Source organism: Aquila chrysaetos, chromosome 11 (genome assembly GCF_900496995.4).
Source record: "Aquila chrysaetos chrysaetos chromosome 11, bAquChr1.4, whole genome shotgun sequence".
In the NCBI taxonomy this organism is placed as follows: domain Eukaryota; kingdom Metazoa; phylum Chordata; class Aves; order Accipitriformes; family Accipitridae; genus Aquila; species Aquila chrysaetos.
Window position 1 is genome coordinate 19,489,088 of NC_044014.1, and position 134,186 is coordinate 19,623,273.

Consider the following 134,186-nt stretch of genomic DNA (forward strand, 5'->3'; position numbering starts at 1 on the left):
CTCCCCCTCCTTCTTCACTGACCTTGGTGTCTGCAGGGTTGTTTCTCTCACATGTTCTCACTCCTCTCTCTGGCTGCCGTTACTGTCTGTCCCAGCAACTTTTTTTCCTTCTTAAATCTGTTATCCCAGAGGTGCTACCACTATCGCTGATGGGCTCGGCCTTGGCCAGTGGCGGGTCCGTCTTAGAGGCAGCTGGCATTGGCTCTGTAGGACATAGGAGAAGCTTCCAGCAGCTTCTCACAGAAGCCACCCCTGTAACCCCCCCCCCCCAAAACCTTGCCACACAAAGCCAATACAGAGGAACTTAAAAAAATTTAGCTTCTCTTCAGCTTCTTTAAGCAGTGATTATTGTAGTTTCCCCACGTTGGGAAATGAGCCTATATTAAGGCTCATAGTCATAAAGCATTTTACTCCGTGTTTCCTGATGAAAGAATTTTTTTGCTCCTGAGAATTTGCTTGCCATAGAATAGGTCTTGGCCAGGAGCTGCAGGCAGAAAAAAGAGTGTTTCGAGGCTGAATGGAGGTAGCAAGCAGCTCACCATCTGCAGTCACTGAAAGGGTTTTTCTGGGGAGTTTTCTCCAAAGTCAGGGGACAGACCTGAATAGATTTAGGTGTGAATTCTGATTTCACATTACTGTTACGTTGAAAATTTCTCTTGCAGTTGCAGCTGAATTACTTTCTTGTGCTAAGTTGCTCTATTCTACTTTCACCTATGGCCACGTTGCCATGGCAAAGTCACTCCTGCATGTGTATGTTTTAAATACATAACCTACAAAGCACTTGGGATTCCTTTGACATGGTAGGCATCTATTTTCCAGGTGATTTTCTTGTTTTAGATAAAATCAGTAAAACAAATGGAGAACATGCTACCAGTAGGCCAATTCATATTTCCACAACAGCATCACTAAAAGCCTATGTACACATGTTGCAAGTTACACATGAGTACTCTTTAAGCACATGTCTTTTTATAGGATCAAGCATCTACACAACATGTCTTTGGTTTCATGCTGTTACCACGCTGCAGCATAATTCCTTGTGGTTTTCACAGCAAGTATAGAAAATTAAATTATAGCAGCCTTTGGTTGAAAACAAGAACAGTGCAGATTTTATCCTTCACAGTATAACTTGTCTAAGTAAGCTATAGCATTATTTATTTATTTATTCTTGTATTAACACAAATTTCCACTAGCCTGTCACAATGACCAAACATTTTTGATTTTATATGTCTGTGCATAAATAAAAAAAAGTCAAATTAGATGGGTAATGCTCTGAACATGCACGTTCATCCTCTCAAAGTATTAGCCAGAGAGCTCTTCAAAATAGCAATTATTCAAAAATTGAAAAACAATTTACATATTGCTTACCTCAAGCAGATTAGCAATGTTCTTTCATTTATTTATAAGGTACTCTGGAAGCACCTTTTCACTCTAAGAAGAAAGATTCTGGCAATCAGCAGAACATGAAAAGAGGGGTAGGTTGACTGCTGCAAGTTACAGAACTATTTACCAGTACAGATCCATGCCTTTTTTTCCCTCTTGTTCCAGGGATTTTCGTTACCAGAGAACAACAATCTGAGCTAAACATTTGCAGAAAGAGAAAGGGTCTAGAAGAAGTCCGTGAAATTGCTGCTTAACATTATAATGCAATCAACACTGGAGATGAAGAAAGAATACATCTTGAAGTGCAGGTGCTATTCTAGATGCTGTTTGCTTCCAAGGGGTACCCATTGGGAGTACATCCCTTTTCCTTTCCTTTTTAATGGATTCAAATGCATTCCAGAACTTAGAGAAAATGAAAAAATGAATGCTGTCCAGATAGCCAATTCTGGATGCTGTACCATAGAAAATCTATGGAACTATTTAATATATACACTATAAAATCTAAGACGTAGTCTATACACAGTGCTATATAGTAGGTTTTATGATAAATAGTAGGAAATCCATTATTTTCAGCTGCACTAGCACTTCTTAGACGTACACTAGAATAAGTGCCATTTTTTGCAATGGTAAAATTCTTTTACGTCAAGGCTCATGACGGTCAAATTGTTCACACGAACCAGATTCAAGTTACTGTGATGCATTTTGTGACTCCTGTGGAATTAGGCAAGTACCCCCTTTATATCACAAGTAAATAATTTATTTCTTAACATGAGTCACGCATTATCTGTCTCAGAAGAGACCATTAGATCTGCTGTTCAAAGCCATTTTTCTGCTGGGAGTTCTTAATGAGTAATAAGGTGGTTTACAAATTCAACATCATAAACCAGCAAAGCACAGGAGCAGCAGCGAACTTCCTGAGCCCACTTTTTAAGGTCTTCAGAAATCTTGATGTTGGGTGCAGCCCAAGGACAAGATGAGCGTAGAGAGTAGTCTCTTTACGTCTGCATCACTTTTAGTAGTTTATAGGGAGGAGCAGGGGAATAAAACACCTTTTAGAAAGTAGCCAAGATAAAATCATACTGCTTTGAGAAAGACATGGACAGGAAAATTGCAGAAAGAATACTGGCTAGTAACAAGCTCTGCCAGTTCCACAGATGTACTAGGACATTAAAATCTGTAGAGGCTACTGGCAGCAGGACTGGAAGTCTGCAGGGGCACTGACACATACATGTTGTGCATCTGCAATCACCAAAGGAAGACATTAAATCCAAGGAATTTAAAGTGTCTCCGAAACCGGTATTAAGCATAGCTTTTCTTAAGAGTAGGTTCATTATTGTAATTATTTTCCATATCTATAAATGCACTTACTGTAGTTATTTGTGTACTGCAGGAAAGGACAGAACTTCACCTATAAATAGTTTAGAAAAGATGGACAGAGTGTTTCTGAATATAAGAATGTTTTCTCTTCTGTGTTAGTTTAATGGGATAGATGCCAATGCTTTTATGAATTATGAATGCAGCAGCCTTCTTTCCAAATGAAGATGTTGGAAGTCTGCCACTGGAACGAGGTGCTCACATTACATACTGCCAGCAAATTTCTGTTTCTTTAATGAAAACTAGATTACTAAATCACTTTTCTTTTGAAAAACATTTCTCTTGCCTATAATGATGTTGCATAGCATATTCTCCTCTAGAATAAAAGAGAAAAAAATAATCAGGATAGAAAGCAATTTGATTCACAGTTCTAAAAGGAAAATTCGTATGCTGTGCCCCTGATGTAAATAGCTGTTTATATACCACCTACCTTCCTCCTTCAATAAAACATAATCTGGGTTTATGACTGATCAGGCATTTATTACTAGTCCTATGCGTGGTTTTTCCCCACAATGATTCTCTTTTTAGCTACCTGAAACAAAGTAATTCTTTAAATTATTTTAATCACCAATATTTTTAATGGCAATCTTCCTTGAGGAAACACTGCTCCCTACTTACGAGCAGAATTTTGCAATCACATACGATTCAATTTCTGCTTCATAAAGGATGTAGTAGCATTGTGTAGAAGCATTATGTAAAGTTTGGGGTTTTTTTTCCACTGAGTGATCCTAAATCTCAAGAACACTTTTAGAAGAAGGGAAAATGTTAGTCTATGACCTTTGACAAATCTGGAGGTCAAATACTCAACATGAAAAAGGTTCAAAGAAAGCCAGTGAGGCTGCACTGCTTCTGCTGCACAGGTTACACAGCAACCAACGGTGCGACAACCGCTCTTTGCCTGTGTGTCAGCAAACTGCAACGTTACTAACAAATCCCATGGAAAATGTGTTTCATTTAATCATGTGTACGTATGGCAATATGCTATATATACCTTCACATTTTGTGTTCACAAGCAACTATTATCTTCTTCTGCTAACATCTAGAAGGATTTTACAAAAGGATGCAAAATGCTATTTGTCTCACATCATTTTAGTTTAATCAGCAATCCTTTCTATCATTTCCAGATCCAAGCCACATCTCAGAACTCATGTGGTGGTGCAGGTTTCACAGTAGCATCTCAGATAAAAGGTGTGAGTTTTCTTGAGTAACAGCTCTCCCTTCATTGTTTTTCTTTGCAGTAACTCAGTATATAGTATGAAGACTGTTAGTTCACACCAAGGGCTCATTTATAAGGATATCCTCTAGCTTCCAATTTGCATGCACGTTTATTTTATGTTACCTTAGAGTTAAAAAACCCTAACAACATAATAAAGGGTAATTAGAAGGTAAGTGCACAGACAAATAAATACTACTGAAACCATATTAACTCAGGAAAACATAAAAAAGGAAGAGAATAAAAAGGAAAAATTAAATCTGATATGATAAAAAGCAATGAAACTAGGTTTAAAAAAACCTGTGGCAGAAGCTCTATGGGACTGTTAAGCAGTGAAATGTACTTTTTAAAAAAAGCCTCAGACACACCGTCACACTGTGTAACCCACCTGGTTGTATTTTACAAATGGTGTGCCAAATCCAGTCAACTTTAGTGTTAGGCAGGCTGTGCACCCATAAAATTAATGGTAGCACTCGCTATGACATTAATGAGAACAGAATTAGGCCACATAAATAGCTTCCGATTTTTCTGTAAGGCAAAATATTACTGCATTCCATTTTCTACTCTGCATTTCTGTGGGTTGATAGCACGCTTGCATGATTAAGATATAGAGCTAGTAAATGTTTTAATTCAAATATTATTACAAACTAGAGAGAAGTCAGATAAAACCAGAGATTTTTTTATTGCACAAAATAAATTATATAGAAACAATGCAACAAAACAACTCGTATTGTAGGCTGCACAACAGATGTTACAACATGAATATATTTATTGCTTTGAGAAAGGAGCAATTCAGTGCTAGTAAGCAGATTAGTTATACTTCTTGCTCATCTAGATTTTTCATAAAATTAATCCAACTGGGCTAGAGGCATCTTGCAGCATACAGGTCAGACCAAATTGTCATTTGTTATCAGCCGTTATAAAGGTGCTGTGAACATTGTTGACATTAGCATGAAGCACTCAATTTACCATCACCAGTACTGAGCCATACAGGTAGTTACATAATTAGAAATATCATTACATATCAGATATATTTATACACAAGATTCTAAAAGGTCCATTTACAGGGTTTGCATGAGCTGTTGTTCTAAAATAAATCTTGCTTACACATGTAGATGCAGCTTTGAACGCGCATGCTTCACTCTACACACCAAGAGGCAGGACCATGGGGTTTTGCCAACCCCCCTCTAGTACCAACACTTCCCTTACCTAATTACTCACTAGTGCTAACTCAGTTAGAGGTGTCTCATTTTCTTCCAGGGCCACACTCAGCTTCTAAGGATTTTAGCACAGATTAAAAAAAAAATCATTCCTTTGGTAGAACTGGGTGAAATTTACAGTGCTTTTTAAAATACTTTGCAATACAACATATTTGGTTCTTCAAAAGCTACAAGACTGCAATATATTGCACTCATAGCTTAAATGGATTTAAGCTTTTAAAAAGCTACTTTGTGGACCCTGAGATGTTAACCCCCAATTAATTCATACTGAAATTAGTTCTTAACAAAAATTAAACCAAACAATATTCAAATAATAAACCACATCAAAACCCAATCACTTGCAGATCTTTGTGAAGCATGCGTGTTAACGAGACAGTGCCATTACAAGTGTTCATAGTCTGAGTGAAATTTTCCCCCACTTTGACAATTATGCAAGTATTTACTCAGCTGAGTTTAGATCACTGAACTCTACTGCTAGCGTACACACTCTGTGTTGCAAAACTTACTTACTTATGGGAAGGTTAATACAATAAGATTAAATTTAAACTTTAGTAGCCCACCCATGAAAGGAAATTCAGTGCGGGAGTGGGAACTCTGGGTCATTTCAAGTTGTAGCTACAAGGATAATTAAAGAAAGTAGCTCTACTGAAGTCAAGCTGAAGAGCTTAACTCAGCATCAGGCCCACAGAGTATACCCCTGTAGAATCCCACTGAAATAAGTAAATAGATTTTACAAATAAATGTGGTTGCCACTCTTTGTTGTACTTCAATAAAATTCTTTGCTTTACTGTTTGTCTTTTTTCCTGAAACTGTGTTAATCCACTATGTTGAATCAAAATACAGTTAAGACTGAGGTTTCAAATAGCCACAAAATATTACAAGAAATGAGTTATTCTGAATTTAAAAAATACTACTTGTACAAATGCTCAGAAACTTTAGTGATATAATCATGTTCTACGCATGTACCCAGCAGTACTTTCCTTTGGAGGAAAGTAAGTATTAAACTTGACTAATCTGGCATACTTTTTCATCTGGGAAAATGTTTTTTAAATACTGCACGTAAACCTTTGTCAGCATTTTGTAAAAATGTTTATAGGTATAAACATTTATAGGTATAAACACGTATAAACATATAAATGTTTATAGGTATAAACAATAGGTATAACATACAACTGAATAACTAAACATACCCTAAAACATCTGTTAAACATCCATTAAAACACAAACATCACAAAAAAAATTATTAGTATTTTTTGGAATTATTATGAAGTAGAAATGTTATAAGGCAGGACGAAGCTAATATCAAAGATGAAAAACAGCACCACCAGTCTATGTTTTGCAATCAGATTTCTGATCAGACAGAAAATGTATTATCATAGTCAGATACAATTGATTAAGGTAAGAAATGCATTTAGCCCAGCTGTACTAACTATACAGCTTCACACAGAATAAACATTCCATAAATCAACAGAAAATACATTTGAGCAAAAAGAATAAAAATATGTAAGTGATCCTCTAAGCAGCATTTTGTTTTCTTTTTTTTCCAAAACATTAACATAGATAGATATTGGACTGATTAAATATCTACAAGTGCTTTTCCTTTACAAAAATACATATATTCTTAATAGTAGGATAGACTGTCATTAACAATGACCTGTGTTTTTTTCACTTCAATTTGAATGATTTATAAGCTAAATTTTACAACCACAAAAAGGTTTATTTGTAATATGATGTTATCACTTTTGACAAAAAGCTTAAAACATTTTATATTTTAAAACAAATTAGCAACATAATGTCACAATATGTTCTATGAGCTCCTAAGTACTGTGAGGGCTGTTATATTAAAAACTGGTAACTACGGATCAAATGCAAGGAAGCATTAGAACATTATTACTGCTCACCATAGGCTCCTTTCTTATCATAACTTGGATCACAGCTTATATAAGGACACTTAGGCCCCCATCCCAAAAAAAATCCATTGAGAGTAACTCTATATCATCTATGCGGTAGCCTGGAACATCCGACAATTCAGGCTTTGCATTAATTTTAAAAAACGCAAAATATCTTCTTTTCGATAGTTAAGTCTGCAATAAGGGAAAAAATGATGCATTGCTTCATGTTTATTCTAAGAAGCTTGTATTTGAGAAAAAAAAATAGGATCAGTAAGTTTTTAGAATGAAATATTTCAGTCAGCTAAATAATTAAATTGTCTTAGTACTTTCCAGTTTAGTTAATCACTATCCTGGAAAAGGAAATCAAGATATTTGGATTTCTTTGTTCTTTCTGTTTTATACTGCACAAGTAAAATAATCGACTTCTTGCTAATCAATGGTCTCATGTCAAGGATAGCACTGCCTTTTGCTAAAAAAATATCTATAAAAATCTGTAAAACATACCTAATATCTTCTCATTATCCTCCAAGTCTGTCCTTTCCACCCTCCAAAATATCACTGAACTACAACTAGAAAACCCCAAAGTAGCTTGGTGAATATTTTGTGCTTTGGAAGGTTTACAGGATTGACAGCACGCTGAAGTTTTTTATTAGTTCACAGGCCAGGTATAGCAGACACATCAGTAATGCAAGCCTTTGTGCTTTTCATTGGGAACATGAGCTATGACTCAAAGAGCTACTCTAGGTCTGTTAACTCAACCTTTATGCTACTCCTGTTGTTCTTTTCTTTTTCTATTTTGTTTTGGAAACTACTGGGTGTGCCTAACCCTTTAGCTTGGTGACACAGACAGCTACCAACAGTTAAGTTCTGCTTGACTGATTCCAGGTGTAACTCTTGACCACTGCACTCCAGAAAAGTGTCAATGCCTTATTCCGAGGCAGTTTCTGGGTGGCTTTACCTTTGGTATTAAATAGGTCCCTTAAAACTATTAGGCAATCAGATTATCCATAAAAATAGTTTATTTTAAAAAACTTTTTTTATGAACAAACTAAATATCTGACAACAAAGAGTAATTTTAAATCAATTAGTATATGGTATTTTTCAGTAAAAAGGGAGCATCTTTCATTTTACCGCATCAAAATTCATGAGAAAACAGCAACAATGTCTACTTACTCAATATAATACAAAACAGAATTTTAGGAGTAGAATAGCATCATAAAATATGTGCCTTGCACTTTGATAATAAACATCTTTATTACAACTTCATTTGTAATACAAACCTCAGTATGTTAACTAGCAGCACAAACGTTTCACTGTTGCAGTAATTTTGTATATTGTATAGCAACCTACTCTCAACTCATACTTTGCTTTCCACTCACTATCATAAGGAAAAAGGAAAATGCACAGTAACTACTTCTGTTCACCTCGTCCTGCCAACTGTCACATTATTAACCTTGTCAGAAGCATTTGCTAAAAATACACATAAAAGTTACTTCAAAGAAAAGTGCGCCTAATGGTTCAGATAAACATGCAAAGTCAAACTAATGCCTCTCTTTGGTTAAAATTAATGTAAGGACAAAAACTTCCACTTGTAGACACCTTTCATTCCAGAATGTCTCCTCCATCCCGAGACTACAGAACTGGGTCTCTTTCTGCAAGTACAAAAGGCAGCCTGGACATTTCCACTTGTCTGTAGAGCTCCTCTGTCTCGCTGCCACACTCCAGAACTGTATGGATCTAAATTGCTTACTAGAGAATGAAACGATGTCCTTACTCAACTGTAGTAGCAAGCTGCCTGAATTCAGAAGAAGAATTATGGCACACACCTTGGATGAAAGAATCTGTCAGGAATTCATTAATTAATCAATCTCCTGTTCTGAAATCTGATGTTTTAATCTGATCTACAGACAGTGTAGATAGTAGTTTAAAAAAAAATTCAACAGGTAGATCTGCTTGTGAAGAAAAATAGATTACCATTATAAATCATCTTTTGGAGGACATTCCTACAGAAGGATGTTTCAGCCAAGGTCTGAAGGCCAGACCACCCATATGTGATAAAACTAGTGGTAAATGAGCAGTTGGAAGCTTTTCACATTTCATTTAGGGCGAATCAACCTCCTTGTGTCTCAGAATTCATCCTGGAACACACTCCAGTAGACTGCAATCCTTCCTCAAACAAGTGTCTTTAGCTGAACACCTTGTGGAAGCATTACCTTGTTCAAACTGGCTATAAAGGATTCAAAATTCATAACTGTGAAAACTTTGCTGAAATCCATGAAAGCTGCCTGACAAATGAAACCTATGAGCAGATTCCTCATGTGCCATAACTCCTCAATGTTTCTACTTGTTGGGCACAAAATGGGGTGGGGTATGGGAATGGGCAAAAGATGTGTAAGAACCTAGAATTAATTACAGGACAGAGGGTGCCTGAATAGACATTTTAACTGAGATAAATAATAAAATAATATAGCATGAAGCAAAATGAGATGGAAATATCCTGCATGCTATATGCATTTTTGATGGAAGCAAACAGATGCCTTCAACCTGTCTAGGTTAAGTGAAAAAACTGGACCAAGCCCTTGATTAAAGCATCTCTGTTGACATATTTGCTGTGGATAGGCATATAAGTCTTAACTGCCTTTGGTCTTCTCCAGGATAAAAATGAGTTTGATCAGTCCATGTAATTGACCAGTATTTTATGTAGCCCCTCTATAAACAGGGCTCAATCTGTTTATTTTGAGACTTAAGACTGGCTTTGAGCAACTGTCTGTTCTCTAGTATTTCTACCAGACATAGTATCTGGCTGAGCTGGATGTTATTCCTTTTGTTGCAAGTCCTCCCAAGAATATTTTTCCTGGGGAGTGAATGCCTCTTGGTGTCTTCAGTGATATGAAAATGTAAAAAAACCACAAATGGAACAATACAACTCAGTGATTGGTTCAATTCAAGGACTAAACCCTGGCCTATTGTGTTATTTTAGAAAACAGCAGAGAAGGAAAAATTGTTTACTTCTCTCACAAAGTCATGTGTAACAATTACACATGGGAGAGATGAGATGGAACTCTGGACCATTACTTTGTCTGCAGCAGAGAACAAGAGCCCAGCTTATATTTAAGGGGAATGTGATCAATCTCTTTTCTCCTGTAGATATACTGGAACTGGTTTTGATAACTGCAGAAGAGAAAAGTCAAGTCAAATTGTTGGAACCTACGGAGGAAAAAAGACCAAGATCCAGAATTCAAGGGTTCCTCATGCAGAAAATGAAATAATTTCAATATAAAAGCAATTCTTTTCATATAGTTTCTGAGATAGATAATTTAAAATTGAAAAAAACCTAACAGAACACATTTCTTTTTCTGTTTGCTTCCCATGAAAGAAATTTTCTCAATACAGCATGTTTATGAAATATTCTTGCTGAAAATATTAAGACCATAGATAAAATACAGAAGCAAATACTACCCTGCCAAATGCAAATAATGGGCTTAAAAGATATTCTGTATTAATAATCAGGCACTTTGCTTTATGTAACATTTTCAGTCAAAATAATACTTTTTATAAATTTGTTTTGCATAATAACTGCAAGCTAGCTGAGTATGCACAATATACTTAAAGCATTGCATACTCCTAGGACCCAAATCCCAGAAGCTTTCATGTGAACAGTACCTACTATAGTGATGAGTCACTTAATTACTGTAGCAATCTTATTTGGTATTTCACCCCAATAAAAATATGTTTATAGGACTAGGCCCTTAGCTGTGAGCAGTGTAGTAATGCATAATGGAAGATACATTTCTTCATTAATCATCCAATTCCATATTGTTTGAGATATTACAGGATCTTGTTTGTAAATTCCAGCTATACAGTTTGTTACTATAGGGATGCAGCATACAGCTATGCTCAGCAAAAAGTTGCTTGTGACTCTCATTAATGAGTTACCCCAGAGTTAAAAGCAGATAGAAGTTTTTCACTTTTAGAGGAAAAAAAGCCCCCACCAAATGTGCTAAATAAGAGACAGGAAGGTTAGGTAGTAGTATGGAATTTTTTAGGTCTTATTCCTGCACAGCTAGGTACTGCTGATACAGGGAAGCCATAGAAACACAGTGGCAGCAACATTCATTTTATATTCCTTTTCTTTACAAACATGCATTGGTGACACTTTGTCATGGAAATGCTCAGAAAGTGTGACTGTATACAGTCATCTGCTCTAGGATGGCATATGGTGCAGTTTTAATGGAATGCTTAAGTACTCATTTCACTTTACCCTATCTTTGGCACACAGGAATCTGTACACGCATTCTCATATTCTTATGCTGTTCAGATATTCTTAATTGGCACAAATGAATTAAATATGTATATCTGTAGACACACGGCACATACTTACTATACAGGAGAGATATTTCCTGTAAAGAAGGCAATGCCTGTGTTATACAAGCTGCCCAGTTAAGATATGTACTTCACTGGCACTTCACTGCTACAAAAACTATTAAACTACAACAGCACTCAGGCACCGTGCCATCGAATCAGAAATGCATAAAGAGTAGGTAGATCATATGCATTTAATGCCATGATTCTCAGCTGGGAACATTAAATCATATCTGTCAGTATTTTCCATGCTTAAAATGAAGATTTGCCTTCTGTAATCTAGCTTTAAGTTGCATCAAGAAAATACCATGAATTAAACCAATGTCCAATTCTGAACAAGAGGATTCATGGTTCTCTGAAGTGTGAATACAGAAAGTCATTAAACAGTGTGCTGGGTTTGGCTGGGGTAGAGTTAATTTTCCTCATAGTAGCTAGCACAGGGCTATGTCTTGGATTTGTGCTGACAACAGTGTTGGAGATTCAGGGATGTTTTCGTTACTGCTGAGCAGTGCTTACACAGAACCAAGGCCTTTTCTGCTTCTCACCCCACCCCACCAGCGAGGAGGCTGGGGGGGGGCACAAGGACACAGCCGGGACAGCTGACCCCAACTGACCAGAGGGATATCCCAGACCATATCACATCATGCTCAGCATATAAAGCTGGGGGAAGAAGGAATGGGGGATGTTGGGAGTGATGGCATTTGTCTTCCCAAGTAACTGTTACGCATGGTGGAGCCCTGCCTTCCTGGAGATGGCTGAACACCTGCCTGCCCGTGGGAAACAGTGAATGTGTTCCTTGTTTTGCTTTGCTTGCGTGCGTGGCTTTTGCTTTACTTACTAAACTGTCTTTACCTCAACCCACAAGTTTTCTCACTTTTACCCTTCTGATTCTCTCCCCCATCCCACCAGGGGGGAGTGAGCGAGCAGCTGTGTGGGGCTGAGCTGCCGGCTGGGGTTAAACCACAACAAACAGTCACATCTTCTATTAGTTGCCATTCAGAAGCCAATACAAAGTAGTCCTGTTTCAGCGTTCCTGTTACGTGGATGCAAACTTCTGTGTAAGATAACTTTAAATGGATTTAAAATAATGTGCTCTTTTCCTTTCAAAAGAAATCTGTTCAAATTTGTCAAAACAGCAAGCACAATTGTTGAGAAAAAAATTGTCCCCTGAACCAAGCAGAAATTATGCTTAAGTGTACTACCATCAGTTTTGTGATAAACTGAAACAGGTGTTTTATGTCAAGTTAATCTACAGTGAAAATTCTGGTATAAAAACACGTGAAATATATAAAAACTGTAAGGTGTCATTTGTATGTGCATGTAAATATTTACAAATAATACCTTATTCCTACTGTACAAAATGACTGTATATACTAAAGAGAAGAATGATTTGCAATTAGAACGCATGCTGTGCTCTTTCAAGCTGCTCCATGAGGAGGACCTTTATATACACAAAGAATCTATCTTTCCCTAGAGACTCTGCAGAGGAGAAGGGCCCTCCCTACATGGAGTATCTTCTTGTTTCTGTCAAGTAGCACATCATAGACTGGGTGGGCAAAAAGACGACCGCTTCCTGCAGCCAGCACGTGCACCCCTTCCCATCTACAGTGTGGGCAAACCAGCGCCTAGATCAGTCAGCACACTATGCCTGCAGACAGGAGCAGCAGCTTCCTAAACGTTTTGCTTCCCCAGGTTCACTGGCATCTGCACAATATGTGCAACCTGGACCTGCAATGGCAGGTTTCCTAAACAGACTGCTACTGACAGCATCTTTATTTCTGCATGTCATATGGGCTTTGGAGTGCAATGGCAGAATTCAACCCAACTATATATGGATTCCTCAAGTCATCAGTGTTAGAACTCCTACTAACATTAAAGGGGCCAGATTTAATCCACAACATGCTTATTTCTCCTACAGAAACACACTAATGTACATGAACATAAATTTACAAAGGAATTACAGCCTTGCATCTATCTTTTATACTTGATCCCAAGATAGAATTTTCACTTTGTCTTATCTGACTAGTTCACTCTATAGTAGCTTCTGAAGAATTGATTTGGTTCCTTTTTGCTGTATGCAAAAAGCATAAGAAAGTTATCTACAATACTAGCAGGCATGTATTAAGTAGAAATTACATAAAGGTACTGAACTGTAAGTATCTCTACAGAATTTGAAGTGAAAAACTCAGCTGACTTTTAAGCAGAACAAAGACAACGGAAGACTACAGAAAACATATGCATTACTATGCTCCCTGCAACATTACCAGAAACCCTAATAAACATTCTATACTAGAACCATTATGCTTGCAATACCTAAGGCAACAATCACTTTTTATCCAGCACTACCAGGCCTTAGGAAAAAAAAAAGACCTGAACAATTATTTTGGTCAGACTGCTTATCTTCAGTATTGCATTACCTCTAATTTTATGGAAATAGTTTTATGATGTGACTTTAACTAATGAAAATTTCTGTAATGAATTCTAAACTCCAGATAGTCACAAGAGATATATAATGTAATTAAAGCTACATATTACTTTTTTCTTAGCATATTATATACCTCCAACCAATCTTAAAAGGAAATGCTTACTATGAAAGGCAGTAATTATGTAGAATTTTGCCTTGGTTGTAATCTTATAGCGAAATTTATTTGTTCCATAGACATTTACATTATTTTTAACTTCATTTTTATGGAAGCTTTATTAGAAGAAATGTAATCTGACCAGAAGCCGTTTTCCAAAAATAGCTAGTATCCCAAATTCCAATCTTCAGGGAAACCATAGAAAAGTGCAATCACAAAGGCTGCGATGCTTTTAAGCAATATTAGCAGAATCTATTTAGAAGATTTAAAATTACTGTTTTGAATTACCATGTTCTACATCTCTTGTTAAGGGTAATTAATCTTCATTCACTGCAAAAGGACTGTTGCACACTCATGAGTGAGCTATACCTGGACCCATGAGAAGCTTATCAAGAAAAAGGTAGTGGCCCTATCACCACTTTTCTAAATATATTTTCTATACAAAATATTTTCAAGGTATAATCCTTAGTTATTTGTACAGTACTCTATGATTTAAACAACAATATTCAGTAAAATAGTAAGTGTGTGAAACTGCAACACCACATGGAATGAGCACTCTGCCATTTTGCTAGTGTAATCAATATTGGGACCAGAAAAATTTTCTAACACGCAAGCAAAATTATCCCATAGTTTTTGAATCTTGACTGTACACTTCATGATTTTGGCTATGATTTGCAGCACACTCGTAAGATACACGAATATCTTATGCACATTTCAGTAGCAGAATGGCACTTGGCTTGCTCTAATTGAAACAACAGAGATGCAACTGACAATTTTAAGAAAGACAATGTCCTTATTTGCATGCTGAAAATCTGGTTGTGTCCCCCTAATCCAGGCACATCCATTCATTGTGCAATCTGTCGATGGGTAAACAAATAGTGCAGGATTCATCTCAGTGGGATCTGGCCCTTTGGTCTAACCGAAGTCAATTCTAGGTCGATACTGAAGTACCATAGGGTAAGACTAAAAACAAAAGCAAGAGAAAAACAACAACAAAAACAGACAAGAAAACATGAAGACATAATTCATAAAAAATACAAAGAAAATGCAATTAAAGATTGCCTTAAGAATAGCCAGAACTTATCCCTAAGACACGTATATGACAATCAGTTTTATTTATGTGAAATAACTTTATACATTTCAACAGTTAAATCCATACCTGTACTTCAAATCTATATTTAATCTCTAAGTCAGTTAGTTGTAGTTATTTGTCATTAATATAAAATTCCTGTATCTGCTTTTATATATTTCATGATTTATGTTTTACGACACAGATACTTGGAGTGCTCAAACAATTCCTCTTATTTCTCTGTTGCTGTGTTTTAGAAAAAGCACTCTTGAAATTTTATACTTTCTAAACCAAAGTCTATTTACAGTTGATGTACTTTGGTTTTTATATATACAGAGGTTCCATAGCTATACTAGTAGTCAGCACTAGTTAATGGGAGCCAGGCTACTCTGGTATTAAAATAAAAAAAAAAAAAAAAAAAAAAATCACATCAAATTGCTGTCAGCTGATTTTCTGAGAGATTAGGGCTAACTTCTCCCCCAAATCCAAACGCCTCAACTTCAGATCTAGTGATACATTTTTATTAGTTTCTTATTAGTTTATTCAGCAACTCAACTGCTTGGATCCCTGAATTGGACATCCCTGGATGTTCATTGCTGGAAGAGCTGTTTTACTAAATGTCTTATTTTTTCAGTCTGTCACCATTTCATTTAAGCCTAATGTTTTCCTCTTAACTTCATTAGGATACTGGACATTTTCTATAGCATAAAACCCAGGAAAATCTTATTGTCTCAGCAGCTGTATGGGCTTAACGACCTCTCTGCCACAGGGCAGAGGAACATAGCTAATTTAAGTTTTTTTATTGCAAATTTGGAAATAAAAAGAATTATTATATAAGCTATAATTAAAACCAGAAATATTTTACTGCATCCTTCAAATGCAATACAGATGAACTTCAGTGACCAAAAAAGAAACATATCACTGCAGAGACCTATGCAGGTTAATAAAATGATCACCAGAACTAAATGTGGTCATACTTGCTGGGGATTTACAAACTGGGGTGCAGAGAAATCACAACATAAACCCAGAGGTATTCCGCAGTAGCAGGAGCATTTAGGAGAGAAGACAGGGAGCACCATGTGTAGTCTGCATGTGCAATTAACAAACATATATTTGTAGTATCATAAATTACTTGGTCTCTGATTTTTTTTTGCATAGGATATGACTACCATATTAATTAAATGCTATTTCACATGTTTTTCACTTTGATTATACAAATTGTCTCTAAAGGTACTCAAGTCTAATTGGAAGTGCACGCAGGCAGACAGAGCAGTCACCTCACTGAAATTGCCATGTAAACCAGTGAGGCTCAGTGTTTTTGCAAACAAAATTACAGAGCAACTGTACAAATAAAATGCATTATGCTGGAACAATTCTAATTATTGAAGTAGGCATGACTGCAGTAGGTCACTCCCATCCATAGTGGGGAGTGACCCTCCCCACCCTCTATCATTAACTTTAATTTTTTGCTCAAGCAAAAATATTATTTCAAACTTCCAAAGTAACTTTTAGATCTTAGTTCAAATGAAAATTCTCAATGAGGAAACTGAAATATTGTTTCATATAGGTATGAACTAGATTGATCGATGAAATTTAGAAATCAAATTCATTTTGCAGATTCTGGAGGTTTTGATTTGTTCTATTCTAGAGATAGGGCGTTGCTCCATTTCTAATTTTAAAAGATATGAAAGGAATACAGTATTAGAAAAACCTAACATTTCTTTACTCCATTAAAAAGAACACATGAATTGCCATAAGGAATTGAAACCAACGCACTCTCTCGATTCACACTCTTCAGTTTTGATCCCTTGTCAGTGACTGCCCAATGCTACTAATTAGAAGGATGAGATAGGAAGAGGTAGATAATCCTTCCAGACTGATGCGGCTATCAGCCTACAGAATGGTATCTCTCTAACAAAAAGATAAATGGCCTAATGTAAAGTAAAAGAAACCCCTAAACTTTTTGAATGGATTCTATTTATTCATTCAATAAAGCTTTCTCTGAAGGAATGAAAATGCTCAGGCCTTGCTCATAGAGTTTTAGCACTTTGTAGTGAGGAATTATAAAAACTCCACAACTTGGATTACAATTGAAGTGCTGACAGGACCTTAATGACTGTCGTATGTACAGTTGTGAGTGCCTCTTACCTGATAAAAAGTGCCATCCTGTGAGCAGACTTGCGAAGATGAGCAGTTCTGACACCGAAACTGCGAAGGAGATGATTTTCTGATCAGATAAGAGGCATCCACAGCTGGACATATACATTTACCATTCAATGTTTTGTTTTTTTTAATTTTCAAATGTAAAGCTTAAAATGAATTTACTTATTTAAAACAGGCAAGACTTCTCCAACGAATTAATGACTATTTTCCCTTTACTACTCTACCTCTTGTAAGGTCCACAGGTGTGCCAGTAAAAGCTCATGGTGAATAGTACCAAAGACGGAGGTAATAGATTTACTTGATCTTCATCCAAAAGAAGAGGTTGTTAATTAATTACCATCACAACTTATAACAAGACCCAACACAGTTAGGAAAACAAAATCATAGAAGCCCAGATGTTACTGGATTTATTACCAACAGAGTGTAATTTTTACAGGTTTTAATTTGTCATCTCTGACTTCAGGGGAGTGATTTAGAACTACACAAAGGAAAAGTTGAACACATACCTGACTATATTATGTGTATGTAAACACAACTTACAAATTTAATCAAGAGTTGTCAGCTCCTATATTCACTTAATGTTAAAACCTATAGTTCTGAGATTTTTGAAAAATTTTAACAAGTACAAATAATGTCTTTTTTGTCAAGATGATAGTTACTGTTGTTTCCAAACCAATGCAAGTGCCAAAAGTCCGTTTGTGGGCAGGGGCTGCAGGATTAAATGTCATGAAAGAATTCCATTATCACTAAAGTTGTTGCCTCAACACTTCCTAATAGTACAACCAATGCTAACAAAAATATAAGATGGCAAGCCAAACAAACACCCACCGGTTTCAAGGCAGTATTGGAAAAAATACTACTTAAAGCTCCCTTATTGGTGCAATATTGGGGTTTCAGCAATCACCAAATTTCAGTGCAGTATTACTTTCAAATTTAATGAAAACTTGCCTATATACATTAACCCCCCTAATTCCTATCAAACTCTATCCTTCCCCCTTCCCCTTCAGATTAAGGTAAAACTTTAAGAGACTTGTGAATTGTTAACTCCACAGTGTGCTTAATCCTCTGTCTTCTCTATGCCCCAGTGCTTTTTATTCTGAGTACTAGGAAGCTTAAAAAAAAAAAAAAAAAAAAAAGAGTACAGAAAGTTTGGAATTTTCTACAGATCAGTACATTAACATATGTTAAGTGCTTAACCTTAGCTGCATTCCAATATAGCCTCCGCTGGTAGTGATAGACAACAATTCTGCACATACTACAAAGCAATAGAGAGTGAAGGACAATCAACAGCTACACACGAACGAATGTACAAAATAAAGAGAAGAAATGGGGATATGATTTCTAACAAAAAAAAATTAAATATACAAGGCAATATAATAGCTACTAAATCAAACTGAATATCAGACCTGAAAAAAATGTCTTTTAATATGTTAAATATTGCAATTCTAAATTATACACATGCAGCAAGGAACACCCATTTAGCTGTGTTATCTGGATGTTAGTGTTATACAGCATATCTAAAAAAAATGGGTGTAGTATTAACAGAAACAGTAATAAAACAATTAGATTTCACCAATAATTTTTCAGTATCACTTTCAGTTGACTGACTGAATAAAACAGATTCTTAATAAAGAACCACTGGATGCAGATTCCCAGCTACTGCAACTCAAAAGGTCACTAAAAGCAAATTTGCAGAAAAAGAACAAGTGTTTGGGTTTTCAGATACTTAACTTAAAACTCAGAGCAGAACTTGCATGTAAACTTTGTATACCTGCTATTTTTAAGTTTCAGAATCTACACAATATACGTGCTGCAGGGTTTCACTCATACGGTTTAACATAAGAAATCCAGAAAACATGTAAAATGCATTTTTAAATAAGGGTTTCTTGAAGGGCCACAGAATATATTTTGGACCAAGCTGTGAAAGCACGTATACTCTCTCTAATAAATATACCAAAACATCATTTATTAATAATATAACAGCATTTACGTTTTCGCCTCTTAGTCTCCATCTTGTCATATAGATGAATTCCATAGTATGATCCTTCCCCATGATTTCTCCATTGCATAGTACATCCAGCTTAAAATACAACAGAACAAGCAGTAAGACAAAGGGATGCAAAATTTTAATGTCTAAATGAACTCCTAAGTGAATCTCTGAGAGTTAATCCCTCAACCCCTATCATTATACAATAAATCCATCAGACATGTAAATCAAACCTGAATAAATACAACATGCTGACAATATGCTATTTTGTACACTAATATGCCACTTTATTTTTTCACTTTTGTGATTTCAATTAAGGTGTGGACAGAAAAAAGTCTGCTAAACTAGGTAGGAAATCACTAGTAGACAAACACTCCCTGTATTTATCAACACTACACAGTATTGTAGTATTGTACTACACAAGAGAAAGCCTCGTGCTGTATTTTGAAGGCCTTTCTTGCTATGTCAACGCTCTTTCAAACCCAAAGATACAAACCAGAAGTACTGTAATTCTAATTTTTTAAAAAATAAATGATAATTAAAAAAAATAGTTTAAAAGTAACCATAAATTACAAGGAAAATGCACTTCTGAGTATACAAACATGATTTTTCATTGACTGAAGGCAACGGAAAAAGAAAAGTAATGATCTTACTGTGAAAAATGACTGGTTTAAACTGTATTATAGCATCTTACTTCTACCCTCCACTGAAAATGTTTGACAATTCTTTCATTACTATAGTCATAATGGTTTTTAGAGGAAAAAATGTCAAAATTTTGAAGTAAGCAGATACTATGTAACACAAGCCATTAAGGTGCCTGAGACAGATTAAATTAACATAATTAACAAAACCAAATGACATCACAATGGCTGGTCAGCATGTCACGATGCTGAGACAAACTCCTGTGTATAGCTCTGCAATAACCTAACTCAGCCCTACGTCCAACCAAAGCTGGGATGCTGCCATTTGTGCTAGAGGCAGGCTGCAGTTCATGGAGTCATTGACTCCTGTAAGAGAACTGGCTGAAGCAATAGTCTGTGCTGAGGTCAAAATTCCTGTATCCCTGGGAAGAGGGGAAGCAGAGGCAGGAGTCTCACTTCCCAGCTCCACCCCACATCACAACTTCTACCATGTTAGCAAATCCCCCCAGGGAACAGTCTTGGCAAAGATCAGATCACTCATGCGGCAAAGACCCTCTCTCCATCAAATTCCACCTATTTACAGAGAAGGTGCAAAAAAAGTATATGCATTTTGAAAGATTCAAATGGTATTGCTCCTCATTTCTTCATAATTACTGGATAGTTTCTTACATCTAAAGAAAATGAAAATGCAGAGTAATTTGGTGTATGTCTAGTTGAGCTCTCCTTTTCCCCAGTAGCTACTAGCCCACAACTATATTAAGTGACTTTTTTATTAGCCACATGGAAAGTGAAAGCATTTGTTTTTTACATAAAAATACAAAAAACTAATGTATCTGTTCCTTCACAGGTAAGCAAGAAACTGAAGTTACTAGAATTGTATGAAGTCTTTGATTAGCGACTTTAGTCAATGTGATAAAATGATCACTTCTCATTTAAGGGCAGAAAATATAACTTGGAATATTGAACAGTACTTAGTGATTGGGCTAAAAAAATATTCCTCAAGTTCAAATGTGATTAAATTTCATAAAAACCTAACACTTTGCAGGGAAATAAAAACACAAGCATCATTCTTTCAAATGTACCTCATAAGAACTTGGAAGTTTTAATTTTAAGCTGAGAAACTTTTTGATAGTTCCCACAGTCACTCGAGTAGAACAGCGGATAAATTTCTTCATTAAACCCTAAAGCAACAGCAACAAAACAGAAAAAGCATGTTAGAAATTTTGGAGCATTTAAGCAACCTTTAGTGCAAGAACAGCTGTAATTGATATTTTTTTCAACCAGTAACCATTTTTACTGCACTCTCTTCTAATTCATAATGGCACCATAGGTTCATTTTTGTTCACTTTTTTTGCAAAATTTACAAGATGACAAACAAATTCATTTGACCCACCTCTGGTTCTAAAGAAATTTCCAAAAGATACAGAAGGGAGGAAAGAAGAAAACCAGCCAAACCAAACACCAAAACCACCAAAAGCCCCAGAAGAACTTAAATAATCTAAGTCTCTGCGTTAGTAACACTGGGGGTCAAACAGATGTTACATTTCTTAGAACTTCTTAGAATTTCTTCAGTCCTTGAGAGAAAAAGGAAGTAAAACCATCCTCAAATAATCTAGGGAAAATACAGGGAAGCTACAAACCTGAGATGTGATCTATTATCACAGATTCTGTGATCCAGAACCTAATAGTTTTGATTCAGCAGGAAAGCTGGAAACCTGGGACTCCTACATGGTGATGGAGATATAGATTTCTTACTGTATATAGCATAAACAGACAGTGATAACACATACAAACGTTTTCTTGCTGAATCAAAACCTTCTTACTGTGTAAGAACTTCCAAAATTACACACGTAACATAGCACACAGAAAATATTTAATATTTTTGAATTCTTGTCTTTGTAATTTAATAAAGCATTAAAATCCAAGTGGATTTCTAAACACTTTCTTCTAGACTCGATACCATTAGATAATCCTCCCTTCAGGAATAGAAACCAAATATTCCTAGTTCTTAAAACAGCAGTTAGCAGGTATTACTCTACACATTTTACAGATGGAAGTGACCTGCTGAAGGCCACAGACAACACATCAGTGTCAGAATCAGGTTTACAGCTCAGATGATCTGTATACCAGTCATTCAGTGCACAACATATCTGGAAAGCAGCTTCGTGCTGGCATGATAAGACAGCAATCCTGAAAGTGTGAGGCAGCTCATCTACAGCTAGCTTTTTAAGTACCTCTGTGGTGTGCTGTAAACTGTTGTGTAATGCAGTTATGTACCATCAAGGCTGTAGACTACAAAACTATAGTCCATAAAAAATAATTTAAAAATCCACTGTCATGAGTGGATTTCTGTATGGAATTGTATTTTCTACAAAATTCCAAGATGCATCGAAATGCCTCAAACAAAAGGACTAAATAGGCATGGAAGTGGAGACAGGTCACCACATTAAAGTTAATTGTTAATGGTTATAAAATTATTTGGTCCCTGTAAAATGCTGTTCTGCCAACAATAACAACAGCACAGACTATCTTTACTACTCACTTTGACTACATTATCTCCTGACTGCCCATTGTTGCGCAAACAGTCGAGGCAAATAGCAATCTGTGGGTCACTCCTGTGATAGTCTTTATCTTCTTCATTTTCATCACACTCCTCATCTACTTTGGGTTTATCAGCTTTTGGGCTTTCATCTGTAAAATATGAAGATCATATTATTTAAGTGTAAAATAATTAGAAGTCACAGTAGCAACAAACACATTTAAAGTAATACTTCATTTTCAAGAGCATAATTTTCTTCAAATTAACTTTATACAATTTTAACTCAGTGCATTCTTAAATTGATCAATTTACAAATCTCTGAAAACAAAGTTTTACTATTGAAATTATAATGTAATATGCAAACAACAGATTTATATGTGACAGAAAATAATTAGTCTGATGGACCAGTAATGGTTATGGCTGTCTACTTCTGTTTGTGTCCAGTGATTAAAACCCTGCAACTGCACATCCATCAAAATCACTCAACAACATAAACTGACATAAACTACTCTGTGGTGTGGCAGTTCACTGCCAAAAAATACTGCTTTTAAATAAACAGTTGAATAACTAATCCCAACACTTGTATATCAAAGTAACATAGGCAATCAATATTAACTGTCTGCCGCAATAACCCAGCAGAGGCAAGTTCCTGAAACATTATCATGAAGTAAACTAAGGGAAGATAAAACTTAAATTTCATCCACTTTTGACCTAGTCTAAGTAATGTCATTGTAAAAACTTCAGGTGTCTCTCTCCAGAAGGATTTTATAACTAAATAGCTATATAGTTACTTATTCACCTTTAAAAACAAAAAATATAAGAAAAGAGGAATGGTCCCCATATTCTTTGGCAGAGTGCAGATATTCTATATAATCACATGTACCATGTTATCTCTCTTCACTGATGCTGTTACATGTTCTATTGATTCCTGGTTTAAAAATTTAACTGTTTGGAAAACGTACCACCTCCTCCAGTTTTCAAAGGTTTAGCATAGTTGAGCACTGGAATGCTAAGACTAGCAAGTACATCTTGATAAGGCCACAATGTATGTAAATAATAACCATACAACGAACCATAAAATGGAGTAATTTTTACAGATTTGGAATACAGTAAAAAATAACTTTATTATATACATTTGGGTTTTTTTCTGTATCCCCAGATACAGGCTGCTCTCTGTTGGAATAAAACATTATCACAAGGAAATTGAATAAGCTACATTCGCATTTTCTGAAAAACTTTCAGATCACATTTTGCTGTTTTCCTACACTTACCACAAACTTTCAAAATCATTTAGAAGAGTTAAGATAGGAAGATAGAATGAAAACTTTAAGAAATATCAAGCTATGCCTAAGTTTCTAGACACAATAATTAGTTCATTTTGTTCAGTTTACATATTCAAGATGAGTTTTAAGCTATACTCATTACTTTTCTTTCTTACAATTTTGAAGTATTTTATAATTATAAAAGATTTGTCCACAAGTCCCTACTAGCTGTTGACACATTTAGTTGAATGTCTATCATACATACATTTTGTTCCTATCATCAGAACAGAATTTCTATGTATACCTATGTATACCTATGTATACCTAATACCTATGAACAGAATTTACAGTATCAAACTACAGATTATTTTTTTTCTTTTTGTGAAAGTCCAGGAAGCAAACTCTTTTAATCAAGCAGGTGCAGTCTACCCGTCACAAGCATTTGTCTGAGGAGTCTGCCTACAATTCACAGATTCTTCGGCAATGCAAACACATCCACAACTTTCAACCATTATCACTGCTGAGTAATGAAGGGAGATTTAGTTATGCAGTTTGAAAAGTCTTGAAAGGCAAACGAACTACAGAAGTAGGGAAATTAGCAAATTTCCAATCATAAAATCATTCCAGAAACAGGTACACACACAAAAAAGGTCGCATCTTTCAAGGTGTTCTGACAGAAATTCAAATGTTCCTCCATGTAAACGGCACCAGATTGTTTACTAAAAAATCCTTGTAGATATTAGAATTAATGATGTTTGTACAGGCAGCCTCCGGAAATCAATGTGATGGTTCAATAGAGGCATGTTATTAAAGTTCAATATGATAGAATTTAAAAAAGAAAAAAAAAGAAAAAGAAAAAAGAAATTTTAATCTCACCAAAATGGACACGGTGTTCTCCAAGTCAAAAGCACCAAGCCAAGAACAGAAGACAGGAAAACCAAACCAACACCCCACCCACCTCCACACCTCTTTCCTTAACATGTAAATTCCTGTCTTTTTTTTTTAATCATCTTTCTTGCAAACCTTGGAAATTGTCTACTTCCTGTGCTTTTCTCATATTCAACGTAAACCTGATTGCCAGGGAGTGAGTCAATGTAAAGCTCTTTGCCCTCTTCCTTTTCCAGTTCAGACTGGAGAGGATCAATAATGATTTTTTTCTCTGTACCACAGCATGTTTCCTATCATCATCCACCAATTCTCTCTAGTAACCACTCTCCTAGAGGAGTCACCCATGCCTGAGATATGCTTCGTTGTTTGGTTTTTTTTTTTCTTTTTTTCCTTCTGCTGTGTGAAAATTTTAAGTCCTGGGATTTTTTTACAGATCTTAGATGCTACGGTTGGGAACTGCGTTGTGACCTGTGGTACAGGACATAAAACTGAAGGACTCTCTTAAACTAGATGGACTATGTGATGGCAGGGCACGGTATTAACAACTGAAACAGTCCCTTTTACTGAAATAATTCTCACCAAATAATTTATTCTCAGGCAAGATTCTAAATGCTTGTTTATGGCAGAAAATAGTTTAAATGCTCATAATTTGTCTCAATGAGTTGCCACAACTTTCAAATCGTTTGTAGAGCCAAATTTCCATAGCCCAAGGATACAGTCACCAACAGAGCTGGATACATCTGTAGCTACTTAAAAGTATATTTTGAGAGTTAGAGCATTCCTCCAATTCACAAAACAATCCAATCACTCATTACACTTAGTAACTGATCTCCATTAGGTTTACCCTTAAATTAGGGGAGGAAGGTAAGAACCAGAAGAATAAATTGGTTAAAAGTAAGTCACATTCGACAAATTTGCAAATTATATGTAATTTTTTTCTATCTATGTATATAGCAGAGAACAATTTTCTAAACAGTCAGCAAATGTCTATATTTCATAAAAATATTTTCTAAGTATTTTTAAAACTGAATAGGTATACAGTACACAGTATGTTGTAGTAAACTAATATAATTTCATCTAAACTGTCCTGCAGTTCTTCATTTAATTATCTAATAGAGAAAAGACCCTTGTCCCTTATAATTGATGCCAAATGCAAATCAACAAAACTAGTGAGAAAGGAAATGAAATGTTATGAAGTTGAAAAGAAGATATTATGAACAATTGAGTGCAGAAGAGTATTGCAAGACATTTACTTGACAGTGATCCTTTACTAAAAATAGCTATTTCTTTAGCCTAGCAGAGATTTCAAACAATTCTTAAAAATGCCCAAATCAAATAGGCTATGGTATCAAAACCTTGATGTCAAATTAAAAGGGCATAAAAACAGTTGGATGTAGTCCTCACTTAGCACCTAATACTGAGCTCTCAAAGTTCATGGGTCAACTACAAAAGAAAAAAAAGAAAGAAAAAAAGAAAAAGCATTTTGGAATCTATATAAAACAATTGTTTAGCATGTGTAGAAAACTGTTTTACTACTTGTCATAACTAATTCTTGACAACCTCCTACTTAACAGCTGGTCAAATTCAGTAACAGAAAATAATCTGCAAAAAACTCAAGTAGTTCTGCATCTTGCTGTATTAAGAAAATTAAGAATTCAAGTGGAAAATCGCATGAGTGTTGAAAGTGAGAGCTTAGGGAAATGCAAATAAAAATAATTGTAAAACAGTTAGTGTTTGTAAAACAACTGGTTAATAGATAAGCAGCAGTACATGAAGGCCCAGACTACATTTACATAGATTTGTTATGAGTTTCTGTAGTATCTTTGAATTCAGTAAGAACAACGTACATGCATAAGTGTTTGAAGAAACAGGGCTTAATGAGCAATGTTACTTAACATATAGGTGAGAAGAAAAAAAATCATCACCTTGTCCATTTTCTTGAGGTTTGTTTTTCTTCCAAAATTCGATCTCTCGCTGCAGTTCCTCTAGTTAACATCAAAGAACAGTAACGTGAATTTTTAAATCAATACTACAGGTATATCATTAGAAACAGCCATATTCCCTCCATCAGCCCAAACAGGTACCCAAAACCAAATGAGAAACTTACGTTCTCGAAGTCCAGGCACCAGCTTAAATATAATTTCCTCTAAGGTGTTGTCCAGCCTTTCAAAGGGAAAAAATACATTTCAGATTAAGTAGAAACTAGCATTTTAAATATTTTTAGCCTTTAAATAACAAAAACTTTTGAATAATAAAATTAATTGAATACTTCTGGCAAATAATACATCCTGCAATAACCAGTTAATTTTAGCTTGAGAGACAACATGCATTAAAGCTTATCTCAACCACCTCTTGAATGGATTTCCTTTTAAAATAACCAAGGAATTTATTTTTTAATGTATAAAGACAAAAATGAAGCAAAAGAGAAAAACCATTATACTCTCAAATTTTCATTGTTTTAATTTGTGTTACATGCAAATAATTGTATGACTAAAAGGAACAAACTGGAAAAGCAGTATCCAATTTTAAGGTCCAGATCATGAGTAGTAAGCACGAAAATTATAAACTCCATTATCATATTAAGTGTTCAAGTGCTTTGTTAATAAGACTGTTACGAAAAACTGAACAGACTATTCCGTACTCATTACAACACAGACAAACCAGTCTTTGCAGGATAAAGAAGACCACAGAGCACCCATGCTGCTCTGGCTAGACAGTTCTCGGTACCCAACATAATTCATTTAAACTATTTAAATCTGCCTTGAGTTTGTCTACCAGACGACAGTATGCAGCACAGGCATGTCCTCTGATATCCTGATATTCATGCCAGAAATAGTTATTACAGTCCCTTCCAGAGGACACAGTGCATTTACCTTTGTTGCTGAAGCTAAAATGTTTTTCTTCCCTTTTCTCTGAATTTTACCTACTCTCCTATCCATTTAATTTATCATCCACTTTCTAGTTCCACTTCCTCTCTCCCTGTCTCACTTATCCTTCGTTTTTCTGTCTCATTCTGTTTCCTTTCCCTTTCTCTCCTCTGCCCTCGACAGCTGCTCTTGTGAACAGTAACTCCCACTGTCCACAGCCTAAACAAAAACCCATGGCAAAACAAAGTACTAAGTAATACGGCCAGAGAAATTAAGTACCTTGACATTCAGTCAGAAGCTACAATACAATAATTGCCTTTGGCATATTTTTAATTGCCTTAATTCTTCATCTCAGTAATGATATATATCTCTCTTTATACATATATATTTACAAATATACATACATGTATGTGTACATGTTATTAATAATAAGCTATAGGCCTGTTACAAAACATGACTGTTCTCTATCTTTTGTTCACTAGCAGCGGCAAAGTAGGAAGAAGATGGAACGATTTTATTTTTGAGAAATGCCTAAAAGCCATTTTAATAGATAACAATTATCTTCTTAAAATAAATATATGAGCATTCCAGGTTCTCTTCTTTACAGAATTTGTATTTGTAATGGAAAGTTTACAATTAGACCTATTACCTAATCATCTTGTTCTGAGACTAGTTCCCTGTGTTACCAGTCAGTTCATGGAGGCAGTCATACCATAAGAATATTCATGTTTAAGCTACAACCATGATCCATTTTTTAATTGCTTCTTCTTATAAGGACAAAAAAAAAAAAAAAAATCTCCAGCAAGTGAAACAGACCTCCCCTAAAACAAAGCAGCATAGAGAGTACTTTCTCACAAATAAGAAGGAAACCAAAATCATGGCATGTCTGAGCACTTAGCTTCTGATAGATGACAATACAGGTCTACCTTTCCAAATGGTATGTTATCTCTTCTAGCCTCTCCTATCAATATCTAATGCAACTAGATGGTACTGCTTTCTGCGAAGTTCCCACAGCAGAGCACCGGGAGCTTGGGAACCTGTCTTGGAAATGGAATCCGTTTCACACTGTAAGAAAGCTCCAATCTTCATAACATATTAAGAGAAAAGAAATAAGGACTTCAAAAGAGAACATCACTACCTTAATTCAAAATCCCACTAACCATTCCTCAGGATGGTATAATACATGCTGTTTTTTCTACATTTATTTTTGAAAATTCCCACTTAGCACTTTCTAATTTGTCTTCAATGGCCCAAAACAAATGTCACTGGTAATGCTAACATAGCAAGAAAACCAGCATACTTAGCAAATTTACGATGCTAGCAGCAAGAACTGGCTTCATACTCTAGTCAATTCCTTTATTTTCTTTCAGAAACTAAACAAAAAGAGCTATTTCATCCTTATGAAGCGTAAATACTAACCAATACTTTAAAAATGCAGAAAAAAATAACACTTATCTGATCTTTAAGTATAGGGAAACTAAACTTAAACTATAGGGGAAAAAACCAGGAAATTATAAAAAGATTCTCAATTTCAGATGCATCTTACAGTGTTCCTATTCTCCATGCCTATGAGCACTCTAACAAAGATTTGTATTTCTGTGACTTGCATCAAACCCATTCCAAAATGAAACTACTTGACATAAAGTTGGTCTCAGTCAATTAATATGATACTTCCTGTTAACGCTGAAACAAGAACATTAATATTTTAGACGCACCTCTTTCCACCCCCACATCTTCCAACCTCCAAACCAGAACGTATAGAAAGAAGAACCAAGCATTTATGTCAGCTTTGCATAGTTTCTTTTTTCACCTCTTCTATAATATTGAATGACTTATAAGATCAAAGCTACTCTCTGATAACTGCTAATTATCTGAAGTGAAGCAAACAAAGACTATCACTCAGGAAAACTTGCATCCAAAGCAGCATGCTACCAAGAAAAAAAGAAGCCTGCCTTCATGGTATAACCAATGCAGACCCTATTGAATAGTGATGATGCAGAATTCTGCTAGATCAGGAAAGGGAATTCTAGAATTTAACACTCTTCCTAGATTTTCATTTTAGAGCTCAGTGTTGAAGTTCAGACTTAGGCTTATAGTTTCAACAGACCCTAAGTGCTGCCAACTAAAAGATACATTTAAAAAACTCACATAGTTATGAAGGTATTCAGAATTCAGTTTATAAAGTAGTTTATAAGGTTTATCTGAAAGATCTCAGTTAAAAAATACTATCTAGAGCGTTCAACGCCATTTCTCAGAAAATGACTGCATTCTTGAGCAATGATGGGGCTGGTCTCTACAGTCAGAGTATAAAACATGTATTAAGTTATGCAGGAAACATCCCAAAAAGATAATTCCATTACACTGCTCGTGCTCTTCTGCTTATTAGTTTAACAAACGTTTAAAACTGTTTCATAAAATACAACCAGCAAACTGCTAGCTATATGCAGTTTGTTGCCAAATAAACCCAATGACTCTAAAAGGAGTTTCAGGAAATAATTGCAGAGAAAATAGCTCTTCCCACATTTTTGGCTTAGGGTCTCAACTTTTCTCACCCTTCTATCATTTCCTGCTTAAAGCAGAGTATTCATTTACTAAACATTTACTAGATGTTTCAGAAAATGCATTTTTCAGCTCCTATGAAATGGGCCTGTCAGAATAAAAGAAATATCTCTAAAATGCTTTTGTTTTCAGCTTATTAGTAGCCTTATGCACTCTGTATAGCATCTTCTCTTATGGCTGACAGCGCCTCAGACACTGACAGGAGATCAGAAAAATACTTATGGTAAATACCTACATAAACCCTTTTAGCCCTACACTTCCAAAAACCATTCAGATGATAAAGGCTTCAGCTAATAACACCCTTTAGAGTTGCTGAATTTAATCTCTCTCGCCTATCCTGAATTTAATCTCTCTCGCCTATCCTCTTGGTATATAATGGAAGCATGGGAATTACTATGCACACACATATCAGTCAAAAATCAAAGCAAAACATGACAAATTGTAGCAAACACAATGATATTAGGAAATAATACCATCCCTAGTAAATTCCAGAGGTAAATATTTATTTTAACATTGATGTAAGAGTATTTCTTCGTAAGTTCTCAACAGTATTACAAACTAGTAATATTGGGGGGTTGAGGGGTGAGGGAGTGTTGCGAGTGAGGGCAGGGAGTGGATTAATCATTTCAGGAAAACATGAAGTTCTTCCACTTATGATGACATTTCTTGATTTCTCTGTACTATACTTGTAGGATGGCTATCACCTTTGTTTCAACATAACGTCACTAAAAGAGAATCCAGAATTTCAAGAAAAATAATCATTTAAAAAAAGATGAGTTATTGTGATATAAAAAATGCAAACTCTCAAGAAAGGGTATTTTTAGTGTCAAAACTTTCTTTCGTGAGTGTCTTTTAATTAATCTGACAGCAGATTTCAATTCAGATTGGCAGATCTACGCCCTGGAAAACACTCAGTTATTTGCATGATTCATTTTCTACATTGCTCTAAGAAGAAAAGAAGTTGCATGCAGTTTGGAATACTCTAAATCATTTGAAAAAAGAAATTTTAGAATTTAATTTCATGTAAAGAATAAAAGGTATCTGGTTCATTTATTTAATACAGGAATTAAAATATTTATTTTAATTTGTACAATAAACGCAGTCTTTCTGTGTGTTTCCCTTATCTTTCCTCCTTTTATTATATCTGAAAAAACTCAATTTACAATTTACTGTGAGATTAGAAATTGACAGAATCTATGGCCAAGAACAGTTGATATATATGTATTATACAAATAAGCAAAACAATTAATTCCCTTTCAAGATAAAGATATTAAGATTTTTTAAATTTTTTGTTCTTCTATTTCAGCAAATGTTGTGCAAGGTCATCTTACCTTAACATTTCTAGTGGATTGGTCTCATGCACTTGGTTGCCACACCTGGGGCAGTCATTGCTGTCTTCAAAGTGTTGAACAATACAAGTCTTACAAACTGAGGGGAAAAAAAAAAAAAAGAAAAAAAGAAAAAAAACAACTTAGAGTAAGATCTAAATAATATTGCTTGAACATGACCTAATGATGCCAGCTAACTACTTCATGCATCAAAGAGAAAAGACTATTATTTTAAAGCAAATAATTACAATGTATCTTATCCACTTCTTGCTCCTCAAAGCCATAGCTAGTTCTGCTCTGCCAAGACACTGAGTTCAGCAGCACAGGTTAGACAAGCGCTGCTTTAAAGTATGGAATATTTTTACTACTTAGAATTCTCCCAGCATCATAAAATGCAAACCCCATACCACGTAGCACAAGTAAAGAGCAGGTTCTGAGAAAGCACATGCTGAGGAGCTCTAGCCCAGCAGAGACAATCATTGCTTCAGATGATTTGAAAATGACTTATGCACATTATTTTCTTTCTAGCAGTGTTGCTGGCAGCTGAAAATAGTGTTGTAAATACTTATTGTAAGAGAAAAGTTCACAGAAATTGTACACAGGTTCAAAGTGGCTATGCTTCCCTTTTGACACAGCACCTTGAAAAGCTATGACAGAACTTACAGTAAACATTTAATACTTGAATCTTATAATGAAAAATCAGGATCATGACCATGGCAAGTATAAACAAACCCAAAACAACAACATGAATTTAAAATCCAATAAACTGAAATTAAACTAAAGAAGGTGCTACGCTGCTGTTGCTTCCAAATGATTAATTGCAGACTGTAGATTTTACTGCCATTAATAAGAAAATGGAAGCCAAGCTGATGAGAACAAATATGCCTGCTATTATTACTGCATTACAACATTCCGGATGGAGATAAACTCTATCCTCTGTTTATTATCACTTCACCTAAACTGAAATGAGAACTGCAAATTCATCAGTAAATGGACTGAAAAAATAAATGGACTGCTGCAATTGCAATATGCTTTCTGCTGAAACACTGTAATTTCTTTCATCAATTACCTAAAGAACTAAGAGTACCTCTAAACAAGCTGGTAAATCCTAATTATATGACACTCTTTAAGGAATCTTGAAATTCCTTTAACAAATGTCACCTAACAAGCAAAGCCCGCATTTATCTTTGCCTTAGTATGCTCAGAAGACTTAACTACAAATCAGCTGAAGCTGACAGTGCACACACACGAAACCTCCATGTAGGTGTTTCTTCCGACTGCTTTAAAACACTAACTTACATTAACTTCGTAGCTTTGGTTGAAATTGCAATGAACTTTCCCCTTTAAGTCCGACGGACAGACTTCAGAGCGCTCTGGCTGGCTCTTGGCGCTCTCCCCAGGCTAAACGGCTCCGGCAGTGCTGGATGCAGGGCACATTTCCCGTGATCTGGTAACACAAGCTCAGGAAGCCCACGAGTCCTGCCAGACAAGCCCGGGAAGTGGGGCGCAGTGCTGTCCTCTGCACATTGGGACTCCAAAGCAGCCGGGAGCACTGATGCTATGAGAGCACCGTTCAGCCCTCAGGATACGAGTTAACTTTTGCTTAACCACAAGTTGTGAGGTATTTAGTGCTGGCATACAGATGCAAGAACTGGTAATCACAGAACTCTTCTTGTATCACAGATCTTTTATAATTTGTTAAAACTACTAGACTTAATTGATTTTTGCACATGCATTCCCTAAGACTTCCACAGGGTAAGAAGTCAAGTACAGAGCAGCAAATGTAATGTTCTCTACCTACAACCTTTCTTCACTTTTCTATGTACTTTTTGTAACTAAAACAACTCCTAAAACTAAACATTTTGCTACTACACTTACAGAATACAAAGAATTTCACCACCCAGAAAGAAGCCGTCATGCCAGCCCAACAGAGCATTTAAGAACACACTTAAATTAAAACACAACTCTGAATAACTGTTAAAATATATGTAGTTAAGATTTCTATAATCTCTCCTCAGTAGTATGATGGAGAATCTCCTCTAGGACTGAAAATAACAGAAGTTATCCTTGAAATTGAAAAGATATGAAGATTCTCGGCTCAAAGTTTTTCTTAAGATGTAGTGCCTGCGCATGTTCAGCTCAGGAGCAAACATCACAAGGTGGAATTCTTTAGCTGATCAGTAGCTTCTCAGCCATCCCAGCTTCCCTAACTATGTGAACTATCTTTCCTTCTGTCACCCACCTGAAATACAAAGATGCACAGGGAGCAACTGAAGGCATAGTTCAGTTCCTTTACTAATCAAAACCCAGCCACATACACACAATGATAGAATAGGGAAGAGGCAGAGACAGTAAAATATATACAAAAAACACCTCTCCAAGAATATCAGTCACCATTCTCTTTTCTTAAATTAATGCACTACCTGGATAAAGGTTGGAGCTTTCTGATTTCAACTAGCTATGCCAAGATTAAATAGATGTGGGATTTTTTTCATTTCTTTGCCTACATCTATTATATGCATTTTCAACCGTGTTGTTTGCTGTAGATATCACAGTTAATTTTTTTTTGTGCTTTACCTTAAAATGGTTTAAGTTTTGTAAGAGTATATAGATAAGAACACGATATTGCTCACCAAAAGGTGTCATGAATCTGATCCTGATTCTAAGCACAACTTCCAGCACCTTCAAAAGTAACAGAGTGTACCCTCATTTAAGGCACACAGACCTGGAGAGGAAGGGTGTTGTACAGTAACATGTAATAAATAAAAAGCCCTCTCACCTGTAGCTAGATAACAGGGTGCATGCTTGGTCCCCTGAGGTCAGGAAGTGTCACAAGTGGGTCTCAGAGTCACAGATGAAGAAGCAGCATCACTTTCCCAAAGTTTCACTTTTTGAACAGACATAATGGTCTGTAAAAACATGTACTAAGGAACAAATAGAAATCCTACAGGTGCCCAGACCTGAATTACTTGCAAGCAGCCACCAATGCCATTAAAGTGCACAGACAGAATTTGATTAGCTGGCCAAACAACATAATGTAATATTCTCCAAAAATGTTCTCACTTATCTTCAAACTCTAATTACTGTACCTTTACTTTTCTGATACTACCAGTAGTCCTGAAGATTGTCCAAAAAAAATGGCTCCGGCTAAATCACGAGCATGCCATGTCATTAAAATTGAAAAAAAACAACAGCCAATAACACTAATTAATACGAAATTCTGATACAGTGTTCAAGAGAAAGCTAGGATGAAGTGAGCTTTTCTTTCTGAAATAGGCCATCCTGGTATCATGCCATTCATTTATCTTGCTCTTGAGAAGTGAAAAATGAGCCAATCATAAAAAGGTCCTACTCTAAACACATGACAGGAAAATCAAACCAGAAGACAACGTGGCACAAAACCATGATGGAGAAGGCTCTTTAATTGATTGTAATACCTATTGTAATCACTGTAAAAAATGAAAATGTTTCAAACAGAAGACCACATGCAGACATAGTGGCTAAACTGCATTTAAAATTATTTATTTAAGCAACCCAGAATTTTTTAGAAAGAAGACAGTCTAGTGTATTGGGTTTGCATGGCAAGGTTTTGGTAGCGGGGCGATTACGGGGGTGGCTTCTGTGAAAAGCTGCTGGAAGCTTCTCCTACGTCCAACAGAGCCAACGTCACCTGGCTCTAAGATGGACCCGTTGCTGGCCAAGGGTGAACCCATCAGCAATGGTGGTAGCACCTCTGGGATAAATATGTGATATTTATGTTAAATTAATGTTTAAAGTTGCTGTGCAACAGAAACAGCAGCCAGAGAGAGGAGTGAGAACACGTAAAAGAAACAACCCTGCAGACCCCCATGTCAGTGAAGAAGGAGGGGGAGGAGGTGCTCCAGGCGCCGGAGCAGAGATTCCCCTGCAGCCCGTGGGGAAGACCATGGTGAGGCAGGCTGTCCCCCTGCAGCCCAGGGAGGTCCACGGTGGAGCAGATCTCCACCTGCAGCCCATGGAGGACCCATGCCGGAGCAGGTGGATGCCCAAAGGAAACTGTGACCCTGTGGGAAGCCCACGCTGCAGTAGGCTCCTGGCAGGACCTGCAGATCCATGGAGAGAGGATCCCACGCTGGAGCAGGTTTTCTGGCAGGACTTGTGTCCCTGCAGGGGACCCACACTGGAGCAGTGTGCTCCTAAAGGACTGTACCCTGTGGAAGGGACCCACGCTGGAGCAGTTTGTGAAGAACTGCAGCCCATGAGAAGGACCCACGTTGGAGAAGTTTGTGAAGGACTGTCTCCCATGGGAGGGACCCCACGCTGGAGCAGGGGAAGAGTGTGAGGAGTCCTGCCCCTGAGGAGGATGAAGTGACAGAGACAACATGTGATGAACTGACCGTAACCCCCATTCCCCGTCCCCCTGCTCTGCTTGGGGAGGGTAGGTAGATAATTTGGGAGTGAAGCTGCGCCTGGGAAGAAGGGAGGGATGTGGAGAAGGTGTTTTAAGTTTTGGTTTTATTTCTCATTACCCTACCCTGATTGGATTGATAATAAATTGAATTAATTTTCCTCTCGTCGAGTCTGTTTTGCCCGTGACGGTAACTGGTGAGTGATCTCTCCCTGTCCTTATCTTGATCCACGAGCCCTTTGTTATATTTCTCTCCCCTGTCCAGCTGAGGTGAGGGGTGATAGAGCGGCTTTGGTGGGCACCTGGTGTCCAGCCAGGGTCAACTCACCACATTTAGAAAAGAAAATATTGCCATGAATGCAAGTAGTTAACATTGTTGAAAATCATATCTTTCCCATTCATTAACAGAGGAGATGTCTTCTTCCTATTTATCAAAAAAAATCAGGACATTTTTGGGGCATGATTCTTCTATATTATGGAAGTAGAGAGCATCAAAGCAATCAAATGTAGAGAAATTAGGTCTGCGTGAAGTAAACCAAAGGACTAAATAGGATTAACCTATTAAATCCGATGGCAAATATAATTAAAGTCTGAAACAAGTCCTAGAATAAGCACTTGGATGACTTCAATGAGAATGAAAATAACCATATTCTGCCCAAGCTTCTCAAGGAAGCTGTGAAATATGCTACTGTCAACTGAGCTCTTCAACTGCAGCACCTGATATCTCATAATCCTGGTACCTGTATTGTGCTGAAGGTGGAGATGATACAGTACTTCTGTCATGAGAAAGCATACAGATTAGCAGTGGATGATGACAATACTGATGAGAACCACAAGGTTAAGAATCATCTGCTATCTCAGAAATTCCATTAGTTGAAGAACCTCATTTTAAAGAGTGTGGAGGAAAAAAGGCTGAGAAGCTAGTATGATTATGAAATTGTGAAGTCTAACACAGTTGTGAATAATGGCCATATGGAAATTCAGCTGAAAGTTGCTGAGGTAAGTAACATAAGGGTTTGGTTTACTGTAGACCTCTTCTGACTTGACTTCATAGAAACTGAGCTTAGGGATAACGCTTTTTTCAATGGAGAACTGCAAGTGAGATGGAGTTCCTCTTCTGCTAACTCCTATAATACAGGAAGGTGTTGGTATATTTGGGGTTTTTTGTAAGCCTCCTGTCTAGTAGAAACTGCAGCATATCTATGGAGTCAGTCTGTCTAACCTGACACCAGTTTTAAATGATTGATAAAGAATAAAAAAATTGAAAACATGGTACAAATGTAATTGGCATTGGTCAATATTCATTCTGGAACTGATAAGCCTAACCCCTAACCTTCTCTTATTTGGGAAATTTTTAGCAATGGAGACTCTAAGAGGATTAGCACAAAAATTCTTCAAAAGGATTACCAGTGGCTTCGTATCAATACCAGAATGGTTTCTTTTTTTCCGTAAGCAACTAGTACCAGCCTCCTTCAGAAAGCATTTCTCTGTGTTTTAAGAAAGCTATGTCTGAAATTCTTAGAAGAGAACTTAATTCCCTTCACTTGCTCTTCGGATCTCTGCTCCATTCATGTCAGAGAAGTTCTCAAAGTCTGTGATGAGATGACACTGATCTGACTGCTTTGAAAAGGACTCACTCATTTATCTTATAAATATATTTTAAACTTGGCTTTGCTAGGCTTTTTGTTTGTTTTCCAAACCAAAGACAAATAGGGCCTATCTGAGCCATGGCTTTCATTTACACCTAGAAGAAATTTGAAATTATTACTGTTCAGAAGAACTCTATGCCACAGGGCAGATAACTAACATACTTATTTAAAGTCAGATGACTGACTCCCCAAAACCTCCCAAATACTAAACACTGCTAAACATAAAGCCTGCTAAAATCCACAATAACATAACTTGAAGAAATATTTATAATAGAAACCAATCTTTGGAAAGGAACTAAATTCTTCAGACTGAATATATTCATATGCTCTCTTTATACCTTTTTTTGAGAGATGGCACCCTTGGAAGCCATGTGTGGTCCAAGAAAGGGACTAATGATTAGCGAAGGGCTTAATATCCAGTGTAAGAGAGGTCTCTGAGTAGAATATGTACAGACAAAACATCACAAGGAACCAAGAATCTTAAGCCAGTCCTATATGGGTGTATTCCCTACTCCAACAAACATACAGATCTGGATCAGGTCTTTGTGCAGCCAGCTCAAATCACGAGGTCATCTTATACCATGGAACACCCCTTAAAATTGTAAACCAATAGTGTAGTAATCTAAAACAACTTTTGCTTTTTCTCATGATGCTATGACGATTTGCCTGTCAAAACTAAATGTGATTTACCGATAACAATGTAAAAGTATAAAATACACATAAATTCTAGCACTCAAGAATAATGAACTGATACGTGATACTCCTAGTACGAGTAGGATCATCAACCAGTATTTTTAGATATGATAGGTATAATCATCCTCTGTTATTCTCAATGTAAAACACTGAACAAAAGCCTATCACTTTGAAGTTTCAGAGAACAGGATACAGGCTAAGTATTGGGTGAAAAGGGTAGGGAAAAAGGGAATCTTTAAACACAATTAAATTACAGATATATTTAATTCACCACCTATGGGGGAAAAAATAATAATAACGAAAAAAACAAACAAAACCACAAACCAAAAACCTTTAATGCTTCCGGTACAAATTAACAAAATGACGTGGTTTCACTTGCTTTACTGTAGGTCACAGTGTGGCAGCAAACAGGCACAAGAAAACAGCTTAACCAAAATGTACACAGTTTGCAGAATTTTGAGGTATGTGCTACACATGACAGTGAAATGAGGACCTGAATTTCATGGTTGTACTACGACACTTCAGATGAGCCACAATAAAAGTTAAATGCACATAAGATGATTTACTACAGCTGATAAAAGTACTTGTGTGACATATGCTAATTGGCTGGCAACCATAACTTACTACACAATGCTACATTTTCCAATACAGAGGTATCTGGTTCATGCATTCTTTCAGATCTCTGTAATCAGCTGAAAAATACAGATACAAGTGTCAGGACTGTGCTGTATGTCATCTTACGCAAACAAAAAAAAGTACATATCTTATGCATATCTACACACTTATTGTTCAATGAGAAGACTTCCTAGGTTATTTTTAAAATGCTAATTAACAAGGTACCTAAATAAAACTTCATATTGCATTTTTTAAACAAAATATTTTACAAGAGAAAGTTTAATTAGTTAATTGCGGGACAAATTCTTTGTCAGAACTCATCCTTTGAAGTCTTCCAAGGATCTCCTCTCTCAAAGTTAATCACACTTTGATCCAGTAAGCAAAGGAGGGGCACAGGATACACACAGCTAGTGGAACATCAAGCCCATCTCACAGAGATGTAACAAGTCATTTGGTATGTTTAATGAAGTATTTAATTAGTATCTATTAATTAGTATTTAATTAGCTATCTTAAACCTGCCTTAGAAGCACTTACTTTTAGGGAAACTGTCTGCATAAAAACAGGACAGAAAACTTTAATATACTTAACCATCCTTCTCAGAAACTATACATGTGAGACTACTCCACTGTTAATTACAACTACCAGACACAGTCAGACTGGATTCCCTACTGTTAAAAAGTAGCGATAATTTAAGTATGTGGTGATCAGGAAAGACTTTCTGGGTTGAAATCTTCTATTGGAAAATGAGACAGATCTGCTAACCTTTAAGACCTGCTATATGCCATTGTCTGCAGCTTTGGCAGGAAAAGGAGTATGAAAGTAGCTCAGCTTGCTTGTCTGCGGGTGGGAAATTTTGCTGCAGTAAAGTTCTTTTGGGATGTCCTGGTGAGAGCGCAAGATTTTAGCAAAATCTGAAAAACACTCTGGTTGCAAGATCATTGGTTTGATATTGAAAACTACATCACTGGTCATTTTCCTGCATGGAAGGACTTTTCTGAAAGTTTCTAGACTGCATTGGCTGACAATTTCTTAAGGCAAATACTAGAGAGACCAGCTAGGAGTAATGTACCACTTGATCTGCTGTTCATAAACGGGGAAAAACTGGCGATGAAGACAGCCGCAGATGGCAGCTTGCCTTGCAGTGACCACAGGATGATGGAGTTCAGGATCTCGAGGAAGGATACAAAGTTAAACAGCAGAGATAGGATTGTGAACTTCAGGAGATGGGACTTCAGCTTGTTTAAGCAACTGCTAGTCAGATTTCCCAAGGAGGCTATCATTAGAAAGAAAGGTACTTAGGAGAGCTGGCTGGTTTTCTTTAAAGAAAATTTATTTAGACCTCAAGAGCTAACCAGCCCATTGCACAGGGAATTTTGTCAGAAGAACTGCTTAGTGCACAAGCTTCCTAATTAATATGCAAAAATGGAGCATATTAGAAGTGGAAACAAGGATGGGAAACAAAAGTATATAAAATCATTGCTTTGGCACTTAGGGACAAAATTAGGAAGGCTAAAGCCCAGCCACAGCTAAAACCGATGAGGGACATAAGGGGATTCTGCAAGTATGCTAGTAGCTGAAGGAAGTTCAGACAAAATGTGGGTCTGTTAATGAATGAGGGAAACAATTCAGGAATAGATTATATAGAAAAGTTTGAAGTCCTCACTATCTTTTTTGCCTTGGTCTTCACAAGCAAGAGCCTGATCCCAGATCTCCATGCGTGTCGGCATGATTTGGGAAGGAGAGTTCTTAAACATCCTTGACAGCTGTGTAACAGACTAGGAAAAAAGGTCTCAGTCCATAGGACAAAACCATTCTGTCGCAAGTAGCAAAAAAGAAACGAAGTACTGAATTTGCAGAATAATTAATTATTTTGCAGTAATATAAGCATTTCCTTCCCAACAGAGGTAGGAAAGTTTGTACTGCTGATGCCCAACTTGCACTTATTCTTCCCAGTAAATGGTGGAGTTGTCTGTCCAACATTTCCAAAAACCCCATCAGAAACATCTCTTTACTAAAAAAGCACACATTTCTTGGAGCAGAACTTTACTACTCAACATTTTTCAGCAACACAGAAGATGTGAATTAACCGCTAACTCATTTGGTTACTACTGATCACATTAGTTCCTCTACAATCACTGGAGAACATCTAGGTCAATACATGCTTTTCATCTTGTCCAGAGTAATACACTGTACTCCCAGTATCTAATGAATGTATGCTGCTTCTTAAACCATTAATACCTGCAGATTTTGATCATCTGTGCATGAATTACAGCAATTAGTAGTACAAGACAAATACCAAAGGACAGTTAAAATCATTGTATTTTGTGGTAGCTATTTGGATATGACTGAAGAACCATACCTGTACTTAAAAAAAAAAAAAAATTCTAAATGCCAAAGTGTAAAATAATTTATCAGAGTATCTTCCTGAATTCTGCCACATACAGATCACCTTTTCCTCTACAGATATAAGACTTCCATATCACCACTTGAAGCTTTTCATTTTCCTTTCCATCACTGTAAACTTCATATTTTGGCAACTAAACTTTGCTTTAAAGAAACACCACCTTCTTTCCTGCAGTGCTACTTAATGACCCAAACATGTGGTAGCTTTTCTGGGAGGAGACCTGTGCAACTAGATGGCAGCTCAGTAAAATTCATGTGTGCTAATCTGGGGCCTAGGCAGTAACAGAGCTGTCTCAGTGAAGAGCTCACAATCTACAAGTGAACAAAAAAACCCAGATGTTGCTGAGAAAAAAATGCTCCTTGTGCCATTATTGTTTTGTAATGGGAATGAAAGTAAATAAACAAATAAATTATCCAAACAGAAATGTATCATAAGAAAACCAATTTTTTTTCTAAGTCTGAGCTAATTTCTGATGCAAGTTCTTTCCCCTCACCCCAACCTTTTAAAAGTTAGTACTGTTCATCAAACTTCAAGCATAAAAAAATTAACTAATGCTGGAACTTTTCCATTTTCTTTAAAGGAAAGATAATTTAATAATAGCTAATATACCTCTCTCCCTCCTGTTTTATTTCAAGTTCTTATAAGGACACTTTGCTTAACTTCTCTTGTCCTCAACTTAAATTCCTTTACTAAGTAACCCAAAAGAGAAGAATAATACTACAAAACACTTTATAATCCTTAGCTGGTATTAGACTTGGAAAAAGTCAGTTCAACATTATTTATTCCCAAAAACTAAACTAAAAATAATATTACTATAATGGTAAACAATATTATCTTTGTACTATGAACAACATATAGGAATGATATGTTTTAATTCTCTATGTGCTTGATATACTAGGGACGTAACACCATAACATAAAAAATAACAGCGAAGGCAGTAACAACTGCAAGAACAACACTGTGCAGAAATGACAGGCCATGCTAAGCCAAGGCTTTTAACTGATATTTATTAAAGGTTTAAAAATAGGAAATCTACCAGAAAACATATAGTTCCCCTTACTCTTCTTTTAGAAGAATTCAGATTTTATTTGGAAATATGCCAAGTTCTCAAGAAGGTCCAAGCAAACTATCTTCTATCCAGGAATAAATGTAAAAAAAAATCAAGCATGTGGAAGTAAGACGACTGAGTTTGATAGGACCGTTCATACGTTTAATATAATTCATACACACCAATGTTGTAGAAGTGTTAGGAGCATAAGCCAACCTGAATAATTTTTCCTGAGTCAGTTTCATTCAAAGAGATCTACTCCCGAAATAGATATTTTGCCAACTTTCAAGTATTTCTATGCATTGTGCCATGGAACACATTACAGAGAGACGCGAGCCGGTACTGACCACACCGGCGTATCCGTAATGCGCACTGCCAACAGATACATTGGCTTAACTTTCAAAAGCATAGTTATATTATCAAAATACCACACCAGACCTAAAGAACTTACTTGCCATCAGCCAGGCCACAGTGATACACGTTTGGTGCTAGAGCCAGCACAATCACCGCTAGCGCTTGGGGGAAAGCAAAGGGGTATCAAGGTGTTAAGCAGAGTCGACGTGCCCTCAAGATGACCCAGGTGGCAGGCCAGTGTCTAGGAAACCCCACCAGAAACCGCACAGCATTTCGTGCGACACTTCAGAAGTAAACGAAAACCGGCACAGAGATCATATCAAACACGTAACACTTCGAGGAAGCATCGCTTGTGAAGAAGGGAGTATTTTGCCAAGTACTACTTACAGGTATGGAGGCACTCGGTTACTGTAGTTGGCTTGATGAGATAGCCTTTACAGATGTAGCAGGTGATATGAGGATTGAAATCTTTCACCAAGTGCTTCCTCTGAGTAGCCATTCGTGGGGTGGGAAATGCTGGCAGAGTGCTCGGGGCCAGGGGAGCAAGTCCGAGAGGTGTCGATGCCCGCGGTTCACAAGAGCTGCGGCGCTGCTCTGTGCGGCGGGACTTCTCCAGGCATTTGCTCCTAATTCTGGAGGTCTCACGGGGACATGGCTCGTAACTCCTGCTCCTGCGCCAGGCGAGTCATTTTCCTACCTGTAACACACGTGGAAAGGGAGAGAGAGGAGCGTAAGCCTGGCAGCACAGTGCCGATGCCCCGGAGGACAAGTGTCGCCGCGAACTTGGCAGGGGCACCCGCCTTATTATTTACATAACAGCAGCTGCGCGCCCGGCGCTCGGCAGCCGAGGTCCGAGGCAGCGCCCCTGCCCCTGGCCCTGCCCCGCCAGGCTGCGGCCGCCCGCCCGCCGGACGAGTTGCCGGCCGCCGCCGTGACAGGTGCAGGGGCCGCTGCCCAGCCCCGGCGGGGTCCGCGGCCGCCCCGCTGCCCCGCCCGGCGCACCCCCCGCCGAGGGCGCGCCGCGGTCCGCAGGCCTCGGAGGGCCCCCGCGGGGAGGAGCCCTCCCCGCCGCCCCAGCCCCGCAGGAGCCCGCCGGCAGGAGAGGGCGGCGGCCGGGGCGGCTCGGCGGCGGCGGCGGCCGGGCTCTCCCCCCCACGCCCCCGCTCGCCCGCCTCCTGTCCCCCCCCCGCCCCGCACCTGCGGCGCCTCCCGCCTCGGCCCCCCGCCGTACCTGGCGCGGCGCGGCGCAGCCCAGCGGCCTCGGGCGGGCGGGCGGGCGGCCGCCCAGCGAAAGAGAAAGGGAAACGGCGTGCGCCTCCCACCGCCTTCGAGCCCTCCCTCCTTCCCCTCCCCGCCAGGCCGCCGCGGCCGGTCCCAGGGCGGGACGGGCGCGCAGGCGCTGCTCCCCGGCCGAGCCCTGCTGCGCCACGGCCCGCAGCGCCGCTCCGGGGCGGGAGCCGCCGGCAGCGCCCGAGCCGCCCTGCCAGCCCGGGCACCGGGGGCCACGGGGGCGAGGCGAGGCGGCGGGCAGGCGGGAGGGCGGCGGAGCGGAGGCGCCGCCGGCCACAGGTAAGCGCCGGAGCGGCCGCAGCGCGGCCCGCGGCCCCAGCCCGCTCCCGGCGGCACGTCGCTCGCCCCGCTTCGGCCCCTCCACCGTTTCTTAAAAATAACTTCAGCCTCTGCCCGTGGAAGGGTGAAACTTAAACCCATTTTTCCATCCCTCGAGAGCAAATACTAAACCACTGGGCTAAGTTAGGCCCAAATCCTGTAAACAGTTATACATGTGCTTCCCTCTAACCGGGACCTACTAGCCAGAGAACGATTAAGCACGAGTGAAAGCTGCCTCCGTGGTTCAACGCATCTGCTTTTTGCTCTCCTGTTCGCGGAAATGCACCATATTACCGGGAAATTCTCCATAAAACTAAAGCTGCTTTAACGGTATTTTTCAACGGCAGTATTTCTAGCAAATTTCTTCTACGCTCCCTGTAACAATAATCACAAAATTAGAAGGAGGCATTTCCTGTATTAGCTGCAATACCATCACATTACCTGTGACTGTGCTAGGTCTTTGCTTTTCCATTCTGCATTTGAAATAAATAATCATTTTGTGTTGGCCCTCCAAGGCAACATCCTTTCATCCTTGGGTATGTGCTGCAACAGCAGAAGGCTTTAATAGCGTATGCCTGCTCCTGCCGTCCATTCGTACTTCTGGAATATTTACCCTCCAGTACATCTCCATTTACATCAATTCAGTTGCCAGGCTGAGTCAGGTGCGTTAAAAACTGTTACAATTAAAGTTACAGTGCAGTGGTGAATGCATGATAAACCTGACATAGAGTAATTCAACAGAATGTGCATAATTTTTCCTGATAACATGTTCATCTTGCATGAGATTATTTCTCCGCAACGTGAACAAAAGTTTATAAAGCTAAAAATCTTTCGAAGCAGCATGTGGTATAGTTTAACAAAAAGTTGTGTTTTGATGGTTTTGGCCTTCTACTGTTAACCATTGTTTGCATTATTATACCATAAAGCACTCGCTGCCGAGTCAAAGGTTAGAGAATGCTAAACTCTAACAGAGGAAGTAGACAACATAGAATATATATACCTCATGGGAATATTTTAATTAGTAGCCACATTCTGTGAGTTTAGCAGAAGTTGACATTTTTCAGAATGAGCACGAGAGTGGCCCTGCTTGAATGTAGACTAAGCATGATACAGTGTTATCAAACTTATATACATGCATTTTAAACAAGCAACTGCTGATGCTCTCCTGGCTGTTTCAAAATGACTGCCTCTGGTAAGATTTGTTTTAAAAACAAACTGGATTCTAAGTGAGATTTCAAAGCATAGTTTATCAAGTGTCCCTCTTGGGGGGAAAAAAAAAAACCCAAAACATTTTCTAAACAAATTTATCGGCTAGGCTGTGTGTACACAATAATGGATACACAATGTTCTATTCAAGCACAGTAAAAACACAGAGTTACATAATTTATTATACTGTGTAGCCCATACAGTAAGAATTGCACAGCAGCTGTGATACTTCCAAACATACACAACTGGTATAGATTCCCACAAGCCATACTGAAGTCCCTCTTTTAAGGACTAGCAGTCTCATGCCAGGTAAGTGACAGTGCACGTGACAAATTCTTGCCTCATCTCTCCACAACGTAGGAGCTTTGTTGTGCTGGTACCAAGCTGTATTTATGAGATACTGAGTGCCCTTAACTGTCACTGAACACGACGAAAGTTGAGGCATTCAGCACCTTTCAAGACCACAACATACGGAACAAATGAGAAGCAGTGCAGAAGCAGCTCTCATTTCATTATCAGAGGAAAGTAGTATAACAAAGATCCTTAAATACTTAATCCTACTTTATATCACGAGGAAGCAAATTAAATTAAGAAATGCTTATGAATTAATTATAATTTCAAAGGTAGTTAACTCCTAGCATTGCATACAACAGGTTTATTTAAAAATATAGGGCCATATAAGCGATGTGAGCATTTTGATCTACTTGTAGCAGTTAAAAGGTAACAGAGGAATAGTGTTTGAATCAAACAAGGCGGTCATTTTCATATTATGAGAGAAACAGAATTAACAAAATAAACTGAGCTAGTCAGAGTAAATATATATCATGTATTTGCAACAGCAAATGTGGTATTACAGAGAGGGTGATTATAGCCCTCAACTCATTGATGAAAATACAGCTGCTCTCATTTTTCCGTGTTTGTTAAACTTCTAACTTTCCTATCAACTGACTTGTACTCAGCAGTTCTTAGTGTCCTCTAACACAGTACTTTTTATTTTTAAACTAAGTCTTTTTTTACATATATGAGCTTGTCAAACACATAGAAAATAAAGACTGGTTTCTAAGCATTATCAAAGTAGAGGAGTAGTTTGTTGAAATCCCTGAACAACTACTGGATCATCCTAATGTGAAACAGAGTAATTCTTTACATTTAATACAAATAAAATGTATCTTTTTAAAGGAACAGCCAGGACACTTAAGAACTTGTGAACTCCAAGCATTTCATTAATTTTACTCATTAATGCAGCTCCAACATTTTTGAAAAATACCAATGCTTGATGTTAATTTGCAAGTAAATTCCAGAGAGGAAATAAATATTGGTCAATACAGCCAAGTTCTCAGTAACATTTGAAATGAGTGAATAATTCTAATTCTGCAAGTAGATCCACATGAGTACAACCTTACATCCCTATAGAGCTACACTGGAGTCTGTTTCTAGGCAAGTCTCCAATTACTCTCCAGTTATCCTAAGAATTACTTGTATTTTGTAGATGGAAGAATTACTGGGACACATCTGGCCTGGGAAAATAATGAAAAAAAAAAAAAAAAAAATCCCTACTTTTCTTAAGAGACATTGTGGAGCAATTTGAATGATATTTAAAGGAAAGCCACAGCATTCACATTCACCTTCACTGAATACTGAGTCTCTAGACATCTGATGGAAATGCTATTTTATGACTTTTAAAATCTTGAAAACTTCACAGACTTGCTTATGTTGGAAGACCCCTCCTGAGATCGTCTAGTCCAACCCCTCTGCTCAAGCAGGGTCAGCCAGAGCAGGTTGTCCAGGACTGTGTCCCGCTGGGCTTTGAATATCTCCACAGATGGAGGCTGCACCATCTCTCTGGGCAATCTGTTCCAGTTTTGACCACCCTCATAGCAAAAAAAAGTTTTCTCGTGATCAGATGGGATTTCATGTGTTTCAATTTGTGCCCATTACCTCTTGTCCTGTCAGTGGGTACTGCCGAGAACAGTTTGACTTCCTCATCTTCATTCCCTCCCACCAAGTATTTACACATGCTGATAAGATCCCCCTGAGCCTTGTTTTCTCCCAGCTGAGCAGTCCCTGCGCTCTCAGCCTCTGCTCATATGAATGATACTCCAGTCTCTTAATCATGTAAGTGGCCCTGTGCTGGAGTCGCTTCACATCTTTCTTGTACTGAGAAGCCCAGAAGTGGATATAGCACTGTTCAGATGTCACCTCATCAGTGCTGAATAGAGAGGAAGATCATCTCCCTCAAACTGCTGGCAACTTACTTAAAATTACTGCATATTTACTCAGGTATGAAAAACAGACCAAATATAACCACTTTTGGATCTTTTATTTCCAGTGCTAAATTCCCTATCCACTAGAACAGTACCATACACTACCCCACTAACTAGGTTGGAGGGAGCTTTGGACACCATCTGGTCCAATGCCCCTGCTCAAAGCAGGTCTAACATTAAAGTTAAATCAGATTGCTCAGGGCTTTATCCAAATAAAGTCTGAATATATCCAAGGATGGCAATTCTACAGCCTCTCTGAGCAACCTGTCTCAACCCTTGGCAACCCTCATTGTGGAATTTTTTTCCTTAGGTCCAGTTGGAACTTTCCTTGCTGCATCTTGTGTACTTTTCCATATACATGAATAATTTACTAGCAGCAAGTAAACTTAACTCTTACTGTCATTATCACTGTCTTTGCCATTATCGTGGGATCATGTGTCTTATTTCTTTGCTTTTTAGGCAAAGAGTAGTAACATTGTTTATCATATAAAGAATATTACTATGCTCAGTATGAAGACTGTCTTTGATTTGATAGGAAGCAATAGGAATTAGGCTATTCTTATCCCCATCTCTTATTTGTGAAAAAGATCAGCAATGAGGTTTTGTGTTTTTACTGTGAGGGTTTTTCTTCATCCCTACTGAGCTCTATATAAGATGCTGTATATTAGCACGTAATAGCACTTCTGGGATATATATAGCATTTCTTTCTTTATGCTTACTCTTGTAGTCTAAAGTAAAGTAGCAAAACAGGTTGCAAAATGCTAACATCTGTATTATTATGCCATTGAAAATAAGTAAACAAGGCAAATACATTCAAGATACATTTCAAGAGTAAGGTAAAATGGTGTCACAAAGTGTTCCAACTTTGCTGAACTAATTTCAAGCACATTTTAAAAAGTAAGAGAAATCATAAAGTAAGTTCCTACAGGTTTTATAATAATTGGCTGCTAGTAAAGGAGAGGGAATCAATTTAGTGACTTTACCAGGGGAAAGATGAGCAGATCTGTATTGTTAAACATTTCCTTGGCACACTTAAAATACCGATCAGCCATAGCACACTGTCTCTTTCCAGCTAGAGAAACAGAAAACAAGTAAGGAACAAGGCCATAGCAGTGGGAGAGGGAGATTGCCACTGCAAGGAAAAAAAAAAAAATCACAACTGTGAAATAAAATTGACTAGAAATTGTCACTAGCATGAAGGAGACAAGTTAACTTTAGCCACTTGTATGCAGTGGTTGAAGTGAAAAAAATACCTGGTTTTGAACATATTATTAGCTGACCATTAAACATACTGAGGGAAGATCTTGTGACCAGCTTGACATACCTGCCTGTGAATAACAGATTTAAGATCTGTGGTTACAGTCTTCAGGGGTATTGCAAATTTAAAAATACCAATCTATCACAGCAGAATTGAAACTATTCAGCTGAAAGCAGCTGTAGATTTAAGTGTGATGGGCATATTTTTAAAAAGTATTTTCCTTGTGTTGCCTTGATTATTTTGTCTCTATTTTGTATTTTTCTTTTGAAGAATAATTTTAATAGGCATGATGGTATGCATCAGACACAAACAGCTCCAGAAACTTCCCAGAGAAAGTGGGACAAACTTCTAAAATATTAGTGACCAAATTTTCTATTCAGTTACTCTAGTGTCCAACTGTGAGAACTGTGATCAGCTTTTGTTGTTTTCGGGTTATTTTTAAGCACAGTAAAGGTACAGTATAAGCTGCCATGTAGCAAAGCTGGCTCTTCATGTGAGAATGACCTAACTGACATTAGTTTGGCTTCAAAGGCAAAAATTCTTCATTATGGTATAGAGCCTTGCATTGTGCCACAACAATTTTTTTTTTTCTTCATATGTAGTTGATTTTTGGTGACATAGTGAAGAGGGGTTTGCCTTTGAGCCATCAGAGATTGCTCACTGGGAGTGATGCAACAGCAGGAATTATACAAGATGTGCAATCAAGAGGCTTCTGTGCCTCCATTTGCCTGTGTGCTTAGTTTCAAAACAGTGATCTGTGGTGGAGGCTACTACAGATCCTACTACTACTACTACTGCTATCTGTAGTAGTTCAAATACTGGTGGTATCCTCAACCTCTTCTGGTTTTGCCTTATGGCACACTAGTTTCCATGCACTTTGGTCTCCTGTACTACATTGCCTTTAGTTTTTTATAGGGTATTGAAAAAAATGTTTTGTGGTTCGTGGTATGTTCTGTAGGCTGAAATGAAGTAGGCATTATTTCACAGTTGCCTGTAATTGTGGGGAACCACAGAGAATGACCAAAGTAGTCTTTTACAGTCCTATGTTTTATATAAATTCATAGCAATTCTGTATAAGTACTTAGAACAAGTAACAGTCACACATTTTTGTACCAGCTTAAAGAACATGCATAATTTGAAACAACCCACCTTGGTTCTAAATCAGCTGCTCTCCATGCACCACAAAGATCTTGCACCTTCAGAATTACTTTTCTGGTCTCTAGCCAGTTATTTCACTTCCACTGCATAGTTTGTTAGACTTTCTCTGAACTCATGGAAATGATGCCTGTGTTGCCATTTCTGTTATTGTATAATCTCTAACACTTCTTAACTACTTTACCTGTATTGCTATCTGATTACATGCTTCTGCCAGTTCAGTGTCCTTTTATTCTGTTCTCTACGATAGTATCACCTGCTAATTCTGTGGCTTTTCCAGAGACAATCTACTCGGGAATTAATGCTATTTCAAGTCTCCCTGCTACTGCACAATGGAAGAAAATAAATCAATCAATGACAATCAGAGCCATATTATCAGAAAAAAATTCCATTGGTGTAACATGCACAGGCCAGCCTGAATATAGCTGTTGTCTGCATGGGCAAGACTGTGTCTCTTCCATAGATTTCCAGGATCTGTTGGTCATGGGGCAAACACTTTGCCAACTCTATGTATGTATCCTGCCAGAGGAAAAGTACCTCTATACCAGTATAATCATAGGTTTCAAGTTTTCTAATTGGGTCTTGATGAAGTCTATGCTTTTCCACAAAACATCCTAATGGCTATTTGCTATAATTCAATTACTTTTTTAAAAAAATTCCTTGTTTCTGTCAGCATTATATTGCTTCTTCCATTCTATACTGCATTATATATATTATATATAAATATGTATTTTATATATTTTTTCACTCTTTTCTCCCCTGAAAATATCAAAGCCACTTACATCAACATATACAGCTCAGCTAAACAATAATGTGAAGTGTTCAAATAGTTTTATAAGAGTGTCATCTGTCAATCTCTGGGAAATAGAAAACAAACTGTAGGAACCCTCCAATGACTCCCGCTAAAATTGTTACTAGCAGATTTTGTTTCTTACAGTTGAAAACTGGCAGAAATGCAAATCAAATTGTATCACACATGTCAAACAGCTTCACAATTATGCAATCAACTTGCACTGCAAATTCAAAACAAGACTTGCTACTAGATCTTAAGTCAAAACAAATTTAAAACTCCAATAAGCTCAGCAAAAGCAATCCTCAAGAAATCTACTCATGCTATTATGATGGCAGAACCAGCAAACAAAGAGGCTTGAAAGGAAATAGAAAAGTAGCAACCAAATTGCCTCATCTTTTACAAGACAAATTAATGACATTCACAATGTCTTAGGGAGTTAACTACCCTACTTCAATTGATTTTTAACAGGAGTTCTGTTTCCATCTCAAGAATAAAACCTTTAACTTAATAACACAATGTTAGATGGACTCCATTTCATTTGAACTGCATGGGAAGACTCTCATTCACGGGAACCATCGCTTTAGCTGCCAATTAAAACAGTAGGCTTCATTGGAGGAAACTTAATATAGTTACTTGTGAATTTCATTTTTAACTTGTAAAATAAATAGAGAATGTTCTTTCTGGATAAATTAAGAGAAAATAGGAGGCAGACCAAGATACTCCAACCTTAGCTTTACATCCTCATATGATCTTTTTTGACAGCAGTTTAGCATATATAGAGTCAAACTCTGTGCAGCAACATGTTCCATGTGATCCAGTCCATCCAATCATATGACCATAGTCACAGCTGAATTTGGCCTACTGAGTTAGATAAAAGACATTACCTCCACCTTTCCCTAAGAATAAGCAAAAACAGAAGTTCTTTATGTATTTTGGACATTTGTAACAGTTCACATTAACAAATGAGAGTCACTCCAAATAACATTTTACTGAAAGCATTATCTTGAAATATTAATAATTTTTATCCAATATACTAATGGAAAAAGATTAAGCAAAACTGATACTTTTAATTGATTCTTCATTTGAATAATACGCCAGTTTTAGGGAGAGACAAGCTCAGGATTCTAGCCAGAAGCTATTCTCAAGTGAACAATCACTCCTCAGCCCATAACTTGGCATCATATGCCAGTTCTGCAGTCACATTAGCTTAGGAAGTTGACAGTGCTGGTTTCCCAACTTTAGTCCCATGACTGCAGTAAATCAGGAAAGTTTGCATAAGTGGTGCCTGTGTCTGACATTATCATCACTGAGTTTTCTAAAGAAAAGATGTATAAAACAATTCTCAAGTATGCAAAAAATGTTTGAATTTTTTTTTTTTGCAATTACAAAATCATGGCCTTCAGACTCTGCCTGCATGTAAACAGCATATTCTGGGTTGATGTGCATTTAATCAGATTGAGCACAAAATCAACCATAAGCTGTGACACTATGTTTACCACCCCTGCATCTTGAGCTTCCTTTCTGTAATGCTTCAAAGTCTGGGTCCAGCACAGTGCTAATGAGATCACGTGGCTTTTAGCTGAGTAGGCTATGGCAATTTGGACTCTCTTTTTAGGCTCTGGACAGAGCACAGCTGAGTCCCTCCCAGAATACAAAGAATATACACAGTCCTGCTTTTAAAAAGCTGTACTGTCTGCAGCAGTTCATTCTCACATTACTAACTTGTCCAGTCTCATCAACTAGACAAGATCATGAACTACTTTGCTAGAACATTCTGTAGGAATAAAATGATGGTAAGAAATGTAGGTAATACTTCAGGAGATTACATGCTTTTGAGTTTAAGAAATCGGTTCTTAAGCATACTAGTACAGGCAAAGCACTTCTAGAGATGCAGTTATTTGAATCAAACAAAATAATGTCTGCTTTAGTCCTTAAATATCTAATGGCACTTACTGAAAAGGTCTGACAAATGCTCAAATTGGACCATTCCATTAAGATTATTGCTTTATATTTAGAAAAACAGATCTTTATTTCCTCTTCAAAAAAGCTATCATTTAGCAAGAATAACATTCTTGCTAAATTCACTACATTCTCCTGCAGGGATATCTATACTTAAGTGGCAAGTGAACTATGTTTATATATCGCAGTTAGGCCCTGATTCTATAAACACTACCATTCATGCTTCAGTATGCATGCCCATAGTCCATGCAAGTCCACAGTCCAGCTCATTAAAGTGGGTGACTAGTCACTTGCATCAAGCTTAGTATGTAACTCCATGCAGCAGTGTACATATGTCACCTCCTTATATTTTATAAAGGTGTATAAAATCAGCAAAGAGCATGCATCATTCTTTACTATTGTTTCATACCTTGCTGCGATTTCTAATCTGTATTGCAAGAGCTCCAAATCCTATAGTCACCATCAAACACTAAGAGATTCTAAGAGATAAGATCTCAGATATAATACCTCAGCTTGAGGTTGCCAGCTGCCTTTTTTTTTTTTTTTACAGTATCAACACATTTAAAAAAAAACAAAACCAAACCCAAAACCTTTTCACTTTCAAAATTTTTCACAATTGGTAATGAACTGAGCTGCCTGTTAAATACATTTCAAGTACGTTTTTCTAATGTAAATGATAAACTGTATCATACAATATCTGACCTTTCTATATTACTGCAACCTGTGTGCACTTTGCTGAGGTTTTTTTAGATGTGGGTATTTTCTTCGGCACTGTGGTAAGTTTAGGTTCTAGAGGCTTAAAGCTAGAAGGTTTCACCTATCAATTTACATGGCAAATCTCACTCCATTCCCTAATCTAATATCCTTGGTAGGCTTTTAAGAATAAAAGGCATAATACTCTTAAAATTATTCCCCTTTATCACAAATGCCTAGATGGGAATATGAATTTTTGACAAGGTATTTGGCTTATGAGAACTTGTTGATACATATAACACATAGCCGGCTCCTATCATCATCATGCTGTCTATTTAATAATTCAGATTTAAATACAAGACCTTAGTTGCCACGGCTCAGTAGGAATAAAATTAAGGAGATTTACATTTTCCCGCTGAGAAATCTGGAATGCTGTCTAGTGTTTTATCCTTGTGCCTTTTAAACTTGTCAGAAACACTGGTGCCATCATAACCCTCCATCAGTCAGGAACTAAAATATGTATTTCGGGGCTATGTCTTCCACTAAGCAGCAACTTACCAAAATCATGAGAGAAACCATTGTTACAAAATACATCAAAAAGAGACACCTTCAAACACAGACTGCCAATTTACACTTTTATCCAATATATTTTAAATCTATTGTACAAATTTCTTCATTGCATCTGTTGGTCTCTGCATTTGTACCAGTGAAGCAATACCCCTGCCCTTTTTTTTTTATTAAAAATGTCAGTGAATAGTGTAAAAATAGTGTCAAAAATGCAAGAACAGTTGAAAACCCTCAAGGTGAGCTATTGAAACTGCTTCCTAATAATCCTATTTTTAATAGGATAATAATCCAAACATAAGAAGGACATAGACCTGTTGGAGTGAGTCCAGAGGAGGGCCATGAAGATGATCAAGGGGCTGGAGCACCTCTCCTATGAAGACAGGCTGAGACAGTTGGGGTTGTTCAGCCTGCAGAAGAGAAGGCTCCGGGGAGTCCTTATAGCGGCCTTCCAGTACCTAAAGGGGGCCTACAGGAAAGCCGGAGAGGTACTAGTAGTGATAGGGCATGTAATGATAGGACATGGGGTAATGGCTTTAAACTGAAAGAAGGTAGATTTAGATTAGATATTAGGAAGGAATTCTTCACTGTGAGGGTGGTGAGGCACTGGAACAGGTTGCCCAGAGAAGTTGTGGATGCCCCATCCCTGGAAGTGTTCAAGGCCAGGTTGGATGGGGCTTTGAGCAACCTGCTGTAGTGGAAGGTGTCCCTGCCCATGGCAGGGGGGATGGAACTAGGTGATCTTTAAGGTCCCTTCCAACCCAAACCATCCTATGATTCTATGATTCTGTTTTGTGTTGGTGTCCCCCATTCAATAAGGACAAACTAATGCATTTTAGTACAGAGAGACTCAATAATATCCCTGAAAACTACAATTTTTGGTACAATTAAGGTGGTGCTAACAAAACCACATAACAAAGATTGTTATAAAGAAGAGAAATTGAAAGTATACAGTTTTGATGTAGATAGATTACAGTCATTTTTTTGATGAAGGAAAAAGTAGCTCCATAGTTTGTCTGGAGTCTAGGACCACCTGTCCAAATCTTTAAAAACATAATTTTTACTTAGTAACAAGGTCAATATTATTAATTTTAGAGCAAACATCCTCACTATGAACAGAACCTTTCACTGATGTTATTGTCCAAACCACTGGCACTGATGTAAACGGCAGCCAGTTTAAATGGTATTTAGTGCCCAAAGAATAATAAACTTGTAACCGCTTACAAGAATACTGTAAGTAATTTATTTAGCATAGACAAAAGATGATGAAGATCCCTATTTCTTTGATAAGTGTCTCTTCTTCAAAGCCACAGAATACAGTAACATTAATCAGACAAGATACAAATATTGACAATAAATAGTGAAAGGTAACTGCTACTCTACCACATGATTTTCTCCCTCTATTTACGATTTTATCATACGAAGTGCTTGAACAGCCACTAAGATGATTAAGGGATTGGAACATCTGTCATATGAGAAGAGGCTGAGAGAACTGAGGTTGTTTAGCCTTGCTCCGGGGGGGTCTTATCAATGTGTATAAATACCTGATGGGGGAAGTAAATAAGACAGAGCAAGAGACTTCTCAATATTGTCTAGTGATGGGACAAGAGGCAGCGGACACAAATTGAAACATGGGAAATCCCATTTAAACTCAAGGAAAAAAATCCACTGTAACGGTGGACAAATGCTGGAATTGTTTGCTGGATGAGGCTGTGGAATCTCCATCCTTGGCAATTTGTCTAGTTGACCCTGCTTTGAATAGAGGGGCTGGACTAGACAAACAGACAATGAGGTGGACTGAAAATTGGCGGAACTGCCAGTCTTAAAACGTTATGATCAGCAACACAAAGTCCAGCTGGAGGTCAGTCACTACTGGAGTACCCCAAGGGTTGATAGTGGGACCGGTACTGCTTAACGTCATCATTAATGACCTGGTGATGGGACAGAGTGCATACACAGCAATTTTTCAGATGATGCAGAGAAGTAGTTAATACACCAGATGGTTGTGCCACCACTCACAGGGATCACCAAAGGCTTGAGAAATGGGCCTACAGGACTCTTACAAAGTTCAAAAAAGCGAAATGCAAAGTCTTGTATTGCAAGGAATAGCCCCTGCATGAGTACATGCTAGAGACTGATGGGCTCAAAAGCGGGTTTGCAGAGGAGGACCTGGGTGTCCTGGTGGACATGAAATTAAACACGAGCCAGCAATGCACCCTTGCAGTAAAGAAGGCCAACAGCCACCTGGGCTGGATTATGAAGACTATTACCACCAGGTCAAGATAGGTGGTGCAACACATCTGGAATGCTGTGTCCAGTTGTAGATTCCCCAGCAAAAGAGACATGGACATATTGGAGACAGTTTAATGAAGGGCCACAAAGACGACTGGAGGATTGACGTCTATCACATGAGGACAGACTGAGACAGTTGGGAGTGTTTAACCTGCAGGAAAGAAGGCTTAAGGAAGATCTTACTACTTAAGATCTTACTACTTACTTCTTAAGGAAGATCTTACTGACTAGAAATTCTTGATGGAGGATGGAGGGAGGAGTAAAGAACACTGAGCAAAAGTCTTCTCAGCGGTGCGCAGTGGAAGGACAAGAGGCAATGGACACATATTGAAACACAGGAAATTCCATTTAAACATCAGGAAAAAAAGGATTTTACTGTGAGGTTGTGGTGGTGTATTTCTTCCCCCTCTCTCGGCTGATCTATGAACTCGGGAAGTCAGGGGCAATATAAAGAATGGAAAAGGAAAGGGAATTATTTGCAAAATGTTAGGCACCTGCTTAGAAGCCACTCTTCAGGAAAGGAATAACATAAATAGGGAAAGACAAGATCTGAGGTATGATATCGAAGGCAGGAAAGCAGCTGAATTGATACTACCCTTGAAAACTGAGCAGCTGCAGAAACAGAAAAAGGAGAAAAAAAGAAGTTGGAGAAAAGGGTTGAAATGATGCTTATGCAAGTTTCCCATCTCCCTGACATTGTGCAAATTAGGAAACTAATTGTATCCCCTGAAGGATGGGATGGGAACATATGGGGTGACCCCGATAATAGCTGTGCAAGGTGAAATAATCCTCTGTCTCCTTTAGATCCCCCTGAGTATGAGGCCAGGCCCATTATAAAAACAGAAGGAACCACTGGACCTCAGGGTAGAGCAGGAGATCGTACCCAAAAAACAACCCCATTCGATCCAATTCGGATTTGCAAGAACACTACAGCCATACGCCAGGGGAAACTGAAACAATACCTATGGCAAGTGTGTCTAACTGGGAGAGAGAGAATCTTACTCAACGGTGGTGAAGGCAATGCATTCTGAGGGCCTGGTGTCTTTCCAAATGCTGGACCTGAACCCCCAGACAATCCCCACTCAATAACAAGTAGAGTGGCATACTGGGCTGGCAGAATAGATATATTAGAGAGAGGAGAACCTCTGTTAATACCTATTAAATCCTTAGACGAGCTCTCTACAGCTATTACAAAAGCTGCCTGTATCCAGGTGGTGCATGAACGGGGCCCTCTTAATGTTCCCGTATCCGCAACTATGGATCATGACATGCTAAATCAAATCTACCTACTCCAGATATAATCCAAAGGGATAATGGCTCACACTCCTAGTGTGAAAAGGTGCAAGAGTGGGCAAAACAGGAAGCAATTCAATGGGTATTTCACATCCCCTATTATCCTCAATCAAATGGGATAATAAAAGAGCCAATGGTCTGCTGAAAAAGAGCCTTAAGCCACATGAGGCCCAGTGGGACACTCGATTTTAAAAAGTACTTCACCAACTGAATAATCAGTATGAGCCCACTGGGAGCCCAGTAAGCCAAGCATTCTTTGCAGAAGCTGAACCTGATTCTCCCCCTTCTCATGAGAGAAAATGTCCGACAACGTTACAGCCAGGACAACCTGTTATGTTGAATCTGCCACAAATTGGAACTGTGCCTATGACTCTAACTAAACCTCATGGCCCACTTGCTTGGGAAGCTACTGACAGCAGTGGTGCAAAACACAGAATCAGTGCTACGTGGATTTATCCTGCATCATAAAAGGGGTAACCTGTTTGGCCTTCCCCACTGAAACTTCTCTTTCTTTTCTATTTCAGGAGAAAATGAATCTGTATCAATGGCAACAACAATGGCAATATGTCCCCAGTTTAATTTCAATTTTTCTCTTAATTGGGATAAGTGTAATCCCTTCGGTCCAGACACGAGACCCTTGGGACCATGCCCTACTAAATTATACTGGAAGTATTGGAATAACACCAAAAGATAAAACAAACCTGAACCTTGCTACTTTGGTGATACATAAAACCAAAACATACCTAAATGATACATGAAAATGGGAGACATTATACATAGAAGGATTTAGGATACCAATGCATTGGGCACGACCCAAAATAATGTTTCTCTAGCTCTTAGCTGCATCCAAGCCCAGTTGTGGATACAATCTACTGTGGCAGCAATTATAACGGAAGGCGATGAAGACATCTTACCCACTGAAATTCAAAAGGTAATTTGGGAAAATGTAACTAAATTTGAAAGAGAATTCCAATCTTGGTGGCATCTAATCAATTTCACTTTTGACCATGCCAACAGTAAAGCCACAGTTTTTGTTTTGACAATACGCAATGCTTCGGTATACACCATATACCCAATCATTGCGCTGGGATTAAATCACCATGGAACTATACTCTATCCATTGGAACACAGAGTATGGGCCCAACAAAATAGAAACAAATGGCAGACTATTGATGTTGATGCATGCATCGTACAGGAACAACAGGGATTCACTTGTGAAAGTAATACCATTAATGCTCAAGACATTTGTCTTGACACTTAACAAAATGTTTATCATTTTGAAATACATCCTGATGAAACCCATGAAACTGTGCTTATATATGTGGAAACGGATGTGTTTGTATGAAAACCCTTTGTGATTCTATGCTTACAGACAATAACACCATGGAGATATATCATCACTCAAATACCTGTATTTGTAACTTTACCAGAACTGTGGGATGCGATTTTAACTATTCAGCTCCTGTCACAATGTCCTAGTTTCAGCTGGAATAGAGTTAACTGTCTTCCTAGTAGCTGGTACGGTGCTATGTTTTGAGTTCAGTATGTGAAGAATGTTGATAACACACTGATGTTTTCAGTTGCTGCTAGTAGTGTTTAGACTAATGTCAAGGATTTTTCAGCTTCTCATGCCCAGCCAGCGAGAAAGCTGGAGGGGCACAAGAAGTTGGCACAGGACACAGCCAGGGCAGCTGACCCAAAGTGGCCAACAGGGTATTCCATACCATGTGACGTCCCATCCAGTATAGGAACTGGGAAGTGGGGGCGGGGAATCGCCGCTCGGGGACTAGCGGGGTGCCGGTCGGCGGGTGGTGAGCAATTACACTGTGTATCATTTGTACATTCCAATCCTTTCATTATTGCCGTTGTCATTTTATTAGTGTTATCATTATCATTATTCGTTTCTTCTTTTCTGTTCTATTAAACTGTTCTTATCTCAACCCGTGGATTTGCTTCTTTTCCCGATTTTCTCCCCCATCCCACTGGGTGGGGGGGGAGTGAGTGAGCGGCTGCGTGGTGCTTAGTTGCTGGGTGGGGTTAAACCACGACACACAACCTACTAATTGATACAATCAAACTACACATCATATCACGACTTACTACCTACCCCCATTGGAATGCATCTTACATTGGTGAGAAAACTATTGCAACATAATGACCTGAATCAATTGCTAAAACGAATTCAGGACAATGGACAAACCCCCCTAATTACTATCAATCATGATGCAGAAAAGATACACCATATCCTGGAAAGAGTACAGAAAGATGGAGAACATCACTGGTGGGATACCTTGTTTGGATGGTCACAGATAGCGACAGGAACTTTAAATCAAATGTTACATCCTATAATAATTTTGCTCATTTCTGTTATATTATGGTAGTTGTTAAACATTGCTCTATATATTAGAACATGGAGAATAGTCAGACAAATATCACTGTTACAAAAACCTCCTCACATATATAATATTGCTTAATTATATCTGTCAAACATTTAGAATTAAGCAGACCTACAAAGAATTTCCCTCAAATTACAACTGGAACATGGCATTGCTCTGTTTATAGGCACAGAGGCAAGAGGCGATCACACCGCCACTCTGTGAGAGAGAGATGGATTGACTTTTGTCACAGGGTAGATTGGTGGTGCGTTTCTTCCCCCTCTCTGGGCTGATCTATGAACTCGGGAAGTCTCACTAGGCTTTAGCATAAGTGTAATGAGTTGGGCAGTTAAGAGTCCCGTGACCGTATCAGGAACTCTTGCATGGCTAAGACAGGAAGCTGCACTGACTGGACCAAGGACTCCTGTTGCTTGGCAGAGGCTGGGGGCGGGAGTAGAGATAATTATTCATTTCTTGACAACCGTGGGACATATCTCAGTCCTCTCCTGACAGCCTTGGAACATCCCGTATCTGAATCTTAAGTCATTCTCTGACAGCCTTGGAGCCTTCCTTATCTGAATTGTAACTCATGTGAAATGGTACCAGTGCTACTGGAATCCCAGTAATTTGCTGAAACCACTCCATTTCATGACAGAGGTTGGTTGAACACTGGAAATGTTTGCCCAGAGAGGTTGTGGAGTCTCCATCCTTGGAGATTTTCAAAACTCAACTGGATAAGGTCCTGAGCAACCTGCTCTGGTTGACCCTGCTTTAACCAGGGATGGCGGAATAGATGACCTCCAGAGATCCTTTCCAACCTCAATGATTCTGGGATTCTGTGAAATACTAAGCAGAATTACTCAATAGGTTTGGAATATGCTCACTACATGCAGTTCTAGGCTACTTGTGAACAGAAAGTGTTAGTAATTCCGGTTGAGTCTGAACTGTATCAGAGGTGTATGCCATGGTGAATGCTGCGGTCTTGTCTCACGGCCATGACATTGGTCCCTCGTGAGTGTGCAGCATGGATACTAGGGATGCACCCAAGCATGCACTGGCTCTGTCACCTCCTTGTCTTCATTATCTTATGGGATCCACTGTGGTGAGCACCATAATGTAAACTAAACAAAAGCTACTGGGTTCTCCTAGAAATCATCACAGATCCGTATCATTATATTACACATCAGCTCTGTGTCCATTCCCATTTGCTCCATGATGTGTCTAAAAACTTCAAATTATGAAGAAGCTACTGTACATGCTAAATAATTTAAGGACAGATTTACCATTATAGTAAGCTTGCTGGAATAGTGCATAACAGCAAAATACACAGTCCTGTTAAACTGGGTTAATAGCTGCTTTGCATGTCCCAACTTCCCTCTTATTTCCCTTCATTCAAGTTTTTCCTTTTCTCTTGTCCCTTCTGCATTCCTCTGCTTTTACAGGTTGCTACATTTCTTAGAGGCACCAAATTTTAACTCAAAATCTGATGAGCAAATTTACCTTTTAGCTTCCAGAAAAATAATTGTGTTTTCAAAATATTATAGCTTTGGGGTAGAGGTGTTACTCCATGTTACTTATGTAAAAGGAGCCTAAATCCTTCTTGAAGAGAAAAACTCAACAATCTCAAACTGCAGAATATGTCCTTCCATAGTATAGAATTCTACTCAAATCAACTAAGTTTTTTATTCAGTGCACTACTTGGCTTTTGAACACCTATAGCCCAATTGTCATAGAGGAGAATGTAATTTCAGAAGTGGGTAATTCATGCTGGAAATGGGCTCTCTCTTAGAGGTGGTTCAGGGTGACGATGAGGGTAACTACTTTTAGGGTCTGGGCTATGTATTACCACTATCCAGCCCTAGGGAAATCTGTGTAAATGTGTATTGACTCAAGCTTTAATTATGTTTATTTCTTGCTTTTGTTAAATCACCAAGGAAATCATACTTCTTGGGAATTCTGGGGCAACTGTCAACTAGTATTCCCCAGCAAAACAGCTTTGTTGAGCAAAGAAGCCACAGAGGCATGCCTTCTGGTCTTCTGTGGGTAAAGGAAGAATCTGTGTATTATGGGGCAGGGAGGGCCAGGGGAAGATAGAGGAAGGGAAAAGCTTGCTTCTACAGGAGAATAAATCAGAAGTAAATCTAAAGGTTGACTGCAGAATTTAGTAAAGGAGTAAAACAAAAGCTGATCAAAATAAAACAATTTTTTTTGAAAGGGAAAAGCAGAACTACTCTTTAATCTAGCTAACTCCAGTAATTATGGAAGTGAACATATATAATGTACCTCAGCATAACCCAGCCACACAAGGGTCCAGGGTAAGCTGGGTCCCATTTACTGAAACACCTGACACTATTTTTACTGCTATTTAACAAAGCTGGCTAGATTACACTTAGTGCAAATATATCCATTCAGCTAATAGACCTTCAGCTGCAGTGGGAACATATCTTTTCAGAGTCCATCTGATCTAAAGAGTCTCCAATCTAAACTGTCTGAAGAAAAGGATGCATCACTGAGCCTGTTTTACACAAAAATTAAAATATTTGTAGCTGGTTTTCCAATAAATTTCTGATGTCAGCCACACAGAAACATGACTGCCTAGGAATTAAACTTCCAACTCTCAAATTCCAATACAATGTGTTACTCATAACATTATTCTTCACCTGAATGTTCATTTGACATGCATTTAAACCAGACATCTAATCTCTGAGGTGAGAGATTTTATTTTGAAAAAAATAGCCATATTGAACACTTAACCTACATACTGCTATTGATACTAGCTCCTGAAAATAATCAAGGTATCTGCAGTTAGTTTTACAACAGGATTGGTAAGGAATTAAAAGGTAGGTTTCAAATTTTCAGCATATGGAGGCAAGTATAACATTTTGCAAACTAAAATATTTGAAGATAAAGAGCTGGATTCTTCAGAATTTCATACCTTATATAGTATGTGTCTGTGTATTTATAGATATATAATTTTATACACTTGCAAAATGGGAGTGAAACAGAACATTGTGCGTTAATTGCATTTTTGCATTCAGTTTTAAGCAAGAGTAAATGACCATTTAAGATGACAAAGAATCAGACCCATCAACTCATCTTTCTTTTTCATATTAACAAACATCTCACGAATGTGAATATCACTGTTTGCACAGCCTGATCCCACACAATACCTCCATGACTTCCTGAAGCAAATTATTTTTATGTGTCTGTGATGTAATTAAATGTACTTTTACCTCTGCTGTGATGAAGAGGTTGTTGGTTAATACACATCTAGTATTGATAGAGTGTTTTACAGCTACACATTCATTATTAAAAAGGAAATAAAAATGCATAGTTACACTCGTTTCCAAAGCAGCAGTTAATACTATCAATCACTGAAACAGAAATACTGTCTCACTTTATATTTGTAATTAACTGAAAGTATTTTTGGTTGCAAACAAAATAATGTTATTACAGATTCAAGCACACCCCTATTATACGCTGCAGCAAGGTTTAAAGATAACGTTGAGTTCTTTGCAGCATGGTTAGAAGTGTACTTGTAAACTACTCTTATTCCACACATGCACAAGTACCACAATCTCCCAGTAACTAGGAGGGAAGATGTCAAATAAAGGATACCACCAGTGTCCACAGTGCATTGATAGCTCTGCATTGATAGAACAAAGTGCCACTCCTTCTAACTCCTGTAAGCATTCCTATGTGAGAAAATAGCAGCATTACATTATCTGATAATGTGCTGGAAGCATGTGGACACTATTAGGAACTGAAGTGGTCCTTTGGTCTTCTGCTCTATTACACCTCTTAGTCTTGAATCCGCAAAGTTTGCATTATAATCCCATGGATGTTTTGTTATTTTGGTTAGGTTGTGATGACCACTGCACAGGCAGAAACTGCTGATATGAAAATTCCAAATTTCCATTCTTTTTTCTAGTCCCTTCCTCACACCTCCTGAACCCAGGATGGTTATATACTATAAGTACCTTCTACTCTGTCTGAAGTACTTCCACACTTTATAAGCATTTGAGCGAACTCTTCACTTCACAGTGGAGTCAGTGGCTCATTTCACTAATGACACGTGAGCAGAGATGAGGAAAGAATAAGGTTTTCACGTAACATTGTTATCAGAAGAAAACTGCTCACATGAGGAATGCTAGACTGCCTACATCCCTACAGACTCCACGTCAACAAAAATAACAGCAACATTTTTGCTCCATTCCCAAGCCAGCACTGCTAGTAAACCTGCAAAACTCTCAGTAGATTCCAGCAAAAACTTCAGTTTCACTAGCGACTAATGCCAAATATGATCTTTCAGATCTCATTTCTCTATAAAAGGAATGCATTATGTTAGACAGGAGTAGGTGGAAACATAAGACATTTAGGCAAAACAACCAAAAGACTCCTGCACAAGAAAATAAACACTCCAGTGTAAGAAAGTTGAGCATTATGCAATGCACACAACTGTATAAATAGTCTGTTTTCTGCAGTAAAAGGAATTAAATGGACAACTTACTGACCTAAGTATAAATTTGTGTCCAAGACAAACCTATATTTTTATTTTTCAACCCATTCAAGTCTTGAGCAACTTCAGTGGGACCCGCTGCTTAAATATGTACCTTGAATATCTTTGATGTGTGGATTCCCTTCTCAGTCTGAGTTAGAAATACTCATCATCTCCCCCACCATGAGAACTATAAAATGTGTTCAAAAGTACTAAGGATATCTATAAAAGACTGTCATCTTCCTTCCTGACAAATATTTTGTTATTCAGATGCTATATATAGCTTTTTATAGTTTAAGTCTCGAAACACTTCCTAGGTCGTCCTGCTAAATAACTGTACTGGGCCTGGCTAGGATAGAGTTAACTTTCTTCATAGCAGCTCATATGGTGCTGTGTTTTAGATTTGTTACCAAAACAATGCTGATAACACACAAATGTTCTAGCTATTGCTGAACAGTGTTTGCACAGCTTCAAGGCCTTCTCTCTCACTACCAACTGCAGTGAAGATTGGGGGGGTACACATAGATTGGGACAGGACACAACCAGGCAGATGATCTGAACTAACCAAAGAGATATTCCATGCCATGTAACATCATGCTTAGCCATAAAAAGGGAAAAGAGAGGGGTTTAGGGAGGATAGCTGTCTTTTGCTTGGAACTGGCTGGGCATCAGTCTGCCTGTGGGAGGTAAAGAGTGATTGCCTTTGCCTCACTTGTTTTGTTTTCTCTCCTTTCCCTCACCTTCCACTTATTCTTCGCTTATTAAACAACTTTTTTTTATCTCAACCCCCAAGTTTTCTTGCTTCTACTCTTCCTTTACTCTTCCCCTGTCCCATACGGGGTTGGGGAGTGAGTGAGCAAGCTGCTCATGGTGCTTAGCTACCTATCGGGGTTAACACACAAAAATAACACAATCAACAAAATTAGTAATGTCCAATGTTTCTGTTGTGTTGTCCAGTGATGTGTGAGTAGGTATTGAGGATTTATGCACACTTGTGACATGACTAAGCCTGTATTTGTGTTACAGCCAGATGTATGCTGTCCCGTGTCTCCATGGCCAGATACAGATGTGCATTGTATGACATGACCAACACCTCTGAGCAATGGAAAGAATGTGGGAGTGGGCTGGGTGCCAGATGAACTACTTACCCAGGCATTATCCAGCTCAGTCTGTAGTTTGCCTATAGGTCAATCAGCTAGCTATATGAGAATAATTTTGTGTAACACTATACATTGATTGCGTGTTGTCAACATAAATGCTTTCAACATACTTGCCCCAAAATAAACACAAAAAGTCTACCAAAACATGGCCATCTACTGCACATGCTTCTCTCCTTGGGGAGAGGATGTGTTAAAAGCATGTGACAGATGATAGGCACATAGTTTAATACACTGCTGGAAGATGTTTCATTTATATGGCAATAAACACAGTGTAAGAAGCCATACAGAATAATGACACGATCTCATAACAGATAGATATTTAGATCAAGATATTGACTTTTTTTCTAGAATGGGAATATACTAGCTACAAATGATAGTATTTTGGGGTGCCACGTCACTGATAGTTGTTACTTTTACTGCATTCATAGTAAAGTACCCTTTGTATTACCGAATATTCTTAATGTCCTCTAATTGAGCATGAAAATGCTGTATTACATCAAAAATAAAAAACCACTTAGCAGTAGATTTTCATACAGAAATTTTATGGGTAAAATAGAAATCAAAATGTACGGGCTATAAGTTAGAAGTTGTTGCAAGCAATTTTTCCTATTGACTTTAGGGGGATTTGAACCTGTGGCTTTTGACTCTTAAAATAAACACTGCATCACTGTCACACATATGAAAAATGCTATCCACACTGTAGTGCAGAACTAGTGTAATCTACTTGTTATAGCGAACTGAGTATCTCTTACAGGGGCTTAAAGATTACTGTACATCTGAGGCAAAGCTCTTTCTTGCATACCACTGGAATATAGTACAAAGGTGACTTAAAGAATGTGGTTATTAACAGGGATGTTTATAAATTATAACAAAATATTTATTCTCTAGCAGTGGTATGAAAAAATCTGCAAAATGAAAAGAAAAAGCCTGAAAGATAGGAATCCTGACTTCTTAGGATTCCTAAGCATCTGTTAGTCCTACTTACACGACATACACCCTTGTGTTACCTTAGGGAAGCTAGGGCATACACGTCCACACAATATTTATTTTTCTCTAACCTTATTGTTTGAAAAATAAATACGAGGCGTTCACACAAGTCTGGCTTTCTTCTTTCAGAAAGAACTCTTCTGGAACGCTGATCTTGGACCATTCTGTACCTTAGCTAGTTTGCTTTTATCAGTTGTTAAAACAACACATCTTTTCTACGTTTATTTTTAAAGAACATAAAAATATAAATGGAGAAGGGTTTAACACAGAACAAATAGAGAATAGTATTTTTACAGAAAACCAAATGGCCAAGCAGATATCTAACCTAATTTGAGATCAACATGTTATGCAAATACAGTACATAGCTCTCCCTTGTATCCAAGGGCTATCTTTTGCAGAGCTACAGGGCTAGCTGTTGCTTTACTTTCCATATACTTTTTGAATACTACCCACCACAAAGGAATATAAAAGGTCACGTAAAATTCAAATAGCCAGGTATTTTACAAGGGACCCTGTCATGCCTTTATAGTGTGCTGACAAACCACACTGGATATGCTCTTCTTGAATGCTCTTCTTGAAAACATCTCATCTGCCTAATAGCATCCTATTGCCTTCCCGATATACGTGTCCCTCTATTCTGCTTTTACTGAATTAGCAATCTGAATTCTGGAGAATTTTGGGTAATCACATGCAGAACATTCTCTGCCAGGGCTGTGTATAATTAAACGTCCAAATGTTAAAGACTGACTGCACAACCTTTACTGTAATACATATTAAGTCAAAAAAGACCACTGTGATCATCTAGTCTGAGCTGCATTAAAAAAACCCCACAGACCATAGGACTCACTTGTATTAATTCCCACCTGAAGTCCAACAGATTACTTTGACTAAATCATCCTTCTTAATTTTCAAGATTACCAGCACCAAGGAACCTACCACAATCATTAGTAGTTCCAATCAGTAAAAAAAAAATTAAAAAAAATTTAAAAATCCTTAATTGTAATCTGAATTAGTCTGTTTTTTATTACCTCATTTGCTAAGCTACAGTAATTTGATTTTCTTTTAATCTGCAAGACTGAACAATCTGTTTTTGAATATCAGTTACTTTATCTCAAATGTTTCCATTTAGTTTACCAAAGATAATATTAAGGGATGGCTTGATTACTGGCTGGAAGTGCCACCATAGCTTTATTTTTAATAAGCTGTGCCTCCGGTCTTTCATGATAAAGCATGTGTCCCAAGTCCTGCATCATTCTTTTAGGTCTTCTATATACCCTTTTCAATTTTTCTGCATCCTCCTTGAAGTGCAATTGCCAGAACCAAGCTCAGTATTTCAGTAGTGATCACAGCATTAACAACCACAGAAGCAATGTAATTTGACAACTGCTTGATATTCCCCTTGCCCATTCATCCAAGACTACCTTCATTCTTTTGTCTCCCCTTGACACTGGCAGCTGATTATACCATGACCCTTCAAAACTCTTTTAGAAGTCTGTGCTTTGTGAGGGAAGAATAAGGCACTCTGTAAATAGAACCTACAAATAGTTTCTACATAGTGATTTCTCTTTTGCTATTTATCCTATTCTTCTATTTTATTATCTCAGATCTTTGAGAGATCTGGAATATGCCCATGGAAGTGTATGAGACTTCTATTTGAACTCATCTAATGCCAGGGAGCTTAATTACATTTATATGGAATATATCAATTTTAGAATTACGCTCATGGGTTTATTTTCTGCTGTTTCCCTCATGAACACCTAAACAGCACATACTTATTTCTGCAGTTTCAAGTGAGGAGAGAGTTGGTATAATATGAATGCCTAGCCTCCCTATATGCATTCTTTGGCTTCCATCTACTTTGTGATGCTTTTTTGATTCACAGTTAAGCTGTACTCTACTCTAACATTTGAATCAAATGTCTATTGTAGGGAAATCACGATTATATTACCTTAAGAATATTGCCAGATTATATCTCCATTTCACTTCTGCTGATGCACTGGTCCTTATTCAAGGTTTTGTGTCACCTAGTTATACTACTTCTGTAATAAGTTTCTCCTCTCTCTGCTCCCTGTCCTTTGTTCTGGTTACCCTGACCATAGAACTAACAAACTTCTAGCTGCAGCATTTTATATCAGCTGAAGTTGGTACTTAGCAACAGTGAGATCATAACTTGAATTTCACTTCAGTGGGCACTAAATGCGTGTTTTACATAACAGCACCTAGGATATGGGCCTAGAAAACATACATGGCGAGCTTCCAGTCTTCTGTCTTCCACTTACAAAGAGAAAGCTTTTGAAATTGTACCAGTAAGTCCATCTACATAAGACTAAAATAATCAAGCCATTTCTCTAGGATTAGGTGACTGATTCCAGCCAGTCAACTTGTAATGCAAGTATACCTGGTTTTAGCCTGATGAGCTTTTACATAGCCAAATTCTAGAAATAATTACTAGTCAAAAAAATGCAAATCTAATGCTACAGGAGTGAAAAAAAGAGCAATTAAGGTTTTCTACATTTAAATAGGCTTTTTTGAGTTTTAAACAATCTGATTTCAAGGGAAAGACCTTTTTTTCTTGCTTCGTGCAAATTCACAGGTCTAAATTCAGAATTTCCACAATAAGTATAAAGGATTCAAATTGTGGCCCCTTAAATTAGCAGGAATGCTTGCCTGTGCCTTCAGTGGAAATATGGAGTCAGAAACAGACCAAGGTATTTTCTAAGTGAATACTGATACAGTGTTATTTAAATGCGGGGAAGATTTCAACATCTTCAGTATTAAGAAAATGCATTTCCTTTTAACTTCATATTGTGGAGATGTAAGAATGCATCTCAAGAGTATTTACATATGGTTTTCCTTCTGATATTTTAAGGACAAAAAAAATCATACTCAAAACATTTTTAACAGTGGCAAAAAAATCTAGTACTACTAAGTTGTCCTGACTTTGTGGCTAGTTTTCATACAAACCAGTTTTCTTACATGTAAGGCACTTCAGCATTTGGATGAAGCATGAAAAATATCTTAGCAAATACCATGTACAACAGAGTAGGAACTATGCTAGTCTGAACCCATTTAAGCATAGTTTTTCTGGTAAGAAGTAATCTTTGCCTGGCCAGCATAGGCTCAGTGGAACTATTTTACATGCTATACTCTATACTAAGTGAGGTTTGTCTTCCAGAGCTGACAGTGACCTGAATTCCAAGGAAAATATTTAGAATTTCATACCAGAACTGGTACTCTAGATTCTTCTCCACAATCCTTCTGTGATTTTTCCAGTGTATGCAAGTTTCTTCTTATTCTGAAATTTATCTTCTACCTGGAGTTTTGATCAGTTCCTTGTGCTTGTGAGATAAGCAGGAACACACAAAGAAAAGAAAAAAAAAGAAACAATGAAAAAACAAAACCCTGAATATAAAACCTTGCTAACTCAGAAACAGAAGTGTTGCAGAGAAAACCACAAGCATAAGACCTAAAACCCATATGTTTACATAGACAGCAGCTCCAGCCCCCCAAACTGAAAATATTTAGCACCTACTTGCTCCCAGGAAAACAACTTTGAAAATTACTCTTAGTTGTTAAGCCCAGTAGCCGCTTGTGCAGGTAACTGCAATGCAATTAACTCCTGCAGGGACTTTCTAACTATGAAGGTACTTCAAACTGGTATCCTGCAAAGACCTGATCTACTGCCTTTCCTCTAGGGAAGGAATACAGCCTAAACATCTCCTGCATCTGTGCATGGTCCCCAAAAAAGTACAAGCTGCTAAAGCAACTATTCTATCGTAGAGTTTTCTTTCTATATTAGTAGCACTCAAAAAGTTCTGGAGCTCCTGCTCTATGCTCTGTTTCTGGGTATACTACACTGATTAATTGTGGTACATGGTGGGACAAGAGCAGCAACTGCACAGTCAGCAGTTGGAACTCCCTGCCCTGATTAGCTATACAGCTTATATGGAATCACTGCTTTCCTGTATTTGGTATAGGTCCAGGGACTGATTCATGCAGAGCTGGTGACTTCCAAGTGAGTGTTGCTCCTGATAACATGATAAAATGAGCAATGATGGAGTGTCGGTTTTTTTAGCCACTATTTAAAACCTGTGCAGCCCACAAGATACATAGAAATGAGTGATTAAAAAGAAAAGGTACTATAGTTTAGCAGCTAAATTAACAAATGGGACACAATGTAACACTTCATGTAACAACCCTGTCAGATATCTGACTGAATAGTCACAATCATTAATGCCAACATTTTACCACTCACTTTTAGAGCAATACCACGCTAAGTTGTCTGATCTAGTTTGACCTACAAAAAGCTCCTGCAGCACAGGCTCCTGAGATATCTATCAATACAGCATGCTCAGCAATGTTTATGCTTACTGGTAGGAAAGCACAGGAATTAACATTTAATTGTCAATCGCCACTTTCAAGGAATGTGTAGGTTTATTGCTGTGAACAAGGTAAATCTCCCCCACTCCAATAAGCAGGATCAATAAGATCCCGCTCACTGAGGTACAAAAGAAGAGAAGGTTCTGCATTGTCCAGGTTTAAGTATTGTGGGCTGCTCTCTATTATTCTACAGTTAACACTAGTTCTTTCCTAAACTATGCCTGTGTCTTACTGCAAATACCATATTCAGAACTCATCCATAAGATCACTGTCACAGCTTCCTAAAAAACTTTAATAAAGTATTTTTAATGAATCTTGTTTGTTTTAATGACAAGAAAAGCAGTGAGGTACGTCTGTGTTGTAAGCTGACTGGGAACCATATTCTGGTGTTACCATGGCACTGAGCCACAGCTAATATACTCTGTCTTGATATTACAGTAACCATAGGCAGATATCTTCTCAGTTTCTTCAAGGTCAGGCAGCAGGAGCTTACACCTGCTTAAAATCACATAGATGTGTCCCAATGCATATTTAGTTTAAGAAATAAAATAGCACCTTTGCACCTCCAAGCAGCACACCGAAGTACATTATGGAAAAAATATACCTGTATGACTAGTGCCTTCCCCTGAACCCAATTTGTCTATTACATTCCTTTGTCTAAATACACAACCTTTAGGCAAAACCAACCTCTTACTGGTTCATATCCATGAAATGAAACTCAACAGAACTCCATATCTAGATGGGGCCTTCCGAGATTAGTATAACTTCAGTAAAAATTACAGACTCCAAAAGAGTTGAAGAAAAAAATCTATGCCTTTGCATATGTGAACTGTAACACCAGTTTTAATACTATGAATGCATATTTCCTACCAAACAACCTAGTATAAAAGGCAGTTATGATCTTTTTTTTATTTTACTCCGAGGTGTTCAATATCACACACAAGCATACCTACTCATTCCTCTAGTATTTCAATGCTCCCCAAATAGTAAAAAAAGAATCTTCTCCATAACCTATTCAACAGGACAACACCGCTAGCCATAATTTACAGATACAGAAACAAGAGACATAGAAGTCTAGGTCCAAACTGTCCCAAGTACTCTTTAGTTCCATATGCCTGATGTAAGTTTTAAGGTTCAATTTTTCAGGACACTTGGGACTCTTAACAGTAAACAGTTCAGTTTCACATGATTTTAGCTGTACTGGTGGTGTCAGAACACCAGCAAATTTGGCTACATGTGTCTCACAAATGCTAAAAAATGAATAGACATCTGTGAACCTCTGATCTATATTACCTACCCAGCATAAAGTAGTCATTTAACATTCAAGATGGGCAGAAACTAGTCCTCCAAGGTGGCATTCAACTTCTCTGCACCCATTCTACACTCTACTGCAGACAACTCCTACTGATGAATCCCCAAACCCTTTACAACTGTACAGTGAATAAGGGGGGTGCTGGGGAGAAAGCCTTTTAAGAACAGAATTGAAAAGCACTACAATGGATAAATTACGGTCACACCAACAGCCTAAAATAAGAACACTCCTAACATTTTAGCCCTTTAGCCTTAAAATAGCTAAATTAGAACAATCTAATTTTTACACCTAACCACACCCATGCCCTGTTCTATTCATGCTGTTCTTCTGTCAATGTAATTAAACACAGATTAGCAAGACCTCTAGGTGCCAGAATAAATTCCATGAGAACTTTTTTCATCAGAAAATTCCACCTCTTGCTTCTCAGTCCTTATCACCAAGCCAAACCTGGAAATGAGGATTCATAGATTTTCTAGATATCAAAAATGATAGACTTACTGGAGATACGGGCTCTACTGCATGATGACATTCCAGTTAAAGCCTTCAGTGTTCTGGTGTAATGCCCCATTTTCTTTCTGCCCATGATGGGGCACTACCTCACAATTTCTCCCTATACTAATATCCCCTTTGTTTTACAGGTGATAACCACACTTTTCCTCAAATTAGCTATTTGATTGCCATAATTACAATAAGCTCAAAGCAACTATTCGCAGCTCGCCCCAAATCTACAGTTAACTGAACAGCAGAGCTGATCTAATGAACCAGTTGTACCAAAAAGGGGAAGCACCACTCTGGAGCTTGTTGATCCATCTGTAAATCCATTTAACACACTAGCCCAGCAGAAAACTTGCTTTTATTAGTTTCTTACTGGGTTAGTTAAACTTAATTTGGGGGTTCAATGACTTGCCAGGGCTCAGACAGCATAAGAGATAGTAGCAGCACTTCCCTTATTCAATAGTAGTGCCTATAGATGTCTTCTGAGACCATACTCTTAGTTCAAAGTTTGCTGCTATTGTTTGAGACCTGAAGAAGGGCTTGTATGCCCAATAGCTTGTGTGGTTCTCCCTATTGTATTAGTTGACGTAATAACAGCTATTACACCTTGAGAAGCCAGATGTTATAGACAAACTCCTCTGTTACAAGTTTGTCACTAGTTTCATCCAGCTTCACACTGAATTCACTGGAAAAGCTCCTCTGCAATTAATGGAAATTTTGAATTGTAGACTAATCCCATGTAAATTTACATTCTAAATTTTCAGCAATGAATACACAAAAGTTACACATCAACAGTAGATTTTAAACACTTGCCTGTGTGAGGCACCAAGTGTCACTGAGTACACTATTTCAAATAAATCCGTTTGCATTCTGTGATCACTGTCCGCACAAAACACTTGCAAATTTTGGTAAATATGTATTTGAGATGAAAACATGAACATTTACTTTATCTATGATTTATCAAAAGAGTTAAGATGGAAAGCTGAAAAATATTGGTTTGATTAGGCAGCTCTTCAAAATCACTTTGTATGCAGGGAAATTCTACAGCCAGAATCAACCAAGAGTACTTAGTCAAAATATCATTTATATCATATAAAGGATCTTTTGTCTCTGCAGCTAGTACTGATGATTCTTCAAAAAAGTAAATAACAATTTTATAAAACCATGAAAGAAAGAAACATCTTTAACTTCATTCAATCCACACATTGGCTATTTAAGAGCTGATCTTCCATCTGAAATAAGAACTGTGTTTTCATTATGAAATTAATCAAGAGCCTGGTTTCTTACATATTCCATTCTTCTTCTTGAGGGAGGAAAGAAATATAATTGCGCTTGCTTTAATTAGTGGTGATGCTTCTCTAAGAATTACTCAAGACTTTTATCTCAAGATCAACTACTTTTTTGTGGTGGAGAGAATTTACCTGTCTGTCAGATCTGATCAGTAGTACCTGGCACTGAAATCTATCTTCAGAATATTTAGTTTTTGAATTCTATTACTTTAATGTGCTTTGCTAGTACACAAAGATTTTAATAGATGTAAAACAAGGCAAAAAGTCATCTGGAAAAAATCTATCTAGGAAACTTATGTAAACAGATAATCCTGGCACATTTTACGTCCCAAATAAAAGTGATAACTTCTCTTTCAGGAACTTTGAACACATACTGGAATAATCTAATAAACAGACTTTCCAATCCAAATTAAATTAATAAGGTAATAATATTTTACCAGTATTGTTAAAAAGAAGAACCAGAACTAGGAAGCACAATGCAAAGTCTCCTGCTGTTGAAAGGAACTCCAGTGCTTTTTTTTTTTCTTCTACGTTGAGCTTCAGATTCAGGAAATTAATATCTTGTTATAGGTCATGTCATCAGTTTTACATTGTATTATTACGTCAGCAACTGCTAAGGAGACTCAGTGTTAAGTCTTGGAGAGCTGCTTTTATGAATCAAGCCCTGCTATTGATCAAGGCCAGTAAGCGCTATCACTGTACTGACAAAGCTAAAATAGGAATTATGACCATACAAGTAATTTCAATCTGCAGGTACTTCCTTTCTGCATCACCAATTCACAGACTATGAAAAATGCAGTGATTAGGAGAATGCCAAGACTGGAAATTGAGACTGTTCCCTAACAGGAACTTTTTCATAGGTTAGGATGCTCAGTGAAAGCTACAAAACAACTGGGGCAGAATACACGTTACAGCCAATGTTCTTGTCTTATATTAGGGGTTTTTTTTAAAAGCTGTTATTTACATAAATTATCCCCATTTTAAAATGACTGAAAACAAAAATGAAATGTCTATAGGGAGATGAAAACATAAGAATTCATCCAAGTGTGTTCTCATACATCCACACTATCTGTATGAATACATAATACTTCGATTTCTTATATGATGGTAGAAACTCTTTTAAAAAATGTAAATGTTAATGCATATTAAAATATTCCATTTTATAGTTCTAAAGAGACATCTCAGATATTCTACTTCTGCAAATTAGTTTGTCAGCTATCGCCACTGGGTAATATACATTACTGTCTCATAAAAAGTCATAAAATCATCTATCTATATGATCATACAACTACTAGTTCACAGTTGTTGCAAACTAAGTCGGGTATTTTCTTGTTTTGTTTGGTAAAATGGAATTCATTAGTACTGACTGAAACTGCTACAGAACAATTATATTAGTCCTGAAAAAGTAAACCATGAACATTAATACTTTCGAAGACCACTGCAAAGAGAAATTAATATAAATGTACCAGGTAACACTACATTGAAAATCTATATATTTCCTATACTCTGATACAGTGCCAATGTGAAATCACCCTTGTAATTACAAGGGGAAGATAAAATGCCTCTGTCATCAAGTTATAACCACAGCATTTGGTTCCTCACAGAAGAAGTCAATTGCAGCAATTTCATCTGTCTATAATCAGCGCAAGCGGTCTCTAACTCCACATCTCTGCGACAGGAACCAGGATAGTTCAGGTACAAAAAGAACTGTGTGATTCCAAGTCCACAGCTGAACAAACCTCTACTCAGGGTACCCCAAGGTGTTTCAGCTACACAAGAAAATCACAAATTTTTATTTATTTATTTTTTAAGAAGGACCAGACGATACTATGAAAATTACAACCAATCTGTCCCTTACAGAAGTTCATCACATTTGAGAATTCCTGTGAGATTTTTCCTGCTGAACTATGTTAAAACAAAAGTGAATTCTTATTTTCCTTAGGGCTTAATTTTGCTCTTGGTGGTATTCATGGTCTCCCTCATTGGAGCTTCACATGAGTCACAAAAATGTGAATTTAGATTTGTTATTCTCTTTCATTTGTACTGTTGTCTATTTGCAGTCATATTTTACTTATAGTATTGGTCTTTGGACAAATGTTCTATTAAAACTGCAGAAGAATTGTTTCGGTTTCTCTTTGCACTGGGATAGAAACACAGTAAAGATTCAGGGAAAAACATCTAAAATGAAAGCTATTATTTATTACTTATTTCTATAGAGACCGGAAGCGAAATCAGCCAGGATACTGAAGTGCTGCAAATTTTACAAATATAGAATGAATGACAAAGTGTTCCCCAAGAGCTCATAATACAAAAACTAAGCTGTAACAGGTGAACTAAACAAGCGTGCAGGGTGGAGTTTGGAAGATGGGAATAATAAACTGGATGCAAGCAATTTTACAGCAATTACAAACTACAACCCTCCCTGCTGGTATCAGATTGTACTCACTGATTCAGCTGCCTGCTATCCATAAGCAGAGAGCCATAGATTTTTCTGAGGAAGCAGATAACTGCCAGAAAGTTGCCAGAAACAACGTATCTTTGTCAGAAAATAAATTTGTAACACTGCCATCAATAATATGCATAGAATGACTCATACCCATGAATCAGGAAAAAACCACAGCTTCACCATTTAGGTCCCAACACTATTTCTTGGTACATCTCCATTAGTGATTTAGTGTGTAGGAAGGGTTCTTTTTGATAAGAATTTGCTTTGAGTAGAAGTGGTATGACTACAAAGTGGTTTTCCTCCTTGTAGAAGAACCAATACTGAAGCGGTGCACAAGGGGTCACCAAAGGCACCCCATCAGCAGTGTGGATACCCCGTTCTTCAGCAGTCATTGCTCAATTCCCATGTGGTACACGCTTTTTAAAACAGCCAGTGCAAACTCAACTGCCAGTGAAGGTTCAACGTGGGAAAGCAGTTCTTGAACCGTAACAGACCACAACTACTTGAAGCCTGGTGCCTCTCTCTTTGCGATGCATCAGTCAGTAATATAACAGTATCTTAAGGAATATCCTCCCAATAACTTTTAGTCTCATCTTTAACCTTTTCTGAAAAAGTAAGTCTTCTCATCTTTTCCTAGTTAGGTCTTTTATGAAAATAGGATTATTATGGCAAATTAGCATGCTATTTTTTTAATTTCAGCCAAACCTCAAAACACATATAAAACCATGATAAACAAAGGAAGAAAATTATTCCATAACAGGAAAGAAATGACCAATGCACAGCAGCAAATGAACAGTTTGGCCAGATGTTAGGAAAACTGCTGAGACATGCATGAATTCAACTACTAATAATGGGATAAATGGTTTCAGCTTTAGGTAACTAGTCAAAATTATTTGTTTCACGTGTAAGAACTAATAGTGACAGCTGTTGAGACCATAGTGCTCAAATAACACTATCTTTCATTCCAGAAGTATCTTACACCTGGCAGTAGACAATTTTTATTTTATAAGCAATAATTAAGATAGAGACAGTAACACCAGTATTTCCCACATGCAGCTAGACATACACAGTCTTGTCATAGCATGGTGGAGCTTGCTGCCAGTGCTACACCTGCTCTGCTCATTATGGGCTTCAGTCTCAAAGTCTGTCAAGCTGTTACTTTTCATGGCGCTACATTTCCTGGAAAAATATAAAGAGAAAACCACAATAATTGGGGAAATAAGCTTCATTGTAGGAAATAGCTAAGGCACTATCCGTCAACATTCAAGAACAGATTAGCTGCAACTCTAATACACAAAGTGATACATCTTGGTATAGTATTAACTTTGACTAACTATTTTCTTAATATTTTAAATATTGAGACTAGTAATAGAAAGTAAACTGCTTCCCAGACAACTGCAACAAATGTTTTTAACTGAGGATTTGGGGAGCAAATGACCACCAGGCCAATGTGCACTTGGTGCAAAGTTTTCAATAGTTGAAAAAAGGATTCTCTTTTTCAACACCAGCAGTATGTCTTTCTACAGGAGTAGTTCAAAACTTTGCATGGGACTGCTGCATCTGTCTAGAAAGGGTCTTTAAAGCAAAAACTGAAAAGGAAAGATTTTTTTTTTTCCCCTCTTTGGGATGTTAACCATTCATTTCCAGTTGAGATAGCTGGAACGACACGTGAAGGTGCTGTTGGCACAAGTCTTTCAGAGCACAGAATCTGCAAAGCAGGTGATAACTTGAACTAGTTTTTGAGCAAAGTACTATTCATTTCAAATAAACATCATAACTTCATCTCTTTTTTTTCTTTTTGATAAAAGGCAGTGTAAGATTTGATATATGTTCACAAATTTATCATGCTAAGGACAAAGCCTATGTATCCCAACACAGCAAAAAACAAGATACGAAGTTCAGACACTCCACTTTTATCTGCATTGCCCTCCGCTGTTCTCAAAGTTCTGCTGTGCGTCCTACAGTAATCTGCTTATCGTTCCTAAAAATGGAGCTGCATGGAAGCAACCTTAAACCAATCCATTTTATCTCACTTTACTTTGCACATTGTGCAGGCTTAAAAGTGAAACCTACAATTTTTCACTTCTACTTTGAAGCCTAAAGCACATATGGAGCAGGGGAAAATAGCTGGAGCAGAGTGGTGAGTCCACTTGCAGTATTATTTGCTTTACTGCTTTCAGCTGAGGTCTGGGCGCACAGAATGCCGTACGCACTGCATGCTTCTATATTCTTTGCAAGGAAATTAAATAAAAAAGGATGAATGCTATTTGACTGTTGATTTAAATGCACAAATAAAATAGTATTTTTTCCTGTTTAACTTGACCACCCAATATACCTAATTTAAGAGAAGCTCTATTACAGTGTGTTCACAGTTCTGTGTGGTCTTATCTTGGATAACTTCAGAATCTTCTGATAGTGAGGTGTTAAAAGCTGCACAATGAACCCTGAAATAATACAGTTTTCCCACACTTATCTGCTCCAATCCTGTAACTAATGCTATAAAATTGTTTTTGAAGTGCCAGTGCACTCAGTTCAAGACAAAAAAAAGTGGTAACATGCCCTTTCTCCCCAAACCAATCCTTTCCATGACCAATTTATTCCTCCATTCCTGTTTGGAGAATGACTAGAGGTACAAAACACAGGCAGCAAGATAAAGGATACCTGATGCCAAAGGAGACAGAATGGTTTACCAGTAAGACATACAAAGATCTTCACATACTTTTATACTGTAAAACCAAGTACTTGTATGTGTCAAGCACTACCTCCCTGTTGTAAACAGTGACTTCATTTCTCGACAGTGGCAGGTATGCTGAGAAAAAAAGAGGAATTAATATGGTAAAAATTCATAGTTCTGCATCTGTATAGGGAGAGACAGACATGTCAAGAAAACGCGGAGGATGGAAATTCCACTTTGGAACCAAGTTGGGAGTTGAAAGAAAAACTATAGGTAGGATCCAGCCTCGGTCCCATTTAAAACAGCGACAGGCAAGAGGATCAGGAACAGAAGTCTACCTAGGTACAGCTCTAATGTGTTTATTAAATAAACTGGCTTAATTTGTTTTCCAAATATGTATTTATATATTTTCACTCTAAAAGAGACTAACTGTTTTTGCTTAACAAAACTAAACAAACCGAATCCCAGATTAAAAGCATCTGGGATCTGTCTCTGGCTTCAGGGTATGAACATAGTATGATACCATTTAGCAGGGTTTTGTTTAAATTTTATTTTAAATTAATACACTTTGAATAACACATTTACTTAAATCTTACCATTAACATCCCCCTTCTGAGAATTTGGCTAAAATAAAGGGTAGCAAGTAGATACAGAAAGAGGTTACCATTCAACCGCTGAGCCAGAAAAGCTGCAATTGAATGTTTCAAAACTTTCACAGTTCACAAACTAGCCCCAGGAAACCTGGTGGGTTTCTGAGCACTGTCTATACTTCTCACATCCCATTGCGTATCAGAAACTGACACTAACCTTTCACTATCTACAGTAACAACTATGCTTCCTCACAGTTGCGTGTGTGTATGAGAGATGATTCACTTCCATTTATTCCATGGAACTGATGATTCATTCAACCATCTCCAGATCACGGTAACTAAACATGCACATAAACGAAGCAAAAATCAAGTTCTTAAACTTTGTTATGCTCAAAGGTTTATTTTTTTTTTTTTTTTTTTTAGAGAGAGAGAGGAAAGAAGAAATCAAACATGCGGAGAGGAACCAGAACAGGTTCTGTTTCTGCTCAAAGGCAACGTTTGGGAAACACACCCAACCCACGTGTAAAACGAGCTGCCGCCGTAATTTCACCGGCGGGCTGCGAGGTGAGCTCCCCGCCCTGCCCGGGCCGCCGGCTCCGGGCCAGGGCTGCTCCCTCGGCTCCGGTACCTGGTGCGGGGAGGGCAAGGCGGACCGGTGTCGCGTCCGTCCGCCCCCCCCCCGCCACACAGAGGACTTGTGCCTCTCCTCCTCCGGTGACATCTTACATAATAAGCCAAGCTAATCACGACGGAGGCGAGCCAAACTGCCACGGAGCATTAGCCAGGGGTAATCACCCGCAGGAACAGACGCTTTGGACCAGAACCCGCTCCTCGCTAACGAGCCGCCCAGGCGCCTTGCTAGAAAGATCCTCACAGGGGTGGAATCGGCTCCCGCAGCAGCCAGACGCGAAGCGCTCGTCACCCAGCCGCGCTGCGCGCCGTCCCCCTCAGGAAGACGCCAGCATCGCGAACGGCATCAGCCTCTCCCGAGCGCGTTCCGCGGTCCCCGCCGGCAGCCAGCACCGCCGCCCTGCCCGCGCCGCAGCCGGCTCCCTCCTCCGCGGCGAATCGGAGGAGAAAGTTACTCGGCGGCCCCTGCCCCTCGCCGCCCCGCTCCCCGCCGCCGCCGCCGCAGCGCAGTTCAAGAGCAATGTCACGTTCAACAACTTGTTATGACACATGATCCCCCCCCCCCCCCCGCACGCATCCACACCCCGCCGCCCGCCCGGCGGCCCCCGCCCGGCTCGGCGGGCCCCTTACCTTCCCCCTCGAGAGGCCGCGGGCACCCGCGGGCGTGTGCGGGAGTGGGGTGCGTGTGGCAGCGCGGGCGGCGCCGGCTGGGCGGGCGGGCGGGCGGGCGGCGGGGGGGGAGGGGAGGGCGGTTGAGGCGGTTGGGTGGCGGGAGCGCGCGCCTCGCCGGAGTTGTTGGCGGGCGGCGGGGGAGGCTGCGGGGCGGCGCGGGGAGCGGGCGGGAGCGGCGCGGAGGGGAGAGCGGGGGGCGGAGGAGTTTCCCGGGGCTTGTTTACGCATTGCCGCCCCGCTCGGTGCACGCACTTCACTCTCTGATTGGACACAAACTGGGGCACAGCCTGGCTCGGGCGCTGCCGGCTCGGGCGCTGCCGGCCCGGTAGCGCGGCGGCCCCCGGCGCCACTCGGCCGCCGCTGGAGCCTCCGCTGGGCTGGGCTGCGCCGCGGCGGGGCGCGCCGCCGCCCGCCCGGCCCGCCGACCGGCGGGCTCCGCCACCGCCGGCCGCCGCCACCGCCCGCCCTCCCTCAGACGCTGCCTGGCCGCCGCCTCTGCGCACGCTCGGCGCTCTGGCGGGGGCCCGGGAGGCGCATGCGCCCCCGCGGCTGCGCATGCCCGTTGAGGCGGCGAGGCCGGACGGCGGGCAGCTGCCCGTTGCCTGCTGTCCCCTCCCGCCGGAGGCCGGTGGCGGGGACGCTGTGGGAGCGAGGGACGCTGTGGGAGCGGGGGGGCGGTGGCGGGCTGGTTTCGGGAAGCTCGGCTCAGCGGCCGGAGGGGCCGCAAGAGCGCTGTCCGCCCGTCTCTGACGGGGGGGAAGAGGTGACCGAGTGGGGACCGGCGGAGCCGCCCGTCGCGGCGGCCGCCGCTCGGCTCCCCGGAGACGTTATGTAAGCGGCGGTTTGTCTCGCGGCCCCGCGCTTCGTCGGCGCGCCAACGTCCTTGTTAGTGCCACCGCTTCTGTCAGCGTAACGTCTGGGGAGGAGGCGCTCCCCCTCGGGGCCGCGTTTCCCTCCCAGGGAGACGGGGTTGCTCCCGCCGGCTCTTGCCCGAGGAGCGGTCCCCGCCATGGAACGGGAGCGACCGGCGAGCGCCTCTGCCCCTTTCCCGCCCCTTCCCGGGCAGGTGCCTCCCCGTCCTGGGGGCTCAGTTCGTGACAAGAGCGCAACGTTACCGCTCAGTGAGGAAACCGACCCCTTCTTCTCATGCTCTTAGCGCATCGGAACAGGAGAGCTTCAAAGTTTGGGTGGTACGTGGGCACAGCGTATCAGGTGCAGAGCATACATCTTCGAGGAGGAAGGTTTACTGTTCTGTGAACGACTGCTGCGCAGAAATGCCGTATTATTACTGCTTGTGTAGGCAAAAGGTCATTGCAGCAATGGGTATTTTCTCCTTAGTTTATTTCTGCTGTGCTGATTGTGACTCATATCCTTGGTAATTTCCAGTGGAAGAAATAATTATAACCAAGGAATTGATGAGAACGTAACACGACTGCATGACATTACTCATGTATGCATTAATTCTAATTAAGCAACTCCTCACCGTTCCTTTTACTCCCATCCCACAGTCAACAATGGCAATACATGTAATAGCAAAATACATGCCATGAGAGCTCTTTGCAATAGGAATCCCCAATTTGCACACTCAGTATGCACCACAGGAATTTCCCTGACTCATTTTCAGATGAGTAAGCTTCTCAATCAAGTTTTCTTGAGATTTAATCATAAAGCACTGAACTTCCTCACGCCGGTAACAGAATCAATATTCCTTGTAATCTGTTTCATGTTGCCTCTTGCATGAAGTTTGGGATAAGGCCCCTTGCTAGAGCCACTTTCCTGCAAGCCAGTAGAGCAGTTGGCCAGCAGTCAGGACTGCCGATGCTAACTTACAGCTGAGCATTCACCTGCAAGTTAGCACCTTTCACGAATTCAACTTTCATTCTTAGATGGAAAGTAGGAGAGGGGTTTTTGAAGGGTTCACTTTAATCTGTCCATGATGCTTTCCAAGTAGCACTGCATGAAAAAAACGTTATGTAGGGAAGAGTTCTCTTGTGCCTACTTACATCTTTTTCCCTTTTAGCCACTTCAAGCCTTCCTGGGAGTACTTACCAGGATATCTGAGTTTAAGATGCTTTAGCATCATCTGACCAGGTCACAGCATCACATTTATTTAGACATCAGTGTGCACTGTCAGTAAGTGGGTATTCTGAGGCTTTGCTGGTCAGACTAGTGTTGATCTTGACTGTCAGGTCAGCTGTTGGTTATAATTGGGTTTGTGATAATCAGCCAGATTTGTGATATCAGAGCAGTGCATTCAACTCATTTGAGTTTATACTCAATGGGGGTCACACAACGCACAGAGTATTTTTAGACATTAAAAGAAATTTCACTGAAAATAAACTAGGCTGTCTACACTTCAAGCTGTTGCATCAGGCTCACTGAAAACTCAGCCATATCTGAATTGGTTTACCTATTCCTATCCTTAAAAGTTTTGGGAGGGTTGTGGGAGGTTAGTAAGTAAAACTTCTGACTATAAGCTTTCATTTGCAGAAAATAAATAGAGAAATTCTGGATCATGAAAGAACAGTTCCAGAGAGAGAGACAGTAGTTCTCACTGGGGGCTTTGTTTATCTGAAAAAAGGGCAGAAAGAGAACAAATTCCTCCCTAGTCCTTCCTGTACATGAAGGTACTTGAGCACTCAGTAATTTTACTTATCCTGCATCAAAAATTCTGAGAGTTCTCCTGTTTCGGGAGGCATAATAGTACCAAATTGTGACACCTAGAGAGAGGGCTGTTGGTGAGGAACAACTGATGCCTACATTGAAGTCATGGGAAAAAATGTAACAGAAGGTAAAGAAATTCAAGGTATTGTTACAAGTAGAAAATGTAGCTACCAGTGATGGTCTAGACATGGCAGGACAGAGCTCAGAGCAGATTAGCTTTCTTCATTAAGATAGCAAGAAAGGCGTACAATAAAACCAATGCAAAACACGATTCCGTACTAAGATGGTTATCTCACCAAATGTTCTGTAACTAAATGATGGATGTGGGTTTCCCCTCTCAAGGTTTTCTTCACAGCCAAGAGGACCACAGATTTAAATATAAGTACATACATATAGTATATAATTGTAAATTTAGATGAAAGCTTATCTTCTCACATGTTTTCTTGGCTCCTAGGACACATCAAATAGCAAAAGACTAATAATCAAAGCACAAGAGTTGGCACTGCTTGCTCTATTTGTTGCAATGTAAGACATAAAGGTCTAAATCCATTAAGTGGCTGTGAAAACCTCGACTACAGATTCCAGTTTTATTTTATGTCTTAGATGATACTGAATTTTTAGAGTAAACAGCTTTTACAGATTCACAGTAGACTGCATACAGGAGAAAAGGGTTTGTCTGGTTCAAGACTCAGTTTTCTAATTATATTTCTTTCACTTCCTCTGCTGATTTTATTTCTAATAGAGTGAGGAGCCTTAAACTACTCCCTAGGGCTCTCTTCTTGATCCCAAGCTTTTTAACATGTAGGTGTTTCCTTAAGATGAGGGCTTTTATAAGCTGTCAGTTAATTGTGATTAGAGCAACAGTCACATCTGGATCCCCTCTTCTGATTATGCATCTTTGGAGAACTGGCATGAATGTGGTTCTCAACTGTAAAATATGTGGTTGGGAAATATTTTTTAAAAATAAAAATAAGCAAAATCAAAGTGTTTAACTTGGTTCTCAGCAGTTACTACGTTTCGGGTTTTAAGTTAACTTACAAGTCATTAGTAGATTCTGCCTGTCAAATAAGTCCACGTCATTTCCACTGAAGGACAAACCATAACCTTTTGGTATACTTTTATCTTTCAGATCCCTGGCTCTCAATTTCTGACTTAATATACTTAAGTCTCAGCAGGTGCCCTCCCTACCTCCTCAGGAATATTGCTGGGGTACATTTTTCCATTTACAAAGCTTACATAGGAATTGCAATTCATGGCTTTAAAATATCTAGCATTAATTATGCAGATTTCTTATGAGCTAGGACTTCTTGCCAGAGTGAGCGATCAATTCCTCTCTCCCTTTCATCCAGAATTTGACTACTAATATGTTTTGTTTAGCAGAGTACTAGGGCACACCATTGACTACTTCCATTTGGAAAGAGAGCATCACCACTCCTAACTCCCCATTTAGAACCATAATGCTATTTTAAATACTATTTTACACTATGATTTTGCATTTCAGGCATTTTAGTTTCATTTGTTGTATACGTTACTGTGTTATATGGAATAGGGTCTCCAAGCAAGGTTATCAGTTGTTTCCTGGTCAGCTATAGGCACCCTTGGGTTTTAGTTTTACTGAGCACAGCTTAGTGGTACTCTGATACCAGAGGATCTCATACCGACAGCGAGACTAAATTGTGAATTCTGCTGTTTGGTGGATATTTTCAGCTTGAGCATTGTTTTATTTCTATTGTATAAATACTGAAACACACCGACATATGAATTACATGGCAGAAAACAAGTGATCTCTTGCCTTTGGACTAGACTGAGAGAGTTTTCACTCAGTTGCAGAGGGGAAGGAAGAGGTGTAAAACACCTGCTCCGCCTGGCTTCAGCTCCAGCAGGAGGAGGAGTTGCCAGATGATCTCTCTATCTTCTGTCAGCTGAAATAGCTGCCTAATTACAAAGTTGGTACAGAGCCTACCACAAGAGAATGTAAGAGTTTACTTTCTCCTCAGGACAAAGCTGTTGAGATCAGTGGGTAAACAGCATGCTTAATATAATTTATTGCTGCATTGTAAATACGTAAATAAATGACAAACATCTTCTAGCTACCAGCCAGCATCTGGTGCTAAAGATGAGCATCTCCAGGGTTGGAACAGATCATAAGCACAGCTACAGCAACACCAGGGCTAGACCCTCAACAGGTCATTCTGCACTCCTGCAAGGGCAGCAGGAGTCTCCACGGACCTGCTCTAGTGCTTTGAGGCAACTTGTATCTCATCTCCAGTCGCACTGTTCCAGAAACTTTCTCTACTTCCTTCCATTCCACTACTATTTTTTTTTGTAACTCAGCCATGCTCTGTAGCTTAGTATTATTGTGAAGCATTTTAGTTTTAATGTCAGAGAGAGGTGTTTCCCAATAGTAGTCTGAATTTCATCATTTTATGCAATATGAACTAAGTTATAATTACATTATATATGAGACTATTACAACATGTCATTTTGTAGGTGGGATAAAATACCTGTGAATGACTATGGGCAATCTCCCTCCAAAATGGAGAAGGGTGTAGACAGGTTGTCTCCTAGTAATGAGCTGTATTGTTTCACATTGGGGAGTTCTGCTCATAGAGAATTGCGAGAGTAGATTTTAATAGACTAAACTATTAACGTTCTGTTTGAATGAGTTGGCAGGACAAGACTGATACCTGTGCTCAGTAATCACAGCAGCTGTTTCTGAGAAAGTCTCCCTCTAGTCAGTGAGGAGACAATCCCTTATCAAGAGATTCAGAGCATAATTACTGAATGGAGTCAATCCTTTAGCAGCCCAGAGACCACGCTAGACAATCACTTTTATGCTGCCAAATGGAATGAATGAAGGAAAGGAGGATGGCAGAGCAAAGTCTCCAGGAACACTTTTTCTTCCATTTACAGATGGGGACACAACTGGTCTCCTGCACTTCCCTTCTGTAGCCTGTCGTGTGTAAAACAGCTCACAAGTCAATAGAGAGAAGCAGCTGCTCAGGAGGAGGAGGTGAAGTTAGATACCTAAATTCAGATCATGTGCATACCCTACCATGTAAACATTTTTGGATTATCCTAAAAGAAAGAAAACTATTTCTTGCATTGAGCCTTTATTCTCTTTTGGTAATGTTTATTTGAGCCAATGTTGAAGTGAAAGAAACTAGGACTAGACTTTTTTTAAGATCCCTAGAAATCACTTTTTAAAATTTCTAAGTTTCTACTAAAACACCTGCAGTGGGTCTTGCTGGCAACATGAATAGTAAGATAAATTACAACCAGTCAAGTTCATATATTACACCAATTTCTAAATTAGAATTCAAAATCCTTAAGGTCACAAGTGTTTCATCTGGTATGTTTTGTCATAGTCCTTGCTGGGGTATCTGAATATGTTAATACTAAAAGGGCAAATACACTTTTGAAGTTTTATTTGTATGCCAGCTAGAATATAGGAATAAAGATTTTAGAAGGTACAGAGAAAAAAAAGTTCTGCTTACTCACTATTTATTTTCAGTCTAGCCTGTGGACCTTGTTGAAAACAAGCAACTTGTAAGGGGTTTATATATTTAGGGTGGAGCAGTTGAGGTGTCCAGGTAGATAACTAGAGCTGTGGATAGTGGAGCTTTACTTTACGATGGGATGCAACAGCACAAGGAGAAAAGGAAAAAAGAAAGATTTGTCTGGCAAATCCATCCCACAGATCAGAGATCTTCCTTGAATTTCTTTAAAAAGAAACAGCTGCTAAGAGCTCCTCCCACAAAATAGAGCACAGATGGATTGAAAAGTTCCTATATGAGAAGGAGCTTTTCCGATTATTAAGGCTCAACCTGTTCCCTAGTGAATACTTAGGCCGACACAGCACACAATATTGTATAAAAAAATCATCTCTTTTTAGCACATACTAAAATGTCTAGTATAAAACTGCATTTTTTCTGCCCCATAGCATGAACATATTTCATATGGTTTTTTTATCCCCTCTGCATGTACCTGACGGCACCATCACTTGGAACATAGTAACATTCCTTATAAAATTCCTCCCAGACAGCAGGGATCCAGCAGTTTTTAATCCTGAATGATTTTAAAAACTATTATAAAAACATATGTGAGCAGTCCAAACAGTTACTATTGAGAGCTTAAATTATTATTGGGCAATATATATATTTTGAAAGCGAGTCAGTGAAAGATTACTTATCAGGCAGTAGTGTACTAGTATATTTTCTTGGCAAACATAGCAAAGATTTTCAACCAAGAGATAAGGAAGGAGAATTTGACAGACTGCTCTTTATACTTCTAATCAGAATGGTTACCAGGATATTTTGGTTTATCAAATGCATAAAAATTCTTCCACTATGTGAAAATTTTCACTTGTTAAAACAGGAAGAATCTATAGCTGCAAATCCATGCAGAAAAAATGCAGTGCTTTCATAATTTGATTTGTCATATTCAAAACCAGGTACTGCATAGTTCCATAATGGTATATTAAGCATTATTTATTTTTATCTCATTTTATTTAATGAGGTGCATGATCTCTTTATTTTTGAGTTCTGCTATTTACAGATGAGTTTATAGCAAACTGAAAACGTTTTAGTCACACATCCAATTGTTATTTCTCCTGACTTCACTCTGCTTAGGCAGAGCTGCCTCCGTCTTGACAGCTGGGCTACAGCTTCATGGTAGGCAATGAAAGTTATCACAGGTGGCTTTTATTTGTTCACGGCAGACATGTCAACACCTTGGACTGCTATATTGAATACTTCACAGAAAGCCTTAAATATCCTGCCCTTTCAATTAATTTTCAACTTTGCATATGAAAAGCCAGCATAAGTATGGCTGCTGGGAAACATGGGGACACAATGACGTTCCTCAAAAAACGGCATACAGGCAATTGCCTGTAAGGTAGTCGGAGAGAGACCACAGAATTGCAGAAACAGTCCATCAGATTAATGAAAAGAAGGTTTTTGCCAGAGAAGCATGCCTGAGACAACCATCTCTCGCCTCTGGATGATTAGTCTGTAAAGACTAGGGGAGGGAGGCCACGCAAAAGTACTTCTCTCATCACATACCCCCTTCCTGCTGTTTTTAAATATGAATTACTTTCTTTGCAAGCCAACAAGTTGTTTTCTGAGCAATAGGACCGTGGCTGCCTGTTCCCTGCTTATTTTTGCCCCATAGCCTAACTCTCTGCCTTTTCCCAGTGCTCCCAGATGCCTGTTTCCCTCCCAACCACAGCACACAAAGCATCACCTGCTGCCCTTCTGCATCCTTTACAGCTCTCCACCTTGGAGCTAAGCATGTGTCAGGGACTAGCTGCCATTAATTGGGGTGGCATTGATCTAGGTTGTTCTCCTCTGACCAATTGCTGGTTTTCATGAAGCTTCCAGGAGCTTTGTGTTCTCAAAGTCTCTCTGTCAAACATAGCTGGAACTTGTCAGTAAATTCAAACATCGCTGAGGAAGGGAAGCCTGCAGATAAGACCTACAGTCCCACAGTTTGTCTATTTCCTTCAAACACCCAGCTGAACTCCAGTTAGGTCTAGCCCTCAGAAGTTCTATTACTACTAACTGAACAATTGCCTATAATGCTGATTAAAAGCCCAAACTATGTTTTCAGTAACCTTATGATAAAGATATTGGTGTTTTTAATTTAAATTCAAAGTTTTGAGAAAGAGCTTTAAGCAACCAAATTTACAGACGTCGTTAGTGATAAATCAATGGAAGCAGGTGGACATCTAAACTTAACATTGAATCTATTTTCACACATCCAAAACTGTAAACATGAAGAATCTACAAGATGAATTGGTGAAACTGAAAAGCTTTACACCCCCAAATTTTATGTAATGGAAATTTCAAGATCTCATCTAAATTCCTGCCAAATTCAGGATCCATATGCACTGCTGTGGAGTTAATTTGAATTTTGAATTTAAGGTGTTACTTCTTCACTAGTATATGGCATGTTCGATAAAGACAGATTCATAGTTGGAGGGATGAAATGAGAAAGAGCAGCAGAGCGTGAGGAAACAAAGACTAGGAAAAGAAGAGCAGTAGAGAGAAAGAAGATGCATGTCAGGTGCCTTTATAATTTAAGTTCTCAGCTGCACTGGCAGCTCCTCTGCCCATTGGAGAGCTAACTGCAGGTACAGTGGCAGCAGCAGGCTTTTTCACACTGTTAGGGGATGTCATTCACAAACTCTGGAGAGGGAAGTCAAGAAAATCAATGCCACTTTTTCCATCTGGTTGCCCAAAAGATCACGTGAATGAAATCTGCCGATGATGCTAAACAGCTCGCCAGGCTGGATGACTGTAATTACTGCAATTTCCTTCTTCCTCCCTCTGTGTTTAGCTTGTATTTTCTCTGCTACATTCTGTCCAGTCCCACATATCCTTAGTTACTGATAGAATTCACTAAATTTAAACATACTAATTAAGTGGATTATAGAGAATCATGTAGACCAACCAGAGGGAGTCTTCATAATTGCTTAGATGTAGACATTGGTGGAAGAGTAAATAAAAACATGGATGCACAAACCAGCTGGTGAACTGCACAGTGAGAAGGGGGTAGGTTCTGTCTACCTAGGATGATATCCTCATTTACAGTCTTATATCCCTATCGCGATGATGTAATTCAAGGAGGCATTTTGGAAAGGCAAGAAGAAAGGGCACCAGTTAAGTATAAATCCATGTTTCAGAGAAGGCTTTCTTCTTTTAAAACACTATGTTATGTCTATGTACTTTCCTAAAATAGAAAGGAAGTTACCAAATACCTTTGAAACCTATTAAAAAAGCCCTCATACATTAGAGCAGAGATAGGAAAAATCTGGTTCCTGACCGATTTTATTTACTTCTTGGAACTAAATAAAATAATTTTCAAAATCCCATTCCCACCACACAAAATAAGCTGGTCAGACCTGTTTTAGTAACTGAAGTACAGGTAAAGCTTCATTAACTGTATCTATGTATATGCAGAAATACAATAAAATCAGATTTTTTTTAAAGATATCGAAAGACATGGATATTTTTTAATGTTGATATTTTCAAATAGTTTTATTAATATTTTAAGATTTTCTTTGACAGATGGAGATGAGTAAATTTAATTTTGCTGTGACTGCAGTACTTTGGACTTCAGGTCTCAAAAGCCCAGACATAACTAGTTGGACTCTCATTCAAAGTTAAAATACTGTATGATACAACCAAATTTTAGTTTCTATTTGAGATTAATTCTTTCAGTTGTCAAGTACCAGGCTCAAAAATGAGTCACAGTAGTTGGTGAAATAAATAATGAAATAGGATGGCTGTCTAAAGGAGAGCACACCCTGACCAGTGGTCATCTTTGGTGTAATCTGAATGCTTATCATTTGATGTTTCAGTATCTCCAAAGCCTCAGAAACCTGAGTAAGTCTGGCCTGAGGCCCCTCTGTCATTTTTTTCATCTGGAACAGAAGTTCTTAAACCATTAGATGTAGCTCCTCTTCTCTCTGCCTGGATGAGCCCCTCCATGGTGTACAGACACCTCCAGTGTGGCCCTTGACTGCACCACGCTGAGGGACTAGGAGAACCTGGAAGACTTCAAATGCAAAATAGACCTTCCTTCTTATAAAAAAGTAGTACTAATCTTCTATTTATTATCACTTTGACTCAGGAGGTTGTTTGGACTGCAAAGCCACTTAAGAGTGACAACTGGAGCTAGGTGTGTCCTTGCTGCGGTATCATAGCTGCCTCACTCAGCGAGGTGAAGAAAGAGGCATACTGATGTGACAGGATACACTTATGCTGGCATTAGCTATGCTAAGCCTGTCTGGTAGATAGAAGACTTCTGTCTCCAGAACAGATTTTAGGCACATTTCATGAGCCCAAGTTTAATCCCTCCTGACAGCATGCCTACTTTAATGCCATCTTTCTTCGCAGAGAATTTCATCCATCTTTCCTCAACACAGCTTTCACCACAGAGTTCCTAGGGTCAGTAGGCCTAGGGGTGTGAAGGGTGCTGGATGGTTAGCAAGACAGGTCACATTCCTTTATCCAACACTTTTGATGCAAGTCCCACATGATATTCAACTAAAGGAGTGGCTTCATGACTAGTGTGATTAGGTGATGCAGTTCATACATGCTTTATGCTTAGCCAGACTCTTGAGGGTGATATTAACTCTTGGTAGCCATTACTGATGATTTGTCTTCTGAGAACATCCATCCACTATCAAGCTTTTCCCAGTTGCAAGAGACACCCCAAATGAGGACTTTTTTTTTTTTTCCCCTATTAGCAGAATAGTCCACACAGCTAACAGCTCAGAGGGTTTTTTTGTTGTTCTTGGTTTTTTTTAATGGCTTATATAATAGCTGTGGCAATTTCAGTAAGCTCCAGCATCTTGCCTCCTTCTCCCACAATCCCCAAATAAGCATCACTGCAGCACACACTGCTGGTAGCCCACACTTCTCCTTTTCAATCCCTGTAGCAGCTCCTGATTTGTTCATCTTTACTCTCTGCAGGGAAGGTACCTTGGCTGCCTTGCATTCATTCTTCATTCAGCAAAATGTGGAACAAATGTTCAGTGACAGCCTGTTGCACACCAGTTTAATAGTGCATAAAACAGAAAGGCTACTGAAAGCAGCTTTTGGAAATTCAGCATTTTGTATTTAAAGCTATTCAGCTTTACAGTAATGTGATGGTTCATTCTGCAGCTAGATCTCCAGAGATGTGTGGCTTTATGTAAAACAGTATTACTGTCTTTTTAAGACACTTTTGGATTTCCAAGAGAGTCCTTTGTAAAATCCTAAGAAAGAAGTTTGTTCCAGATATTGCAACAGGAGGGGTTAATAATGCAAATATTCTACTAACCTCAACAGTACTTCATGCTCTATGTTCTCCAAGAAATCACTGAGAGATTTTTGAAGATGCAAAAAACCACAGCAATTTAAATCAATAATAATGATACATTTCTCCGGTGGATATGTATTTCTACCTAATGGAAAGTCTTAAATGCTGTTTAAGCACTTCATTACCAGACCATGTATCTTCTGACCACTAGTGAAGCTGTGTTGCTGCATTAAGGAAAGAGGTGTTTGTGTTAGAGGGGAAAACCACAATCAATTTTTCAAACTTCACAGGCAGATATGGAGATGTGTTGTCCCAAATTTCCTTCTGTCTTCCCAGCCTCTCCCTCTGCTCTTTGTTCACTTCCTCTTTTAGGACTCTAAACAGCCCCATTTTTTCAGACTTCTCTCTCTCCAACACAGGTCTTACTTCCCTGTGGGTTACTTCGCTCCTATGTTTCTGTTGTTCTGCCATGCCTTGGAGGGGTTATACATTCTCCTTCTGTAGCACCTGTAGTGGCTGCATGGAGGAAATCCCTTCATCTCTTCGTGTGTGACTGGTGAGTGGTTCAGTGTGCTACAAAGAGGAGTAGAAGCACCTTTCCTGTGAGGATCTTTGGTGTCCCCACACCTGAGTTTCTGCCCTGGCTGCTGTGAGGGGGCTGTGGGATACCCCGTATGGCCACATGGTCTGCCTACTACATGAAAGGCCTCCATTTTTTTCCTGGGGCTGAAGATGGCAGTGCAAACCTATTCCTATCCCTTTCTCTTAAAAGGCCTTCATAGATGTTTTTGTATCTGCCACAGGATAGCTGCTTTCCCAGCAGACTATGCTAAGGCTGCAGAATGCAGGCCCCTCTCCCTGCTTAAAGAGCATCCCTGGGATTGCAGGAGAACATATCAGGTCTTTCCAGTTGTTCTCCCTCCTGCTGCACTAATATTCCCATTGGCAGCCAGCTGTTCTGAGCCCAGCCAGGAGACGTTCTTGTAAACAGAACAGAAGGTAAGGGCTACAGAAGGCAAGAGCATCCTTTTACACATAGTACTTAGTTTTATAAGAGCTTTTGGGGGTCAGGCATCATTCCCTGCCTGTATTCAATTCCTGTAAGTTTTTAAGCATCTTTGAAGACAGCTCTTAGCAGAGCCTTCCTTTTCAAGTTGTACATTAAACATAAGAAATGACATTTGAAGAAATACTTTTGTATATGGCTTATTCTTAGAAGAGTAGAGACTAACCAATCAGATGCAAATCTATTTCCCAACAGCATATGTCATCTTAATATAGACATCTTTCCAGGCAGGGTGGTTTCCCTAATAGCAAAAAATAGAAAGCTGTCCTCATGGAGGGAGGAGGAAATAATACAACACTGATGAAGTAATCCTATTGCAACACAGCCAAGAAGCCTTCAGACTGTAACTTGCCATTGAATCCTGATTGTCACCTGCAGCTGGAAGCAAAGCTAATAGTGCACCTCTGAAAAGTAGCCAACTTCAGTGGTTTACCTCCATTTACCTCTGAAACACTGGCAATGTGGGAAGGACCCAAGTTGTGACATCTCCAGTCCTTTGTGAACATGAAGTAACTATACACAGAACAAAAACCAGTCTCAGCTCAACTTTCATCCATGCCCAGAGATTTAAGTGAAGCAAGAGGTAGATGACAGGTCTTTAAAGAGTCACCACTTGCTAAAGAAAACCAGAAGAACCCAAGTGACTGCTAGCTGAATGTGCTTACCTTCCATCTGTACTGTAACTGGGAGGTGAGCAACACAAAAGGGAAATGTTTTCTGTGTGCAAGCTTTCTTACAGCAGTAGGCGAGAACAGCAGTTTTGTTACGGGTATAAATTATTATAAAGTATAAAATTGAATATGGTCTCAGTTTTCCCTTTTAAGACTTTCCTGCAACAAGGGAGTAATAGTAGAAACACTGATTTTGTATATAGAAAATAATAGGAAAACTTACAATTATCAGCTCTATAACACTTTAAGACATTAAACAATGATTTATAAGAAATATCATCTTTTCTTTGACTTGATTTATGTCATGAAAATACTTTAATATCTCAGCAAAATAAAACCCAGTAGCTCAACATAAAATAACTGGTGGATCACTGGGGTTAATTTTCTTCAGAACTATTGAAGTGCTGAACAACAGAATGAGAATTCAAACAGCAATAACGTGGAAAAGGATGATTTCACTCACAGTTTCATTTATGCAAAAATGAAGCAACAGATTACCCCCATCAAGACAAAACTGATGCACAGAATGCAGCAAGGAGCCCATATTTCTACCTTTGTTCATCCAAGAACAACAAGGGAAGGTTTGCAAAGTGCATTCTGGTCTGTCAAAAGCACTCACTTAAAAATGTTTGAGTCACCACAATGCCTGTGACCTGGAACGCCTACCACTTTTTTTTGTGTTGATTAAACTTCATTAGAGGTGAAAAAGCTGCATGCCATTGCAAAGGAGGGGAGAAGGAGGCACTAACAGGCCACTTTCCAAACAGATTTCCCAGAAACAGAGCAATTAATAAAGGGCCCTAGAAATGCTTTTTGTGCACTTCTATTTGTTATGTCACCAAGTGTCAACTGAAAGCTTAATGAATCATAAAATGCAGCATTTTTATGATTATTTCTTCACGCCTAATCCAGATATGTCTAAATATACAGGGTATTAATAACGCACAAGCAGCATTTGGATCTAGCTTCCCCTTGACCAAGGTCACATACACAAAAGAAACAGTTCTGTGAGCAGAGGAGCTAACTGAGCCTGGTTTGCTGTGGATTTTATCTGGGAGATGAGCTCACTGGTAGCAAACTGGGTGTGAAGTTTTTCCTAGATTTGGGATACTTATAACATAGCTCCTCTTGTGTGGAATCTTTTGCATCTTGTAAGACTGGAGTCCTCAGGAGAGGGGCTTTCCCTTGTTAGGGGCACTCTTAAAGCCTCTTTCTCCCCTCTGTAACAGGCTCTTGATTTTCATGAATTTATAAGAATACAAACTGCTTGGAGACTGCTGCTGCTCTCTAATTTGGTTAAAATTTGCTAGTGGGTTAAAAAGCTGCCACAGCAGTACAGACAGATGCATGACCACATCCAAATCACATGATTGCATAAGCCTTGTTTCCTTAGGAAACCAGACCAAGAATTCCCAGACCCACAGAAAAGAAATTACATAGAAAGAAGAGAGGAATTTAAACAATATATTGACAACAGCTAAAAGGCACCTCCTACTCCTATCCAAAGCAAATCTACACACATGAAATAAAGTTGAGGCAAATATTGTTCACAGATTAAAAACATCTTAATGGCTCTCATTTACCACAATAGTTTCACTTTTCCATACAGTAAACACAACTGAGCTTCACTGAGCTACCAAAGGACATGCTTCGTCATCCTAATATCAGTGAGGCAATACATTGCCTTAAAGAAATGTTATCTAGTGAATGACTTTTCTTGTTGTAGAAGCAAAAAGACATCAATAGGTGTCCAGTTTTTTTTCAGAGAGAACTAAGTCAGGTGCAAGTATTCTGTTCAGATAAATAGGAGAATGAGGATTCAATATCTTTAAAGAATTTTTTTTTTTTTTTTTTTTTTTTTTTAAATCTTGTAAGCCATACAGTTTTCTTTTACACAGTATTTTTCACTAGAAACAGGATCAAAGTAAACTTTCAGAAAACACCTCCTTGGTTCTGCAGAAGCTCTACTTTGGAAAATTGTCTCCTTTGATTCCCTTCCTTTTCTCTCCCCATGAACTATTTTCAGTATTTCCAACAAGTTGTTAGTCATAAGAACTTACTGAACCTGGAGGGTATAGGCTCTGCCATAAAGCAGAAACAAGTCATAGATGAGGTTCTCTCTGGATAGCTTCATCATATAAATGACACAGGAAACATAGCACCCTGGGTATACTGATGCAACTTACTTTGAACCAACAATTTGATCATATTTTTAAACAAATTCATATTTCTGATGAAAACGCTAAATGGGCATCTCTCTTCCACAAGAGAACTATATGTTGTTCTAGGAACATTTACACAGGAGATAGATGATAGGTTTGTATGGCACCAGGAAGGCATGTTTGCCCTAAATTAAGATCTGTAATGCTAATTATGGCACGGCAGCAACACTTGTAGTCCTCTCCCAGCTTTACACATACCTCCCATCCTTTCTTTTGTCTTTCATCCTAGCTGTAGTTCTTGCTTGGTTTGTGCCCCCCTTTGCTTCACCTCCTTCTCGGCCACCACCGTGGAGTGGAATGACAACTCAGAGCCTGGCAGAGAGCGTTCCAACTGCCCGGCAGCTGGTGCAGGTGCTCTGTCATCCCCACACTGGAACAGCAGCACTGCGTGGTGTGATCTGAGCTACTGTGTAGCTGCAGAGAGTGACACTTGGCATTTGCATACGTGCCAGGATTTTGCATAGACTGAAAAAAGCTCACTGTTGTTTCCGCTGAAGTGAGCTTAGGTGGGTGATGCTCAAGGTAAACAAGCCTTCAGCTGTGGAACGCATCCCTGCCAGCTTTTACAGCTTTTTCCACTGCAGCTGCTGACATGACTGCCTGCAGTGCACGAGCATCCTTCACCTGGATGCAGCACTGCTTGAGGGGCTCAGTTTAGGGAGGCTGTGCTAAACACTAGTGCAGCTTAGTAAACAGGAGGTAGTGCGTTTGCGAATACTGAAGTTGGTAGGCAGATTAGATTTGATACTGAGAGAAGAGACTATCAAACCAAAGGTTAAGCGATCTGTATTGTCACTCAAAGGAGCAAATTATTCTTTCCTTGCTTCTGACTGAGCTGAGTCTCTACTAATCTTTAGTTCTCTTAAAGTTTTCTCCTTACAATATATGCTGGTTAAATTCAAGTCTTTAGTATTTTTTCTGTTTAATGGAACACTTTTTACCTTACAAGCAATACAGACCTCCTCTAACAAACTTATTTGGAGTCTTGTTTTTTTCCTGGGGGGGTAACAGCACAATTTTTCTCACCAACTGTCCAGGTTCCTGTAAATAGTCAGTTGTGAGGTTTGTGTGGTCAGAGAAGAGCTAGTGAAATGGCAAGTTCCAGGAGTAATGTAAGTGCTCATTATAAAGGTAGCATTTCTCACAACAGCCATGCTTTGTCTTTTTAGCAGACAAGCTGTACTAGTTGCCGTGGGTTTGTTTTTCTGACTGCCTTCTCTCCCAGGGAAACAAAATCCCCAGCAAGCAGCAGTGACTGCTATAATTGCTGAGAGCAGAAAAAGATACACATTCAGGACTGGTCTACTAATAACCTTTACCCTCCTTGCCCTCAGCCCAGCCCATTATCTGTGTCTTGCATCAGTTAACACGGAAGCCTAAAGGTAACCAGACAATTCTGAAACCTGAGCAGCTGAAATTGTTTCAGTCCCTCCCCACCACCAAGGAGCTTGATCCATCTCTGGCAATTACACTATGGTTAAAACCCAAACTTTTTCATTCAGCTGAACATACACAATTTTCAAAAACACACACTGGACTTAGAGTAACCCAGAAATAGCAAAGTATGAATGCAGACAAGAATTTTACTGCTCTCGTATACAGGGTATTTGTAACTTTCTTATCACATTTGAATTATTATTTTCTCATCTCTAAATGGCAACTTGCCAGATGCCTCTATCTCTTGAACAGCTTCTTTGTACGCTAGATCCAATACAAGCATCAGCATGCATTAATATTTCTATTTTTGCACCAAGCACCAGCTTGTAAAATGACAAATATCATAGCACAAACCCAGAATTTAATAGAGGCTGCTGATGATCAGAATCACATTTTTCCTGGTGAGAAGTGAAAAGATTTTGATGAGATCTAAATGGAGTAAAGTTCTTTGTCATGTGCAGCTTTGGGGATTCAGATGAGCACTGATTGGAATTTCACCTTTTTTTCTTAATACGAGATATTAAATATCTCTGCCCAGGACTCATCTTGTTTTCTTGCTACAAGAGAACATGCTCTCAAGGGACTTGCTACATTCCCCACCTCCCTGCCCCCCTCCCTTGTGGTTTTATCTCAAGTTCACATACAAATAGTTGTCTACCATTATTCTACAATGAAAGATTCAGATTTGGCACTTGGGTCTCCTTCAAGATGGGAGGATACAAATCCACGCACCTTTTAAAAATAAAAAAAGGCTCATTCATTTATGCTTTATAGTTTGAACACTTCATAGTGCAAAAGGGTCATTTCTAGCTCAGGATCCAAGGCTGGGAAGTTTTTGCCCACAATATTTTTCTGTTTCCATTCAGCCCTAAGTCAGGATTAAAATCCTTCCTTTAGCTATTTTTCTTCCTTCATTATACAGCAGCAGAACTCACAGTATAATCTGCATCAGGTGTTCCTCCTGATTCTGCCTTCATAACAAGACCCATTTTAAGAGACATGGAAGATGTGGAAGAAAATACAGCTTATATTGCTTACTGTAATGGAGCTAAGAGGATGATAGGCAAGACAGCAGCCATGCAAATCAAGATTTCTGCAGGAATAGATCTTATAATAAGTATTTAAGCACTGGATCCTCTGTTTCATTCTAAGTGATCACTAGCAGGAGTATATCATCAAAACTGGGCAGATATGCAACTGTATTTTGGGACAGCAGAGCCTAATTTCTAATTGTAAGAAAGTAATGTTTCAACCAGTTATTTATTTTATTTTAAACCAGAGTCAGAGCAGGTAAGATGACAATAATAATTCCTGCTGCTCTCACCAAAAGCTGAGATTGCCAGGCCGGACTGATGAGCTCTTTAATTAACAGTGGGGTAGGCTTTCTTTGGGAAGATCCACCCAGTGAACAAACTCAAATCTAAAAAAGGCATGTCCAATTTAAAGCCCAAATGTAGCCCCCAAAGTTATACATACACAATTATATACATAAAAATTAAAATTAAAAAAATACATATATAAACTTATACATATAAAAGGATATTTAAGACAGCCTTGCACTTCCCCCTGCCCTTATTTAGCTGTCCTTATCAAAAATACTATGAGGAAGCAGCTGGCATTTAGCATCATGAACAGCACAGCTTTGGATAGCCTGCGTTTGTCTTTAGTTTGTCAATTGTTAAAGAAATTGGACATGAAGACGCACTCATTTGTGTGACTTCCCCCGCTATTCAGGGGTAGATAACCCCGAATGACAACATAGCAAGAAGCAGGCTGGATTTTACTGTCCCAAACATCTTGCTCAGATTTGGTTCTCACTCATTCTTACCCTTCAGACAGCCCTTGCCCATATCAGAGTTCCTACTTTTTCTTTTGGAGGGGACTGTTCAGGGGACTGGTGTTAGGCAGGCAGTGATACGATCTGCTGCAACTCCTAAAGCAGAACTCCAAGAAAATATTTCTTACCCCAGCAAGAGCTGTAACTTCACCTTTTTTTCAGAAGGCAAATAGCATAACTTTTGGAGATGTCCCCTGGCCAGAACATGTACCACTACCATCTGCAGGAATATCAAGGTGTGATTCAGCTACAGTGCCAGAACTTCTGTGTAAGCGCACAGACAGAGTCACACTGTTGCTTACTAAGATTTCAAGTCTGGCACTTACTTGTGACCCTGATTTCAAGGTAATACCAGAAAATGTTGTTACTAGTCCAGAGACCTTGCAGTCACAGTTACACTAGAGAGAAGGGTGACCTTAATCAGTTGTAAAAGTGTTCATAAGGCCATTTACCTCAGATAATTTCCTGCTGGGTAAGGAAATATCCTCTCTATGGAGCAAGGGTAACTGAAGCACAGGAGAAGTGATGTGTTGATATCACACTAGAAGTCTGCTACCAAGCAGCTTTTCTGAGTCCCAGGATGTTGCCTTATTGCCCAGTAGGGCCATTCTCCTTTCTTTTCCATCACAACTGGTCAGTCTGGTGAGTTTGGTTTATGGTCACTTCATGACTTGAAGCTCCTGCTGACTTCAATGGGAGTTAGGCCAATATCAGATGCTTTTCAACACTAACATCTGAAACGCACCTCAAAATTAAAAAATAAAATTTCAAAATAAGGCAAATGAGAACAAAACCATATCCATGTCTATTCCACATGGTTAGAAAGCTGACACAGAAAGCCTTGAAGCATACTTCAGTTACGAACTGGCTTGGTTTTGTAGTCTTTAGCTTATGTCCCCTGTTCACTCAACAAGGCTGAATGCGAGTTCTGCACAGACTTTTCTGCTAACTTCAGGATTTTAGTTGCTTTCATAGAATCTGAAAATGGAGGAGAAGGAACCCTAACTCTCACCTTTAAATTTTTTGGGAGAACCAGAAAGTGCTGAACTTGCTGATCAGTATTGTTTAAGAAGCTTTTCACTGTTGTCATGATGAATAGGAAACAAACTTTCACCGAGACTTAAAGTAGTAGAAGTAAAGCTCTAATTAATTTCAAGAGAACATAGACAGTCAAGTCAGATAATTCTTCTTCAGGTTCAAAAGAGAAGAGACTCAAAAAGGCTTTGACTCATCTGTCATTTATGCTGCCCTAATATACATGGACTACAGAACTCCTTCTGAGAGCAAACTCAGACTAAAGAGGAATTCTCAAAGCTCATTATACGGTACTTGCAAATGAGTCAAAGTGCTAAGTCTTTGATTTCTGGAGTTGCCAAACACTGGCTCAAATCCCGACCCCCTAGCACACAGCCTACATAACTAGGACATACACTGAGAAAATCAACAGGAGAGAGGTTTTTTTCTCCTCCTTAAGAGTTCAGGGGAACAACAGAGCCACTTTGCACTTAACCATTTGGTAACTGCATCTCTAATAACTCTCCCACATGTCTTTTCTCCACTGCAGTGGTAAGCATGGTTATGTATCTGCGGTGTCCTACCCTTTTCTTTCCCTAGCCCTGAGAAGACTGTATTAGTTACCCTCCAGGATATATAGCATGGGTCTCCCTGTGCAATAAACCCAGTGCCTGTGTGGCTCTACCTGGGTGTTCAGAGAGATAGTCAGATTTGGGAAGCTGCACAACATATTGCATCTATCTAAAAAGATTAACATTCCATTATCTTATTTTTGTCTCTGACTTAAAGAGCCCCAAGCCCTCAGCTCCCTGCTGCAACACTACGTATCAGCCCAATCCCTACAACACTGGTATATTGGGTTTGCATGGCAAAGTTTTGGTAGTGGGGGGGTTACAGGGGTGGCTTCTGTGAGAAGTTGCTGGAGGCTTCCCCCATGTCCGACAGAGCCAATGCCAGCCAGCTCCAAGACGGACCACCCTGCCGACCAAGGCCGAGCCCATCAGCAATGGTGGTAGCACCTCTGTGATAAATATGTGATATTTACGTTAAGAAGGAGGAAAAGTTGCTGCGCAACAGAAATGGCAGCCGGAGAGAGGAGTGAGAACATGTAAGAGAAACAACCCTGCAGACCCCCAGGTCAGTGAAGAAGGAGGGGGAGGAGGTGCTCCAGGCGCCGGAGCAGAGATTCCCCTGCAGCCTGTGGGGAAGACCATGGTGAGGCAGGCTGTCCACCTGCAGCCCGGGGAGGACCCCACGCCGGAGCAGGTGGGTGTCCGAAGGAGGCTGTGACCCTGTGGGAAGCCCACGCTGGAGCAGGCTCCTGGCAGGACCTGCGGATCCATGGAGAGAGGAGCCCACGCTGGAGCAGGTTTTCTGGCAGGACTAGTGACCCTGTGGGGGACCCACGCTGGAGCAGTGTGCTCCTGAAGGACTGCACGCCGTGGAAGGGACCCACACTGGAATAGTTTGTGAAGAACTGCAGCCTGTGGGAAGGACCCACGTTGGAGAAGCTCATGCAGGACTGTCTCTACGCCAGAGAAGGGGAAGAGTGTGAGGAGTCCTGCCCCTGAGGAGGATGGAGCAGCAGAGACATGTGATGAACTGACCACAACACCCATTCCCTGTCCCCTTGCGCTGCTTGGGGTGGGGGGGTGAGAATTTGGGAGCGAGCTTATGCTCAGGAAGCAGGGAGGAGTGGGGGGAAGGCATTTTAACATTTGGCTTTATTTCTCATTACCCTACTCTGATTGGATTGGTAATAAATTAAATTAATTTTTCTCTGTTCAAGTTTGTTTTGCCCGTGATGGTAATTGCTGAGTGATCTCTCCCTGTCCTTATCTTGACCCATGAGCCTTTCGTTATATTTTTATCTTCCCTGTCTAGCTGAGGTGGAGGAATGATAGAGCAGCTTTGGTGGACACTGGTCATCCAGCCAGGGTCAACCCAACAACAAATGGGCAGGAGGGCAGGAGCATTTCAATAGGACCATATTCTCTAGCCAGGCTACAGGCATGGGAAAGTGACAGAGCTATGCATCACAGGGCTGGTTAAAAGGCAGTTCTCATGCACCTTGAATTCCAGGGAGGAAAAAGCCAGCTAATATTGCCATTCTCTTCTTACTTCTGTTTAAAGGTAGGTGGAGAGAAGGAGAAAAGAAACACTTTCATCTAGAAGTGCTTTTCCAAAGTGATGTCATGTGAACATGGAGGATTAAATCCTCTGCTAACATAGACTGACATAAATCAATTGCCTTAAAGCATTGTAGCTGCATTAGATCTGGCCCAGAGCTTCTTCAGTTTTCTTTTGGTCATCAGATAATGTATCATTAGTTATTTTTGACATTACTAGGACTCCTTCCTTTCATTCCCAGGGGGCAAAAACTGATACCTAGTTACATGACTGAATAGGCATCCTCCATGTGATTTACTACTTTGTGATCACTGAACACTCGGTGTATGAGCTCTGTTTTTCTGTTAGCTTTGTCAGATTGAGCTGCCATAAAACTCAATAGCTGAGTCAAATTTTATAATTATGCAATTAAAATCAGTAGGGAAATACTTCCACAGTCTCAACAGGAAACAGTCTAAGGTAACAGCTTTGGTGTTTTTCTTAAGATGTACCCCTCAAATCCACAGTTCTTCTATATGGGTTCGATAATATTTTTTCCAGCTAAATAGACCCATACTGTGTGGGCTGTTTACAGATTGCTGGTAACATCATCAAGGCTGTGTCTGATCACTATGCTGGGAGCATACTAGATGGAATGGAGCTTATGCATCTCAAATACCACAGAGGAACTGGCAACTTAAAGCCCAAGGGGGCAGAAATCATCCTTTTAGTAAAGCTCTGCAGTAGGTTCTATAGACACCACATGGGATATCCATCACCAGGGGTTTCCAAGAGGAGAGGAAGAGAGAGGGAGAGTGCGAGCACCAGCAAGCATATCATCAGTAGGGTTTAAGAATGTAGTCTCTCCTGCTTCATGGAGAAAGAATGGTCTAGATTCCCTGTGATCCTTTCTAGCTCAGTTGTGTTGGGTTTTATTGTGGTGTTTTGTTTGTTTGTTTGTTTAGGTTTTTTTTTTTTTTTTTAATGGATAAGACCTAATTTATGCCTTTAATCCACAGCTGAGGAGCTACAGGTTCCACAAAGGTAAATCACAATTCATTTTGTGGCAGTTTTCCGGATTAGTAATTACATGTGGAAGAAAAACAAGCCTCTCATGAATTATACATAGTTACTGATTTGATTTCAAAAGCTCTTGACATTGAGGGTATAAGTAATCTAATTAGTCTTTTGTACAACAAACCTTTCCTTTCTTCTAACGAGGATAGTGCATTTTAATTATTATTGTGTTACCAAACCAGGCCACAAATTAAGTGAAACCTGATGCAGTTGGTTGGCAATGTTAACATGGTATTTCCATTTAATGTAAGCACATTAATGGTTAAGTTTGGGGAACATGTTCTGCATGCTCCTTCACAATTTCTGCCTCCTCTTCCATAGTCAGAGCCATAAAACAAAGTGCCTTTCTGCTGAGCAGGGCAGAAAGTGTCCAGGAGACCTCACGTACTTAGAGGATGTCATTACAAACTTCTCTCCAAAGGACCTTTCTTCTGTAGTTCCCCAGAGGGAAAATAGTGGTGATGTATCAGGCTGATCTTCATAATACCAGTCATCTGTCTTTCCTGCCTGTGAAGAAGGATATAAACTACCAGACACTACTGTGGTCACGAGAAGTTGATAACATCTCACAGACTTTTGACTATAGTTCTTACACCCTTTTCTGACATAAGTAGTTCACTATAGTAGCTGGTTGCCAGGTTTTTCTCCCCTTAAATATACAGCAGAACAAAAAACCACCCTTCCCTTGTCCTTACAGTTAATACATTCAGGGCATTTAATTTTTCTTTGAGGTCATAAGTTATTAACAGTCTAAAAATACACTTTTTTTTTTTTCCTGCTGCCTACGGCAAAGAACACATCTTGTGTCATCCTCAGCCTTGGAACTCCCTTGTGTCCCACCAGGTGCAAAGCAACTTCAATTTTGTTTCCTACTGCTAAGTAGAAAGGAAAATAGATTGGTTGTCAATCATTCATAATGCAACTCTCTAATAAGAGGTGCCCAAGGACTATTATTTCATAAAACTAGGGAGCTGTGAAGTTAAGGGCTGGTCTAGCAAGAGATAAGATTTGTACTGTGGGTTTACAACTTTAAACCATAGGTTTCAAAGTCTCTTGCTCAGAGTCCTGGATTTTAAAAGACCTTATGCAGTTTGTTGGCACAGTCCAGAGTGCTTGGGCAAACTTGCATTTCAGGTGCTTTCAATCTGAATGAGCAAAGGAGAGGGGGTCAAAGCTGAAGGAAGAAGCTATGTTTAGGGTTTGGTGGATCAGGAAGACTGTGGGGGCAGAACAGACTCCCAGGCAGAGGAGATCATAGCTTAGCATGCAGCCAGATATGCTGTGAGCAGGTAACCTAAAGACAGAGCTGATGATGTAGTCAGAGTTTGTTACCCAGAACAGTGAAGTTATTTTCTCTGACTGTATCCACACTGCTTTGCAACAGTTCCATATGGCAGCTCAGTATTCACCCTCCCTTTAACATTGTTGTGGTTTAACCCCAGCCGGCAGCTCAGCCCCACACAGCCGCTCGCTCACTTCCCCCACCCAGTGGGATGGGGGAGAGAATCAGAAGGGTAAAAGTGAGAAAACTCATGGGTTGACATAAAGACAGTTTAATAAGTAAAGCAAAAGTCACACACGCAAGCAAAGCAAAACAAGGAATTCATTCACTGTTTCCCACGGGCAGGCAGGTGTTCAGCCATCTCCAGGAAAGCAGGGCTCCACCATGCGTAACAGTTACTTGGGAAGACAAACGCCATCACTTCAAAAGTCTGCCCCTTCCTCCTTCTTCAAGCTTTATATTGCTGAGCATGATGTCATATGGTCTGGAATATCCCTCTGGTCAGTTGGGGTCAGCTGTCCTGGCTGTGTCCCCTCCCAAATTCTTGTGCACCCCCAGCTTACTCACTGGTGGGGTGTGGTGAGAAGCAGAAAAGACCTTGACTTTGTGTAAGCACTGCTCAGCAGTAACAAAAACCATCCCTGAATTTCCAACACTGTTTCCAGCACAAATGCAAAATGTAGCCCCATACTAGCCACTATGAAGAAAATTAACTCTACCTCAGCCAAAACCAGCACACATTAATGGTAAGCCACTGCTGAGGGGCCTTTCATATAATACTGAATGCATTTTAGAACTTTAAAAGAGAAATCTAAACAAACAGGAAACCCTCATGCAAAGCTTTTCATTTTGGGCTTTATAGAACAGAAAATCTGTTCAAAAGTTTCCTCTTTCTGCTTTACCCATTTTTTTAATAAGTGCTAAAATATTCTGATGTGATAATATAATTCATGTTATTCCTGACTAAAATTCTGTGTCAGCCCAAGCTGTGATTTTAACCTTCCTCCTGAATGGGCAAGGCTAAAAATTAAGTCTTTTAATGAATCTATTAAGTCAAATATTCCACATCTACAATTCAACATTCAAAGAAGTCTGTAGTTTTCTCACATTATCTTGTTTCACAGTAATTATCAGAATACAAGAAGAATTATTGAATCATTCAGTTTACAAATTTGGCAGCCACACCAATGAATGCATAAAGCCTTGTTGTTAAATAAAAGTTAGCACCGATTAAAGCAAACAACCCTTTTCGCTACTAAAAACTACATATGCATGAACTCTCACACACAGATATTTCTCTGTTGTCCTAAAAGCACTGAGAGAAGAGTGCTTTAAGAAGCACATAGCAATGAGCTGGGACTGCTTTAGGGGTTGCACAGATGTACAAGCTGGGGACTCGGGCTATGCACTTCCATGAGATACCAAATACTACTGTGCCACTGTATAAAAACTGGAAGAAACTACGACTTGGATTCCTGTGCATGAAAACTTTAAGGAACCAACACTTGACCTGAACCCGGTACTTAGGCCACATCCCTAGCCAGAACCAGAGCAAAAAATCCAGAATAGGGCTCAATATGCTTGATCCTGCTGTCCCTCAGATCCAGAACAGATGCACATTCAAACCACAAAGGAATCTGATTTATTTGACTAGCATCTCTTTGGGTAGTCATCCTAACACACTGGCAGAAAGGAGATGGTTTGAATTTCTGACCTCTCCCATCTTCCAGGGCCCCACAGACATTGGAAAACTGGTTCTGGACCACAGTCAGTACCCATGCTGCATGCAACTATTTTTGTGTTTATTTTTCCTCATCTAACCTGCAGCTCTTGTTGAGCTTTCCTACGCAACAGGATGGCTTGATCTGCTACAGCGATGGAGATAAAGGGTGCAGAGAGGGCAGGGAAATGTGCTGTTCTGCCCATAGCAGAACAGCACTGTCAGCCTTTGTTGCCCACTGGAAGTTTCAAACAGGTGTTTCTATCCCTACCATCCTGCCCCACAGAGATGGTTTTGCCAGTGTTTACAGGGAGCTCCTCATCCCCTTTTGAATCCTTCAAGCCTCTCTTTTGCTTTAGCAGCAATACAAAGCTGACAGCTGTTTGGCACCTGGATGCCACTGCCATTGCCTCCCATCCAGTGGTTGCCGCTCAACCCCTCACCATCACCTATCTGCGTGCCTGGAGAGGCAATTCCACCTCCCTGCAGCAGGAACCAGCTTTATCCTCTGGACCTGGGCAGTGCCTGGAGCAACAGGACCCCAGGCAGCAACACCAGCTCCAGGAATGGTAATGACAGCCCCATCCGAGGGAAATTAGAGCCTCTCATGGACCAGACTCTTAAGGTGCAGAAAAAGAGCTATCTAAATCTTTAATCAAGCAGTGGTCACTAGAGGTTGTTTGAATTCATTTTCCTTTGGACAAAGATTTCAACACCCAACCTGTTCAAAGGCCACAAGACCTACTTCTGACTGGAGTTCTGGAACCGAAGTTGGAGTTGAAGTTATAAGTACACTTCAGTAAATATTTTGTTGAAAAATTGCTCCCTTGGGAAGAGGAAATAGAGAAAGCTTTCATGAATTCAGTTCAGATTTAGCATGTAATGGTGACCAAAGAGGAAGAAATGGGAAAGTCAAAATACTTTGACATTTAGCTGACATGTTTTGAAAATTGCCAAACAGATGCTAAAAAAAGCAAACTTTCTGCTTTTGAGTCAAGTGAAACAGTTGCAGGTAAGGAGATCTCTTCCTTATTTTACTAAGAAAACAAATCCAAGAGAATTTCACGTTGAGTCAACCCAATGTTTTAATTTGATATTCCAGCTTAGCCACTGATCCAAAAGTCCCTGCTTATTTAGACAGCTCTGATTGCAACCCACTCCCTGGGCTTGTTTCTAGAAGCAGAGCTCTGAGGATGTTTTTGTTGATGCTCAAAAGGGGAATGTTTCATAGGGTCAATTATAGGAGAAACTACATCAGTTAAAGCAAAAAACACCTCCACATACAATTTAAGACATAAATTTAAGTTATCCTTTAAGTCATCCTAGTTGTAGAACCTATTTCAGCTACACGGGTCTTCAGGAGACCAGGTACTCTTCAACTGCCAATGACATTTGAAGACCTGAATGAGGACTAAACATTTGAATAATCATTTATCAACAATAGAAGAGAATAACTTCCCAAGTAGGGTTGACACCTCTCTCACACAAAACGTTGTTTTTCTGTTGGGGAAAAGAGACGTAAATCATTGTTTCCACAACCCATATTTTACTGGCAGAAACAATATTTATCAAGGACTTGTATGAAATCCATATCCTTGAACACTGTTCTTTCAGAATTAAGATGCTAATTTAATTAAACTCCAAAATTTATTGGTTTGTCTGAATTTTACCCTGCTACCTTAATGAAGTCTATTTGTATAAACCATGCACTTGTTCAAATGTAAGGTTACAAGAACAGTTTTGGAATAGCAAAAGCTGCCTAACCTTAAAAAGAAGTTTGGAGACCAAGAGAATTTATCAGCCACCATGAGAAGAAATGGTGCTGTGCTGTCATGCATTACTGCGGCTTTTTACTCCAAAATCAATTAGGATGAGGGGTAATTAGTCTGACTTTAGAAAACAAAGATGATGCTTTTAACAGCCGATTCAGATCCTGTTCTCACCCCAACTTGTAGGACTAGCAAGGATTTGACAATAACTCAATAATCCTACATAGATGAGACACCTATCAAATTGGTAATTTTATTGCAGCTTCTATGTCTTCTGACCCTAATCCTGTTTCAGGTTTTTGTTGCCAGCAGTAAACAGATACACTAATTAGCACCAATAAAGAAAAATTTGCCTTTGACTGTTGGTCCAACAGCAACTAAGTGCAGTAACTATATGACAATTTTCAGACAAATAGAAAACCACCCTTGGAATGAATAAATCAACTCTTCTCATTATTTCTACCTCTTACAAAATATTTTTACTTGTGCATCTACTGCTGGATTGTGTGCAAGAATGAAAGAAATTTGGCTTTGACAAAAAGGGCAGGAAATGCTTGCAAAGCTCAGATCTAAAAGAAGACTAGAGTGACCATTGCTGAAGTTTCCTATTTAAATCTTCCCCCTCCTATCACAGAAATTCCCTGCACACACACTTGTGCCCTGTAGCTCTTTTCTTGTACTCTCAGTTACATCAGCTGGTGCATGGGAGAGCAAACATGTTATTTTGAGGTGGCAGCCTTCCTGATTCCTGCTGAATTTAGCATGGGTTGAATGCATTCCCTTTCTCTCTGCATCCTTTGGCTTTGGTTTTAGGGGGTGAGGAGGAGGAAGGACATGTCGGTTTGGCTGCTGTAAATTCATTTAAGAAGTCACCTGAAGTATTCTCCCCCTTTTCTCCCCCTTTCACTTTTTTGCCTCAGGTTCAACTATGACATAAAAATATAGAAGACACATGACAACACAAGCTATATTTTGTATTAGATATTACCAACAGCTGAACTCCCAGCTGTCACAAACAAGTAACACTTAGCATCAACTTTCCCAGTGAAACTACTCATGATTACAGTTTTACTATGTGTTTTCTAACCAGATTCTGAAATATTTATTTAAGAGTCACTGTTTTGGTGACCATTCCTGGCATTGAGTGTAGATGCAAGGCTAGCTGCAGAAAAACAAGAACAAGGTAGACCTGAATTTACAAAGCAGTGAGTTTTAGAAGTGAAATGACTGGTCACAAAAGCCTGCTTTGCATCTTCCCTCTCGCTTCAGTTTCAGGGGGTGTCAACACAAGCTTGCAATGCCATGATGTACTGTAGAATGAGTTTACAGCCATGTTATTTTTAGGGAATCGCTGCTGGGTATTAAGTGAAGTTCCCCACTCCAGCCAGTACTGGTTGCTTTATTTAAGGGAAGGAGCTGCTGTGAGCTTCAGTTCCAGTTCTCTGCCTGTGCTGTCCCACTTGCACCCCCAACTGCTGTTCTCTCGTTTTATGCCCTGCAACTTGTTCATAAATTGGAGATATACCTAATTATTCTGAACTACTCAATAAGAAGTTTGCATACCTGTCACAACAGGTGCAGGGGGAAGAGTCTTGGAATGAAAATACAGAATGAAACACGGAAGTGCTGTTGGAAGACACTAAACTTTTTTGTAAGGACAGCATAGAAAAGCAGCAACTATTTTTTTTGCTAGCATAAGGACCATCTTCAAATAGCTACAGATGCCATGCATGAAGTTTTGTCTTACATGGAACTGGAAGAGAAACTCCATATCTTTACTGTCAGCATGGGCCATGACCCTGCAAACATGTAAGTACTCGTACTCCCAGAGCAGCCAGTGCAGATGAAGCTCGGTAAAACTATGGTCCTTCCATGACAAACTAGCACTCCTATGGCTCCACTTTCCTGCTTTATCGTGCCATGATGGAGTGCCTGGCACAAGTCAGCAGAGTTTTTTCTGGCAGCCTTTATATTACGGCCATCACAGGTAGAAGGCAGAGTAAGCTCTGCCTTCTCAGCAGCCCAGTAACTAGAATTCAGGGGATATAATGATAACACAATCCTGTTGCTTGCTTGGAGGCCAACATTGCCTGCAGGTAGCTGCATTATTATTATTATTTTGCGACTGTTTGCAATGACTGTCCTTTGTGCACTGGGAGACAATTACTTCTCTTGCTGAAGGGTAGGCCTTTTCTTCTCATCCTTTTGCACATTGCCAAACAACTACATAAAAACAGTAAGCAGAGATCATCAGCACAAATCCATTAGAACAAGTTTATATCTATGATTTTATGTGTTACTTGTTGTTGACTTACTGGGAGGGCTGACTGCTAAAACAACACACAGATCACTGTGATGAAATGTAGTTATTTATTTGTATTACTTTAGTACCTGAAAGCCTCAGCCAATAATTCCTGTTGCAGTGCCCAAGGCCTTATCTGAGGGACTTACCCAGCTGTCAGCTAAGTAAGTGTTATTCCTTAGTGAAGGCAGGCATGGTTATTATGTGCAGCAGGTTCAAGTGAGAGCAAATTCAACAGTCAGGGACTATATGTGGCTGTAGACACATCGATAGATTGGTGCAGCAGAGGATTGCGAGATAGCACAAGAAAAAAAAGTGTTTACAGGGAAGCAAAGGGCAGAGTCCAGGGAGTCATCACAGCAGTGAAATTATATTTAATTATTTTGGCAAAGCGTGCATTTTAGGTGGTTTCTTAGTTTATGCTCCCTCTTCTCCACTAACACATATAGTAAGGAATGAGGTAAATGTATAGCACAGACATGGCAGGAGAAGATGTGGAAAAATATTTCATTTTCAGGACTACGTCAAACTCTTCACTTTTAGTTGTCTCTGTTTTCTTTTCATTTTCCACTGTGATCATCTTCATTCTTGCCTGCTCATCTCTGCAAGTTTGTACAGTACCTTAAGTGGAACATCTGCTTATCACTCATTATCTTTCTGCTCATTTATTCAGGGTTCTGGTGGAAGAAGGGCTCAAAACAGGAAAAAAAAGTCTTTTTGGTTTTAGTTTATGGAAGGAATACCCCCAGCTGGGAACATCTGACTTTCCTAAGGGATCACTTTGGAGTATACCACCTCAGCAGATAGCCAAGCACGCATCAATGGAATAAACTACCTTCCTCATAGTTAGCTGTACTTGCTGGAATCTTGTATCAACATTTAAACAAAGAATGAATGCCAAATGTCACATGTAAATAACATTAAATGCTTTACATTTCTTGTCTTATCTCTTTAGAAGTATTTTTAGTTGACAGAAGTACTTCCAATTGTTCATATTTTTGTATTTTATGTTTATTGCAATAGTTTTCCTTGGCAGGAAAGCAACTGTTGTTTGCACAGAAAGACAAACCTATTAGAAGCAATTTATCCACATGAGCATTTATCTAGGTACTCATATAGCCCCTGGCTACATGAATGTGCTCTTATACAATAGGATTTAGTAATCTGCAAACAGATTTAACAAGTGCCAACCAAGAGCTCCCTAAGCAAACCTCCACACATGATAAATCAAATATACAATTCAAAAATAGAAACTCAGTATAAGGTTAATAGAGTTTTATGGAAAAAAAGATTCCTCTGTTTTGTTATAGAAATACCTGACAAGTAAAGGAACAGAGGAAACTGCTTGATAAATGGGCATAAAATTTCTATCCTCAAATAATTCAGTGACTTGAGAACTCACCTGAGACACATCATACCCAGGTTCACAACTTTACCGTGTCCTACTCTGACAAGAGTTTTGAACTCATTTCTCTTTGGCCAAGGAAAATGTCATAATCAGTAGCTATTTGCTGCTCTGCTTTTGTATTCTGGTAGCAACAAGAATTTAAGGAAGAGCAAGTTTCCATGAAAAGATGAGATGAGTCTATTTTAGGGAATCAATATTTTTGTATGGAAAGTCAATATGCCAAAAAATCCCTATCAGTTCTACTCCCAGTGACACTAAAGGACTTTGGAGCCAGGGTGTGCAGAGGGAGGCTTTGCTTTCCAGGCATCCTGCAGCAGCCCAAGGCTGGCAGTGAGCCCTGTTCTGCAGGAGGAGGTCTCTGCTTTGCAGAAAGCCCCTGTCAGAGGGTGGCTGAGTGGCTTTGGGGTCCAGCTTAGAGACAGTGGCAGGAACAAGCCCAGGTAAAACTTCTCAGGATGATCTAAACAGAAAAACAACATGAAAACAAGATAGGTGATAAGAATCCATCCTAGTGGATATTCAAGATCCGAGGGACTGCAGGAGACAAAAAGTACCTAGTTCTTGATTTGTAGAGAATAGACCCAGGTTGCTTGAGATTCTGTGATTTAGATTTAGGCTTGAGAGAAACGGGGTGGAGAGAAGATAACATTAAGACTCTGAATTGTAGCATAGCAAGGATTGAGAAGGGATGAATAGCTGGGTGGCTGCTATATGAAATTTGGTGTAGGCAGAGGGGAAAATGGAAAGCAATCAAAGTGAAATTGCCACATGTGCAGCAGCAGAAACCTAAAGCATGAGCAAGAGGCATAAGGAGGAGAATAAGCTTATGTTGGGTGAACTTGGAGTTATTGGAAAACTAGAGTCTTCAGGGAAGGCTTAGCCTCAGGATTTTAAAGTGAGAAAAGAAAATGAGAAATTATTTGGAATGGAGAAAAATTGCAGCACCTTCTCTTTTATATTAAAGAAATAAACAAGAAAAACAAGAAGTAACACTTATACATTTACATTAATGATACAGTTGTCTTAAAAAAAAAATCATCAAAACAGGATAAGAGCAGCCTGCAGATCATTTTCTGTGAAGATCTTAAGACCTGACATGACCTCTCACTCTTTGCTTTGGACTAAAGGTGGTTCCAAAGATCCTGGCTGTCTTGAACTGGGCATTTTGATAGCTCCATGCCATTACCATAAAAATTACTTTTCACTTGACCTGAAAACAAACAGGACTGGCTTTTACTGCAACAGGAAATACTGGGATTGGTCTTGCAGTGCCTCAAAGGTTGGCAGCAAGAAGCTTTATCCTGTCTTACTCAGGGGCCAATAACTTGGGACAACCATATAAAAGTTATCATCACTCTGATGAGTGTCACAATTTTAATACCACAGTTTATTCACATGATAATAGCAAGGGAGCTTTATTACAAGATCACCAACAATTACCGTTGGAGTCAAAGAGGGGTGTTCATAATCCACACAGTAGTGCACACTTGAAGCCTGATGTTGGCTGCTGTATACTCAGGAACAATTAAACTCCACTGAATTGAAAGAGTCAGGCTGTCACATCAGTACAGCCTGCTGCAAAAGCATAAGCTGAAGGTAAAGTATTGAGATTTGTCCAGGTGGATATTGACTATTAAGCTGAGAAAACATAATCTGGAATCATGGGACATATGTAAAACTTAAGCTAACTATTACTGTGTTCTCAGTCAGCCACAGAAAGACTATAGGCATCCAGACCAAAGCAGTGCCACAAGAAGGATTGCACCGTGGCAGTGTGAGCTCTCAGAGCACTAAGTAGCTGTGCGTTACGCTTGTATTTTCCATCATAACTCTGAACATCTCTTTTCCTATGGTCATTATATGGCAAGTATAAATGCACAAATTTGGTTCGTTATGGGATGTCTCTGATACAAGACAAATAATTTCAAAACATTTGCTCCTAGAATAAGTTTCCAGAATGTTTTCCACATTGCAAATCCTTGTATCCTCTAAGCTCTGAAGCCTGTCTCTTGAAAATGAGAAAAATTCCCAGGAAAGTTTGTCCCAAGACAGATATTAGCATGGAAAGTTTTAGCCCAAGCAGTTGCTTATAGTATTCTTAAAATTAACTTTAAGAAGTACCTTATAGCTGCCATTTCCCCACTAATCCTTTGAGACCCAGTTCAACACCTTCTTACCGTATCTCTACCATCCACAGAGAGTACCTCTATGCCATTCCTGTTTCTCCTACCCATCACATCTGGTCTATGCCATGTTATCAAACCCCCTGTATAATATCATGAGATTAAAGAATGGAAGGAACAAGATGAGTTGTTCTGATTAAAGAAATAGGGACAGACTAAATCTGTGATGAAGACTCTAAAGTAAGTATTTTCAGTTGTTCGCTGTTTCAAATGACTCATGCTTAAGAAGATGAATCACAAGGTCTTAACAAACAGGTTGAGGGGAACCTAAAAAACAATTTTTCCATCATAAGTAGCAAGCTGACTTCTGTGATAGCTAATGTGACCTCTCTCTTCCCCCCCCCCTCCTTCTATTTTAGACACCTGCTCTCTATGGTCTTCACAAACAAGTTTTCTCCTCTCCACTTTTTCCTCTTTTACCACACTCAAACGTCATTTAAAAAAGCATGGGTGAGTGCTTTCTTTCAGGAAACACTACCACATAGCAAACCACATTGCTCATCCCAAGGTAATGCTTGGAGGTGCACTTTGTACAGCTGACACCCTTGACCCAGATCCTATCGATGTCCATCCAAGAAGATCAAGACACCCCTGAGAAATCTCATTTAACTTCCAAGAACAATTTCAGGGCTGGATCAACTGTTATATTCTTTTTTTATTGAATTTCTAAGAGGACTGAAGCAGACTGCTTAATGCCCTAGTAACCAAAGCATGTTGATCCATGGAAATCTCTTCAGCGCTGTTCTGTCTAGGTTCCTACATCCAGCTTATCAGCTGAGCGCCTTCCAGCCTGGCATTAGAAAACACAGCTAAGGTCTGTCACATGCTGTTTGTTCCCATCTCCCCCTGCAGGCATATGCAGTAGAGTGCCTTTTTTTAGTACTTCCCCCCCCCCCCCCCCCCCCCGCCCCGGAGAACATACATACTGCTATATGTTTGTGTTGGAGAACGTGTGCCTTATTCTTGGCATTTGTTTTGTTGAAAACTGCAGTGATCTCTAGCTTGCAGAAGAACGTGTTTCACTGTCTTCATGACTGTCCCAGGAAAGATTCATGTCCTTTGCAAACTTGCATGTGAAAGTACACTTACTGACTATGGGAGACATAGAGGCTTGGCTGACAACTCACCAGGATGCTAGTGTATAGCTGTGGGCAATAGGTAAATTGAAAGAGTCTAAGACAGAATTCCCTGTCCAGTGCTACCATTGCTTTAGGTGCTACTGGCACAGCTGCAAGACACAGGAGCTACCTCTGTGCCAGCTCTGCTGGTGCCTCCGGTGCTGTGGGACAGTGTAAATGCACAGAGCCAGGTGAGCTTCACAGCAGAAATACCACCCATGCAGAGCAGCACCCAGATCAGCCTGTGTGCTGCTTGAAGCCATAACAGCTCCACTGCTTTTGGAATCCAGAGGAACAATCATGCTGCACAGAGCTGCCCCACTGGAAGTCCAGAGCATAGTCAGTGATAGTTGAGTGTGGTTTGGGGGGGAGGGGAGGGGGTGTTCGCTATGCAGTCTGTTGCATGAAGCAAACATACATACCCTTGGAGAACAAAATAAGGGTATCTGCATCTGTTCCCCATCACAAAACATGTCCCCCATTCAATTTCTGAAACACTCACAGAAGAGGAACTGCTAGGAGTTTTGCATGTTAAAAATGAGGGTCTGTAGAAGCTTACAGAAGCATCACCATGTAAAGTGTCAGTGCAGCAAGAGGATCGCTCCCACCCTCAGAGAGCTGGTGTTGGAGAGGTCTCACTTCCTATGCAATGCATTGAGATATTTTGTTCACAACAAGGGGCCCATTTAATAGGGTTGTTGCTGTACCAGATGACAAGGTTGAATAACTTCTCATCCCCAGAGGTTGCTAACTGAGCTCTGTTAAAGTTTAGCACTGCTCTGGGAAAACCTGAGCTGTTTTCTCCAGTGGGCTATCAACAGAAGTTCCTCTCCCTCTTTCACTGCTGGTTGGGATGCAGGGCCCTCCTGCCCATGCTCTTCTCTCCTGAAAAGCTCTGCAGAGCCCATCGGGGCAGAACTTCAATTTTTCTGCCGTGGGAAGCCAACACCAGCGGACATCACCCACTCCCCAGTGCTGAGAAACAAGCATTTTCAGCACAACAGCTACAAATCCCCTTTCCTCATCTCCTCAGCTTTCAGCATCTTTTCCTTGCATTGAGCCAATAACAAAGTTTTCACTTGCCAAAGTGTTTTCAAGCTAAACTGAACCAGTTCCCCCTCCCAAAGCCATCCATGACATCTTTCTACTTCACACAGCAGCACCACAGGGCACCAACTCAACTCTGCTCTTCTAAGATACCCTTTAAGGCATCTTCCTGCAGATGATTGAATCTGAACTCCAGATGTCTGCAGGCACAACCTACAGTGGCAGATAATTAAACTACCAAGCAAGACTGTACAGCTTTGAGTATGGACCTGCAGGATTTCCTGGCCTAAAGCCAAAGCTGTGAAAGGCCCTGTCAAAGATGAAAGCAGAGGTTTATGCACTCAGTGGTCAAAGCTGAGGATGGATTCAGAGGCTGTTTAAAAAGTAAAAATTCAGTTTCTGGTAGGGAAACAAAAAAGGAATACCACCACCATGTTGCCATGAAATGAGTATACCTAGTAGGCATACTCAATAGGTGAGTACCTACACAAGATGCAGTCCACTAAGAATGAGTCCCATAACCCTTCAGCTACCCCTTTTCAGAAGTGAGATCACCAATATGCTCTCTGCAAGCCTCCAAGATGTACAACCAGTTGCACCAAGAGATGCTCCCTCCCCTAGAGCCTCTAGGAAAATTTACTTAAGTAAAAGCAAAACAGATTCCCTTCCCTCTCTTCCTTTTGTCCCAGCTATTACATTTCACATGGAGCCACAAGAGTTTGTGACCTCTCTTCACCCCTGAATTCTGAAAGCAGGTGATGACTTTGATGAAGTCCCACCAGGACCCCAGAACTGCAGCTGAGCTTCCTACCAAGGGAGCCACCAAAGACGCTACACAGTATGCAAGTTTCTGCATAGACCAGTGGTTTGCATTCAGGAAGTCAGAGCCCAAAGGACTGCAGTCAGGCAGAAAGATGGCTCATTTCAGAGGGCCATGCTGGTCTGTCAAACCAGCTTCCGCAGAGCGGAGTACATCAGCTGGCATGAACTTCTGCAAGCCTGCACAGGAAACAAACACTCAGAGAAGCATTTGTTGTCCTCCTTTGCAGGGGAAGCACACCCTTGCAGAGTTTTCTTACCTCTAATTATTCACAAGGATCCCTGACCAGTTACATTATTATTTCTACAGCTTGTCACTTTCATTTCTCCCCCACCATCCCTCCTTCTGCTCTCTCCCACAGGAGGTGCACTCTCACCATCACAGAAGCACTGGACTTCCTTGAGTATCTCATAAGTGCTTCCAGTTCGATCCCATGCTCGTTTTGCTCTACCTACTTCAGTGCCTTGTAAATGGCTTTTTGCCCTGCTTGTTTTAGGTAAGCAAATCACCAGATCATTCTCATGGAAGCTCCTACAGATATGCCATGTTTGGAGAAGATAGAGAAGTAGCTGAATGAAAACAGGATGAGGGGGTCTCTATTTCCTGATGCCATTTATGTAACAAACAGTTCACTATCCCACTCTGCTACAGAGCTTTCCATCGCAAGACCTCAAAGCAGTGATTTTGACTTAGAAACAACTGTGCAGGGTGAGAACTCAGTTAACATAACCGAGAGTCTCATCTTCCCATTTCTGCCACAGCCTCACCCTGCAGCCTCTGGCAAGACTCTGAACCTTTTCTCGCTTGCTTGTTCAGCTCCACTTTACATGTGCCTCCCCAGAAAGATGGCAGAGAGCAGAAGTGTTAGTAGCAGAGGATGCTTTCCTTTCACAGTGCATGTTCAGCATGAGCCTTAGAGCAGTAAACGCAGATTCTCCTCCTCCTCACACTTCTTTCAGGAGCCAATACCTTATCAATCCAAGGCTGTATTTAATGTGTGTTTTTCCTCTAACAAAACAACTCTAAAGCCATCTACCACTTGTTACCAGTGCTGCCAAGCTGAGTCACTTTTATTATTGTCTTAAAGGGTAGGTGGAAGATCACATGGATCTTTACTGATTCAATAAAAGGAATTTTATTACAAGCTGCTGTTGCCTTTTTGTTCTCTGTTCAGCATATGTGGCAATGCCATCTGACATATTCACAATTAATTTATTCATTTCTGGAAAAGAGGTATTTTATTTTATAGCCTTGACACAGACACATTGCATTTCCATGAAGAAAACTGATGCGTGGGATAAAACAAAACAGCTTCCAGCACTGGTCTTCTAAAGTCATTGTTTTTAATTGGAACTCACTTTCACAAAGCTGCCTTCAGAGGCACCAGCAAGAGGAGATCTCCATCCTGGAACTGCACACGCTCTTCCTCTGCGATGTTTGCTGGGCAGACACTGAAACATGGGTCCACAATGTCTGTATCTCAGGCCTGCCAGGAGAGCTCGCATACGAGCAGAGCAGATGTAGCTGGTGGGAAATCTGAGTAAATGAAAAGGTGTACTTTCTTGGCAGAGAAGGAAGCGTGAGGAGAAGGCACTCATGTCTCATTTCACGAGACCCCCCTGCTCCCAGCATGAAACTGTTGCTTACACCAGTCTAGCCCTGGCTGTCATCCCACCCTCGTTCAGACTCTCAACCTCCTTTGCTTTGCAACAGATCAGTCTGGAATAAGCAACCTTATGAACAAGGACACCCTTAGATGGTCACCCTGTGTTAGGCATTACATGTCTCTATATGACCAAGTCATATACAGAAGAGAGAACAGAAGATGACAAAAGAGGGAGGAGGGAAAGATTCCTGTAGAGGGAGATGGCATTGAACTCCTAATGGTTCCCACCCAATTCTCTTCAGAGAAAAATGCATCCCTCAGTACAATGCTTGCATCAGTGCATGCAGTATTCCAGCTCATCTTTTGCCTTTTTAAAATTCAAGTTAGCTGTTAAATACATGCTGACAGGACAATAACCTGACCCCAGACTAAGGCAGCCTGTGTTATGGCTGGATTCGGCCACACCGCGCCTGCCAAGGTGCTCTCAGAGCCATGCTCCTCACATGCCAGCATCAAGGGGCTGAGGATGCCTGGGGCAGACAGGGAGTCTAGACTCTCCTGCCCTAGGGTAAGTGCAACTGCCAAGGCCATGCTGAGACTGTTTAATCCTATTAAAGCATAAGCTGGGTGTACATGATACTCATTAAAAGAAAATAAGTTGCTTTGTTCCTGAGATCTAAACCCCACAGCAGCAGACACTGTGGGATGACCCAACATTATTGATCTCTGCAGGCAGGGCTTCCCATCCCCAGTTTCACTGCTTGAAGAAATCCCACAGCCCTGCTCTTTGCTTCCATATGAAGACACAGGTCTAGGATCTCTACTTGGGCACAAGTGCCAGAGCTAGAGCACAAGTATTTCCAAAGGAGATTTGCAAACACGAGGGCCCAGCTAGTTCTCCAGCTGCTGCTTTACAGGCAGACCTCTGCACACAGAGCCCATACAGAGCCAACACCCAGTGGTCACCGTCCCCACACTGGCCTACTCACTATTAAAGGGCCAAACAGACAAAAAAGGGCATGTCATCTTTTACCCCCTATGCTGGATGTTCCTAAATCTCTCACTGTTGCTGCCAACTTCGCATGCATACACGAAAGTTACAGGATGCAACCTTCAGGCTGAGAAGGAAGAAGAATTGGCTGGTTGTGTAAGTCAGCAAATAAATCTGGTCAGGAACAATAATCATTTATCAAAAGGTGGTGTGCTGGTTTTGGCTGGGGTAGAGTTTATTTTCTTCATAGTAGCTAGTATGGGGCTACGTTTTGCATTTGTGCTGGAAACAGCATTGATAATTCAGGGATGTTTTCATTACTGCTGGGCAGTGCATACACAGAGTCAAGGCCTTTTCTGCTTCCCACCCCACCGCAAGAAGGCTGGGGGGGGGGGGGGGGGGGTGGGGCACAAGAAGTTGGGAGGGGACACGGGTGGGATGGCTGACCCCAACTGACCAGAGGGATATTCTAGACCATATGACATCATGCTCAGTATGTAAAGCTGGGGGGGAAGAAGGAGGAACAGGGGACATTCAGAGTTATGGCATTTCTCTTCCCAGGTGGCCATTGCGCATGATGGAGCCCTGCTTTCCTGGAGATGGCTGAACACCTGCCTGCCCATGGGAAGTGGTGAATGAATTCCTTGGTTTGCTTTGCTTGCATGCATGGCTTCTGCTTTACTTATTAAACTGTCTTTATCTCAGCCCGCAAGTTCTCTCACTTTTACTCTTCCAATTCTCTCCCCATCCCACTGGGCAGGAGTGAGCGAGCGTCTGTGTGGTGCTTAGTTGACGGCTGGGGTTAAACCACAACAGGTAGGAAAAACATCTAGGAAGATAGGCTGTGCAAACTCATCCACATTTCTTTGTGTGTGGAAGGTGCAGGAATTCCATAGCACATGGATCTCTTTTGCAGCACTCAGCTAAAGCACAGAATTCCATATTTCCAATGGTTTTAGCTGTCCCCAACATCAGTAAGTTTAACAGATTAAATCAAAAAGTCTGAAACATGAAGAAATTTTCCCCTTCCAAACCTGCTTATTTTTAAGATACTTGTGATGCATTGCAGCACGCCAAGTTGATTAGATATCACCTTACTAAGGAAGTGATGAAATCAACATTGTTACTTTTGTTCATTCCACCTATAATGAGTTGAAGTAATTCCTCCCACTCGCATGCCATTCAGAAAGATGCAGCTGTGTGTAACCAGGTAACCACTGCTGGCACCACAGAGCTCGCTGCAGATGTGTGCCCAGGGACACATCTCCCTGGAGCTCATGAAAGCACCAAGAAGGATGGGGCCAACCTTCCTGAAGCAGTAACACAGCTGAATCTACAGAAGCCAACACACTTGTCTGCCCATCTTCCCCAGAGAAGCCTGATGAGGGTGTCCAGACACTGGACTGCTATGTGTATACATGCAGCTGTGCAACAAAAAAGCATGAAAAGAAGCAGGAAAACAGCAACAAGGGGAAGGCAGACATAAGCCTGTAACCAAGAATTAAATGTTTTTCCTTCCTTCATGCATATTTCCTGTCTTGTTTCTCTGCATCCCCAAGTACTAGAGCATCACCTCCCTGTCTTCTGATAGCAAAAAGCTTGCCCCCCAGTAATAACCATAAAACCTGTTATTTAAAGAATCTACCAGCTGATCCTGCTTCCCTCCCCCCTCAATCAACTGAGCTGTCATTCTCCCCTCCCCCTTGATGCTTGCCTCAGGTAACTCCCCTTTAGATCTTCACTAAGAGTATTAATTCACTGCACTGCTAAAGAATCACCATAGATCTTTCCATGCTGTCTGCATCCACTAACAGTTTACATAAAGCAGAAGTCCCCCATTCTCTATACCCAAGAATTTGTTTTTTTTTAAAGCGGTGTTGCCCAAAACAAAACTTGAATATAATCTCTTTTTTTGCCACAAACAAATAACATTACACAACACTTCCTCCACATAGCCAACTGAGTGTTTTTTCAGAGCCCATGTAGTCAGTTATTTCTTAAGAAGGTGCTTTATATGCTCTCTGAGGCAGTATTCATACTATCCCACATATCCTTGCTGTTGCTATGGAAATCATTCCTCCATAAGCTGATGTGCAAATGCAGGTCTCATTGCTGAGTACAGAGGCTAAAGGTGTGCATGAGTCAAACTATTTGCTGTGCATTATTCCTCTGCAGCCTCACTGCTGCAGGGGTACAGGGGGAAGGAACAATTAGTGTCTCTAATGAGAGCACCTGTAACAAGGAGATCTGGAGAGAGTTAGCAGGGTATTAGCAATACTAGATAGTCACAGGAAGGCTCTGGCTGAGAACTGCAGCGAAGCACGACTTAGTCATCCAGCTCACCTGCTCTAGGTGCTGTGGAAGTGACAGGATTCAGGCACAGGAGGTACAAAGCATCATTCACAGCATTTTTAAACATTTGAGGGGGAAAGTAATTCACAATGCACCATCATGGATACAAAGCAGACAGCATCCTGCCCTGTCTGTAGACCTGTAGCCACTCAGAAAGGTTGATTATAAAGTTAGGCTTTTGACGAGGACCTGCTGTTGGCTACAGAGCACCAGAGGCTATAGAGATTCCTCTGCAGGCACCTGACTCTGGTGAAGCAGCAAGACCAAAAGGGAAAAACGCCTACAAAAAAAAAAAAATCAAGCTCCTTCACATATGCCATGTTTGGGAACTCTTCTAAACATGGTTTTCACACTCCTTGAGACCTACAACCAAGTACTAAGGTAGATATCAGAGCACTCCCAGTCAAAACACAGCTTGATGTCACAGCAGGCACTTTTCGGTAACAACCTCTGCCCTCTCACAATGTAACAGAAACAGAGGAATCTGCTGCCTCCAGGATTCAGCAACAGAGATGAAGCCCTTAGAGCAGAGACCATGTGCAGCCAGCTGCAGAGCTCCTCCATGCCCCACTCTCACCAGACACAAACACCTCTCTGCATATAGGAGTTTGTGTGAACATTTCAGCTTCCAGAACAGACAAGAACACCCCACACACATTTCTTGCCCCCTGTCCTGGAATACTTGGTAGTACTTTTCATAGATGTATTGCAGTAAGTAGTATGTCTCAGGGCAGCTCCCACGCCTCGGTGGTTTCTTAGTTCAGTGTTTTACATCTCTTCTGCAGCCTGTGGGGGAACTGGGATCAGGGAAGGAATAAGGGGTACAAGTCACTCAGATTTACAGTAGATTTTTAGGGGGGGGGTTAAATATTAGAGTCACCATCTGAGGGTTCAGGATTTTTTTTTTTCTTCTTTAAATGAGAAACTAGAAGGCTGTAGCAGAGAAAGGCAGATTCACTAAAAAACAGACATAGGATTTTTTCCTCCACCCCACTGAAAGAACTGCTCTTGCAGAAGATCAGCAGGCGGTCCATCACACAAACTGAAGGTTTCTATTCACATCTTATCCCCTTTCTCACTGTTCTACAAGAAATACAGGTGTCATACCCATCCTCTCTTCTTAATTATCATCTGTCCTAGACATTAAGGAACTCTTAAAAGCATAACAAATAGCTTAGAGTTAGAGTCACAGAAGTCAGTGAAGTTTTTACCTGACTTTTTTTTTTTTTTTTTTCAGTCACCCTGGGGAAAGGCAGCTAGTTGAAGAACAGACTCCAAACACCCAAACAAAATCCGAACATCTACACAACATCTCAGATCACACAGGCAATAATCTCAAAGCACAACTCCTTTGAGGCACCATTATACATGACAATTAAACACAATAAACAGGCTATAGCATATTACTGTAAACAAAGCAAGCAGATCTCCCTCAACCATAGCCCAAAATAAAGGTAGCACTTACTTCAGTTCAGGGCTAGAAAGGACACTGCTATCGCCCAAAGCTGCTCCACTCCAGCTTACTTTCCCATACGAGGCTAGTCTGGTCTCCTCTCCTCTCTTATTAGCTACCTGCCAGGAGGTCAGCCGGTCAGTGGTCCTTAGTAGAAACACCTGCTAGTTCAGCACAGCTTATTAGCAGAGTGCAGGGATAGCTGGGATTTAAAACAAAATAATACAGTTAATGGTTCTTTATGAAGTTTGTTGTAATTCTAATTATCCATGAGCTGTAATGGGCATTTTTATGTTATCTTTCTGGTTAAAAACAGCTGCATTCAGACTTGATCAATACCATCCTAGTATTCTAATAAACTGTTACACCATTTAATGAAAATACAATAATATGCAAATGGAAGTGTTTCCAATTGCTTTAAGAAGATATGGTATGAATGTGAATAAATTACATTAAATCATGCTGTCATAGAGAAGTATCTTGTGATTTATAAGTACCTACCTTATGTAAATTAATGCCACACAATTCTGCAGCCCTGTGGATAGATGTCTTTTGTGTCATGGTATGAACACACATACTATGCCTCAAAAGCTTCCAAACATGTGGGTGGGAGTTGGACAATACAAATAGCATAAGAAACTAAAGGGTTTTATTTCAGGAACAGTTTAGTATGCTAGAATATAGTATCAGAGATTAGAGGTTATGGATTAGAGATTCACTTTCACTGTCCTGTTAGAAAGGGTGTAAAAGAAACAGTGAGGGAATAGTAGAGGAATAGAAAAGAGCAATGTATACATTTGCATTTATTATAATTAATCACCATTCCTTTTCTTTTTAGTATAATGGTACTCAGGATGAATCATATTGTGAGTGTAAATTTAAGAAGTGTAATTGTGAATGGATTTGTTACGATCTGTTTGTGAGATTCACAAGTGCAGACACAATGCCACCATCAGAGGGACTGGGAAGGATTCTTCTTATGCACATGAAAACCAAAACCTCAGATCCACTATAAATTTAAACTCTGAACAAGTTCCTGAATTTGCTAATCCATTAGGGTTATTTCTTCCTTCCCAGCTGCATAATTTCATGTACACTGCTTGTTTCTTGATATCCAGTTCAGAAGGTCAGTTTGAGCTACAACACTCCTTAAAAATATTTGATACTCTTCTGTAAAAGGTGTAAGTGAATGCAGAAATCCAGATCAATCAAGTGATAAGTTGGCTTCAATAGTTTTCTAAGATTGTTCCTTCAACAACAGAAACCCAAACTAAAACCCGAGTCAAACTCGGAGACAAGATTCTTGCAAATGTTGAGAAATCTTACCCTTTGCAGGGATTGATTCATTATGAAATGAAAGATTAAATCAGTACATGAAGAGAGGATGCACATCAGAGAGAGGGGAAGAGGCGTTACTGACTCAAAGTTGTGTTAACTTTTAGTTTTCCCTTGGGACAGACACTATTTTTCTGCTTTGCATCAGAAAAATGTTCTTTTAGCTATGGCAAAATTACTCAAAAAGGACTTTTACCTCTCATCTCTCAATAACAATTGCACCTTAATTTATGTGTGTGACGACAAAAGGGGACACAAAATATACAAGCCAGTGCCAAATTCTAGAATTAAACTGCAGGGAAGAAGGAGGGCTTGTCAGCATTTGAGAAGCAGGGTCCTGTATATCACCCTCCATATGAGGTACACCTACACCCTAAGATATCAAAAAGCTCTCCACTCCAATTAATTCCCACAGGTGTCTAGTGGCTCAGCACCAGGCAAGTGATCTCAGTGCATTTCAGGATGAGGCCATTTCCCTACTTGATAACAAACATTGCAGTGCCTCTTTATACTGATTCTATACATATAAGTACACTCTAGTAAATCTCATTATTGACACATCAGCTCAAAATTGGTGCTCTCTTGGCCGAACATTACCCAACTTGGCTTCGCTTGACCAGCAACACACCCTGAGATACAGATATAGGAAGGATATTTTCATCTGGCTAGACTGTTAGTGAAACCAAACGCTATTCAGCTTTCCCCGCCACTCCCTTTTGTTGCTGGATTTATTTTGTGAGAACATTTGTCCTGTAAACAAGAGAGAAATCATGTGGTTGTTTTTGTCATTTTAAAAATAATCCCAGAACCTTTTAAAGGTTAATAGCGTTTAATGCAACGTGTCCTTTCACAGGAGCAGAACTGGGCTCTAGTGTTTTTTTCTGTTACAAAGCAGAGAAAGCAAGTGATGTATCCTTCTCTTCTGTATGAGCCTTTGGCCCTGAGTTCAAATCTCCATCTATCAAGTCTAGATTTAGAGCTGGAGAAAGACAGACAATCATATATGATTATCTGATGCACCAATTCTACTGATTTGGGGTGGCAATATGCAGCCTACCACTTCAAGAGGAAACGTCCCAGTTATTTGGCTGCGGAACATCAGGAAATCCCAGCCAAGTTGTTGCTGTGCACACAACTGAGTTCCAAATATTTTCACTAAGAAGTCCAGCATATCCAGGATGTGTCTGAACATGATACATGATCAGGTCAACTGTGCCACCCACTTGTGTTTGGACTGAAGTGACCTGAAGGTGCTGGGGCCCACATGGCACTGGTGCAGTGTGTGTCCCTAACAGGTCCGATGCGTGGGATACGTTGTGCTTTCTGCTCACTGGCCTGCACTGGCATCCCTACACAGTGTAGTAGTTTGTGTGCTTTACAGCTCATCAGGCTGTTTGTGGCACCTCATTGTATCTTAACAAAACTATTTCTAACAAAAAGCAGATTTTCATAAGATTGCAAAATTCTGGGGGTTGGAAAGTTAACTGATTCACAGAAATATTCTTCCAGATTGGTTCTACAGTGTAAGTCAGTAGAAAGGCATGTTCTTCCCAGAAGACTGTGTTTCTGGTCTAGGAGTACAGCTCCAGATGATGTTAGGAAGACAGCTCAGTATCCCAACTGCAGTGGAGAATACACAATTGTCCCCACGTGACACGAAAGGTGACACTGTCCACAGCACACAATTTTAGCCATTAGATATTTGTTATGAATACCTAGCTGCTGCAGCTGGGAATATTTTCTAGTGTGAAGGGCTTGCATTCCCTGTCCAGACAGAGTAGAAAGGAGAGTCAGCAGCTGCTGAGGTTATTAGTCCTCAGCCAAAACTCTGCAAGCTTCTGACCCCACATGTTTTCCCTGGACTTAGTGGCTCCATGAATGTGCAGCTGCAGAGGCTGCAGAGGTGGTGTTGCACTTGCTCTGATAGGGAAGTGTGTTTGCAGCTCCATGTTCAGCTCCACGTTCAGCTCCACAGGGTAGCCGAGTTTGTCCACTTCTGACTGATGCAGTTACTTGACTCCTCTTTCTCACTTGGGACTATTATGACTAATAAATACCTCATGTCATTTTTTTAAAGACACTATTAGCAGCTATTCCCTTTCATCCCTCATGCTTGAGCCATCTTAATGAGGTAGGAAGTATGCTCAGCTCGAAGAGTTCAGTACACTAGTTCAGCCTAGCAATAATCCCGCAGATAATTGTCCTTGCAAGTTGGGAAGAGATGATTGTGGTGGAAAGTCATCTATGCTTAGAACAAGCAGCATTTGGTGAATTTTCCAGAGAAGCTGTTTCCATTTCTCTCCTGTGAGCAGAACTGGTATTAATAACTTGTTCCTGTCAGCTGGAAAGTCTTGTGGTTGAGTTTTTGTGTTTAGTTGACTTTGGACAAATGTTGTCCTGAAAGAGAGGTGAAAAGCCTTGACAGAGAGACAAGCTGTGAACTTCAACTTGGTGATGTTTGTGGTCATTTTATTGCATCTAGCAATGCCATTCATACAGATGCTCTGCTTTGTGTGACAGTTCTTCATGAGCCATCTCACTGGCTGACAGCACACAGCCAGCAGGACTTGAGTCAGATAAATTTGCTGTGTGCTGGCCAAAGAGAGGGTAAAGTGGGTTTGTTTGGGTTGTTTGTCATCTTAGGTGAACCGGGGCAACCAGGGTCAAGTCCAGTATAACTGTGGCACAACCTTCTGTGAAGATGCTGAAGGTAGCACCTATTTTGTGGTTACTGGGATTTTAAAAGGCGTTGTAGACTAATTTATGATTCAGGGATTTCTGCTTTTAACTGATGGTGCTCTTACATAGCAATGGAAGAGCTCAAGGGCTTCTTCGGTTAGCACCATCTCTGTTTTGGACATATTAGCTCCAGCCAGCTGGTTTTAAGCCAGTTTAAGGTAAGAGCTGATTATGAGGGAAGCTTCAAACTCATCTATGGCATCTCAGAAGACTAGGGATTTTAGGCCATAGCCTTCAACTCATATAAACTATGAACTGAAGAGCGTACTACCAGGAAAGAGAAATAGAGAGAATATCCTGAAATACGGATAATCCATGGGTAAAACTTACCAGTTCATTCCAAAAACTTTGAATTATTTGCTTGAATGAAATGCTGGAAGTACAACAATTTAAAATAAGTTGAAATGTTCAATCAAATACGTTTGTAAATGCTGTGTTTGAAGTAACTTTTAAACGAGATGTTTTTGACTACTCTGACAAGTACAGAATTATAGCTTCTTCCAACAGGTCTAAAGCCATTAGACATTCAGTATCTATAGCATAATAATGCAAAATAAAACATGGGTTATGCCTGGGATAACACTTCTCTCTGCAGTGAATAGTTCATTAGGTCTTGTTATGTTTCAATAACCTATATCACATTGATTCACTTACTTACATTTTATAGACTCTATACATAGATCAAATTTATGTCATTTGTGCTTGTGGCTATTTCTGTCAAGACGAAATTGGCAGATCCTTACACTGTGATTAGCGTTCTGTATTTCAAATGTCTGTCAGCAGGTGGTCAAAACCATCAGCTCAAAAAGCAACCAGTCTGCCTCTGTTACTGGCTCTTGCACAAGGACATGACTTGTGATTTGCAACACAAAACTCATGATAAGCATAGAAAAAAAGTAATTCCTATGTGCAGAGTGGGTTTTCTCCTATCTAACTCTCTCAGCTAGTGGCAAGCACGTATGTCCTATCCTTACATGTTCTCGAGGCTTCTCTGGGTACAGTTACACTGCCCAGTTGGTGCAGCAAGCATGGGGAAGGGCTGGGGTACAATTTGCTGCAATGTGTTGTGGCTCTGGGGCTGTATGATCACATCATGCCTTTACCAGCAATTAGGCTGTCTTAAGCTCACAGCGTGCACGACTAGTGTGGTGACTGCTGGAGGACCCTGCATCCACACTGGCAGCGAGCCTGTCTCCAGGGCATCCCGGTGTGTGACTTGACTCTGATGCCACCGAGGGAAGGACTACAGGACTCCAAGTATAGATGTGCGGGAGCATAATCATGGACTCAACAACAGATCAACATGATTATAGTTGAAGACCCTTTACTAGAGCATCAGACATCATTTTATACATTGGTTACATCCATACATGCGTTATAGCTATTTTACTATTGGTTACACACATTATTCACGCACTGTCCACGCGCCTAGTTACACTTAATGATTGGTTATATCAACGCTGTACACGCGCATAAACATAAGACATAATTGGTTATACTAACTAAAACATGCGAAACTTGTCTCAGTCTAATTGGTCAAGATAAACTGCCAAATTGAGGTTCTTTGTGCCAAGTTCCCTTTATCATGGAATGCGCACCTGTGTTCTTCTAATTGATATCTTTCTTATTTTTGTCTTCTTGTTTATTCTGTTCAAGGCCTTCTAAAGGTGTCTGGAATGCTCTTGTGACCATTAGCTAAATATGTTCCCACATAGATGCAGGGGAAATTTACCAAAAAGAACACCTCCAGCACAATAACTAACTCATATAAACAAACCCCAAGAGAAGCATGCGCTGGTCTGTCTGAAAGTATGCTTACAAAGGAAGACTACAAAAGACTTAGGAACTGGCACCTGACAGAACAACAGACTTCTAGCAGGAATTGTTAAAAAACCAAGCATATCTCAAAATAGATTTTATTCCTTAGCAATTTTGGGGAGAACATGAGTCCAGATTTGACTTCAGCCTGGAAGTAAACATATGATCATTTAATGATGAATAGTGCATGTTTTCAGATCAAAAGTCAACAGAACATAACATAAGCTTGTATTAGTCCCCAAGTTTTGTGTCAAGAAGTGCTCTGATCACTGAAGTAACTGCTTTAAAGAAAATGCACGCCTAAGAGAAAGCACTGATTAAGCTATTCATTGTTGGTTTTTTCAATACAAGATTATTTCTGCTGAGCTCGGATCTTCTGTCCACTACCTGACTCTATTTTCTCAAGTTCTATTTTCTTGCCAGCCATCTCCCATATTGCCTGCCTTCATATGTGTGGAAAAGTCAACTGGTCGTGCTCACTGGTTGTCCTGGTTCTTCCTCAAACAAGTGCCTGTGCTGAAGGAACAGGATGAGGTTGCTAATCCAGAATATGTGGAGTGGCACTTGGCCTTTAAATCTGAAAAGGCAGTCTCTAACACAAAGCAAACAAGAAGTGATCTTTCTGGAAGTACACCTCTTCCTCTGGCTCTTAAACTGCTAATGTGATCTGAAGCCAGACGTAAGTGCCTTCCACAGAGAAGCCACCTGAGTGAAAAGCAGGTGAACAAGGTGAGTCATCTGTTGACACATGTTCCAGCCTTGACTAAGCCTCTAGCACTCTCTAGCACTGAAAAGAAACAGGAACAATCAAGTGAGATTAAAGTGCCAAAGATGAAACAGAAGTTCAAATGCTACTTTTTTACCATATCTGGGCACCACCACCTATTTTTATGAAGTTTTTATTGACTCATGTGCAGTGATGCAATAACAGTTTTAAATAACTTCTTAAGGGTAAACACTGACTTGTCACTAGGATAGTGAGCAGACTTCACTAGATTTCAAAATCTACTCTGTATACTTTGTCAGTCACCTGTATGTTATATCTCTGGAAAGAACCTATGTTACCACGGAAAGGGTGAAATACGAAAAACTCCTGCATAGCAATGCTTCTTTAAGCTAAGCCAATGTGCATGTCTTTGTATGGTGATTCACAGTGGGGACCTGAGGAGCAAGGAGAGATCACAGTCCAAAACACCACCTCGATCTGCCTAACACTGGTGTCCTAAGGATAGCTATGGCTCTCATGGCTAGATTAACATGATGCAGTAATTTAGCTTAGTCATAGAATTGCTGGAATATTCATCTGTTCAGTTATGTATTTATAGGTTCATGCTTTTAAAAATATCTGTAGAAACCAGGTGGACTGATTCCACCCAACTGTAACTTTGTTACAAACATGGAGGTGCACTCAGGCCAAGAACCTGCAAGTTACCTGATTCTGTTTCCAAGTTGGCACCTAAATCCCTCACGATTTCTGATGGCTAAGCAATTGCTAAGTCCACTATGCTTGGTTTTATTTTCAGTAAGAAATGGATACATTAGTCTCTGAATGTATTAGATGATACAGTTTTCAGAAGTGTACATTTCACTGGCGCGCTCTGTGCCAAGTCAATGGCTTTGGGACAGTCCATCAATGCAAAATGCCTTATGACTATGGGATTGCTTCAAAATCGCCCAGCCCACTTGCCTTGGCATTTACAGGTGGTAGAGGTTACACCATTTCCCAGCTCTTAGTCTAAGGTTCAAAACTTTCCCTTTTAATCTTTTTTTTTTTAATAAAATTGTCATATAGATGTCAATGAAACACTACCACTCTGTGAAAGCTGCTACCACGTGTCCCTGCCATTATTTTAGACAATAACAAGCAAGAAAATGTTTCTTTTCCCCACATTCTGAAGGCTTCATTAATATGGACAACTGAGATCTTCCTAAGTAGCAAATAATCATATTAATTAATGAACATGTGAAACAAAATACGAAGAACACATACACTTGAAGGGACTATTCATGTGTATGTGAGTGCCTGTAACTCCAACGGAGACAAATGGGACATGCACATACAAACAAAAGGGAGAATACATTCACCATGCTAGATGGAAAAAGGCCAGCCTGGAACAGAGTGGAATGCATAGAGGGATTTAAAGCAGGATTACAGATGCCTGTGGCAACTGCTCTCAATAAATTGTAGTTAGATCAAAGAAAAATAGAATGCTTTGATAAGAGATTAACAAGTGCAGTTCTCAAATGTACAGTTATAATTAAAAGAAAATAAATTACATTTTAACCCCTTACTCAAGTTATTATGTTTTTTCCTAGTTTTATTATGAATTACTGCTGGCACCCAGGGATAAAGACAGCTTTTTCAATGTCTTCATTCTGTTACAACCAGCCACCAAATAAACACGCAATCGTTATTTTTATGCATGCACCAAGAGTTCTGATACGGGACATGAGCTTGGGGGTGGTGGTGTCAATTTTAGAAAGACTAGGTGACATGCTACAGCAAAATGGTAAAGAGATAATCAGACAGCAAGGCTGCAGCTTTCCTTGAGTTGCTAGCTAAGTGCTTACCAACCTGTAAAAAAAAAAGAGGAAAGCAAAATGGGATTTGCTTTCATATATTTTCTAGAACCATTTCTTGCCCTAGAACATAATGAACACATGCACACCACTGCTTACACAGCTCAGTAAAAAAAGTAGTTCTTTGAAAGGTCAGTGGAAAATTAAGCAGTAAAGTCATAAGTTATTACAAATGTGAATATCCTTCCATCATCTTATATGAAACGTGAAAGTTGCTTCTTTTTTTTGTTAACTTGTAGCTAGCATGGGAAGATGCATTCTGACTGTTCCCTTTCAGCATCAGAAAAGCAGGCAACCCAACACTCGTTCTTCAGTGGCTCTGGGACCACAGAAGTACTTGCAGGTGCTTGATGCTAACTTCAGAGCAGAAAGGGTAGGACTTCTCCAAATCTGAGCATTTTAATGCTGCAGCTGTCTAGAAATTCTGTCTTTGGAAAAATCACCTTCACATGACTATTCCTCATTTCTGAAAAAAATGTTCAGACAGTAAAAGTCAAATCTGGCACTACAGCCTTATGATTTTATATCCGGGAACTACTTCATCTATACATTTTTCATCTGAAGGTAAAATCTACCATTTTCTCCCACTAGTTCCTGGTTGTGCAAATCATAAGTAGAAAGTCCTCTGCGCTTGCAAAGTGCATTTAGTAGTTGACTTTCTCAATCAACTGGCACTGACAGGTGTAATATTTTACTTGGAATTAATTCATTTGGTTCAACAGGCTGGAGGTCTGCTTCATAGCTATATGTGTTCCTGTAAATGATACTGTAATGCCTTGAGAGTGCATTCTACCAAACATTCATTTCCAATGAGAAGATGCTTTCATCCTCTTATCAACAATTTATGGTTGAAATAGAATGTGGTGCTTTCCCTCCCTTAAAAACCCCTAGTGAAAGTAACATCTTTTCCAACCTCATCAGCACTAAGCTATACAATTTTCCATGAAATCTGAGGCATTTAGCCGAGGGAAGCATGGTCACATACTCTTGGGATTAATTTCTTCAAGTTTTATTTGAGGTCGTATCACAAATTCAGTGTTTGAAGTCCCTGTGTTTGTGTTTCTGGGATAGAGGCTGCACATGGCAGTGGCCCTCAAAAATTAAATGACCGTTGTAGGACGTAGAATACACCAATAGCGTTCTTATTGTGGGGTAGATCTTCAAAGCACGTGGCAATGCTTTATTTTGGCTCTTTTCAGAATATATTTTTTCTCTTGTTGCTGATTTATTGATTGACTGACTTTTGATCAAAGCAACAATTCTTATATCTTCTGTCTGTGCAGGTCTCTAGGTCACCTACTAGGGATTTCTGATAGGAGGTGACAAACATCATATACTTCTCAAGTGAATTATTTTTTTCCCTCAAAAGAGAGGGAAGAAGTTTCTCCTGATTTCTATGATCAAACACTAAAAGAGGAAACCCCAATAGGACATTGCAAGGCCAATCTCTAATTCATCTGTACCTGGCTACAAACGCAGCAGTCTGGCATGCTGAGCCACCATGTGCAAATGTAAGAGTTTGACTGTGACTGTGAGTTTGACCTCTGACAAATAAGGCTCAAGAACATTGAAAAGAAAAGGAAAAAAGGTTTTTTAGACCTATTTGGGCTGGAAATCAGACAAAGTTGTTGTCAGTCTGAGATGTCCTATACTTCCTTGCTTCAGGAAAACCAGGAACCCAGTAGAATTTA

General features: G+C 39.6%; 2 protein-coding genes across 8 annotated transcripts; one reads left to right on the forward strand and one right to left on the reverse strand.

The window, feature by feature from the left end:
* Window positions 1–13,327: 13,327 nt before the first annotated feature.
* PCGF5 (polycomb group ring finger 5) lies at window positions 13,328–81,160 on the reverse strand. Of its 7 annotated transcripts, XM_030030775.2 has the most exons (11): window positions 81,026–81,160; window positions 69,802–69,917; window positions 42,862–43,171; window positions 31,327–31,423; window positions 26,677–26,732; window positions 26,495–26,554; window positions 22,423–22,571; window positions 20,963–21,061; window positions 19,243–19,332; window positions 17,238–17,297; window positions 13,328–14,983 (listed from the first exon to the last, which is right to left on the reverse strand). In XM_030030775.2, the coding sequence occupies exons 3-11, from the start codon at window positions 42,971–42,973 to the stop codon at window positions 14,936–14,938; spliced, it is 771 nt and encodes a 256-aa protein (XP_029886635.1). In that variant the 5' UTR covers window positions 42,974–43,171; window positions 69,802–69,917; window positions 81,026–81,160; the 3' UTR covers window positions 13,328–14,935. The 7 variants fall into 7 exon arrangements, with proteins under 7 accessions (XP_029886635.1, XP_040983308.1, XP_029886634.1 ...); XM_041127374.1 differs by lacking the exon at window positions 17,238–17,297 and having other exon boundaries at window positions 81,026–81,159; XM_030030774.2 differs by lacking the exon at window positions 69,802–69,917 and having other exon boundaries at window positions 81,026–81,134.
* LOC115348287 (homeobox protein cut-like 1) lies at window positions 43,069–45,023 on the forward strand. The gene is made up of 2 exons (XM_030030780.2): window positions 43,069–43,173; window positions 43,713–45,023. Exons 1-2 carry the CDS (start codon window positions 43,126–43,128, stop codon window positions 44,136–44,138), a joined length of 474 nt encoding a protein of 157 aa, XP_029886640.1. The 5' UTR covers window positions 43,069–43,125; the 3' UTR covers window positions 44,139–45,023.
* Window positions 81,161–134,186: the final 53,026 nt, after the last annotated feature.

What these genes read in the sequence shown, in the direction of transcription:
- LOC115348287 (XM_030030780.2), top strand. Translation starts at nt 43,126, where the DNA reads ATGGCTCGTAACTCCTGCTCCTGCGCCAGGCGAGTCATTTTCCTACCT. An exon ending in GGCGAGTCATTTTCCTACCT is followed by an intron (nt 43,174 to 43,712) that starts GTAACACACGTG and finishes CGTACCTGGCGC; the next exon opens with GGCGCGGCGCAGCCCAGCGG.
- PCGF5 (XM_030030775.2), bottom strand. Translation starts at nt 42,973, where the DNA reads ATGGCTACTCAGAGGAAGCACTTGGTGAAAGATTTCAATCCTCATATC. An exon ending in ACCTCAAGAAAATGGACAAG is followed by an intron (nt 22,572 to 26,494) that starts GTGATGATTTTT and finishes CATATTTTACAG; the next exon opens with ATGAAAGCCCAAAAGCTGAT. An exon ending in CAGGAGATAATGTAGTCAAA is followed by an intron (nt 21,062 to 22,422) that starts GTGAGTAGTAAA and finishes CTGTTGCTTTAG; the next exon opens with GGTTTAATGAAGAAATTTAT.